General features: G+C 39.0%; 19 protein-coding genes and 1 long non-coding RNA gene across 32 annotated transcripts; 10 read left to right on the forward strand and 10 right to left on the reverse strand.

Moving 5' to 3' along the window:
* The first annotated feature begins 622 nt into the window (after window positions 1-622).
* Window positions 623-1,737, forward strand: LOC131315038 (uncharacterized). The gene has a single exon (XM_058344087.1). The coding sequence runs from the start codon at window positions 736-738 to the stop codon at window positions 1,273-1,275; it is 540 nt and encodes a 179-aa protein (XP_058200070.1). The 5' UTR covers window positions 623-735; the 3' UTR covers window positions 1,276-1,737.
* A 10,824-nt stretch (window positions 1,738-12,561) lies between these two features.
* LOC131315048 (probable galacturonosyltransferase-like 7) lies at window positions 12,562-14,524 on the forward strand. The gene has a single exon (XM_058344102.1). It carries the CDS (start codon window positions 13,184-13,186, stop codon window positions 14,258-14,260), a length of 1,077 nt encoding a protein of 358 aa, XP_058200085.1. The 5' UTR covers window positions 12,562-13,183; the 3' UTR covers window positions 14,261-14,524.
* An 8,830-nt stretch (window positions 14,525-23,354) lies between these two features.
* Window positions 23,355-25,005, forward strand: LOC131315055 (uncharacterized). Its single transcript, XR_009196585.1, has 2 exons — window positions 23,355-24,201; window positions 24,755-25,005. It is a non-coding gene; the product is annotated as an uncharacterized LOC131315055 (long non-coding RNA).
* A 10,707-nt stretch (window positions 25,006-35,712) lies between these two features.
* LOC131315039 (kinesin-like protein KIN-14I) lies at window positions 35,713-43,509 on the forward strand. 2 transcript variants are annotated; one of them, XM_058344088.1, is made up of 19 exons: window positions 35,713-36,222; window positions 37,053-37,219; window positions 37,316-37,456; window positions 37,689-37,925; window positions 38,027-38,092; window positions 38,839-38,907; window positions 39,123-39,197; window positions 39,309-39,437; window positions 39,521-39,602; window positions 39,702-39,797; window positions 39,897-40,070; window positions 40,151-40,257; window positions 40,361-40,539; window positions 40,795-40,956; window positions 41,037-41,290; window positions 41,378-41,541; window positions 41,648-41,824; window positions 42,488-42,975; window positions 43,097-43,509. In XM_058344088.1, the coding sequence occupies exons 1-19, from the start codon at window positions 36,105-36,107 to the stop codon at window positions 43,230-43,232; spliced, it is 3,021 nt and encodes a 1,006-aa protein (XP_058200071.1). In that variant the 5' UTR covers window positions 35,713-36,104; the 3' UTR covers window positions 43,233-43,509. The 2 variants fall into 2 exon arrangements, with proteins under 2 accessions (XP_058200071.1, XP_058200072.1); XM_058344089.1 differs by having other exon boundaries at window positions 43,103-43,509.
* Window positions 43,510-44,613: 1,104 nt separating this feature from the next.
* LOC131315046 (uncharacterized) lies at window positions 44,614-50,044 on the forward strand. Its single transcript, XM_058344100.1, has 10 exons — window positions 44,614-45,162; window positions 45,269-45,352; window positions 46,019-46,152; window positions 46,235-46,332; window positions 46,992-47,080; window positions 47,167-47,272; window positions 48,303-48,457; window positions 48,536-48,606; window positions 49,451-49,565; window positions 49,696-50,044. The coding sequence occupies exons 1-10, from the start codon at window positions 44,911-44,913 to the stop codon at window positions 49,861-49,863; spliced, it is 1,272 nt and encodes a 423-aa protein (XP_058200083.1). The 5' UTR covers window positions 44,614-44,910; the 3' UTR covers window positions 49,864-50,044.
* Window positions 50,045-50,929: 885 nt separating this feature from the next.
* Window positions 50,930-64,035, forward strand: LOC131315045 (fumarate hydratase 1, mitochondrial). 6 transcript variants are annotated; one of them, XR_009196581.1, is made up of 20 exons: window positions 51,179-51,400; window positions 51,620-51,737; window positions 52,001-52,150; window positions 52,388-52,498; window positions 52,613-52,696; window positions 56,271-56,369; window positions 56,505-56,555; window positions 56,639-56,688; window positions 57,562-57,643; window positions 57,744-57,838; window positions 57,916-57,982; window positions 58,090-58,140; window positions 58,345-58,440; window positions 59,185-59,283; window positions 59,399-59,428; window positions 59,540-59,605; window positions 59,747-59,894; window positions 62,790-62,887; window positions 63,226-63,353; window positions 63,515-64,035. XR_009196581.1 is itself a non-coding variant. In XM_058344098.1 (17 exons), exons 1-17 carry the CDS (start codon window positions 51,255-51,257, stop codon window positions 59,831-59,833), a joined length of 1,482 nt encoding a protein of 493 aa, XP_058200081.1. In that variant the 5' UTR covers window positions 50,930-51,254; the 3' UTR covers window positions 59,834-60,123. The 6 variants fall into 6 exon arrangements, 1 of the variants encoding a protein (XP_058200081.1); XR_009196580.1 differs by lacking the exon at window positions 62,790-62,887 and having other exon boundaries at window positions 50,930-51,400; XR_009196582.1 differs by lacking the exons at window positions 62,790-62,887; window positions 63,226-63,353.
* On the reverse strand, window positions 60,455-61,937 carry LOC131313040 (protein EXORDIUM-like 2). Its single transcript, XM_058341101.1, has one exon. The coding sequence runs from the start codon at window positions 61,418-61,420 to the stop codon at window positions 60,455-60,457; it is 966 nt and encodes a 321-aa protein (XP_058197084.1). The 5' UTR covers window positions 61,421-61,937.
* LOC131313041 (ethylene response sensor 1-like) lies at window positions 62,636-63,734 on the forward strand. Its single transcript, XM_058341102.1, has 3 exons — window positions 62,636-62,887; window positions 63,226-63,353; window positions 63,515-63,734. The coding sequence occupies exons 1-3, from the start codon at window positions 62,636-62,638 to the stop codon at window positions 63,732-63,734; spliced, it is 600 nt and encodes a 199-aa protein (XP_058197085.1).
* Window positions 64,036-65,621: 1,586 nt separating the features above from the next.
* Window positions 65,622-68,676, reverse strand: LOC131315051 (large ribosomal subunit protein eL19x). The gene is made up of 5 exons (XM_058344108.1): window positions 68,476-68,676; window positions 67,259-67,381; window positions 66,558-66,871; window positions 65,943-66,007; window positions 65,622-65,860 (listed from the first exon to the last, which is right to left on the reverse strand). The coding sequence occupies exons 1-5, from the start codon at window positions 68,585-68,587 to the stop codon at window positions 65,836-65,838; spliced, it is 639 nt and encodes a 212-aa protein (XP_058200091.1). The 5' UTR covers window positions 68,588-68,676; the 3' UTR covers window positions 65,622-65,835.
* Window positions 68,677-71,653: 2,977 nt separating this feature from the next.
* Window positions 71,654-74,219, reverse strand: LOC131315040 (subtilisin-like protease SBT1.5). The gene has a single exon (XM_058344090.1). It carries the CDS (start codon window positions 74,131-74,133, stop codon window positions 71,803-71,805), a length of 2,331 nt encoding a protein of 776 aa, XP_058200073.1. The 5' UTR covers window positions 74,134-74,219; the 3' UTR covers window positions 71,654-71,802.
* A 3,151-nt stretch (window positions 74,220-77,370) lies between these two features.
* LOC131315047 (exopolygalacturonase clone GBGE184) lies at window positions 77,371-80,654 on the reverse strand. Its single transcript, XM_058344101.1, has 5 exons — window positions 80,383-80,654; window positions 78,903-79,217; window positions 78,492-78,781; window positions 77,988-78,207; window positions 77,371-77,776 (listed from the first exon to the last, which is right to left on the reverse strand). The coding sequence occupies exons 1-5, from the start codon at window positions 80,551-80,553 to the stop codon at window positions 77,534-77,536; spliced, it is 1,239 nt and encodes a 412-aa protein (XP_058200084.1). The 5' UTR covers window positions 80,554-80,654; the 3' UTR covers window positions 77,371-77,533.
* Window positions 80,655-81,730: 1,076 nt separating this feature from the next.
* LOC131315054 (uncharacterized) lies at window positions 81,731-82,525 on the forward strand. Its single transcript, XM_058344112.1, has 2 exons — window positions 81,731-82,041; window positions 82,114-82,525. The coding sequence occupies exons 1-2, from the start codon at window positions 81,775-81,777 to the stop codon at window positions 82,279-82,281; spliced, it is 435 nt and encodes a 144-aa protein (XP_058200095.1). The 5' UTR covers window positions 81,731-81,774; the 3' UTR covers window positions 82,282-82,525.
* An 11,824-nt stretch (window positions 82,526-94,349) lies between these two features.
* LOC131315044 (endoglucanase 17-like) lies at window positions 94,350-97,091 on the reverse strand. 3 transcript variants are annotated; one of them, XM_058344095.1, is made up of 8 exons: window positions 96,771-97,091; window positions 96,407-96,613; window positions 96,070-96,270; window positions 95,885-95,977; window positions 95,624-95,785; window positions 95,398-95,509; window positions 95,141-95,304; window positions 94,350-95,054 (listed from the first exon to the last, which is right to left on the reverse strand). In XM_058344095.1, the coding sequence occupies exons 1-8, from the start codon at window positions 97,011-97,013 to the stop codon at window positions 94,722-94,724; spliced, it is 1,515 nt and encodes a 504-aa protein (XP_058200078.1). In that variant the 5' UTR covers window positions 97,014-97,091; the 3' UTR covers window positions 94,350-94,721. The 3 variants fall into 3 exon arrangements, with proteins under 3 accessions (XP_058200078.1, XP_058200079.1, XP_058200080.1); XM_058344097.1 differs by having other exon boundaries at window positions 94,881-95,035; window positions 96,771-97,080; XM_058344096.1 differs by lacking the exons at window positions 95,141-95,304; window positions 95,398-95,509 and having other exon boundaries at window positions 96,771-97,080.
* A 3,161-nt stretch (window positions 97,092-100,252) lies between these two features.
* Window positions 100,253-105,598, reverse strand: LOC131315043 (pectinesterase). The gene is made up of 3 exons (XM_058344094.1): window positions 104,624-105,598; window positions 103,265-103,610; window positions 100,253-101,140 (listed from the first exon to the last, which is right to left on the reverse strand). Exons 1-3 carry the CDS (start codon window positions 105,275-105,277, stop codon window positions 100,440-100,442), a joined length of 1,701 nt encoding a protein of 566 aa, XP_058200077.1. The 5' UTR covers window positions 105,278-105,598; the 3' UTR covers window positions 100,253-100,439.
* Window positions 105,599-111,816: 6,218 nt separating this feature from the next.
* Window positions 111,817-114,130, forward strand: LOC131315042 (probable pectinesterase/pectinesterase inhibitor 41). Its single transcript, XM_058344093.1, has 2 exons — window positions 111,817-112,896; window positions 113,296-114,130. Exons 1-2 carry the CDS (start codon window positions 111,882-111,884, stop codon window positions 113,985-113,987), a joined length of 1,707 nt encoding a protein of 568 aa, XP_058200076.1. The 5' UTR covers window positions 111,817-111,881; the 3' UTR covers window positions 113,988-114,130.
* Window positions 114,131-118,228: 4,098 nt separating this feature from the next.
* Window positions 118,229-121,120, forward strand: LOC131315041 (probable pectinesterase/pectinesterase inhibitor 41). Its single transcript, XM_058344092.1, has 2 exons — window positions 118,229-119,288; window positions 120,213-121,120. Exons 1-2 carry the CDS (start codon window positions 118,238-118,240, stop codon window positions 120,902-120,904), a joined length of 1,743 nt encoding a protein of 580 aa, XP_058200075.1. The 5' UTR covers window positions 118,229-118,237; the 3' UTR covers window positions 120,905-121,120.
* A 379-nt stretch (window positions 121,121-121,499) lies between these two features.
* On the reverse strand, window positions 121,500-122,482 carry LOC131315053 (cell wall / vacuolar inhibitor of fructosidase 2-like). The gene has a single exon (XM_058344111.1). It carries the CDS (start codon window positions 122,411-122,413, stop codon window positions 121,808-121,810), a length of 606 nt encoding a protein of 201 aa, XP_058200094.1. The 5' UTR covers window positions 122,414-122,482; the 3' UTR covers window positions 121,500-121,807.
* Window positions 122,483-125,099: 2,617 nt separating this feature from the next.
* Window positions 125,100-126,271, reverse strand: LOC131315052 (RING-H2 finger protein ATL5-like). Its single transcript, XM_058344109.1, has one exon. It carries the CDS (start codon window positions 125,731-125,733, stop codon window positions 125,110-125,112), a length of 624 nt encoding a protein of 207 aa, XP_058200092.1. The 5' UTR covers window positions 125,734-126,271; the 3' UTR covers window positions 125,100-125,109.
* LOC131315049 (uncharacterized) lies at window positions 125,100-131,582 on the reverse strand. Of its 5 annotated transcripts, none has more exons than XM_058344105.1 (4): window positions 130,887-131,582; window positions 128,774-129,015; window positions 127,961-128,212; window positions 125,100-125,290 (listed from the first exon to the last, which is right to left on the reverse strand). In XM_058344105.1, exons 1-3 carry the CDS (start codon window positions 131,349-131,351, stop codon window positions 127,966-127,968), a joined length of 954 nt encoding a protein of 317 aa, XP_058200088.1. In that variant the 5' UTR covers window positions 131,352-131,582; the 3' UTR covers window positions 125,100-125,290; window positions 127,961-127,965. The 5 variants fall into 5 exon arrangements, with proteins under 5 accessions (XP_058200088.1, XP_058200090.1, XP_058200089.1 ...); XM_058344107.1 differs by lacking the exon at window positions 125,100-125,290 and adding an exon at window positions 125,488-125,615; XM_058344106.1 differs by lacking the exon at window positions 125,100-125,290 and adding an exon at window positions 127,097-127,823.
* Window positions 131,583-134,684: 3,102 nt separating this feature from the next.
* LOC131315056 (large ribosomal subunit protein eL18y) lies at window positions 134,685-137,222 on the reverse strand. Its single transcript, XM_058344113.1, has 5 exons — window positions 137,081-137,222; window positions 136,881-136,970; window positions 136,651-136,779; window positions 135,946-136,128; window positions 134,685-135,154 (listed from the first exon to the last, which is right to left on the reverse strand). Exons 1-5 carry the CDS (start codon window positions 137,081-137,083, stop codon window positions 134,996-134,998), a joined length of 564 nt encoding a protein of 187 aa, XP_058200096.1. The 5' UTR covers window positions 137,084-137,222; the 3' UTR covers window positions 134,685-134,995.
* Window positions 137,223-138,440: the final 1,218 nt, after the last annotated feature.

Raw genomic sequence — 138,440 nt, forward strand, 5'->3', positions numbered from 1 at the left:
TTATAAAAAAAAAAACGAGGGGGCCCACGCGAGATTCAATGGCATCTGATGCGTGTAGGGTACTCGATCCAAATACTTCATTTTCGCATATATATATGCACATATATATATATATATATATATATATATGAAAATGGAGTGTTTGGATCGAGCACCCTATACGCGTCGGATGCCATTGAATCTCGCATGAGCCCCCTCGTTTTTTTTTAAAGAATTTTTGGACGGCTCGGATCGGCCATTCAGTGGCCAGAGACTGCCCGGCGCGGCCGTCCCTACGATTTTCCTACGGTACCTGTAGCAATACTCAAATAAAATAAGTCTAATATATATTGACATCAATATGTAGGAACAAAACGAATTAAAATATAAAACATACAAGTTGTGTCGAACTGTGTAAATATAGTACCCACTTTAGGAAGCATGCATGGAGGTTTACGTACGGTTGATGAGGGTCAGCACTCAGCATTGACCATAAATTAACATTGAAGCTCATATATATAGCCCCACCTCACCTAATAACTCGGATTAATGAAAAAACCATGACCCTTAAATAAAATACGAAAAAAACGGGGGCCAAATTTTGCGCTACACCAACGTAAATGAGTCTCTTACCCTAATAACTAGCTTCCCTCTATTTACCTCGATCACTTCCATTCTCCTCCCTCTCTCTCTCTACGATGGATTGATCCCCTCATAGAGAGGGAGGGGGAAGGAAGGAAGAGAAGGGAAAAATAAATGGAAAGGGTGTTGGAAAGCTTCTGCGGAGGAGGGAAGGCGTACTGGAAGAGGAGGAGAAACTACTACGAAAGGCTCAATGGGCCAACCCGGCGCCGGAAACTTGCGGTGGTTCAGCTAGGTCGGCCGGGCGGTTTGAATAGGAGACGACCGTTTTTGAGGCCAGCCAAGGCAAATACCAAGCTGCTGTTCTCGCCCAAGAGGTTCCTCATTAGTATACGCGACGCCTACATCAATTTCATGGTAAGGCTCGCTAACGGTACCCCTGCAATTAGTGGTGGGTACGACGGGGTGGTCGACGGATCATTTGTTGGGTTTGGAACGGGTCCACTTAAGGAGCATGATGAGAAAATGATCGCAAAGGTCTACACAAGGGAGCCATTTACTGGGCATGATGATAAGATGATCGCCCAGATCTGCAGCTCTGAACTTCCGAAGTATAGGAAAGACAAGTTCTACCCGTCTTTGGTGGTGGGGCAGGGAAGATTGGTCCCCCGCGATGCAGCAAGGCTCGGCGACCTGATTGTTTTTCAACATTGATAAAGTTCAGAGCTTGTAAAAAAAATAAAAAACAGAGTCGGCCTCGAGTTAAAGCTCGAGGTGCGACCGCTTTAGGCCTCTAAAAAAATTTAAATTTTAAGAGACCGTCCTATTTTGATACCCCTCACAATAGTCCAAAAATAAATGAGCCCAATCTTTAATTTTCGCCTTGGGTCCCAAAAGCAGGATTTGTCCCGATGAAATTAAAGGTGAAAGTAACAGAAAGTAAGTTATCATAGTAACACGGAAAAAAGTAGCACTCCGAGGGAATTAATTAAGAAATTGCTCTTCTTTCGTCATTTTTGTTGATGTACTGTTATATGTACAATGTACTACGTACCTCCGTAATCTATGTTTTTGTTGATGTACTGTTATCCATCCACAGTGGTGGTGTTTTGCTTTTGTCAAAATCCGTAATTGATTAGGAGTATTAATAACATCAGCTAGCTTTCCGTATTTAAAGGAGTAGTATTTCTTGCTATTCGATCAATTCAAGCTGAGTGTTGAATTGAAACAAGAACCCACCCACCAATCGGTCTCAGAATGGAAGTGTAGTAGTAATAGTTTGTCACCGTTTCCTGATCTTTTCGTTGACTAATGAATATTGAGAGGTACTACTTCGTTTGATTGATCATGGCTTTTATTATGTTGCTCATTTGCCTACTACTAGTTCAGAGTCTTCAGACACAAAATAATAAGTAAATAACAAATGACTAACAAAATTGGCCCTAAGCCAACAGCATCAGGTGTACGAGACATACACATGCAGATTTCGTACAGGGTAACGAGGAGGGTCATACCCTCGATGTACTCCTCCTGTCCTCCATCGTATTTGTTGTCATCCATGCTCGACCGATGACGTCATCCACATCCGATCGATGAGGATAATGCGTGGATTAGACATATAAGATGACGTATAACACTTCTACTTAAATCCCAAGTTTAAGTTAATTTGGAGCCCACCGGGACAACTCATGTCGTCGTGTTACATGTCATAGAAGCTAACTAAAATGGACATATATTGATTTAACTCAGCGGGTGAGTTGAGCCTAAACCGACAAATCTACAAGGATTTTTGTTGCGCAGAGCTTAACGTACAATATCTCCTTTGAATGGGGTGAAATCATGTGTCTAACCGTGTGTAGAGTTTAGTTTTGCAATTGTTTGAAGAGAAGCTGTAAGCGCATCTCCAAAGAGTGCATTATCTTGAGTTTTAGCTTCTTGAATTTGTGGCCTAGTGATGTCCAAAGTTTACGTCGTACGTAAAGTTTACTTTGTGTAAGGTAATGTGCGAAAGTTTGGAACAAGTAAGAGTTGGGCCCCTCTTATTTCAAAGGTTGGGGGGGGACCTAACTTTTTTTGAGCCATCTTCAATGCATTTGGAGGCCCATATTTTATTCATGTTAAAACACACACTTTACCAATGCCATTGGAGCACATATATATCCTCTAAACTAACGAACTCTCAATACACAAAATTAAATCTTAGTTTTTACACTTTGTGGTCATGTGTTGTACTAAAACACACACTTTTTTTTTAATATTACCATTAGAGATGCTGTGTAGTACTCGAGTTAGGTTGATGCCTGGGCCACGTAATAAATTTTCTGGTCAATAAAGCTTAAACCAACCATTCAAGTTCTTTAGCTTCTCGTATTTTTGGCCCACAAGCCCTCGTAATATACTCATGCCCTCTCATTATTGCATAATACCTTAGTATATTACTTCTACTAGTACTGAAAACTAGGCTACGCAAATATAAATAAATAATGGGTACACCATTTAATCAAGGGGTACGGTAGAGGTGGAATCTCCACTGTGAGGGTAATGCCTTCAATCTCCCAGCTAACAAAACTGCAAGTGGTCCTTAAAACAATTTAATTTTTCAACCGCCTTAAAGTCCGATTTCAGAGAATCTTTAGGGTGTTTGCGTAATAATCTAAAAGAATTACTCTTTTTTCTTCTTTTTTTTGTTCCAATTCAATTTTTTCCCGCCTTCGTTCGGAGGTAGGAGAAGGGCGGCTATAGAGAGGGGTAGTTGTGGTGGTAAGATTCGGCTTCGGCTTGCTCCAGTAGTAATCCATGATCTTTGAGTGGTCCAATTCCAGAGATGGCTGTTAACTACAATTTGGGTCCACAGACTGAAATGTGCCAACTATTATGTAGGCCTCTATTTCCACACACCCAGCTTCATGGGCTTAGGCCCAATATTTCTGCGGGCTAGAATCTCAATGATGGCCCGGCTATATTTTAGGGCCAGGCTTATCTACTAGAGAGTAACCAAAGCCCTGCTTTAAATCGTTCATTTTTTTTTTCATTGAACATTGATTACTGCATTCAACTCCCGGTAGGTTTTATGGCAGTTCCACCCTTTCTTGGCGACTCTCCGTTATTTTCCTCCTCCCCTCCCTCGATGGTTGTGTGGTGGTTGTGACTTTCATCTTAGGAGAGAAGTTCACCGCACATTCCATTACTATATTGGACAGTGGTGTATTGGCTCTCGATTGTTTGCCTCGAATCGGATCAGTCTTGGTGAGGGATCTTTGGATTATGTACAATAGTAGTAGTGGTGGAACTAGACAACAACTGCGGTGAGAAGAAAGGACGGTGAGGTACAACGCCGATGTGGTTCCTCTAACTTTTTACAGCCACGTTCACGAGTGAATCAGTGGCGTCCTACATCGTAATTATTTTTCTTCTTTCCGTTCGGACCTTTTGAGTCCTTTGTTGTATATGTTGTTTCCTTTAGGCATGTGGATCATACAGTTTGTAACTATTTTTTATCAATACTATAAGCTACATTTGTTGTTTCCTCGAAAAAAACATATATTTTAATTAGCTAAACAATGCAAGTATGATTGATTGTCTTTTACTCATAACTCACACTCATTACAAAGTATTGATCTTATTACCACATAGCAATATACATGACGGTAAACGCTCCTTATATCGAGGCCAAAGCTAATGTCCTAACATGTGATACAAGTGATAAATATTATATTTAGTCCCATCAAACGACCATAAAAGTTTAGCCTAAACATTTTCGGCCAAAGCTAATGTCCTAACATGTGATACACAAGTGACAAATATTGTAGTAATATTTTTCACCAAACAGCCGTAAAAGTTTAGCTTAAACATTGAACGACTAGCTGTCGGTTTTCACTTGGAGTACCAATATTTCCCCATAAATATTCTCTTCAAGAAAATGTCCCCCCAGAATACAAACTGTAACTAAGTCTGTACACGACAGCAACCAAACATCGACATATTCAATTATTGATGTGTACATATAATATATGTTTATTACTAATTATCAAAGACTTTAGTAGATACTAATATGAAGAGGTAGGTTGTTTGGAAAGTTGGACTGGTTCCGGTAAACCGTCGCTGCCAGGCTAACGGCTATGAGGAGCAAAAGTGGAGTATCATTTTCCGATTGGGGAAAATTTGTCGGTGTTCTGGAAATATATTGAGGAAAATTGCAATCCGAGAAGATAGAAGGTCTCATCTCAATTACACCTAGAAAGAAAGAAAGAAAGAGACTGCCACTGCCAACGGCTACCCGGGACAACCTCTACATGGCCGCCGCCTGATTAAAGCCTTTTGCGCAATAAATCTGTTCCCTATCCAACCCACGCAAATGAAAATGAAAATATTAGTAAGTATATTATTCTATTCTATGACCGCTACCACGTAATGTCTCAGATTCTCTATCATCACGCATAAAACTATACATGAATGTGTTGTAACAACTAACAACGATTGACAGATTATACTGATTTCATTTTGTAACTCGAGATGAATGAAATTAATTTTGCCTATCTAACAAAAACAAAAAACAACAACAGCGATGTACAGATAAAAAAAAAGCTAACAACTATGGAGTAATTTTGTTGACAACATTAAATACATGTCTCTACTCTTTATGACCGAACTGACCTAGTTAAAATGTTTTATTTTTTTATTCACGTCGACAATAAAGTAGAAAGGACCAAAAAAAAATAATTCGAACACAGTGATCTTAATTTTATAATTCTTTTTTTTTTTCCCAATCGGTAATAGGTTATTTTTATTGATGCATCAAAGAAACATCGAGGGAGGCTACCCTATGAATCTAGCTCGGAAAATTTTGAAGCCAAGCTAAAAGGGTCTCCAGAGATAGGATATATTTGGCTAAAACATTAGCCACCCTATTACAATTACGAAGAACAAAATTAAATGAGCAAGAATTAAAATGACTACCAAAAGATAAAGTATCTCTAATTATGACCTCTAGGCATGTTGTAATCTGTCTCTTCCCTTGCAACATATTGATCACAATTGAATCAAAACTAGCACAAAGTAAAACAATTGAATCAAAACTAGCACAAAGTTGGCTAGACGAATGTTAACTAGTATCCCCCTCCTTCTTCTTCTTTTTTTATACCTCTAGTGTTTTTAGGCTATCTTACACATATCTCGATCATTTATGGGAGTTGAGATGTACGTTAACTATCCTTGGAACCCTTTGTACGCTCCTATTTTGCTTGTGCCCCTGAAATTTAATTCTTCGAAGATAAATCATACTTATAATCTAATAATAGTATCAGTGATGCACACAAAAACTTTTTTTAGCAATGTCTCAAATCACGTACACTTTTGCATTTATAACAAAATTGTCATTCTTATGTACGTATTTTAAAATATATATTTCATAAGCATGCATTTTTATCTTCTAGATTTCGTTAAGATACAAGATTTTATACGTATATCATTGCCGTTTAATATTTATTTCCATGAAATAAAAATAATTTGTACATTAAATTTTAACAACTTTTTTCACATCTATGTATATATTTAAGGATTTTTCCGCCGAATGAATTACACTGGGTAATCCCATGAAATATTTCTAAAATTATTATAAAAAAAAACTAATAAAACTAGTAAGAATATTTGAAACTGTGAGGAGACAATCCCACACCTCATGTGTCGGTCGCTGAATGGGATTCTAACTATTATATTTTCTGCAATGCTTATGTACTCCTTCCAGTCCATTCTCAAAGGACGGGGGACAGCAGTGTGCCGTCCCGGCGGAGAGGTTCCGCTCCGGTCTCGTTCCGGTGATTGGAAATGTTTATTTCATAGAGTTTGTCGAATTGAATAAGTTTTTAAAAAATCAGCTCGATCGGATATCATTAAGTGCCTAATCGGAACACATATAACTTGTCGATAATAGATTTTAGTGGATTTGATTCAGGTTTCGATTAGGCACTTAATGATATCTGATCGAGTTGATTTTCTGCATATTTGTTCAACTCGACGAGCTCATGAAGTGAACGTTTTCGATTATCGGAGCGAGACCAGAGCAGGGCTCCCTCAGCCAGGACAACAGCTCCCCCAACTCCTCTCAAATGTTCACTACGGTTTTGCATATCATTTTCAATTGTGTATATCTTGCAACATATATTGTTGAAAATATACAATATAAATCTTATTTGATAAATTTCAATTATTTATATAAAATAATAATTTTAAAAATATAAAACATAATATACGTCAAAATATATAAGCTATTAAAATAGTCATTCAACATTTAAAAAAAAGGATAGAGGGAGTATTACTTACCTGAAGTCTTTTGCCAATTGTACCTTAAATTTAGGTCTAACAATTAGCATAGAAAATTTGAGTGACATCGCTGAACAAGTATGAAAGGTGAAATTCCAATTTCCATGAAAGCGACAATAATTTTGACAAATACTAGCTACTAATTATATATGAATATTTGATACTACTATATGAGGTTCTGTTTCTGCCAAACTACAAGTTGTAGGTTATAATTTTTTTTGTTTTTATTCAATTTTTTTATGTGTGTAAGTTTTTCGCCAAATTTTTTTGCATTATTAATTTATCTCGACAAGAGAAAGCGAAAATGTAAAAAAATTATGACTTTCATGCAAGTATTTTTAAAAATATTCAAAAAAAAATCCCAAACAATCTTTTTTTTTTTTTAGTGATTTACACACTTTTCTTTTCAATATCCATACTTCTTTTTTATTTTTAGTGTTAAAAGTGTATGTATTTTTTTTAAATAAAGAAAATGTGCATATAAAAAAGGGTAATATGAAAATTATTTTTCTTTTTATGAAGAAGTGTAAATATAAAAACGAAAAGTCTGAGGTTCCCGACGGGGAAATTCCGACAGAATTCCCGTCGGCCCACTTCGGCCTCCAGACGGATGATTCGAGTAATCCAAAAATTCTTTAAAAAAAAAGCCAAGTGGGTCTACGCGAGAATTAACGGCATTCAACGTGTGTAGGTGACTGATCCAAACACTCCATTTTTGTTTGTACACCGGTTTTTTTTTAAAAAAAAATTTTAGACGACTCGGTATCCGTTCGGTGACCGGAATGGACCGGCGGACCATCGGAAATTCGGTCGGGATTTCCCCGTCAGTACTGTAGCACCACTCATATACGCAGTACAAAAGGTATGGAAATCATTTTTTTTAGTACTCATCTTACAAAAGTCATCTGGCTTTGCCAGTTGTTGAATGTGTTGCACACCAGCTATTCAACCGTACACCTGCAGTTCAGCCAATAAATTGACACGACTACGCCAAAGATTTGCCACGTGGCACAATGATTTGATCAGACCGCGCATACGGAGCAGTTCTGATGACTCTTTCGATATGTTCAGCTTTTGTCTGATTTTGGATTAAAATAAAATAAAAAAACCTCGCGATTTTACCCCATTTTTCTACTCCACACACTTGCTGGTAACTTTAAACACGACGATTTGACCAAAAAGGGCATTCGATGACTGGTCACATTTTTATCATGTTCTAAATAATTGGTGCTCACTTCTCATTAGTTCATACTTCATACTTCTTTGCTCCTTTTTAAGTTTTCAACTATGATTTGTAAAATGAAAAGCAAAAGTTAACTTAAGTGGCAAGAAAGACTGAGTTAAATACAACTTCGACGGGTTTTGCTAAATGATTGTGAGAAATCAATAAATATTCCTTCTTAAGGTCACAAGTTTCATTTTCAGTCGAAATATTTCTAAAACTTGGGGCCGCTGGGTGTTATGCTCGGTAAAATTTGGGGCCACTGGGTGTTATGCTCGGTCGTTACCTTTAGAGACTTGGAATGAGTCGAGATGTGTGCAAGCTGACTCAAACATCCGGTTATAAGAAGAAAAAAATGCCTACATTGCCTACTTTACCTTTTGATTATTCTATAATTAGATGCCTCTCTCTTTTTGTAATGTTAAGGAAACGTTACAAAAAAAAATATTGTGAGAAACCAAATCGAGCTATACTAATAAATTTCTTAAGATGAAGGGTTTCAAATTTCTTCACACAACAATTATGAAATGAAAGTGAGATTTAGGAATCCAATTGCAAAATACTGGACATAAACAGCTTTGTTAAATTTATCAGGGTTGGTTTTTCGAAAGTAATTCGGGCCACTTTTTATATGCAAAATAACTTTGTTAAATTTATCCTAGAAAAAGTGCTAAAATACACTTTTATCACTTTAAAAATTTTGGGGAAACTACCGCGTTGATGTAATTTGGTAAAAGCTATCACTAACCTATATGATGCTAGGTTTGGAGATGAGTCGAGAAGTATAATCTCGTGGGGTTCATCAATTCAGTATTAGTCGCGCAATTTGGAGCAGTGGTACAGGTACTGACGGGTCGGTATCGAAATCGTAGGGACGGCCGCGCCGGGCCGTCTCCGGCCACCGGACGGCTCGGACCCGTCGGTACCAATATCATTTCTGCGCAATTTGCGATTTGCATCAAATATTTTCAAAACGTGTTCATCTGTTGCACGGACGTGAGATGTGAATCATCATATGTCGTAGGGATGTGAGATAGTAATTTTCATATGTTGTATGGACCGTAGGATAAGAAATGTCATACGTTGTACGGGCGTGGGATAAGAAATTTTATGGGACTGAGATGGATTGGGAGATGCTGCCAAACGAAGGCGCTTGGCAGCGGTGCCGAGCACCCAATCTAGCCGTTTATCTCGATAATCGACCACTCGAATATTTGCTGAACAATCGATAGCTCAAATTTGTATGTGCTCAGATTTAATCCGAATTGTCCGTGTCAATATAAACGGTCGGATGCTCTTCGACACCCTGCTTGGCACCGGGTGCTCCGTGCTCGGCAGCATCCTCGGGTCCGGCTGAGATTGCCTACTCCCTCCATTAGATACTCTAGTATTGAAGAGATTAATCAAACCTATAGAGCCCTAAAGACTTAAGAAAATGCATGAAGGCCAACTCTAGCTAACACATTGAGATTTGAGAAGGACCTAAATTTTCTAGCAAAAGGCATTTTGCACACGTCATAATTTTTATTATGGGTGTAGTTTGCTCATACTGCATTAAAAAGAGAAGTCAATGGAAAAAAATCGTGTGCAGTGAGGTCAGATTCAAGAATCATGCACTGATAGAATATTATTGGGTGCATGAAATTGATAAAATGAATTACTACTGTTTTAATATTGGCACGACATCCGTTTACTCAGTCGATGGAGTAAATCACATGGCTTCATGTTCAGAGCATAAAATAAGGTTAATATTTTTCAGAGTTTACACTTTTAATTGGAAGTTAAAGCTCTCTATTCTCAAACTTAATTAACTACCGTATCTCAACTGACCCATTATTCCCTGTTTTAGCATATGAAATACTCCTACAATTTTGGAGCTTCAACAGTCAATGGCGTAGCCAGAAAATCGCACCAATGGGGGCACAATTCATACACGCGACTTTATTATGAAAAACAAAAAATTATCTATCTCCTTTTTACTACTTAACATGCCTTGATTTTTCTTTTGCACTATTTATTCAAGACTTATTTCTATTTAAAAAGTGTTTAGCTATTAGATAATATTAAAATAACAAGGAAAAAAAGTAAAAATATCATATCTTGCAGATAAATTTATAAGTTTCCTAGTGGTCTAAATGAATCATCTTCAAATACAAAAGAGAAAGGTCTTATTAAAAGGTTTAAGAAGAAAAATAAAGAAATAAGGGAAATGGCGAAATGGAGCGTCGCTTGATTTACATTTTCTGATAAGACAATAATCCATACTTATAATTCCTTGAACACGTGGTGGTTTGGAGGCGAATGTTCAGTGAATGGAGGCTTCCTTATGAGTAATTTAGTTATTTAGTGATTAAGGGACTTTACTAGGTTGTCCTCCAACACCTTTCTCCATCACATATTTATATTGGATTCATAGTATTTATTCTTGAGTCTCACATGAATATGTGTTTGACAAGAACATATTGAGATACCATCTGGTGATGCCCTCAATGATTTTTCTTTTTTCGAACGTGATACACTAAAGCTTCTAAGGTTTTTTTTAACCAAAAAAAAATAATAATACAAATCCATCCAGTGGGGGCCTGTGCCCCCACTGGGCCTCATATGCCTCCGCTCGGCCTCATATGCCTCTGCCACTGTCAACAGTTAGAAGGGAATCGGGGGATGGTGCTGTGCAGCACGGTGCGCACGATCTGACGGCTCGGATCTCATCTCGGCAATGAACGGCTCTCGATTGTTGGTTGCCGAGATGAAATCCGAGTCACGGATGCACAATTCGACGACTCGAAAGCGCGCAAAACAGTGACTGCATAGCACCAACCCCGAAGTCCAGTTGAAAGAGAGATATAACCCTTCTTTTATTACTCATAATCTGACTTTTAACTGGATAGATTATATCAAGAACCAATCTCATTATATGTTAGCGACAAACCCGGTTAAAACCGGAGCAAAGTAATGTGTACGGATTGGCCAAAGACTTCAATCTCAAAGTCTACAAAACAATGAAACATGCACATAAATAGAACGTCGACCGACAATATCACGTTAGTATTACTAAAGCCGTTTGGCTTTTCAGTTGTTTCACTTTTATCCAAAAAGTATTCATGTGTAGCAACAGGAAGGCATTTGTTGTACTGTAATTCAAATATCAAGTACTCCATCTAAGTTTTTTCATGTGTCCAATTCGGAGTCAACATATGTCATGAAAGTTTTTTTTTTTTTCAACAGAAAAAGCAAATTTATTAATCAAGCCATACGACGTCTACAGATAACTCCGAATACAGAACGGGACATACGGCAAATACAGATTTTCACCCAAATACAAAGAAATGGAAACACAACACAAGAAAAAACTAAGAGACAAAACTAGTGTCTAGCGTCTATACAAGAGCCAAACGCTCATTTCTTCGTTCCGTCAACATATGTCATGAAAGTTGAAGAGATCAATATTTTGAGTTAGAAAAGGTCTTCTACTTTTGCAAAAGCACGTGCACATTTTGCACATGCAATCCATATTATCCAAATTGTAAGTATGATTTTATCTAACTGATCTGAACAAATGCTTCTGTTCAAGCGGCTATATATTGCTACAATTCCTAAACTTTTTCTCGAGTTTTGCGGGCGTGGTTGGTTAGTATAAACTTAAACAAAACGAAATTGTAATCATTTGAATGAAGTGCTAATTTGGTTTAAGTGTTTATTGCAATATAGTTTAATCAACCTCCGTTATGGTCATCTCGGGCATGTTTGTGAAGGAAGGGAGCGCGAGAACGAATCCCATGTTTGGTTGTGAGAGAAGAGGGGTCATGGTTTATCCATCCTCCATCATAGGGTTAGCTAATCTTGGGTGAGGTAAAAGACCGAACTACCCTAAATATTTTTTTTGGGTATTTTTAATGTAATGATTTAATGAGGCAAGCAAGTAATTTATCACATTATCCACTCTTATTGATCCATATCAATTATCATTCAAACAAAAGTATAAGCTATACGCTAACCCCCACCATCCTTATTTAGTTGCCTTTCAAACAATATCCACATCTTACCCCATTTTTTTTTATCCATCAAAAATAACACTGCCAAATGAGCTGTTAGATTCGATTAAGGCCCCGTTCCAGTAAGAAAAATAAGTATTATTTATTTTATTTTTTGAATTAAAGGTGATATATTGTGAGAGTGATGTATTATAAGTACTTAAAAAATAAAAAAATTCGTGGAACGGGACCTAAGATGGGTTATGGGGCGTGGGCAGGGTATAATTGGGTCAAGATCCGTTGGGCTCAGGGTTTGTTCCGCACAGCCGAAAGTTACCAAGATACCAAACCCGGGAATATAACTGACGTGCAAGAGTCCATTCTATGGTGGTCCAATGGACGAAATTGTCATTTCATTATGTGATAAAATACAATAACAGCTGGTCCTCTTTTCCCCCCTCCTAATACCAATTTGATTAGCACTAATTCCTTAAATTACCACGATGATCGGCCGTCGATATCTTTTTTTGGTGGAAAACGCAACAAAAACTTGAAAAACAAAAAAGAAGAGAGAGAGAGAGAAAGAGGAGGGGAGGGAGAGAGAGAAGAGAGATACTAGTAAAAAGGAAAGAACAGCAGCTTTGCAGCTGAAATCTCTCACTCTCTCTCTCTCTCTCTCTCTCAACTTTCCCCTCTCAATTTACTTCCGCATTTGTGCTACAGCACCTTCCCCAAAGAAGAGAGGGAGAGAGAGAGAGGGAGAGGACTGGAGCGTACGTCGTTTGCAGAGTTTGCAGAGTATAGAGTGCCAGGCCTCTCTGGTTCAGTCTGATGGATTCTTCTCTCTCTACTTTCTCTCTCATTGAAGTTCGCTTCGTTTATACGGCAACAGATTAGACGGAGAGAGAGAGAGAGAGAGAGAAGAGAAATACTCCATTAAAAAGGAAAGAATCCAACGCAACAAATCTATTCCTATTTTACTCTGGCGGACCTCAAAGGAACCCTAGGCTTCCTCATCTCCTCAATCTCCTCTCGCATATCGAACCCTTTTGATTTCAAATCGAAAAAGAAGAAAAGGAAGAGAAGAGGGTTTTTCTACCCTGTGAAGATGCTTTGGATTATGAGACTGTCAGGGTTTTTCTCCGCTGCGGTCGTGATGATCGTTCTCTCTCCCTCCATGCAGTCCTTCCCACCCGCCGAAGCCATCAGATCGTCCAATCTTGACACCTACTCTCCTCTCAACCGATTCTCCTTCCGGAAATCCTCCCCATTCCGCAATGCCGAAGAATGCACCACTATTCCCATTATCAAATTGGGGAAAAAATCAGGTATCTGCGACCCCTCTCTCGTCCACGTGGCGATTACGCTCGACGTCGACTACCTGCGCGGCTCAATCGCCGCCGTGCATTCCATCCTCCGCCACTCCTTGTGTCCCGAAAGCATATTCTTTCACTTCCTCGTCTCTGAAACCAAACTCGAAACCCTAGTCCGTTCCACCTTCCCTCAGTTGAAATTCAAAGTCTATTACTTCGATCCCGAAACCGTGCGGAGCTTGATTTCCACTTCAGTAAGGCAAGCCCTAGAGCAGCCGTTGAATTACGCGAGAAATTACCTGGCCGATCTGCTCGAGCCCTGTGTGCGCCGCGTTATATACCTGGACTCGGATCTCGTGGTGGTCGACGATATTTCTAAGCTTTGGACGACGCGCTTACAGGGGAAAACCATCGGAGCGCCGGAGTACTGCCACGCGAACTTCACGAAGTACTTCACGTCCAGTTTCTGGTCGGACGAAAGTTATTCGGGCACGTTTTCGGGTCGGAGCCCGTGCTACTTCAACACGGGGGTGATGGTGATCGATCTGGGTAAATGGCGGCGGTTCGGGTACACGAAGCGGATCGAGAGGTGGATGCAGATCCAGAAGAGCGGGGCGACCCGGATCTACGAGCTCGGATCGCTCCCGCCGTTTCTGCTGGTGTTCGCGGGCCACGTGGCGCCGATTGACCACCGGTGGAACCAGCACGGTCTGGGTGGGGACAACGTGAGGGGGAGCTGCAGGGACCTGCACCCCGGTCCGGTGAGTTTGCTCCATTGGAGCGGCAGCGGGAAGCCGTGGCTGAGGCTGGACTCCAAACAGCCGTGCCCGTTGGATACGCTGTGGGCACCGTATGATTTGTACGGACATTAGAAATATGGACTGGGGTTTCGACGGTAAATTTCCTCCGGTGACTTCTTTTGTTCTTTCGGTTATCTCATGATCATCGTTTGTTACTCCACTATTTGTTCCTCTTCTTTTTTTTTTTTTTGTGTTTTGAGTTTTTTTTTTTTTTTTTTGGGTTCTTTTATCATGTGGTTAGATCACTGTCCATCATCTCAGGCGATTTGTATTCTATTCGATTATTGGTTCTGTTGAAAATAAAAAGAAATACCGTAGGGGATTAGTAGATTCAAATAATGTTGCCATTTCAATACGCAATTGGGCGGTGTCTATGATTGGTAGATTGGTACAGGGAAAGTTTGGGCCTGTGTTGGACTCTGTAGTAAACATCTACCCTATATGAGATTATTGCTATTGCTAAATCCACCAATTACAAATCCAAGAAGCAAGCATCTTTAGCTGTCACTCGACCAGGTTGCTTCGGAGTGAGTTTTCCTCCTTTTACAATGCTTAATTGGTTGCTGTAGTGGTAAGTTAGGGCCTGTAATGTGGAATTTATATTTGTATGTGCTCATTTCTTCTGGGTAAGGGATTCTTTATTTACCCTTTCTTTTTAATCGGCTTCGTGGCATGTTGTGTTTGCTCGACAATGGGATGACATTTTAGTAATGTATGTACATCATGCATATATTCATATGGAATGTACAGCTAGCTGGTGGGCATGATTTACTGCAACTTATGTTTTGTGAGCGAATTTAGCGACCCATTCCCAGTGGAGTGTAGGAGGGGGGATATTATTATCATAACTAAAGGACAACTGGGGTAGACGAAATTATAGTGGCGTTTCTGGCTGCAACATTGATCCAGTATTGTTATGTTGTCTTAAACCCTTTCGGTATTAGAAAAATGGCTATTAGAAGGAAGAGGAGGACGAATGTCCTTATGCTGTCATCTAATCTAAAATAAGCCTCTCAAAAATTATGGGGTCGGTTGGTGGCGGCGGCGGCTACAGTTTTATCCAGTCAAAGGGATTCTCAATTCTTGTCATCAGCTGATAAAGAGTATTCGGGCGGTTTCGTAAGCGGTGGTGCTTTGGTGGCAGCGGCCCAATTCGTGTGAACACCATCACTACCCTCCACTCCTTTCTGTCGGTGGGGAGCCATTAGGTAAAGCTAGGAATTTTGGGATTTGAGGGAAATATCTTCTCAACTCTTCTTTACAAGTGGTGCACTGATCTGTACAAACAACATTAATAACGTGGCTTCAAGCGAAGGAGGAGGAGGAAAGGGACCCAGGAGTCATTGTTGAGAAGGAAGTGTCCAAAGTAGGGATGGGGATGTGATTCCTTGCCCAACCCCCCTCTGGCATCACACGTGGCCAGTTACGTCGGTAGACTCGTGTTACCATTGGCAGCCTGTTGTGATTCAGCTCTCTATGATCATCAACATCTGCTTTTGTGCATAAAACTCTTGTTTATGTTGTGGGGTATAGTTTATTTCTTCTTTTTTAATAGTAGTTTTTAAAGAGCTTGGGGTTTAGTTTTTTAATACTGTGTTATTCTGATTAGTTGCGGAAGGTTTTCTGGGTTTGTTTATTGGGGTTTGGTTCGACGTCGGTTGTTGGCTGCTTCTCTGTTTGGCTTTACTTCTTTTACGTTTGTTTAGTTAAAAAAGAAGTGATCAAGACTTGGCAACTGACACCATTCCTACCCAATCTCTCTGAAACTAATCTATACAAGATCAATCTAACTAACCTAACTTTGTCCAATAATTTGCTTCGCTTCCTTAATTCTATTTCTCTAAAGATATGTTCTGGGCGGAGTAGTAGGTTGTTCATGTGGATGGCACTAACGTTGATTCCACGGAGTTATTGACCGTGCCAATTCTTTGTTAACCACGTTGCAGGATTCTGTTGAACATCAGATTTATATAGATTATCCAGAATTAAAGTAAAGCATGGTATATCAACTTGTATCAGTATCATCCACTGGTTATGGCCCATGTGTAAGTTTTTGTTTTATCACTTGTCTTTACCAACGCAGAAGAAGAAATTGGTTGGTGATAAGGATTTGTCACCGAAGCACGAACAGAGAGTCTGAACACATGCTCTTTATAGTGAAGAAAGACATTGGCATTAGAACTGAAACAGATAGGATCCATGGAGTCATACTAGATTTGGATTTTGCATTGAGATGCTGACCTACGAACTCTGTACAGTATTATGCAAAACAAGGAAGGAGACAGAGACACATGGTAGGCCAAGAAGAGAGAACCTTTGTGCAGCTAGAAACAGCCATTGCAATTGATTAGAACATTTGAGGGGGGGAGTGCATGTTTGGAATATATATAGGGGCCACCACCACAACTTGATTCTCCATTTTGTTTCAGCATAGATTTGTTCATAGATATTCTCACTGCTGTATATCTATGAGGACAAGCATCTGTACCACACTTGGTACCCTGTCCATCTTTTTTCTCTCCCAAACACCTCTTAACAATAAGAAAATCACCTGTCCTAGATCTCAATTCTTCCAAATTGTTGTGTGGCGTACGTAGAATGGCATCCTTCCCTCATCTCAATTCAAGCAACTCGTTGTATGAGTTTGAGACGGAGAGACGGGGGAAAAATCGGAACCAGCAGTACTGAGAAGGCATGTGTTAGCAAATAAAAAAATCACAAACATCCAACTGGCAATTGCTGCATTGTTAAGAAATAGTAGTATTGCAGTAAGCATTTAGCAATAATACTCTTCATTAATATGCCCGTCGCTCCAAACGAATATCAAATGGTAGGATCACTCTGTCGACATAATTTCGTGGGACATTTTTTTTGTTTTTACAAACTAACCATGGAGTATGGATTCTGCAATGTGATATTTAACATCAATTGGTACTACCACTGCGTCATATTACTGTTTTATGGAGTAGTATCTTTTACTAACTCGAAACGAGTAAGGATTGAAAACTGTTTTGTGTCTTCGAAGTAAACCGTTGCCTTGCCTGCAACAATATGCAAAGCTGTGTAGCCCCGCCAAGCTAGTGAATACACTGTAATTAGGGGTGGCAAATTGAACTCAGACCCATTAACAAACCCAGACCCATCAACTAGAAAATAGACCCAACCCAACCCATTTATTAGTTGGGTAAGAATGAGTTCAAACCCAGCTAACCCATTATTAGTTGGGTCATAATTGGGCATCAATTGGGTCAACTTAAATGACCCAATGGGCAATGAAAGTAACCCACCAAATTTCATCTCTTAATTGGTCTCTTTTCCAAACCCAGACCCATCAATTGGTCTCTTTTCCCTCCCCCCCTCTCTCTCTCTCTCTGCCCCTCGCCCCTCTCTCTTTCTCTCTCTCCCGCCCCCCCTCTCTCTCTCTCTCTCTCTCTCGCTCTCCCCCCCCCCCCCCCCCCCCCCCCCAATGCCCAGGAGCATGGCCTTCTCTCTCTCTTTTATTCAATTGTTTTGTCTTAAATCACACGCGTTCAAAAATATTTTGAATGGTCCGAATTAAAAATCAATTGTGACCGGTAACAATTATTTTGACCAGTCAAAATTGAAAATACATCTCATCCATTAATTGCGCGAATGGACCCGTGAAATTGTCCTCCGCCGTGAATAAATTTCTCTCATGGTAGTCCCGCAAAGGGTTTGGATTAAAAAATTGACTTATTTTTTTGTCCTTATTTAAATTTTTTTTGCATTTTTTTTGTTTTGTGTCATATTTTTGTGACTTATTAATTTGTTTTGATGAGAGGAATCGGAAAAGTAAAAAAATTTGATTGAAACTTATAATTTTTTGAATAAAGACAAAAAAAACCAATAAGACAAAAAAAATTACTTATTCTCGTCTTTTTGAAAAAATTTATGAGTTTCGATCATAATTTTTTTTTATTTTTCTAATTTTTCGATCATAATTTTTAGTATATATGTAATTGGGTTAATGGGCGGGTCGGGTTTGCTTTAAAATAAATGGGTCGGGTTGGGTATGGGTAATTAGACTCATAGTTAATGGGTCTAAATGGGTCAATGACCCATTAAAGACCCAACCCATTAACAACTTACCCAATTTGACCCAAACCCGCCCGTTTGCCACCCCTAACTGTAATTTTATCTCATAACTAGTGCATGCCTGTGCCTGAAGGCACTGCGCAACGTATCTAAAGGCACGTTGCTAGTGCATGCCTGAAGGCATGACTCCACGATCAACACACTGCAAATAAACACTGGATATTGAACCCAATATATCAACTCCTGTTCCAGAGTAAAATTATAAGAATCAACATTTTAAAATTTAAACGTACCAACCAATGCTCTACATCAACTAAATCAGCAGGGGATGAAAAATAATAATGAAAACTTTTTTTGGTACTGGTTTTGGCCTTTTGGTTTAATTTATAAAAATGAGAAAGCAATAAGAGTAGGGGACGAAAATTATCATCCTTCTAATTTTGTGTTTTTTATTTATGCAGCCTTATACCTGAGGAAAAAATAATGAAACACTCAGTCATGAACTATTGTTCTCACACTGCATGCGCTTACACATTTTCCAACTTAAATGGATGGCCAATAGCCATTACCTGCTTCCAAAGATTTTCCAAAACACATACAATTGAATAAAAAGTAGTCTACTTACTATAAAAACCAATTCACTACTACAGATTCACCAAACATGTGTTGGGCATTCCATCAAACATCTTATTGGCTACATAAAAAAGGTAGCGACTACATGAGAATGAATGAAGCTAGAGATGGGAACCACTGGTTTAAACAAAGCAGTATCAATGATTTTGCAGTGACGTCATGACCGTCGTTTACTTCGTCGGACCACACCCAACCCATCTCTACTGCCTGCGTGGGGAGAGAGAGAGAGAGAGAGAGAGAGAGAGAGAGAGAGAGAGAGAGAGAGAGAGAGAGAGGGGTTTTGAGAGAGAATTTTATAGCCACTCAAATGTAATGTATTTACCAAAATGTCATGTTGGAAGATCCAATGACTGTAACGTATTGAAAATTCAATCTAATGGCTAAAAATGTAAATTGAGGGACAAAATTAAGCTGTAGCCCCTCTCAAGATTCAAACGTCAAGAAAACAGGCCCATCACGGTTCACATCGCATGACAAGAAATAGATACTCCATCCGTCCGGAGTTAATTGTCCATAGTTCTAATATAACTGGCTAAAAAATGGGTTACATTTTTGAATCCTTAATGAATTTCACATCGAATATGAATCTTGTTTGATAGATTTCGATTAGTTCTATGGAGTAATAAATTTTTTTCGAAATCATGTAAAACATTAAAAATTGAAAGATATAATCGATTGAAAAATAACACAAATTTCAAAAAAAGACTATTAAATCCGGATGGAGATAGTATTTAAGTTGTCATCATCGCCTCCTTTATGGAGGATTCTTAGGCCGTCAATGGAACAAAAGATCACATTTATAGCGAAAAATAGACCCAAGGGGGGAAAACAATAACTAGTTCTAACAAGGACTCCAAAAGGACCACTTCGTGTTTCAGAACCCGCGGCCAACATTTATGCATGTGGATAGGGAAGAGATGAGCCAGCCCATAAGCTGAAAACCACTCATCCAGGAGGGCTTCGCTTTTGTGGTGTGAAAATTCTTGCATGGTCCATGGATCAACCCTCGTCGATTGAACTACATCATGATTAAGATTAGCGGAACTGATTGATAGTTTGTTTCAACTAAATTCTTTAACTCTGAAGTTGAAAGGACACAATCTCACACCATTAGATTTGAACAATCTAGGGACAAGGGAGTGCTCTATAGACTGGTTTGTCATGCTTAAACTTCAAATTACAGGAGAACCAAGAATTGATAAATGGAAACGTTTTTTTTTTCAAAATCCCTTTTACATGAAGTCTAGGAATACTAAAACGAATCACAGAACTGGCAGAAACCAAATGGACGGACTCACGGACACTTTTAAGTTTTAAATATCGTTGTCCATTGTTGCATATTTTTGTGATCGGTTCTACGATTGGGTTTTGTGTCCCTGGAAAGATATTATTACCATGAGATAATGAAAAATATCAACCATACAGAGTCATACATATTCCTTCCGTCCCAATTTGTTGCGCCTATTTTGACTTTCACGTAATTTAAGAAAAGATCATAATTACATTGACTTTGTGTCAATTTTACCATTTTACCCCTTTGTAACTTATGACTTTTTGTCAACTTTCTTGTCATATTGCTTCGTTAGCTCCGATATAAGGAATAACGCCCCAAGCGTAGGGCTTAATATGTCAGTTGAAGCATAATAATCCGGAAGACCGGGATCGTACCCACGGGAATAATTAATACGGCTTTATTGGATTTGTAGATGCAAGTAAGGGCTTTCGGCTTTTAGGCAGCTAACTTGGTTTTACATTTGTAGTGGAAAGTAAAAGGGGCTAAATTGAAAAGTGAATAAACTAAGATAAAAAGCAGGTTAGGTCAATGAATTACTAACACTCACGACTCGAGTTAAACTACATTTCTCACCCAATTACGCAGTTCAAGATACACAATTAAGGTCCCCAAACCGGAAAATAAGATGGTTCGATTACCAAGCTAGCTCCAGAATTTATTTAGCAAATGTCTCATGCGACAGAGTTCCAAGCATCATGAGTGCTAAGTAGGCGGTGCTCTTACCTACACATGATCAAAGAGATTAACACCTTAGCGATTTGACAAATAAACCTGAACCTCACATCGATTCTCGAACCAAAGGTTTAAGCTTTATGGTGAAAAATGCAATTCTACTTGAGCCATGAGGTGCTAATCACCCCATGACCTAACCTTGGAAAACTACTCACACATATCTATTGAGATAAGAGCAAGCAAGAATCTACTTAGCATAATTGAAATAACAACACTAGAAGAAAATTAGATTAAACGATAGATCGAGGGATTCGCTACAACTTTAATGAAAACGACAATGGCAAAAACTAATTAATTACGACAGAAAAATAAAGATTCAAAGCTGGAAAATGAAGAACAACCAAGAACAATTCAAAATCTAGATTTAGATCTAAAAATGATGCAATCAAATTTAATCTACTTTTTTGTACAAAGTGACATCACGGCTTTTATATCCTCCAAGTACGCGCACAGAATATTCTCCAAGATACTCTAAAGACGCCCTCCTAAAGCCCTCGGCATCGATGGAAAAAGGCTTAAAGCTGCTGCTAAAGGTCTTGGCATCGATGTAACAATAAACTTCCCATCGATGCCGAGATAGGCAGGGAACTGGTGTGGTAAAGGGGCTCGGCATCGATGTAACTTGTTTTCTTCCATCGATGTCGAGGTGCTTAACTCCAGTAATTGGTCTTGGCGTCTTGCTCGCTGCTTTGCCTTGCCTTGCCTTGCTTTCGGGTCACTTTGAAACTTTGTGCTTGAATCCAATGATATGTTCTTTGCCATCTTTAAACCTTGAATGTCTTAACGCGCTTTGGCATTAAAAACCCCTGCTTTGTACAATTTCCTACAAAACGAAACTAAAAAACCTAACGAGTAAAAGCAATTAAAAACCACTAAATTAACGAAAGAAATAACTAAAACTAGACAGCTAGCGCACCCTTAATTATATTATCGGGTGCTTATCATATATCATTAATTTGCTCCACTTTTCTTTCAAATCAAGTTTAAAATTTGAATTTAGGAAGGAAAAATGAGGGGTAATGTGGACATCCAAAATTGAAACTTTTTGAAACAAATACATCATTTTGGAACATCTCAAAAAATAATAAGGATACAACAAAGTGGGACGGAGGGAGTACTACATAGAGAAAAGGGGTAGAACAGAACAATTCAATTCATTTTCCTATGGCAGCATAGAAACCCAAGTTTTTGGGCCTTCAATTAGGAGCCTCAAAAAACTTAAGAAATCGGTTAATTGTGACACCCCACCCCCACCTAACTTGATCCGTACAGAATCACGAGATAATGAGGGGAGTAATCCCGTCTGCCTACCTTACTCCAGTGGTTCGGGTAGATGCTTAGACTTTGAAAGTACTCCTCAAGATATGAGGTTCGATTCCCTATAGAGTGAGTATCTTGCAGTGAGTGGAGGACCGTGACTACTAACTAGTGCAGCCACGCTAGCTCCCTCGAAGGTTTGGGCTGCGCAGTCGGGTCTATTTAGTAGGTTGGTTGTAGAGCTCTTCCTCCTCCGTTACACAATAAAAGAAAAGATCTTTAGGATATGGCATTGGTCAAGAGATAAATTCTTCTTCTTCTGGCTTGGTGAAGACATCTCTCTATGGGCGAGATCTTAAGATCCCCTACCCATCAAGGGGCCTGATATTAGGGGTCTAATGACTCTAGACCGGTCCGAGAAATCTGTTTGATGTCCATGAATCATAGCCTTGCTAGTCTCCAGCTACGTACAAGTTGTTATTTGAGAGGAGACTTGTAACGTCCTTTTTAATTGAGGTGCTTAAATGTTATATTTAATAACCTAAAGGACTAAAGTGCGATTTTTTTTTATTAGAGTGGTGCATGTGTGCCGTGTGTTTGTGTGAGGTGGTGTGTGTGTGTTTCTTTTTAAAACAAAAGAAAAGAAAGAAAACCCATCAGGAGAGGTTCCAACGTGAGAGAGAGAGAGAGAGAGAGAGAGAGAGAGAGAGAGAGAGATCAGCCGGTGGAAGAAGGAGAAGAGAAAGGGGAAGTGAGAGCTAGGTTGAATTGGAAACTTTGTAAGGTAATTCATGATCTTCTTTACTTGAATTTATGATTTTGTTGTTCAATTCCCTACCTGGCATCTAGTTTGAGGTGAATTGAATTCATGGGAGAAGGGTTTTTGAGGTTGGAATTGGGTTTAATTTCAGAAAATTCGGGGTATGATATGAATATGCATAACTGTGTTGAATCAAATTGAAACTGTTCTGTTTTTGACGAATTTATTCAAGGTACCTAGAAATTTTATAAATTCTTGAAAAAAATCCTGAAGGTTCATCTGTGAGTCTATTGCATCGTGTTAAATTTTCAGAAAATAACTCGAAGTGGTTTGGTCTACAAAATTCGTGGACTGAACTGGTGTCTGATTCGCGTCTGTGCAGACAGCACAGACACGTGTTGGAAAAACGGGCATAACTTCTTGCTCGGGTATCGGTTTTACGCACCGTTTCTTGATTCCGAAACTAGACTCGTATATCTTTCTGAATATGCATGGGTTGTGTCGTGGTTCTTTCTAGATTATAGCAGTTTTTGAATTAAAGTTCAGGTTTTGGTACTTCTGAAATTCTGGACAGCTTTTGGCTTGTGTTCGTCATGAAATTCCTCAAGTTTAAGCATGCTGGGTGGACATGGGTTCTCATGAGTCTTAAACATGGATCAATTGGTGATGTTTTGGTGTTGGAATTATTGGAAAATATTGAGTATGTGATTTTTAATGAGCTTTCGATCGCAGACTGTTCTGCTGAAAACTGTGAATTCTGCTTTAGATATGTAACTTCATTTGAGCGTATCTTGGTCATTCAGACTCTGTTTAGGACAAATTTTATATCAAAATTCATGTACCGGAGGTGTACTTTCTAATGGTGGTGGTTTCATAATCTGGTTTTAACCCTATAAGAAGTTATGGTCGAAATACAACAGGATGGTCATGGTTTCAAATCGATTTTAAGAGTTATATCATATTTATACTCTTACGTTGAATTGGGGGCACTTCTAAGCCTTAAGATGGACATATTTGTATTCGTTGGGTATTGTCTAATACCTTATTAGTTTTATAATTTGGTATCAAATGATTGTTAAATGGTTTAGGGGTGTTGGTGGCATTGTTAACCTCATTTGACACTTGTTAGCATGGTGAATGTATTATGGGGTGTATCATATATTTACTTAAACATTCTAAGGGATTCATATGCTGATATGGTAGCTTGTGGCTAGGTAACAAGCCGGTCAAATAGGAGGTGCCGAAATCGTAAGTTTGGTGTATATCTCGGTCGATGCAAAGGTGAGTGTGTCTGATATGGTTATCTTTAATGAGATATTGCTGTAATGGTGAATGTATATCATACTATTGTTGTTTAGCTTATGATATGTGAGAGTTTGATTCATAGATGTTGTTCTATATTGAATTGAACTTGAATGTTGGCTTAGTGCCCGGTGATTGGCTTTATGCCAAAAGGCTTTTATGCCTTAAATTATTGGCTGTGTGCCCGGTGATTGGCTTTATGCCATATGGCTTTGTGCCTTAAACTATTGGCTGTGTGCCCGGTGATTGGCTTAATGCCAAAAGGCTTTATGCCTTAGATTATTGGCTATGTGCCCGGTGTTGCTCTTAATTTCTTGATAAACTGTTAACAAGTTGAGATTATCTTTTTAGCTGTTGGATATTACTGTTATGTTGTAATTGGAGGATGTGGTGATTATATCTGTTACGTACATTTAAGTATCCCAGATATGTTGAGAATTTATATTTTGGTTGTTATTTATTCGGTTGTTGCTATATTTTGTTGAGCATTTCTATATCTCACACACTCTGGCTTTCCTTTTTGGTCTGCCAGGTAGCAGGTTGCGTAGAGTGGGTCCACTACCGGTCATCGTGTTGAGAAGTGTTTGGGCTAGCATTAGATGATGTGGATGAACGAGTTGGTTGTAGGTAGTAAACTAAAAAGTTGATTTATGTAAGTTATAAATAAGTCGTTGGTGGATGTATTAAAGTGTAAAATTTTTAAAGTATTGTAAAACTATATTGTTGTTTAGTTGTGCGAGATCGTGGTTGGTTGGTCGATACGTCGACTCATTTTTATGTTAAGGTGATAAGTCTTCCGCTGGGTGTTATTCTGACAGGTTGTGAGGTGTGGTTCGGTTTTGGTGTGGAATGTCACGTGGTCGCGTCGACTCGGGCCCACATTGGGTGCCGTTTGCGGGGCGGGGCGTGACAAGACTTGTAAAACAATGCCCCTCTCGATCAATCTCTGTAGCTTTTGGAGTTGTCATGTGATATGCAGAAATTTGCAAAGCTAACAATTTATCGACGACATATGCCATGCATTCATTCTTTTGCACTAGCCTTTTTTTCATGGCACTATCCCTCCCTTTCGTTTAACGGGCCAAATTTGCTTTAGTGAGCTCATATTGGCATTAATAATGGACCGATTTGTGCTTTAAGAACCGGTCCGGATCTATTCCACTTCTATAATTTCTGTTTTCGATATGCAATTGAGTAACCAAATAGTGTCTTAATTATGCTCTGGATTAGGCATCATGATATGTATAATGTGACGTTCTTTAATTGTTGGAAACATAGGTGGGTACAAGCAAGGGATAAAGTAAATCAGGAATCGGATCATGTTAACTTAGCTGTTTGCTAAATTAGAGAATTCAGTTCCAGCTTCGAAATAACTGAATGCACAGTGAACTCACTTCAACCTTGGTTTTTTTTTTTTTTTAGAGAGAGAGAGAGAGAGAGAGAGAGAGAGCAATGGCCAGATGCCCTGCCTCTTTTGCCATCACCTTTAACTTTGAGCATTTGGGGTGTGCTGTGGGGCTTAATTACAAGACCGAATGGATTGCACACGGTCTAATCATTCAAAGTTTTCAGCCTCTTCTTGGTCTTTTCATAAACGATAACCAACACTAAAGAGGCCCATCATCGATCTTAATCTAATTGTACAGCAAATCCCTTGTGAATTCGATATCTGTAGAGATATGGAGTCCTGAAAAGTCTGATATTCCCTTTATAAAATTGAGATGTGGAAGAATATGCCCCCCTTAAACAAGGAGCATAGTACCCTACTCAAAAGCTTCCTCTGACTCTTCTCCTCTTCATTACGTACATCCCTCATTCCAGCTTCAGTGTACAGGAAAAAAGGAGGTTAATCTCATGGAATAAAACAACTAATTAGCCCAGCAAAAAAGGGTCTCAAAGAACTGTGCTTTCCCTTTGGAAAGCTTTAAGACAGCCTGGAGAGGCATTCAGTAAATCCAGTTGGCTGTCTTCGTATTCTTTTAGTAGGCTTTTCTTAAAAAAGAGAATTCCTATTAGAATGGACCACTCTAATTCTCTTTTTGTTTTTGATATTTTTTTTTGGATAATGCAGGATGTACCAGGCCCTGCTTGCATGCACCTCGGACTAATTCTTACAGCCCCTTTCACGCTTACATGTGATGTGAAGTTGCTGACAAGGAGAATCATATCTGAAATTTTAGGAGGGAACAAACACCTAGGTCTCGGACCAAGACCACGAGATCAATCCCTTGGGTTAGGACCACTTTATTCTTTATAGTACTCTCACAAATAGCATGATAGTTTTTAGTTCAGTTTATTAATCAATTAGTGTTGATTAAAAGTTAGATGACATGAATCAGACACATGAGGTGGGGTTTTAAAGCACTTATACCCTTTCTACTGATTATCACAGTTCGGCGATGAAATGTCAACATTTTCTAACATCTTATATTAATATTCCAGACATATTACACTACTTCAATTCCTTTGAATTTTGCTATACTACTTAACTTGGGGTGCGAGAGTTGTTATATAGACCCATCAGCTATTCTGACAAATTTCAGGCGTTCAGGATCAACTTATGGCTACCTCGACTAATCTTGAAGTCTTGAAATTAATGACCACGTAAACCTCCAGTTTTGTTCTTTACCTAAACTGTTTGTCGTGTATCGTCGATAGCTTCGGATTAGGGAATTGTACGCGTGACTTTTGACGACCCTCTCTCACTGATTTGAAGAAGACTGGAATTAGCAATTTTAGTTGAAGCTTTTGTGTTCAAAATGTTAAAGATGTCCTGATTTTTCTCAAACGCTGCAGTTATAAAAATCTGAGGTACAGGGTATGAGTTGGTGGCATGGAGGTGGGAGGGAAATGGGAGGAGCAGAAAGCACTCATCTTTGATCATCATGTTATGGTCGGTTCAGAAAGTCTAAAGCCACCAAAAGAAAATGGAGTGCATTGCTTTCATGATATATTGGGAATGATCACCAGCTGCCGCAACCACATTAAAAAAAAGAACCAAACAAATGATGGTTTTTAAATTAGTCACCCTTTGTTTAACTTCATTGGTTATTGAACTGAACTTAGAATGTAACCACAGGCACCTTGGGTAGAATGCATGAGTAAGCAAACAACCAGAAAGAGTTGGTTTCCTCAACAAACCATACGTGAAAACAAAGATTAAACTTTTGAATGCACTAGACACTCGGAACCCCAATGGGTTGGCCTGGTGATCAAGATCTAAGACTTGAAGATTTGCTCCCTCCTAAGATCTTAGGTTCGAAATCTCTCAGATGCTATCAAGTATCAACTCTTTTGGGGCCAGTCCATATGGAGCATTTACTTCGGCTATAAGTGGTGCCCCGCTAGTGGACGGTGGGTTTATGGTTCCCAAAGATTAATTGAAATGTACGTAAGATGGTCCGGACATCTGATTAGAATAAATGCACCAAACACAGAAAATAAACAAATAGCTAGAAAGGCATTGTGTTTGCTTATAGCTTGTTGGTAAATGGGGTGGGTGTCACTGTGTCAGCTTCTTCCAGGGGAGACTTTAGCACATTTCTTTGGCATCAAGAGGTTTCCATCTTATGGCAAACACAAATGGAAGAGGATGAAATGGTAATGAGGAGATATTTCGCCTCTCTTTTGACAAAAAAGTAAACCAAATATGCTTTCAGAACAATGCATTGATCCCAAAGTTGTGTTATTTCGTATGGAGAATCAATGCATTCACCCCTGCAGAACAACAAAGTGGGTTACCCATCACATGGATCAAAACCCATCATTCCCTTTCCCCCACTCACTCCCCAAAAGCAAGAAGGGTATTATAGTCATCCAGTAAGGTGCAGCTATTGACAAATGGTGAATTTGCTGTCATACAATACCCCTGTTGTATAGAATTGAGAATGCGCTTGAGTGCTTACCAATGTGGATGTAGTAAACAAAATTTAGTGGATTTAGCAGCTCCCCACATGGGACATGCAGAATATATTTGATCTCAAGATAGATACTACTAGATATATCATGCACAAAACCACACTCAGACAAAGAACAAGTGCATTTCTTCTGCTACAAATGTATTTGAGGAATTTTATCTATGCCGCAATAGGAGTTTCCGACAGGAGTTACCAGTCTCGAGAAAGTGAAGGCCGCCTTGGGATTAGAAAAGGATATCGCTTAAATCACTACGCCATTAATACAAAAAGTGATTTTGTTCAGTCTCGTCATCCTACATCTACCGAGTGGATAATATGATATGCCTCTAAGATTCGCCTCAAAATGGAGGATCATCAAGTTTTTTTTTTTTTTATCATGAAAAATCAAGTCTTGGATTTGAACTTGTTACCTACGTGGATTTATTACGGCTTAGCTTTTAGTTTAGCCAATCCTTGGAGCAACCAACACAAATTTCAACTTATAGCGCAACTTTTTTGAACGATAAGCAAAATTGCAAAAACATGATAAAAAGATGTAACTCGCCCCAAAAATATGAAGTCATATATGAAGTCATGAAAGGCCCTAGTTATGATTGATCCGTACTACATGACTGGCACAAACCCATTAAAACGCAGCCCTTCAACTTTTATATACCCATTAAAGTTTCGCCACTAACGGCGGAGGGAAAGAAAAAAAACAAGGGAAAAGATCTTTTTTCTTTCACACTAATCAGTGCATGCTTTGATCTTGTTCGTTTTGGGTTTCAAGACCCCTTAACATCAATAAATTTTCTCTATCTATCTTTCTCCACTCATTACTATTAAACCTCCCTCAAAACCCAAATTTCCGAACGTGTATTTTGAAAGTTAGAAGGTTGAGGAATTGCTTTCAGACAGTTTGAAATTCGGGCAAAGATCGCAATCCATCCTCCTATCAATGGAGTTTGATTAGAAAATTTGCTACTTGAGAGTTTGATGTTTTCTAGTGGCTTTTTAGGTAACCTTAATTCTATATTAGGGATCAAACTTTTTTTTTTTTTTCCAGTTCATCTAGACTTTGGCTTTTTCTCTTTTATTGAGTTTTTCAAAAAACCAATCCATTTTTGCTTTAAAATTTTCATTTTCTCTTCAAAACTAAGAAGAAGATTTTTGGAAATTGATTAAAGGAGTATATTCATCGGGATGAAAAGATTTTAAAAAGTAATCTCACATTCTCACTTCTGAAACATCTCAAACACGTATATGGACTCATTGCCATGTTGAGGAACTAGATCGTACATCTAGCCGTTCCGCAGTCATACGTTCTATTTTAATGATTGGAATCACTTTTAAATTTTTATGATTGGAATCCTTTTTTAATTTTTAGAGAGAAACTAATCTAAGAACAAGTCCATTGATTCATACCAAAATGACACAACCAAAGCTATTTTTTGACTGGTTTTACAAACGTAATGTTATTTTGGCATAGATAAGTTTTTATCCTCTTGCAACAACATTCTCACATTTTGAATGTGATGGGGCAAATTTGATAGTGGTCAAATTTGGCATCAAAATGACATTGCTTAAATGAGAGAGAGAGAGAGAGAGAGATAATTTTGTCATTCTTAAAATTTTACTTTGGTGTGTCATTTGGTATTAGACTAGTGAAAGAGATAGTTATAAATAACTCTTCTATCACCACACTCAAAACATCCAAATACATCCAAAATGATAGGTGCACAATAATTCAAATACAATGCCAAATACAAGTCTTCACATACATGTGGGGCCCATACTCACTAATGCGTATGGATTCCATATGTATATGATAAATTTTGTTTAGTGTTGCGATGATGCATGTGAGCTCCACATGTATGTGAGAAATTGCGTTTGATGTTATAATGCATATGGACTCTATACGTACGTAAAGAATTATATTTGGTGTTATGTTTGGATTATTGAGCATGTGCCATTATTGCAAATACACACACTGAATCCAGTATTTGAGTGCAGTGGTAGAATTTTTGTAATCGTAAAACCACGTTAGTTTTGGTCATAAGCTACCAGGAACCGTTAATAGGACGTGGCAGTTTTCTATTGGTTGCCCGGTGTAACTGGGGGGGATACTGCGTGCTTGGCAGTATTTTCTTTGTATTCCGCAGTGCCCGTGACGTGGGTCCCGCAAGGACGCGCCCCGGGGTCCCCGACCTACAATATACGCAAACCTCTTAGGTTTGGTCCGAGCCTACAATTTAAATTTCTTGACCGTTGAGAGCCTCCGAATGGACAGATATAACCTTGTTCCACATATTGAAACTATACGCTTTTGATGACAAAATAATGTGAGAATTTCATTGACAAGAAGTAAGCAGATTTCTTTTAGTGTTAGGTGATAAATTGGAGTTGAGTTTTGTTCACCCTCCACTTAAGAGGGTGAACATTATCCTCCTTCTTATTGGTTAAAATTGTGTGGTTCCCATCACAAAGTGATATCATGCTTACCAAAAAGTGTATTACATATAATAAGCACGACATCACTTTGTGGTGGGGTTTACACCATTTCAACAAATAAGAAGGAGGGTAATGTTTACCCTCTTTTAAGGAGGGTGAACAAAATTGCACCCGATAAATTGTCTCCGGGCAAAATAATGTAGATTTGTAGAATTTAGTTGTAACGCGGTCTTATGACTAGTCTTACTATTACACTTTAGGATTTGAATTATAGTAAGAATTAGCATTTGATATAAATTCAAAAGCACAACAAATATATGCAACCATGCCACCTCATCTTTTTTTTCTTTCAAAAAATAAAGTATTTGTAATGTGAACTTTTTTAAGTACTACCTAGAACAAGTATAACAGAGTTATAAAAAGCACCCGGCCACTTAAGACCCCTTTATAACTCTAATTCTGCGAGCCAAACTTGCGTTATAATCTTGGAGGTGAGTAAACATGAACTTCTTTTTCTCTCTTTTCTCTCATCTCCTACAAATTCTACAACTCCATTTTTGTTGATTACGGGAAAATATTTTTAAGTTACCATTAACTCGTGGCCTATGTCGTATATAGTCTTATAAGGGCACCCTTACCGTATTACGGTAAGGGCATCCCATTTTCTCTCATTTTCGACCAAATTTCGATGATTCGAGCCGCTCAATATGTGCAGAATGCAATTTTAAGAGTGCCCATAAGGAAATCAGCAAAAAAAAAGATTGGAAAGGGCTTGATTTGAGCAGGTTTTATTTGAATCGTTCGATAAAATACAAACAAAAACTGCTCGGATCAAGCCCTTTTTGATTATTTTTTTTTCCTGATTTTTCTTGGGTACCCTTAAAATTATGTTCTGAATACATTGAGCGGCTCGGATCATCACAAATTGGTCGGGGAAAAGGGCGTCCTTACCGTAATACGGTAAGGGCGCCCTTATAAGAAGATTTGTGTGTGTATATGTGTGTGTGTGTGTGTGTGTGTGTATATATATATATATATATATATATACACAAATTATCAAGTGAGGGATCCCTCACTTTGTTAAAATGCGGGACTTTCATTTTCCGATCAAATTTTGAAAATCCGAACCGTTCAATGTGTGCAGAACGTGATTTTATGGGTCCCCGCGAGAAATCAGCAAAAAAAATGACCGGGAAGGGCTTCATCCGAGCAGTTTTTTTTGAACCGTTCAATGAAAACTGCTCGGATGAAGCCCTTCCCGGTCATTTTTTTTGCTGATTTCTCACGGGGACCCTTAAAATCACGTTCTGATCACTTTGAGCGGCTCGGATCATCGAAATTCAATCGGGAAGGAAAGTCCCGCATTTTAAAAAAATAAGGGATCCCTCACCGGAACCTGACTGTATATATATATATATATATATAATCACTTCTTCTTTTTTTTGGAGTTTTTTTTTTTTTTTTGCTAATGAGCAATTTAAGTTATTGCCGACTTTTCCTACTTTCCTACTATATAGTACTATTTTCCAGCATTAGCTAGAGTTTTTATATACTTAGACCGCAAGACACCTAAACGACGGAAAAAAAGAACCAATTCACAAGACCATTAATGTGTGTTGTGTCCGTCGTTTGGTTAATTTTGCCATCATGACCTTAGTTAATTAAAAAGCTTGGTTGGTAACCGTTTACAACAACTATTCCTTACCTGAAATAGACCGAGTACCCACCATAGGATTAGGAGGTCCAACTAAAAGCTAACATATGGCCTCGCGGGTGTATGCAATCCATTTTTTTTTTCTTTATAACTAGTAATTAACTGTCTGAGCCAGCTTACATAATACATACATTTTGACTAATCTTGAATGACCAATCTTGCCGTCCACTTGCCGAAGTCTCATTTGCAGCCAGAGCAAAAGTATTATATGGACCGACCCCAAAAAAGTTAATAGTATTTGAGATGTTTCGAACCTTAGCAAACCCTTTAAAATATGGCCGGGTTTATGCAATCCAAGTTCTTTCATTTTGCATTTTTGCTTTGTTGACAGCATTTGAGGCTTCACCAATAATCCAGCACTAATCTCTCTTGCACACTTGTCTGTCTGATCACAAGCATCATCTAAATATTTGGGCCTAATTTTTTCTTTTTACTAATTGACTTTCTCTTGAGACTGAATTAATAGAAAATTAATAATCGCTTGTGAAATATACTGAAAATATATTGGAATTAAACTCAATCGAAAAAGCTACTCCACTAGTATATAAGAGCATGAAAGCACTTTGCTTCATGAGTTTCTTTTGGCCCAGTCACATGGGATGCCCTTCAACAACACCTGATAGTAACAATATAGTATTAAAAATACACAAGACTTTAGTTGGAATGCTATCAATGCTTGGATTGTTGGATTCATATACTTGTCTATCTCCTCGTTGGATGGAATTTATTGGGAATTTCATTAGAAAAAGAATTAATTAAGAGTGCTGTCATAAACAATTTATTATTTGAGACTCTTATTATTTATGTGCATTAATGAAAAAAGGTTTTTGATGGAAGGGGCAGTCAACAAATATCCTATTCAAAAGTCCACAAACCATATAGATAAACTCAGCGTTTGATCTCTGACTTGTAGCTATTGGAGGGACATAACTAGTGTCATCTTTTCTGACTTGTGATTATTCTTAACATTTGCATAGCATAACAGTATAATTCAGAGGGGGTAATTTCGGGACATAGCGAGGGCTGCAAACAGTGAAGCAAACCGAGCCGTTCGCGAGCATCTCGTGGCTCTGCTCTGTTCATTTAGTAATTGAGTTGAGCTCGAATTTTAGGCTCGTGTAGTAAACGAATTGAGTTCAATACTCTATAGCTCGATTGACTCGTTTGAATAGGCTTAGATCGTTTAGTAAATTAACAGGACTTGGCTCATTAATGGCAAGCCGAGCTTGAGCGCTACAAAGCTTGGCCCAGCTCATTTACACCCCTATATACACATACATCACCGACACTTGTGGGAATTAAGGAAATATGCAGCTCATTTGTAAATTTGGATTATTTTCTTTCTTTATGAGCTGATTCATCATCATTGAGTGAGGACCGAGCGGAACCCTAATGATTAGTAATGAGTTTGTAGGGATTTATTGTCTAAATGATGCTATATTGGCGGGAAGGATCTAAAAAGAAGTCTCTCCTATTTTGATGTGTGCATTAGCTTGTTCGGATATCCTGATTAATTTATTGAGAAAAGAATTATACAAAAAATAATGTGTTTAAATGTTTTTAAACTTGGTTCATCTTTTATATACGTTATTTAATTTCTCTCGTTGCGACGAATTAAAATTCGAAAGTGTGAAAGAATTTTTCCCAAACTATCAAAAGTATACAACAAAAGGTGAAGTAAGTTTATTTCTGAAAAAATAAGAAGAAATTACGGGATTTGCAATTGTTTTTAGGAAAAATAACGGCTCAGTACGTGTTTTGATAATTAATACCCGTTAAGGATATGCTGAGAACATTTGAGAACATTTATTAATGCTGAAAATGTCCTTGGAGAGTATTGAACATTTATTGTTTTTATCTAACATGAGCCGTTTCCACGGTGCTTGGAAGAAGAATTCCCCTAGCTCTTAAGTGAGAGTCATACAAATTGAAAACTTTTTCGTTCAGGTCTTTATTGGATTCCTTTCCACCAACTCTAAAGATAAAAAAAAGGTCAAATAAAAAGTTCATGTTGTTAATGAAAGTTTACGAAGATTCTCACGCACTTTAAAGATAATTGTCGAATATCACATCCCAACTAAGTAGTATCTTTCTTTCTTCAATTTACTACTTACGAAGTTGCATGTAAATCGATCCATGATGAAAACCTCGAGAAAGGTTAAATTAAATAGGCATGAAATGCTAAATTCTATAAGGACTTTTTAGGGTAGGTATTCAGTGACCGGAAAAGATATCTGCACCGACGGTTTCCGTAGGGAAACCGTACCGACCGCCACGCGTGGCCGTCTCCGGCCACCGGACGGCCGATCCGAGTCGTCCAAAATTTTTTTTTTTAAAAAACGAGGGGGCCCATCGCGGGAATCAACGGCATCCGAGGTGTGTAAGGTACTTGATCCGAATACCATTTTTTCGTGTATATATGTATATTCCCGCGAATATACATATATACACGAAAAAAGGGTGCTCGGATCAAGCACCTTACACACCTTGGATGCCGTTGATTCCTGCAAGAGCCCCCTCGTTTTTTTTTTTTTAAATTTTTGGACGGCTTGGATTGACCGTCCGGTGGCCGTCGGTACGGTTTCCCTACGGAAACTGTCGGTGCAAATAGTAGTACTCTTCAGTGACTATATACTCAATATGTGCATCACGACAGACAAGAAAGAATTCATGTACTTTTACTTGGGACAAAAACTTCAAATATATCTCCAGAAAATGTTATTTTTGATTTTTCAAAAGTTAACATAGAGAACACATACACTAACTAAAAACGAGCTTAACCTCTCGTCGTACTTAAAGAATCTGAATTCTCAACGAAACGCAATGTAGAATGTGGGAAAAATGCAACTTCTACCATTTATTTTCGGACATAATTATAGATAATTAAGATATTAACCGAGATCAAAAGGTTATTATTATTATTATTATTATTATTATTGATATTGAGTTACAATCAACCCCTTATTGATTATTGGTAAATAATCAATTTTCGTCCTAAATTCGCAGGCACAAAAACTGAATTGGTCAATCTAAGATCGACACTTGAGTGAGCTGATTTTTTGTAAAAATTCTTAAAATAATATATTAAACAAATTAAACGATTTTAATTATTAACGTGAAACTCCGAGACGAGTTTTTACGCAATCTAGTACTACTGTTATATACTGGGGTGTGTGTGCCCATAGTTGGGCCTAATATTTCACTTTTCGTTGTACTTGATCTCGCTACCGCAAGTTAAGTTTTGGACTATCCGGAATACAGTATTTTGTTAGAAGAGGACCCGAAAATATAGGAAGCCAGGGTTCGGAGCCTGGAGGCTCGGAACGAGGTTCGGAAACTATGGCCTTGGAAAAGTTTATAGGAGTATTAGATATATGTCGATGTAGTAGTTGTATAAAGCACAGACTACAGAGAGAGACAGAGTGAGTGAGTGAGTGCTTTCGGAGTTAGAGAGAGAAGAACATGACCGAGGTGTAAAAGTAGAAACAAAGCAAGAAAAGAAACACATCAAACAGACAGCAAATGCCATAACTCCCCACATTCGAAACTTTCCTTATCTCTCTCTCTCTCTCTCTCTCTCTCTCTCTCTCTTTGCTTCTCCGAAACTCAACCTCCTCCTTATAACACCCTATCTTGCCCGAAAACCCTAGCGCTTCTGCAGTTCCTTGATCCTACTTGTGATCTTCTTGTTCATCTTTCGAGAATTTTTTAAGATATGTCTTTGATTTCTTGATAATTTATGTTTGAATTGTCATTTATCGTGGCAATCGGAGCTTTGATGGTGGAAATTTGAGGCATTGATTTAAGAGAGGGTTTTTGATATGGCGGCGGGAGGTGCATTGTCGTTTTCAGTGGCGTCAGTGGTGGAGGATGTTCTTCAGCAGCACGGGGTTCGGTCCAGAGAGATTGATTTGGACTCACGCAGAGCAGAGGAGGCCGGTAAAAGCTTTCATCTTTTTGATCAAATGAGCGGGTTTTTTTCACTCTTCTTTTATCAGCATAATTTTATTTGAAGGCTTGATTCGATAAACGGCACGAAGAAGATCATTAAATCTTTCTGAAAATATACTAACTTATCCCAAGATATCATTTTTAACTGTTGTTTTTTGTTGAAAGAGTAGAATAATCCAATCCTCACACTTGATCCAATCTTTTGTTGAGATAAAATTAGGCTTAACCCGAGAAGCTTCTTTCACCAAATTTGGTGAAAAAAATCTCTTATATGACTCGATGCGAAAGGTTCTTTATTAATTTGATATCACTCTAGTGAGTGGATTGGAGCTCAGCTTTTTTGTTTTTGACTAAGAATTAGGTGAAGGATTGGGGATATCCTTTCCTTAAAAGTCTGATTCTTTAGGTTTATTTTTTAGTGGATCATATAACAAAGCAATCGCAACATGCTACAAAGCTTAATCTGGATATTTGGCCCAGTTGAGATGGGTTTTCTTCATTTATAGGAGTAATTTAGAACAGCAGGAAGGCTGGAGCTTTTCTTTCCCTTATTTTTATTTGTTTGTTTTTTCAGTTTCTATCAGAATAGTGTTGCAGCGGTATATGGCAGAATGTTCCATTTCTCATTATCCGTCTGGTTTTGCAATCTATGTGGGTTCTGGGGATCATTTTGGATTGTATTTTGTAATTGCTGGTAGTAGTTGATCACTCAACACTAGCAAATTAAAGTCCTTATCTCTTCCAGTGTTATTACATACATTCTTCGTACTTACTACCTCCTTTTTGTGAGTCCTTATTGCTATCATATTTGACTCTAGCAACAAGACGGTATGAGGCAGCTGGGTGGCTAAGAAAGATGGTTGGAGTTGTTGCTGCTAAAGATTTGCCAGCAGAGCCTTCTGAGGAAGAGTTTCGGCTTGGATTGAGAAGTGGCCTGATTCTATGCACCGTACTCAATAAAGTTCAACCTGGAGCTGTGCCAAAGGTGATCCCTAATTCAAATTGGCTCAACTTGCACTTTTTTGTTATTGTTCTACTATTATGAGTTATAGTTGTAGTTATGTTTGCTTAATGGATTCAGGTGGTAGAGAGTCCTGATTCTGCTCTTGTACCTGATGGGGCAGCTTTGTCTGCGTATCAATATTTTGAAAACGTGAGAAACTTTCTTGTCGCTGTGCAAGATATGGGGCTTCCAACTTTTGAGGCATCTGATCTGGAACAAGTAGGTGTTTCGCTATGGAAGCAATGCTACTAAGATCTTGATTCCATAATTGTTCTTAAGAAACATATCATAGCTTACATATGCTAAATCTAACCAAAACAGGCTATATGAGTCCATTTTACCCACTCTGCTGTCTAAAAGGGCTGTATCGGAAGTTGATCTTATAAATCCAACTATGCATGTAGCTTTTTATTGATTGGTCACATTGTTCTAATCTCTATAAATTTGGCAGGGAGGAAAATCTGCAAGGGTGGTGAGTTGTGCTCTAGCACTTAAATCCTACAGTGACTGGAAACAAACAGGTGGAATTGGAGTATGGAAATTCGGCGGAAATCTAAAACCCACAACTTCTGGAAAGAATTTTCTGCGCAAGAATTCAGATCCATTTACAGGATCCTTATCAAGGACCTTGTCAGCTGGCGAAAGTTCTTTGAGTGCTATATCTCCTAACCTCGACCCTAATAATAAGGTTAGGACTTTTATCACAGTGATAGATACCTTGATTGCTTTGTCATAGAATCATACTTGAATGAGGAGAATTTCTGATTTTTTTCATGTGTTTATTTTCAGTCTACTTCTTTGAGTATGCTTGTTCGTGCAATTCTCTTGGATAAGAAGCCTGACGAAATTCCAACTGTAAGCTGTTAATATCAATACTGATGTAATGTAGAGGAAATTCTGTAATCATGCTGGGAAAATGGGGAATCATTTATAAGTGAATTGGAACACAATCAAGAAAGTGCTGATTTGTTCAATCTTTTGCACTTGTTTCCAGCGGCGGAGGTAAGTTGACGCCCAAGGGGGGGGGGGGGGGGGGGGGGGGGGGGGTGTTGTTTGGTGCGAATCACCCCCGTTTCAAAAAAAAAACTACTCTAATGGAAGTTGATTAGGTAGTTACCGGTATCTGAACATCTTGATTTTTTAAATAAATGATGAGAAAACAGCAGAAAATAAACTATTTGGATTATGAAAATAATATTTCAATGACTTTCATTTAAAGATTTAAAGACCACAAAGTGGTTGAATCAAGCTTTTATTCTTTTTTATAACAAAACAAAGTTCATGATAAAACATGACTTTACACCTAACATTTCTCTTCGTTTTTTTTATTAACAACAATACTATTGAACAGTGCCACCCCCTATTGAAAATCGTGGCCATTGCTTTTTTCGACTGTTAAAACCAAACGGAAAAAGGTTTGAGAAGCTACGAGAAAGAATGAATGGCTAAAGAACCAATATTTACACACACACACACCAGACTATTAGACGGTTATTTTCCCAGTTAGGAGTTTTGACCATTACTGCTGCTGTGTTAACAACTGAAACTGTGACCATTTTATTAGTATCATCCTAGTTATAGTGCTCTTCTTCGTGCACCAGCTGGTGGAGTCCGTACTATCAAAGGTTGTGGAGGAGTTCGAGCATCGCGTTGCCGGCCAAACTGAATTGGTAAGCTGTTATTTATACAACATTACAACCACTTCTCTTTGTACAGATGATAGTTAAGTGCAAGTGGTGCTGCATATCATCTGTAAACATTTTAGAAACTTGGGCCACTAACATTTAGCAGTTGATATAGAGTTTGATGTGTTCCAAACTAAAATCATCTTGTTATTTATTCGTTCTGTTATATCTTTTAACTCTTCTTCCCCCAATTTTAACAGAGAAAAACAACTTCAAAAGATGTCCTTACTCAGGCAAATACCTCTCTGTTGAAGCATGGCTCTGCTGATATCAAGGTATTTTTGGTGATCATAAGCTTTTGGAACAATTGAGCAGGCACATACTTGATGCATCAAAATCAGTCCATAGCATTATATTCATCTTTCTCTATTTATGGAGTTATACAGAAAGAAGAGCGAAAGTTTAGGGCAAAGATTGGGGAAAGCTTTCATAAAGCCCATATCCTGGAGGAGGAAGCTGAAAAGCAAATTCTGAAACAACAAATGATATTTGAACGGCAGAATAAAGAGATTACAGTATGACCTAGCTGCATTAACTTTGCATCAGTCCTACTGTCGTCTTTTATGTGGATGTTGATGTTTAGTTTACTTCCATGTAGGAGCTAAAACAAACTCTTCACACTACGAAAGCTGGCATTCAGTTCATGCAAATGAAGTTCCATGAGGATATCCATAATCTTGGTAGGAGTTTAGATAGTTCATAGTGTTTTGTTTTTTAATTAATTAAATAGTACCATTTTTTGTTTGGCTTATATCTCATTTTAACTCTTGCCTTCGTAGGTTTGAACATTCATGGCCTTGCCCATGCTGCTTCTGGATATCACAAAGTTCTCGAGGAAAACCGGAAGCTATACAATCAAGTTCAAGACCTTAAGGGTAAAATTACTGATTCCCCAAAGTTGCAATCACACTTGCTTTTGAATTTTATCTAAGTCACGATCTCATTACTTACTTTTCTATTTTTTTCGCTTGTAGGAAGTATTAGGGTTTATTGTCGAGTCAGGCCCTTCTTGGGTGGACAATCAAACTATTTAAGCTCGGTGGGTCATATGGAGGAGGGAACAATTACTATAACTACACCATCCAAGCATGGAAAAGGTTGTAGGTCATTCAACTTCAACAAAGTTTTTGGGCCTTCTGCAACCCAAGGTTGGTAAACTTTTGATTTGGCTTCTGCTTATTATTTCTACCATTTTTTTTTAACTTTATTCATTCCTCTTGCATTTCAGCGGAGGTCTTTTTAGATACCCAACCACTGATTCGATCTGTCCTTGATGGGTACAATGTGTGTATATTTGCCTATGGCCAAACTGGGTCAGGAAAAACTTTCACAATGGTGAGATATACCTACGTTTATCTAGTAAAATGTTAGAATCTAAATCAAGATATCTTTATGTAAGCATTCAAGCCATTGATTATCTTCTTTTGTATGTTTTCAGACTGGACCTAGAGATCTTACGGAGCAAAGTCAAGGCGTAAATTACAGAGCATTGAGCGATTTGTTTCTTCTGGCAGAGCAAAGAAAGAACACCTTCCGATATGATGTTTCTGTGCAGATGATTGAGATATATAATGAACAAGTTAGAGATCTCCTTGTTACTGGTGGTCTTAACAAAAGATATCCTTCAATAGTCGTCAATTTTTCTTCCATGCATTAAATTTGAACTGGGCATCATAATTGTGCTGGTCTAACTTTTATTGAGGAAGTGAATCATCAAATAGCCATTCAAACAAATAAATATTCTATCGGGAAGTATTTATACATCGGTTAAAACTTACTGTAAATTTGGAAGTATTTTAGTACTTAAATGTGGTTTTTGACTCCTTCCCCAACCCCTCTGCGGTTCTTATGTTTTCCTTGATTGGTGAACACATTAGAGATCCACAATAGTTCTCAGTCAGGAGTCAATGTACCAGATGCAAGCCTTGTTCGAGTTTCATCTACATATGACGTCATTGAGTTGATGAACTTAGGACAAAGGAACCGTGCAGTGGGTGCAACAGCTCTCAATGACCGCAGTAGTCGCTCTCATAGGTGTGTTTTATTTATCCCTCCATTTGGTCCTCTAAACATCTGTTTCGATATCACTGACTCTACTACTAATCCATTTGCAGTTGCTTGACTGTTCATGTCGAAGGAAGGGACTTGACATCCGGAACAATTCTTCGTGGCTGTATGCATTTGGTGGATCTCGCGGGAAGTGAGAGGGTACACAAATCTGAAGTTACAGGAGATAGACTTAAAGAGGCGCAACATATTAACAGATCTCTTTCCGCTTTGGGCGATGTGATCTCTTCCCTTGCCCAAAAGAATTCACACGTCCCATACAGGAATAGCAAACTCACACAATTGCTCCAAGACTCGCTTGGTAATCTAAATGAATGGGTTCATTGGGTTCTCTTTCATCCTTTCTTCTATCTTAAATTTACATTGTGGGGTGGTATGTCTATTTTAGGAGGGCAGGCCAAGACGCTAATGTTTGTTCACATAAGCCCTGAGGCTGACGCTATAGGAGAAACCATAAGTACACTCAAATTTGCTGAGCGAGTTGCCACTGTTGAACTTGGTGCTGCCCGAGTAAACAAAGATGGTGCAGATGTTAAAGAGCTCAAAGAGCAGGTTCGTACCTTCTATTGTTTGACCTGCATTACCTCTCCATCATACTTGCAGAAGAAACTTTGTAGTTCTTGTTTTGTTTCACCAAGTATTTGAATGCTCATTTCAGATTGCTAGTCTTAAAGCAGCCTTGGTAAGGAAAGAAGGAAAATCAGAGACCATGCAGGAGAAAGTATCTGGTAGTCCATGTGGCATAGTGTCATCACCTTATAGCCCACAGGACGGAGTTACATTGGATGATCAGAAGAGCCGCTGGAAACCAATGGGGGATGTAGGCAACATAGAGGTAAACATTCTCTCCATTTCGGTATTAGAATCAAACCATTTCCCTGTAGACCTGTTATGCCAAACTTGGATTTAACACCTTAAATGTATTCTGTTGGAAGTATACTGATTTTCCATTTGTGTAGTTCTAATTACCTCGCTGAAACATTTGAGTGTTAGCCTTGTTATGTAACCATGACAGTGACTAATTCCTATCAGTTATTTTGTGAACACTACCTTCCAACGCCATGCTCAGTAAAATGCTTACAACGTCGCACACATCTAACTGGATACACTTCCTTCGAAAAATTAGTTTTATGACAGTGCGGACTCGTGGTGGGGCAGAAAATCATTCTAAATACAAGACATGCTTATTGCAAAGGCATCGCTCCATAGTTTAATCTAGTGAGGGAAACCGTACTTATCCTCAATATAAAAAGGAGGATGGGGCTCACATAATAAAAGATTCTGTAAGTAATGCAGGTGACTTGTTGTTAAGAAGGGTTCGACGTTCATGCTAATTCTTACGCATGGAAGTTTTTTTAAATTTTTTTTTTTTATAGCAATTATGGTTAAACTATATTGTTTTTGATATAGTACTTACTTATTTCTGTCCAGTCATCTCATTCACATCTTTGTATATGAAGAGTTCATGTCATGACTAATGATATATATGTTTTTTCAGGTTAATAACTTAGCATTGAGGCAAAAGAGGCAAAGTTTCGATCTTGATGAGCTATTAGGAAATTCATCTCCTTGGCCTCCAGTCAGTAGCCCTGGTCAGAATTACGGAGAGGATGATAGAGAAGCAGGAACCGGTGAGTGGGTAGATAAGGTCATGGTGAACAGGCAAGAAGCTTTAAATGGAGTTCAAAACCCTTTAGGACATTGGGGAACAGACAATGGACTTGTGTCTGATGCCTTTTACCAGAAATATTTAACGGATTCTTCAAAAATATACACAGAGCCATCGTACAACATATTTGCAGGAAGCAACCAGTTTGAGATTGCTACTACTGATGATTTGGATGAGCTAGATGCCGGCACTAGTGATTCCTCAGAGCCTGATTTGCTTTGGCAATTTAATCATTCCAAACTTAATAACTTTACGACTGGGACTGGATCAAAGGCTCAGAAACCTAATCCAAAGCTAGCCAAGAGCTCAGAACTAAGGTAAAGCTATTGTTTTAATTCTGTTCTATCTACATGTTCTTTACTCTGTCTTGTTCTACTTCTGTCCAGCGGAAAATGTCTTTCTGTTGCGTTTCAAAGTTTCTGACAACTTGTTATTCAGCGGCAGGAATGTGATTCCTAAAGTAGGCGCCTCGATGCCACAAAAATTATCAAATGGCACTGGTCCCATTTCTCAGCGGAACGGGAGGCACGGAATTCCTACTGAAGCTAAGCGGAAAACTGGGAATAGAAAGTAGGGGAGATGCATGTATATCTTTTTTAATGTTCTAACTTTTTATCGCTACATTAGGGTATTGAGTGTTGAGAGAGGTGAGATGTTCCATACCAAAAGTTTTTTTTGTTTTTTTTTTCCGCTTAATTTCTTTATGGTTTCGTTTTTTTATTGTTTATATGTATGTGAATGCAGCAATAATTCCAGTTGCTTGTAATTTGTTGTTGTCAAGCTTAACTGCTCCAACTCTTTGGAGTTTGTACACAATTTACCATTCATTGACAAGGTGTTACTGCATCTCATGAGGTCGATGGTAATGGATTTTTCTCTACTCTACTTTAGGATTAATTTTTGGAGAGATCAAGGAAACTAATATACCACAATTAGCGGGAGGCATAATCCAAGCGAGATACATTCATTTCATTTGTTGTTTATTGTGGATCTTGAAAAAATTAGTGACGGGAATCGTTGGCTGTGGTTCATACATTCAGACCTGTTCTATCACTACAATACCACCATTTTTGCCGGGAAAAATAACATTAAATTAGCCAAATTGATAGTAATGTCTAATACCATGTGGTAAATGATCTCTCTCAAACTTTCCTTTATTTGGTTAAAGAAATATCAGAAAAAGAATAGGAAGACAAATACGCCTTATACCTTTTAGCCACACGTAAATTCAAATACAAACAGACCCCTAATGGAGTTGGTTAAGTGGTTCAAAACTTGGAGACTAAACTTTTACACTTAACCCTTTCATTTTTCAACCTTTACAAAACACACCCTAAACACTAAACCTTTCATTTTTCAACCTTCATGGGATTGGTTCAGTGGTTGAAAACTTGGACTTGGTTGGACCATGCTCAAGTTTAAGTTCTCATAGCCCATTATTGAGGCTAAACAAACTCCTGACACCATCCACATGTCGTGAGACCTTAGCTTCAATTCCGACATATGTGGGTCTCTTGTAGATAATGTTGTGGTGTGTCGTGTCAATACTCCCTAGTAGAGGTGACCGTGGTTGTACTTTCATTTTGTACTCCCTCCGTCCCAATTTAATTGTCACTTTTGGGAGTTCGTGCCACTTTTCAATTAATTAGATCTTGTAATTTATAATATTTTAGGTGATTTTGAAAATATTGTATGATAGAACAAATCGAGATCTATCAAACAAGATCCATATTAGATATTAAATTTATTACCAATTTAAAAATATAACTAATTTTTTTATCCGGTTAGAATAGAACTAAAACAAGTGAATTGGGACGGAGGTAGTAACAAAAAAGAAAAAGAAACACACCCTAAAAATAAAAGAAGTAGGGATGGGCTTGGGCCCAAACTCCCAACCGGGTTTGGAGGGACCTAGAACGGTTAACGGTTACTTCCGATTTACCCTCTAGAAAACACACCGTTAGTTTTCTACATCCACGCCCCGCCGTTTCTGCTGTCTCGCCGCCGCCCCCTTATTGCAGTTCTCTCTCCCTCTCTCTCTCTCTCTCGCTCTCTCGTCCCAAAACCCTAAACCCTGCCCGTCATCCCCTAATTCACAAACGAAGAAGTACAAGATTGTCGTTTGATCGATTGAATCATTCGTTTCTTCTGCGAGTGTATACAGAACAGTATATACGTACCCATATACAGTCTCGCATATACCTTTTGCCAGTAGAATTTGGCTCTCCTAGTTCCACAGATTTTATTCCAGAATGTCCAAAGAATCGGGTAATGGTACAACTGGAGAATCTTTAGAGAAGCTCAGGGCTCTTCAAATTACTTCCCTGGAAGAGGAGGAAGACGACGAAGATCAAGTTAACGGTGAAGGCAGTGGTAATTTTTTTGACGAAGATGATGATGAAGAAGAAGAGCAAGTAGCTGTAACCCTAGGTTTTGTCGAAAAGCCGAAGAAACGGTGGTCGCTTCTTCGCCAGTTGTTTCCAAGCAAGGCTGGGGGCTCACCTGTGCGTCTAAAGTTCCCCCTTTTGATTCTTTCTTTCTTTCTGTTTTACTTTATTGTCTGGATATATGCATTGGTAGTGAAGTGATTGACTCGTGTTTCGATTGTAGGCTTGGTTGGATCCGATTGATTTGCCCTCGGGAAGATCTTGTCTCTGTGACATTTGCGGCGAGCCTTTGCAGTTCCTGCTTCAGGTTCTTATCTTCATTATTGTTGAAACATTAGTTAACCGGTGAATTTGTCAATCTTTTTGATTTCTTGTAACTGTTACTCGGGTATACTTTTTAGAATGCAGCCAATAATGGATTGTTTCTTCATTAGATCGTTTGCGGTTAGTAATGGATTGTTACCGTGTTAGATTTCTTGGAGGGTTCCAACTTAAAACCAATTGGCAATAGTTGGAGTAGCCTCTAGATTTTATTAACCAAGCTTGGGTGGCTTAGATGAGCGATGTGCGATTAAGTCTAACAGTTTCAGTTGTATTGTCTTAGCTCAGATATGTTTGCTGAGGATACAGTGGCTAACACTTCCATTAACATTCCCTCTTTGCTTCACATAAGCGAATTTCTCAGTCCTCCCATGTTTCTAAGTACAACTATTCTATTAGTTACCCTGTTTTATAAAAGTAAATGCCTTTCCAGCAGTAGTATATGATACAAGGAAAACAATGATAATGTTGAGTGGGGACTAGAAATCATTACGATGAATGACTTGAAGATTTAGGGATTTGTTTCATGACCTTTTCCATGTGACTTCTGCTGAAGTACCGTGTTTGGGTCATACATTGTAATCATATTTGCATGTATTAAGGGGAAAGGGTATGCTGGCTTTAAACTTTTTATGTTTTCTTGAGTTTCTAGGTGTATGCACCACTCTCGGAGAAGGACTCTACATTTCATCGCTCATTATATATCTTCATGTGTCAATCGATGGGTTGTCTTCTGCGAGACCAACATGAGCAATGGAAACGCCAACAAGGGAAGGCATCTCGAAGGTATGAGTCAAGGCAAGTTAGACTGATATATTCTCTTTACCCTCTTTACTTTTTGTTTCTGATTTCGGAATTTTTGGCGAAGTGTGAAGGTTTTCCGTTGCCAACTAGCCCGCTCGAATCCTTATTACTCAAGTGAACCCCCAAGACGTGATGGAACTGACAAACCTTCCGGAATTGGAGGTAGGTGTCAATATTCTACTTCAGTTTTTTAGCCCTTTCTTTCCAGACTCAGTTTTGGGTAGTTTTGTTGGCAATTAGAAACATTAGGGTCTCAGAAGTCAAAAGCAGCTAACCATACCCCCTTGGCTAAATCGCTTTAGTTTTTTTTTATTTTTTTTATAGCACAAATTCCAATTCTAGAAGGACTTTTGTAGTGGTAGGCCGAAATTTTGCACTTGCAGGCTGCAGCTACCTAAACACTAGATGTAGGAACAGTTGCGTAAGAATATGTCTGGAGAGAAATCTAGTGGAGTTCCTTGCAAATCTTTGTCTTTGCTGAAACCTTACATGACGTACACTTCTTCATGTCCATCTTTTATGTATTGCTCAAGGCCTCAAGCTTTTAATTACCTTGTCAAATTTTGACCTATGCTGTTACTGGTTGGCAAATGTGCCAGTCTGCCAACGTTTGTACACTTCTCAAATTCTGGAAGCGTATACTTGTAAAGCAAATTTGAAATATTTAGTTGTTTTCCTGCATGATGAATGACTGATTAGACGATTACACTGCTTCAAGGACTTTGTTTGAAACTGTATAAAGACATTATGCTCTCCTTACCTCATTATTCCTGTTCGTTAGCATCTTCATGATCTTATCTTTCTGATGACGCTTTCTTTAGCTGCACTCTGCAGTTGGTGTGGTACCTGGAAAGGAGATAAAGTTTGTAGCGGATGTAGAGAAGCACGTTATTGCTCAGACAAACACCAGGTCAGTTGGGGGATAAGCATGTTGCTTTATATACTTCAATAGTTCAAATCATCCATGCCTGAATTGTCCCTTCCTTTAACTCGCAGGCTATGCACTGGAAGTCAGGTCATAAAATTGAATGTCTACACTCGAGAATTTCTCCTCAGTCATCTAACAGTTGCCCCACTACCAGTTCAGCAGATATACAAAAAGGCGAGTACATTTTTTGCTTGTGTTACTTGCGGTATTTGGTTGGCATAGGACTATATTGTTACTAGTGGCACTTGCTTGCTTATGTGGCTCATAATATTTAAATGCAACTGATTAAAAGAGGGGTGGCGGATGGGAGTGGATGTTAAGTGATCTCACCTTGAACAATCCCTCTTGGATCTATAGGCATTGGCTTAGATTGTTACTCCTGGCAGTTGCTTGTTTATGTGGCTCATAATTTCTATTTCAATGTGCCGAGCAAAAAATAATTCTCCTTTAATGCGATTGACTGAGGTGTGGGGATGTTGGTTGATTTCCCCTTGAGCAATTAATCTTGACCTTATATGTTAGAAAAATGGGTTGGTTCGGACCGGACCCAACCCAACCCACATGGGTCGTCCACATAGGTTATGTGATTGAGTTGGTTAGAAGGATGAGACAGACTCCTAATCTCTATCTGTTAGGAGAGTTCAAAGATAATAGATCACCTACATCTATTAGGAGACTTTGAACTCTTGGACTTTAATCTATAAATATAGTCCTGCAGATATTTGGAGATACACACAATACAAAAGAGTTAGAGTTCAATCTCTCCTTCTCCTCTAGAAAAATTCTCCTGTCAAATATCTTCTCTCTCTAGGGTTTCCATCTAAGAACCCTACGATTTGCGGTGTGGATATCAAGAGTAGACTCTAGTAGTCTCCTCTACCCGGCGTGAAGAGAAGACAGTATTCGTATACGTAATCAGTGCTTGTAGAGCGGGCCTCAGATCGTGAAAAGCTTGAAGCAACTTAATTCCGCTGCGCTTCAATCGTACGTGTAAGTCTTATGTGATTTATGAGCTTTCGATCCTATAAAGTTAACATTATAGGTGCAAGAGATTCATTTCTGTTCTCCCACCTGTCATGCCCAGCCTGAAAGAACCATGATGGTCTTAAGGGGGGGCCGTGGAAGCTTGGGGGTTGGTGTAGTTGTCCATGAGATTGTATTTTGCTGAAATTAACTGCTGATCAAAAGTTGTCTATGTCAACAGCTGCAAGCAACAGCACGTGGCCTGAATATGAGATCTTAAATGAGGATGAACCCGAGCTTGACACAGAAATGTCCGAAGATAGTGGACATGCTAATGCATTGGTTCCAGAGAGCCATGCGGATGAAACAGTCAAGTCATTGCTGGACAAATTTGAGGTATGGATTGCTATTGTAAAAATGATCTCAGACACTATATTAAAAACCTTTACAGGGTTTTTCTTTCTCATTAAACAGGGTGATCCGGACAGAAAGAGCTTGGCCTCCTTCCAGGAGCGCATGGCCAGGGCCCCTGAGCAAGTTCTAAGGTGTACTTTAAGATCCTTTGATGTATAGACACATTACATGGATGTGAATATAGTGAACAGTTGTGTGTGTGATGTATGAAGATAAACATTGTAGATGTGGGGCTTGTTAGGTATTGTTTTTGTTTTCTGTCTGTTTCTGTTTGAAAAAAACATGTTTGATAACTCTTTTGATTTCAAGAAAATGGTACAGTTTTCCATGTTTCCAATCGGTTGGGAAACAAGTAAAGCTGTTTTCACTTGTTTTCAAAGAAGTTATCAACTCTCCTGCCTCCTCATCGCCTCGCCTATTTTGAAAACTAGCTTTTGACAGCATATGCATGTCCCAAACATACTTTTCTTGGTTTGTCTTCTTACAAACCTTGTTGGTCAATCCCAATCACTCTATCACCATTCCTGTCTGTATAATTCAGAAACTATAGTTTCGGTCTGGGAGGTGCTTCCAAAGCCATCCATTGTAGCCTTTATAGGAGTAATAGGATTTCTCCAGAAACATGCCCCCTAAGGCCCGGCTCTAGCTTCATCCCTGAGCAAGCTACTTTACTTTTATGTATATGAATTGCACGTGTCTATAAATATCTAGTTACATCTGAAGACATAACTATTTTTGTTATAGTTGTTTGCTTCTCTGATGTACTTTTGCATATCTGTTGTTAATTTTGCATGACTAACTTAAGGTGTTTCAACTGGGACATTTCAAAGTTAATTAGTAGCCAGTTCACAGTTACAGGGAACATTAGTCATTTTTTCATCTCTGTTCCTCTAGTTGATATATTTTACCCCTGAGCTATAATAGTTCCCGGGTTGGTCAAGTCTTTTAAGTCTTTCCTTTCTTCAATTATAACAGGTATTGTAGGTTTGAAAGGGCTAAACCCTTATGGCCCATGTCTAGTGGCCGACCATCCGAGACTGATATTCCGAAATGCACTCATTGTGGTGGCAGTCGCAATTTTGAATTTCAGGTTTAAATTACTTTCTTGTCATTTCTAGACACTTTGATGTTTTTGGATACGCAGTATTCAAATTTGATCTTATAGGACCATTTGCCCGTTTATCTTTGATCGAAACTTTGGCTTATGTTGGTGATTCCAGATTCTGCCTCAGTTGCTTTATTACTTTGGCGTGAAAAATGAGGTGGATTCGCTTGATTGGGCAACTATTGTTGTGTACTCATGTGAAGCCTCTTGTGAGGGAAGCAGAGCTTACAAAGAGGAGTTTGTTTGGGTTCAGCTTGCTTCTCAATCTTCTACAGTACCATGATGATACATCGCGTTTTTGACAAGTTTCACATACTACTCCGTTTTTTTACCCGCTTGGCCTTGGGAATATAGGAAAACACTATTCGTTTTTCCTGCATGTCATATTGATTCTAGTTTTCTGAGAATATGGAAGTCTTCACAAATGAAGCAAGTTCTTTTGCATTTCTGCTATCCGGACAATATTTTCTGCGCAGTGTTATTTCTCAATACATTTTGGCCATTTTCTTACCATGTATTCTTGCAGGTTTGTTAGCAACATAAAGAAAAGGGAAGCATATATATGTCACACATGTAGGAACAAAACTAGTAGTTACTAACCTCTTTGCTTTCCTTACCAAATACTACTTCCTGTCCCGTTCAAAAACTAGGTTATAAGGGATTTTGACATCTCTGGGATTTCACCTCATTTCTCTCTTATTACGTTATCCAACTAAATACAGTGAATTAGAAACTCGATTTCTTTCCTTCTCTTGAACAGGATTTGATTACTCGAACTTAAATATTTTTTCCCTCACCAATCTCCTAATCACATTTATGTTGGAGCGCAAAGTGATGATTTAACGATGTTAACTAGTAACTCTTCTTTAATTGTATTTTGCAAAAATATTTTACATGCCACTAATACTTTCGAATGTCCTAGCAATTTTTCATTCGCTGCACAACATGAGATTCAAGCGAAGCTTTGTTCATTTTTTTTTCCGCATTTGTTAGTTCTACGCAAGCTTTTGTGAATTATTGATTTGTCTCGAAGACATAATTCGAAAAAATAAAAAAATTATGACTGAAATTTAAAAAAAGCCCAATTTTTTTTTGGCTTTTTCTCGAAAATTTTCAGGGAAAAAAATAAATAAATAAAACCATTAGGAGACTTCCAGATTTCAAGGATAGTTGAATTGATATCACTTGTGCATGTCTGAAGCAACTAGATGTGATTCAGCCTAAAGATCAAATTGACAGTTAGATTAGAGCTTGGAAGTGAAAAGTTTTTCTTTTGAAGATATAATAAATAAATAAATAAAGCTGGAGTAGTAAAAAAGTTAAGTTTGGGTTAGATTCGAAAGAAAGCCAACATAATTTTCCCCGTAACAAAAAGTAGTATGGGATTGGGAGGGCAATCCATCCATCCAAGTATCCAACAATAAGAAAGAGAAATCTCGATCGTGACAAAAGTGGTGCACTCGTGTTAAGTAGGAGTATAATTCTCCTTCCCATGTTACAGTAGGAAAGTTGGTGAGAGAGCCGCCACCCCACTATTAGAATAGCCGCTCAACTGAAAACTATGCAAAATCTCTCTTTGACCTAAACCTCTCCCTCCGTTGGAGCTCGTCGACCGCACTTCTTTCTACTCCGCCGAACCAATCTCAGTTTTGGTTTGAAAAGATAGCCAAAGGCATGGCGATCTTCATTGCATCTCGTCGCCTCTCCGGCGGATCGACGACCACGTCCTTGTTGCGCTTCAGTGCTTGTTGGAGATCGTTCTCGACTTCTTTCAGGGAAGAAAGAGACACATTTGGACCGATCAGTGTTCCTTCTGATAAGTCCGTTACTTTCTTTCTCATTTACTACCTTCAACTGCCGCGCATTCCTTTTACTTTTCTTCATGTGTAGCTGTTTTTTGTTCACGTTAATATTTGGAGTTCATATTTTGACTAAAAAGTACTCGCCTCACTGCCTTTGTATTTGGTACCAAGTGCCAGCTCAGGTGATACTTCAAAATTTTGTACTGAGTGCTTGTTTTTCTTACCTTTATTTTTCAGATTGTGGGGGGCTCAAACTCAAAGATCGTTACAGAATTTTGAGATTGGTGGTGACCGGGAACGAATGCCTGAGCCAATTGTTCGTGCTTTTGGCATCCTTAAGAAATGTGCTGCCAAGGTTGCTTACTGTTTTTACTTATCTTCCTCCTCTACTGCGTCAAAATTTGCTTTTATGTACTCCTGATCTTATTAGTTCTTGTAAAAATCATGCTAAGCTAGCTGCTACACAGATTGGACTGATCCTATGGACTGACCCCTCTATCTAGATATTCAGATTTACAATTATTAAATTGGCTCTGGTCTATTGTATCGAGATGCTAGTAGGATATGAACATTCTCTTTCTGAATTGACTCAGATGAACTTATTGTGTCCAACTGCAGGTCAACATGGAATATGGTCTTGATCCATCCATAGGGAAAGCAATTATGCAAGCAGCTCAAGAGGTGGCTGAAGGAAAGCTAAATGACCATTTTCCACTGGTTGTGTGGCAGACTGGCAGTGGGACCCAAAGTAATATGAACGCCAATGAGGTAATTTTCTTAATTTGCAGGCCTATGAGGTTCATGTTCTTACAGCTTTGTATGCTGCTGCACACATTTTTTTTAGGGGTTAACTTTCTTTATCGTATTTGGTTTTTTTCCTATTGTCACTGAGTTTACTGTTACTTCCATATTTTTTCAGATGAAGTTAATGTTTCATCTCCTTAGTACTGATTGCTGGTGCTAGAATTTTTCAATTTCCTCTATTTCCGATGAATGTACTTCCAGGTTATTGCAAATAGAGCAGCTGAAATTCTTGGCTATCAGCGAGGTGAAAAATTTGTGCATCCAAATGACCACGTAAACAGATCACAATCTTCTAATGACACATTCCCAACGGTAAGCCTAATAAAGCATGGCAGTGAAAATTTCTGAGTGCTGTAAACTGTAGAACTGCCCATTCATCTGGAGAAATTGATCTTCTGCTCTCTCGTGGATGGTTTAATTTTACAGGTGATGCACATCGCTGCTGCAATGGAAATAAATTCGAGATTAATACCGAACATGAAACATTTGCAGGCTTCACTAAATTCCAAGGTTGAAGTTATTTTCTGTTAATTTTGTGATTTGGATAGCTAGTGAAGAAGTTTAATTAAGAAGGTAATATTAAATAATTATTCAGCTATGACGTTAAAGGTACCAAAGAATTCAAACCTTAAGCCCTAAGATAAACATAGCAAGGCATCCGATAGTCCCATGAGAAAATCTATTTTGCGGAATGATATGGAAAAGAAACTAGTCACACATTTTTTAGTCATTAGTATTCAGTTTAGGAATGCAGGTGAAATCAAATTTCTTTAATTGTGTTCCGCATGGAGATCCCCAAGAAAAGAAACTAGAAAGGTTACACTTGCAAAAAAGGTGCAGTCAACTAGCGACCTTAAAAACTATGGGGAGTGTAATTGCAGGCCTACAAATTTCCATCTGTCTGACTGTAACGACCCTGACCCACTCTAGTAGGTCTTAGCCGTAACAAAGCGCCGGTGAAACCATCACCAAGGCCATATTAGCCTTACTACATCTCATAAATATAAAAATTAAAAGGAACATGAGTGTAATCAATGGAGGCATGACTTGTGCAGCCTAGTATAATGAGAACTTACATTTACAAAAGACTATAAACCCTAATACACACCTCAGAGCTGTGCTTAGACATAAAGTTTAGCAAGTAACTTACAAGTAATTACAGAGTTCAAACGAATAACACGAAAGTAAATTTCATAACCACAAATTATCCCCCACGTCTCGAATCCACAAACAAGTACCATGACGGCTTACTTCTTATTTCCTGAAAGGTGGAGAAAACACATAAGCTAACGTTCGTATGAGTGACCAATACATAATTATTTACATGCTCTTCATGGACAATGCAAAATAATTTGATAGTATTTCAAAACAAAGAACTCAAATCCATAAACCAAATATAACGCACATTCCGCTATTCAAAATTCAAAAGCTACAAGGCGTCCCCGGTAGTGGATAAGTTAGACGTCTACGCATTATCCCAAAACACACGCCGACCTCAAACACCCTTGCTAGCCATTAAGCCGTCCCCTAGCAAGACCAGACGTTGGGAATGCCATTAAATAGATTCGCAAATATTTCACAAATAGGTTCACCTTCCATTGTTATTCCATGGAGTACATAATTTATAAAACTTGTTCAAGTAAGCTCGCTAAGGGAAACAAGTTCAAAATCATGTAATTTAGGTGTTAAATCACTCACCTCGATCCGAGCTTCTAAACCATGTTCCCTACATAAACATACAAGATAATTATGATTAAGATTCAATGAGCAAATTTAAACTTCTATATGCTCTCATTAGATCTCTCCAATAGCTTAACAAAAGGTCCAACCTAAGGGTGGGTAAACTCGAAACCTAACAAAACTGCAAAATCGGTATGGAGTCCAAAAACCAGTCTCTGTATTTTGGCTATAGAATTTGATAGGATTGGAATTAGATGCTGGGACTACCACCATTGGAAAGTAGACTTTCAGGACATCAATTTCGATATAAAATTTGCATGAATCGGAGTCCGGACGACAAAGATATGGTCATCTGAAGTTTAGCCTACTAATCTGTCTTGTTCAGCAATTTTTGCCAGGAATCCGAAATTAAAACTCACTAAGACTCTTATAATCAATCCCAACTTCACCAATCAGAATCTAAAGGTGATAATAACAATCAAAACTCATGATTCAACTAGATTTTAGAACATTGAAAGGAAATCGAGCCTAGGTTTTCAAAGATTCCATGAGAGTCTATCAAGAACTCTAAAAAAAACCTCCATAAACAAGGATTTCATAACTCTAAGGTTTAAAACCCTGAAATTAACCCACTAGATCAAGGAGTTGAACTTGTAAAATATGAAACCTAAGATGGAGGATACACAAATTTACCTTGTGAAGCTTCAATTAACAATCTAACCCTTTCCCCCTTCTCCCTTCTTCTCTTTCTTGCTGTCTCTCCCTCTTTCTCTCTCTTTCATTTTTTCCAGTCTCTCTCTCTCATTATTTCCCAGGTGAAGCGGTGTGCTTACAAACAAAATACACCGTATGTTTTATTTCTATCATCCTAGGGAAAATTATCCTATGTGCACCTGTCCTTGTGTCTTACCTATCATGCCTGACCGATTAGTGACATCTAGAGTATATATAGGTGATCAATTCCGTTCAACTAAAATAACTACGCTAGTTAACTACGAGATTTTACTAAAAACACGACAATTATTCATATATTATGCATAATTAAAAATCAGGGTTATTACACTGACGATCTTATTACCCATTACATAATGCCTCTGACTATACCAAGCTCCAATTCAACATGGGTTTGTTTGTCAATTTGAATTTGGTGATCCTGAAAGTTTTTGTTTGGTCTTTCAATTTTGTACGACCTAGGGCATAGAGTCATCTCACCATGGGTTTACCCACCATTTTAAATATTGTATCTTGAAGTAGGCTTTAGGATATGTGAGCGATGGAGGCTCTATGGGACTGCAGAGGGAGCCTTAGGGAAGCATGACGGTCACGGAGCTGGCTCTGGGTCATCAGGGTGGAGCCATTGAACTGAGTGAGGTTCTTTCGGTCTTGGGGGGAGAGACAGAAAAGTGGAGGCTTGGAACTGGGGAATCAGTGTACAAGGTTTAGTTGGAAGGAGATGGCTATGTTGCGCGTGCAAGGCAAAGGTTATTTCCTCAATATAGGAGGGTCAAGCCATGGAGGCGAACTCACCTGGTTGTGTGGACAGGTGGCTTCCTTTGCTAGCTCAACATTTGGAGGTAGCCAGAGACTATATTGGTTGGGCATGCTATGTGGTGTTGAGGTGCTACGGAGCACTTCATGTGTCTCTATCGCAGTTTGTGTAGTCTTATCTAAGTATTGTAAAGATGCAAGTCCATCTAGTGAAAATTGGGTCAGGACACATCCTCTAAGCCTATCAACTATGTCACCAGAACCCGAGATCTTACGTGAGGGTCAAGAGATTTTTGTGGTGCCTCATGACTGTTGTACCATTTCAGAGGCTGTTTCTATGCCATATACTCACCCTACTAACCTAGGCTCGCCACTTAGGCAGGTTTAGACGGATCAAATGCATATCATGTGAGAAATAGACTCAAGTGGAAGATCCGCATGGCAGTGATGAGGGAAGACCGAGTGCACCAGCGCGAGTGGAGATGGTGCATTTGGTTAGAAAGTTCGTTGACGCGATGGTGGGAGAACTAACCGTACCTAACAGGCTGTTTGGGGATTTGCATTGGTCCAGATTTCACCTCAGGAGGCTAGCATGGGAGATCATTGCTAAGGGAGGGTAGGGAGATGATGTGGTGTCACATGGGCGTGCGAGCCCATTACCTACAAAAGCTAAGGTGGCTTTTGAATTGGCGTTCCTTCTCCTATCAATTATGAAAGTTATGGTTAGATCCTTTTTTACCCTGATTCATAAGCACTATTGTCTGTCTAATAGCAATTTGGTGATGTATTCTGACCTTGTCTTTATGTGCTACGTTTTGGTTGTCATGCTTCTATCTTTGTCATTTGTAATGATACACGCATACTTCAGTTATATCTGCAAAGACTCCTATCTATCAAGCTTATTTGGTTTTGCTAGTCGGTGGAGTTCAAAGATATCATAAAAATTGGGCGTACTCACACTCAAGATGCAACACCTTTGACTTTGGGGCAAGAGTTTAGCGGCTACACGACACAAGTAAGCTTATTTTGCTACCAAACTTTTCCAGTGTTTACTACTTTGCAGTGGATTTGGTTTTGACCCACTCGAAAGAATGGCGAAAGCCTTCATTACATGTGAAGGGATTCCTTACAGAATGAGCTCTTGTTGCAGGTGAAATATGGAATTGACCGAGTCCTGTGCACCCTTCCTCGCATGTATCAGGTTGGCAGTTAGTGGTTGTTTACCTCTGTTGGTTCTATTCTGCGTCTACTAAAGATCTAACAGGTTAGAGGTTGCATGAGCAGCTTGCGCAGGGCGGCACTGCTGTAGGGACTGGATTGAACACCAAAAAAGGGTATTCGCCTGCTTTATTTGGTGCTTGAGACCCTTCACCTACTTCTACGAGACTTGGAATTCTGTGTTCAGTCTGTTGGTCTTGTTTCTCTTGTAGTTTAGCTTTCTATGACCAGTGTTTTTTCAATGTACTTGTTCCATGTGCATGAACAAACTAGACTCATGGTTAGAATCGTTTGTTTTTGATGCAGTTCATTTGAAAAAAAAAAAAAAAACTGTCTTAATTGTTGAACTGGTGTTAACATATAGGATCCTTGCACTCTGGCTATCACTGAAAAGAACACTGTCCTCTTGCTTCAAACCCAACTCACCCAGCAACGCCTTCAACCAAATCATCTTCTTAGCGGCTTCTGTCACGACAACGTACTCAGCTTCTGTCGTGGACAAAGTGACTATCTTCTGCAGATGTGAGAACCAACTTACTAGACCGTAGGCAACTAAGAGACAACGAAGGACGGAATGGTGTTGTGAGAATATAGTGAATACATCGACAAAATGGCCAAAGTACTCGGAACCTGGGATTTGAGCAATAGCACAAGGGAATTTGCATTTTTCTTTTCAGGGTCTCAATAATTGTGCAAATTCTTGATAGGAAATTGCCCACAAAGAATCAGTGAAGTGTTAGAAGGAAACTAGTCTTAGTTGTCTCAAAGCTAAGTTTTTACTTTTACCTGAATGGATACCATCCCCAAGAATCAGTAGCGTAGAGAAGTAGCTTTGTCCTAGTTGTTTGAAGGAGAAGATGGTTTGTCACCTGGTCATGAGCATCAAAGTTCCAAAATCTCACTACACGTGTGGTCTTAGTGAAGTCTATAATGATGATTGTTTTGGTTTGTGTCGTGGACTCCATTTCTCAATATTGTGACCTTTTCAGGTTTGATGTAAAGATTGCTGCAGCAGTAGCTGAAGAAACAAACTTGCCGTTTGTCACAGCAGAAAACAAATTTGAAGCACTGGTTATCCTTTGGGTCCCCTGAATTTCGTTGTGGTTTCCATATATTGTCTCCTTAATGACAAATCAGTTTTGCCTCTTCTAATGATTTTTGGTAATGCCAGGCTGCACATGATGCTTTTGTTGAAACTAGTGGAGCCTTGAACACAATTGCTGCTTCCCTGATGAAGATTGCAAATGACATACGGTTGTTAGGAAGGTATACGTTGTAGTCTGTTAACACAGTGTTTGTTACACTGATTACTTCTGTGTGTTTACATTTGTTTCATGGTCCAGTGGTCCGCGCTGTGGCCTTGGTGAACTCATTCTTCCTGAAAATGAGCCTGGCAGCAGTATTATGCCTGTAAGACCTTTATCCTCTCTCATTTCTGATTTTGGCCAGTCCACAGAGAATCAGAAAAAAAAAAAAAAAAAAGGAAACTTATTTTGTGTGCTCTTACTCTATTTCAGGGGAAAGTGAACCCTACCCAGTGCGAGGCCCTTACTATGGTTTGTGCTCAGGTAAGGTTCAGTGTCTTATTCCTGTTTACTTAGATTTTAAATGTCTGGAGTGTGCCTTGGATGCTTTTGGAAATACAATAATGCTTGCCCCAAAACATGTAGTCGTGACTTTTACTTATGCTTCTATGGCATTGTTTTAGTTCGTATTGCTATCAATTTCTTTTTGTGTTTTTTCACTCAAGCAACTAACTTTGTGCATCTTAGGTTATGGGAAACCATGTTGCCGTTACGGTTGGAGGATCAAATGGCCATTTTGAGTTGAATGTTTTCAAGCCTATGATTGCTAATGCTCTTCTGCATGTAAGTTCTGTTTGCATTTTATGCTTGAGATTGTTTTTGGAGAGGGCATAATTTAGAATGTTCGATTTAGTAGCCGCGATGACCCTATTGCATCTGATAGTTAGCCACAGCTGGCTCTAGACTGGTATTACTTCTGTTGGAGAGTTCATTGATAGTATCAAGGCTTTAACTGTTTGAAGTTTGCTCGAGTGCTTTATTAGAGAAGGAAATGAATTTCGACATCTTCTATTCTTTTGAAAGTTGTGGTTTATAACCATTTCAATATTTCCAAAATTATCTGTACTTTTTTGGGAACTGATTGGATTCCCTCTACTACTTCCTTTGAGTGCAGCCTTTACATTCTGAAACTGAGAGCCTCTTTAGGAAGAACTGAACTGGTACCAAGTAACATCATGAATTGCTTTAAATCTTTGTGGTAAATGCATGCTATGATTAGTCGATTACAGTTTACCGACTTTTGTTTTAGGAAAGTTCCTAAAATCTGACTAGAATCAAGCCCATAAAGGGGTGCTTTGTTGCTTCGAGGGGAAAAAAGGCAGTAATTAAAGTTGACCTAACCTGGTCCATTTCTCACATTACCCAATGGTCCATGCATTGTGGAGATGCCTAGAATGTTAATATTATCTCAATAGTAGTTTACATGGACTTTCTTAGAGTACTGTAAATGCCCATGGTTTTTTCATGTTCTTCCATGCTGCCATGGATTCATTTTTCATTACTTATTGTATGATGCATTGCTTACAGTCAGTGAGATTGATAGGGGATGCATCTGCTTCTTTCGAAAAGAATTGTGTAAGGGGAATTCAAGCCAATAGGGAAAGGATTTCAAAATTACTGCATGAGGTATGTCGGCGAAGGCCACTAAGGATTTTTTTCCTTATTTGACCATTGTTTGTTAAATCGAACTATCATATTAATTATTTCTTGTTTCTCGTATTTTTTCTGGAATTCACTTCAGTCGCTAATGCTCGTCACATCTTTAAACCCTGTAAGTTTCCACTCACATGTTTAAGCTGAACCCTCTCTCTCTGCGTGTGCGTGTGTGGGGGGGGGTGGAGGATTTTGGTTTTGGATAATATCTCATGTTGCTTCATTCCAGAAAATTGGTTATGACAATGCTGCAGCAGTTGCCAAGAAAGCCCACAAGGAGGGAAGCACTCTGAAGGTGATGGCTCTCTACATTTCTACGTCATACTGGGATGTCTTTAGGCAGTTTAATTTTTCCCCGTTTCTCGCATTTAGGAATCCAATGAATTAACCGTGTCAAATTTTCATGCTCATACCTGACGGGGGTTCAATCTTGCAGGAAGCTGCTCTAAAACTTGGAGTACTGAGCGCTGAAGTGTTCGACAAACTTGTAGTTCCAGAGAAAATGATAGGTCCCTCGGACTAACTAGCATGATATGCTTTCAGAGTTTGTGATGATCCCTAGTCCCCCAAATAGTTTTCATGAGGTATCGTTTCTGCACCATTTTCCTCTATCTGGTGCTGTAGGTAATAATGATCCAATGTCCTGGGAAAACACTATTCTTGAGGCTTTTCTCTGCTTAGCTTGTCTTTTGGATCTTTTTAATGACATGGCTGTTCATTTGGGTTAATAATGAGATAGCCTCCCACATTTTTATGTAGAAACAGTTGAGGAAATTATTTGGAAGAAGTCCATAGAAAACTACTCTTATAAAATCCTTTGAGTGCTTCTTCTTTCGTTTACCTATGCTTCATTGCTGCATGTGTAAACAACTTCTATACGCAATGGAGATGCATTTTTTGAACTCCTTGAACACTACGAAGCCACAATCTTGGAGACTTGACCATCTACAACTAGTCCAAAAATAGATGTACCTTCAAACATCAAGGAAAAAGTCATTTTACTTGTACATCCACAAGGAAAATGATTTTCCCATATACAAAGGAGGTGTGTTCACAAATATCTGCATCAACAACCCCGATTCTAGACATCCTTGCATATTATCCTATGTACATTCTCTTCAACACGCAAGGCGATGTTTTTAATTCATGCGACAACCTTGCAGTGGACATGCAGTGGGTCCCACATAGCCGGAAGAAGGAACTTCTGGCCATTGACACCATAAGCATTGTAACTTGCCTTGCTTATTTTATCCACCTTCAAGTCACCCAGATACCCTGGATAAGCTCCGTCACCAAAAATCCCCGGACATGCTGTGACAGCCTCCAGTGGTGCCAAGGCATCGCCTTGAAAGTAACCAGACTTTAATGGGTTGGAGGCGGCTCCAGCAAGAATCGTCGCAACGTTGATAATAATCCCATCAGACCCGATCCCATTAGGTGCCACAAGGGCCTGGCCCGGCAGGCCATAAGCAGGAATCGCATATGGCCATGCACACAGCCCAGGGCACTGCACATGGGGGTCTCCAACATGTGCATAGACGACTCTCCTCTTTGCCAATGTCATGATTCCTCCATGAAAACCGCATGAATCCATGCAGAATCGGTCTACAGTCACATCTTTAGAAGTCAAAACCAGATATATCCCATGATGGTCATAAGGTAATTTTCCCGTGTCTATCTTGTTTTTTACACAGTTTCGTATTTGGGCTCGCTTGATATGCTTCCCAAGTGAGTATTTTACGTCACCGAGTTGTTTGGCGAATTTGACTGTTCCGGAGACTGGGTTTCCGGACTTGTCTTTGTACGATAGAATCGTATTCCACCATGTCAAAACGGTGGAATTGATTCCCCTAGGAGGGGCAAAGGAAGCGAAGAAATCGGTGATGGGTGTTCTGTCTTTTTTGTAGAAGGTTCCGTACCAAATCAGATAGATATTGATGCTGCTTGGTCCGGTCAGGAGCGGACCACCATGGTAATTCAGTACAGTGGATGGTGGTACTAAAGAAGAGGGGTGGTTGAGATTATGGTCAAGCCCCTGTGAAAAGGGGGTTATAGCCAAGGCAATGGCCATGGCCAATGGAAGGAGAATAAGAAGATACTTCAAGCGCATTTTGGCTAATCTTTGGTTAAGGTTGTTTTTTGTTTGTGAATCAAGACTGTTGTGTGTTATGTTATGGCTTTAAGTGTCTATTTATAGAGGGCAGAAACTTGTTATTAGATTAACTTAGGGGTGGTTGGTTTATGATTGTCGAACAACAGTGTTAAGAGAGTCTTGGACTTCTTACTCTTCTAATGAATACCTTACCAAACAAAAGGTGATGGAGCCATTTTCTTCTGGTAATCAATCCTTTTTCCAATCTAAATCATACAGTATTTATGTATAGTACTACTGTACAGTGGATTCGCTAGCAGGTATTGATTATTTAGACTCAGTAGACTTTCACTTTATCATGGTCCCATTCAAATGATTGATCTGCCCAACAATCATCAACTTCTGGAAAATAAGTGATGCTATTTCACTCTAGCCTTCTTATGTACTGTTTCCTTATCTCTTTTATCTAATAAAATTTTCTTTGCTGTTCAAAAAAAAAGGGTAAGAGATTTCCCTAATTTACATGCATATACATACGTAGGTAATATACTAGATTCTTGCAGGCTCTAGTATTAAATGATTGGAATCGAGTTTTGAAGTGATTACTGATATATCATCGGATGAATCTGGAATTCAAGTTATTTGGGCAGTGTTTGGACTGCAAATTTCTGAAGGACGGTGACATGAATACCAATAAAATACTATTTAGCCTCAGGACTTAGTTATATAGTTTCTGGACAACATTACCTAAAGTCAAGTGGGACGTACATTTTTTTAGGGAACCAGAACCGTTAGTTTATATTGGTTCCTACTTCCCATGCTATCTTGTATATTTATTTGTAAGTGCTTGTGCGTAAACTATGTGTGGGGTAACCTCAAAGCCCCTTCACGGGCGTCTAATGACTTTTTGGTGGTTTAAGCCTGTCCTGCAATTATCATATGGGGATGGTGCATTTCATTTGAATATGTAGTTCAGAAAAACTAAATACTAGTCGCACAACTTGTTTGACTTTAAGCTTGTCCTGCAATTATCGTATGGGGATGGTGCATTTCATTTGAATACGTAGTTCAGAAAAACTAAATACTAGTCGCACAACTTTTTTGACTTCCACATTCAGTTCTGTTGTCACCTTGTTCATTTCTCTGTGTGAGAGTGAGAAGATGAAAGTGGATTGTATTGTGATAATACTCTCCTCTGGTAAAAAAAACCTGTATGGCCTTGAGCCACCCTGAATGCTTGCTGCATCTGGGAAGAAGTTATCCTTGACACTTATTTTGGCCCCGGATTTACCTATATATGCTATGGGTGATGAGAAACGAGTGATACAAACAATCATAAATATCATGGGTAATGCTGTGAAGTTCACAAAGAAGGGTTATGTCTCAGTTGTGGCTTCAATTGCAAAACCAGAGTCTTTGAGAGACTGGCGAGCTCCTGAGTTTTATTCTGTGTCAAGTGATGGCTACTTCTTCTTAAGAGTGCAGGTTGAGTTCTCTCTTCTCTTTCACTGGCTAAATTTCAAGTATCTTTTCAAGGGATGATATGGCAATATAAATTGGTATTCCTTGAAGTGCAACCATTTTTAGTGCAAACTCAAGCATTTTGCTTGGAGATTGCAAGGCTGACCTTTGGACTTGTTTAATGTGGTATGAAGTTTGGCAATGAACTACAGAAAGAAAGACACTACAAAAGTAAAATCGAATTTCATATTTCCTGCATCTTGAACTCCATTATGCGGGCTTTACTCTGTCGAGTCCATATCTTTAAGCTGTTACTGGTGGGGGGGAATTAGAATTCTTCACTAGATAGTTTATTTTTGCAGGTTAAAGATTCTGGTTGCGGTATTCTCCCACAAGATTTCGCTCTCTGTTTTACTAAATTTGCTCAGTCTCAAAGTGGATCAAACCAAAATAATAATGGGGCTGGTCTTGGGCTCGCCATTTGCAAACGGTATTTACTCGAGTCTAGATTAGTAATTCTGTCATATGACATGTATCAAATGACTGATCGCAGTCATCATGATGTCTTAAAATAGCACGGAGTATTGAGTGACTTCTTCAATTAGATTGTCTGACTCTGTTTTCGTGACATTTTTGAAACGATGGAATCAGGTTTATAAATCTAATGGGGGGTCACATTTGGATTGAAAGCAAGGGATTGGACAAGGGTACAACAGTTTCATTCCTTGCAAAACTTGGAATCTGCAACGATCCCAATGAATCAACAATGCTGGAGGTTGCAGTTGCCGGTAGAACAGATCAAGGGAGCGCAGATGTCATTGGACGTAACCTATTTCCTAAAGAACTCCCTCGTTATCAGAGGAGTCTTTAGACTCAAACTAGGTTGACATTCTAGCATCATTTATCTTATGTGTTTGAAGGCGGAACTGATCAGAAGCCAAGAAGTCATTCCTGAGATCGGTAGAACTAAGTTTTCAGTGACATTTTATGTAGGCTTTAAGTGAGGGTGCTGCATAAAGCAACAAAACCTCTCCATCCGAGGGATCACAATATTTTTCTTTACCCAATCGTACGTCAGGATCCCAATGCAACTATGTTGGTTTATTTGGGAAGACATCGAATTTACTCATTCCATGTATACATGATGGAATCTATGGCTATTTGTCTGCAAACACGATTCAAGTTTTTAGGCCACCTTTCCTGAAGAGCCCACCTTTCCTGGTGGGCCTGGGAGTTCGGAGGTTAGGCTTTTGAGCTGGTTCATGTGGTTTATCTTGCTTGTGTGTCTACCTCAAGCAAGAACAAGAGCCCTAAGAGCATCTCCCATCTTAATCCAAATTCTTTCCCAAATTCAAAATTTGAGTAAAAATCTTAAAAATTTCTCCAATCTTCTACCCAAATCCTTTCCCATTTTAGGTTTTATCCATTTCTTTGCCCAAATTTGAGACAACCCAAACCCTTTTCTCATTTTTGCAACGGCTAGTTAGAGAGAGAGAGACGTATAGATGGAATGAGTTCCTACAGATGAAATTCGGAGCTGGAGATTAGGGGATTCATATGACCGCCGCCGCCGGAACGAGTTCCTACAGATGGAAAATAAAGGAGAATATATGGATCATAATTCTTTAGGTGGTGGTAAGCGGTGGAATGTGGGTGGTTGCTGGAGGGTTGTGGTGATTGGTGGTTGCCGGAGCACAAGTCGACTTGGGGGAGAAAAACCGCAGAGGTTGGTGGTGGTTATGGAGGTGGGCCGAGTTCTTTTTCTTCACAGCAGCTCTACCCCAAATCAAATCAAATTTATTGACTTCTCTTATTTACATTATTGCCATTGAATACTTAAATAATAATAATATATTAGGGTAAAATTATTTTGCCATTGGAGTGGGATTGACCCAAAATAAGTTTTTATCTAGAATTTGGGTCAAGATTGGAGGTGCTCTAAGGGCCTCAAAGCTATACTTTTGTTTTGTTAGGAAAATGACGGTTCAGAACGTGTTTTGATAATTAATACCTTTCAATGACATGCTGAGAACATTTGTTAATGCTGAAAATGTTCTTGATGGATATTAATTATCAAAACATATCCTGAGCCGTCATTTCCCATACTTTGTTTATTCTTTGGCAATACGGGCTGGTTTTGCCCTGGCCCAGCTTGGATAACGAGGTTGTAGATCAGAACTCAGAAGTTATATGTGCGCCTAGAGAGCGAACCCAGATTGCAATCTGTACCTCACAGGGGCCTGCAGATACCAACGGTTTGAGCAAAATTAGACCGTCAAGCGTGGAGTTTTACGGGTTGATCTTCACACACTCAGATCTGGGAACACAGCTCAAGTGGTGTCCTGTGAGATTCATGTACAATCATAAGGTAAAGAGTATCTACATTTTTACTATTCTAATTTCCGCATTTAATCAGCTAAATACAAACAAGGATGGCTCAACGGCTCATTGTAACAGTCAGAAATCCACCGAAACCATAAGTATTTTAGGGGGGCATGCATCAACTAATTTGTGCAACCTCTCCTTTCCTTGTCAGAGACAAAACATAAGCCTCTTTCCAATCCGTATAATTGACATTTGCTCTCTCTGAGCAGCATGCTGCATCATCTTGCATAGATTTCGAAAAACTGTTACATGGTATCCTGGAGTATTTCGGGAAACAAACACCACATACACATCAACATTTTTTCACAGTTTATATGCTGACAGTAGCCAGCACAAGTTGCAGATTTGATACACCAAACCCAACTAGCAGGAGGAAATGAAAGGAACCGACTTTAACATAGATGAACACAAACTGGGAAGTATCAAATATCTTAACAATCTTCCTTCAACATGAAAATAACACTGTTCGACAAAATAACCAAGACAAAATGAAAAACATAATAGGTCAAAAATCACTGAACTATGATAATAACCAGAACACAAGATAACAATGTGTTCTAAATCCTCAGTATCCATCATTGCAGATCTCACTTCTTGGATTTCTTGGATGCCCTGTAACCAAACAAAACCAAGTTAAAATTGTACCCCGAACCACCTCATCATAGATTAGCCAACATAACATCTGAATACTTACTGAGCGGGTTGAGCTGTGGGTGCAGCTGCTGCAGCTGGAGCTTGAGGTGCTTTCTCTCCTGGTCCCTGTGCACGTCAGACGGTAAATGCGAAACAATTAAATATCGATCATAATCAAGAAAGAATGATCATTTGGACATCAAGTTAAAAGCTCCTGCAACTTCTAACCATGTTGGAGAGGATTTGGACACAACATGCAAATGAATAGGATAGGAATTTAAAGTACAAGAAGATACAATTGCAGAAGAAAATCAAATGTAAAAAGTTTAAGCTAATTCGCAACTGTACAAAATATGAAATGTAAACTAATGAATGTGAAATCAGCTATTTCTATAGAAAGCACACAAAGCTTGAACCCAATGTGTTTTTCAATACATTAAGATGTACGCATAAGGTACCCAAAATAGGTAGCTTAAACATAAATCTTATGGGCAGAACAGCAAAATAATTTGAACTCAATCCCATGGGACCTGAAAAAATGGCTACTTGGTTCTATTTCAGAATTCAGGGTGGAATTCAACAAAACAAGCTTATGTTTGACTGTTTGAGTTTCCCTTCATCAGCAAACATCGTTACATAGAAAAGAAAAGTAAAGATCAATCAATATGTATTATACCTGGGCCAGCCGTTCCTCTCTCCTAGCAAACTTCCTTTCCCTGCTAGCCTTGTTCTTTGCACGCTTGGCCTCAAATTGGTCAGCCAACGTCTTTTCTCTAGCTTTCTCAGCCTTGGACTTGTGGATGCTCTCCATTAGCACCCTCTTGTTCTTGAACACGTTACCCTTCACCTTCATGTACATGTCATGGTACATGTGCTTGTCAATCTTCTTTGATTCCCTGTACTTGCGGAGCAAGCGCCTGAGCACACGCAACCTCCTCATCCACAGTATTTTTGTGGGTAACCTTGCCTCCCTTGTACCCTTACGTTTACCTGAAAACAAACAAGCATAAAAAACCAGGCAAATTTCTCCATCTAAACAATCGGCGTAATCTACGTAACCCTATCTCAGAGTAGCAAATGACAGAAATGAAAATAGCCAACAATCAGCGTAATCTACGTAACCCTATCTACCATGGCCATTTTCCAATTTCCAGTGATTTCTTTCTACATCTTATCTAAAGCTTAAAAATCAATTTGTTCAGGAAAACATTGTTGATCAGTTGACATCTATGTCCAAGGTGATTTTAGCAGAATTATCCAACTAAATACACACAAATTACAGGAGATGTCTATCTAAGCTACTGGGAAAAATTAAAAAATAACAATAGAAATGTCTTGAACTGAAATCTGTTGACCCAAATCTGTTCCCCTAATTACCATATCCAGAATGACGTCCCTTTCGCTTGGCCTCCTTCATTCTGCGCGCACGGGATCGGGAGTGAATCTTGGTTGGTTTCCTAATGATAAAACCATCCTTGACCAGCTTCCGTACGTTTTGGCCTGCACTCAACAAGAAAGAAACAAATCAAAATACAAGCAAAATAAGGACCAATGATGCTACAAGAGAAACACTTGCAGTAGTAGCAACAAAGCCTCAACTTCAAGGGAGTGCAAGAGAAATGGTTGTGTCAATGTGTACAGAATCATCACTTCTTTAGTCTTCCTACTACGAAATCAGGGGTTACCTCAACTTGTGAATAATAGAAATGCACATGCTAAATTTTTCATTATTGAATAATGGCAATAAGCACCTGAGGAAGGAAACAACCCGGTAGCCGTTTTTATCCCTTCATTTTCAACTACCTGATTTAGTTCATTCCATTTCTACCAAGGCACATAACTAGGACGTCTACAGCTAAATGGACTCATCCATTAACTAGTGTAGCATTACGCATACAGAACTTTCCGCATAGACAGATGGATAAAAACATCAAGCGCAATCAAAGCAACTAAGATCATGCAGATGTCCCAACTCTAGAACTCCGTCCATCAAATGAGATCTTTAATTTGGTGCCAAGAAATTTAAAAAATTGTGCATGGAAGGACCTTATATTCTGGTTTGAAAATTATTCGTATTTTTAATGGTGGACTACCATATAGAGAAAAGGAGGCAGTAATTTTTTCGTTAAAAAAACTTGTTTCATCAGAATTATACAATACGCAGCCGCCTGTAAATAGTTCAATCCACTTTAAAAATTATTCAAGTCACATGCCGTTCAACTACAACTCGCCGCCACTGGTATACGAACGACGGAACTGAACCAAAAAAATAAAAACGTAGCTATTTACGAACGCAAAACAACCATCTAACAACGTAGATGTCATACATGGAGAACACACCAAACAGTCCATAAGTTAGATTACACGTATAGCTACAGGATTAGACCAAACATCATAACAGTAACAAATGGAAAGTAGAGCAAGGAAAACGATTGGCATCGTTTTAAAGGAGCAACGAAACTATGTAACGAAAATGAAGTAGTTTCGGGAGTTAATTGAACGAGATCAATAAAAGCACGAACCGATCTTCAAGAAATAAAGCTAGATAGAAATGAAATCTCAGATGGAAGAGATAAGAGGGGGGAAGAGCATACGAGAGTTGGCCATGGAGATTTCGTTGCATTCATTTGGATCGAGCCAAACCTTTCCCCTGCCGCACTTGAGGACGCTGGCGGCGAGCCGCTTCTGAAGCTTGAGAGTCACCATCTCTCTCTCTCTCTCTCCTCTCTCTTGAAGCTACGAATGGAAAGAAGACGGAGTGTGAGGTGAGGATAAGGTTTTATACCTAGGTCGTCAAGTCAGCACTCCCCTAGGGTTTTGAGGAGAGTGGGCCACTTGTTGGGCTTTTTTAGAATGTTATCAGGCCGAATAAGTTTAAAGCACGGATAGCCCAAACTCTCCTCGTAAGAACGGGATTAGAATCGGGCTAATAACTTGTACCAGATCAATTCAGACTCCGTCCCATTAAGATTCTTATTTTTTAAATATTTATTTTTGTTTTACGAGACAATTTATATTTTAATAATATATTATTTTTAATTCAAAAAATATATTTATTTTAGTTAACGGACACACTCTAAAAAATAGAGTATAACACAGGTGAAGGTTAAGCTAAAATAGCAATTTCTAGATCAAAAAGTTTCTTCTTCTTCAATTTTTTGGTTAGGTATTTTTGTTTGTTTTTTCTGAATGTTTTTGAGATTCACATTATATTTTCTGGATTAATTATTTGTCTCGATTATAAGAGCCTAAAACGTAAAACAAAAAAAATTCACTAAATTGGTATTTTTTTTTTTAAATAGCGGACGATATAAACACACATATATACATACAAATACACATCCAACCATCACTCTCATCACCCCCCTCCCTCTCAGTCAACTCCCCCCCCCCCCCCCCCCGGCTCTCTCTCTCTCTCTCTACGCCACTTTCTTCCTCCCCACACAAACTTGGCCTCCACTCCTCCCACTCTACCTATGTTGACCAAGACCACCTCCTTCTTCCTCTCTGCCGTCTCTCTCTCTCTCTCTACCCGATTTCTCTCTCTCCTAATTTTGCTTGGCCTCCACTCCTCTTCCCACCTATAAATACCCACCCCCAAGCTCCAAAAACACACCTTTCCCATTCCCACAACACAACACTCCCACACATCTTGGAAATCCTAGAGGGAGAAAGAGAGAAAAATTAGGACTTTTTTCCCAATCAATTCGAGACCAAAGGAGATGTAACGCTCACAACCCAACCCGACGCCGTTAGAATCAACCCCTACCTCTTAAGAACAAGGAAGAAACCTCCTATCTACTTACCTAAGTATATTACTGTTACAATTTTCGCTAAAGTAACAAGAATAGGCTTGTACAATTATTGCAGCAAGTAACATCTATGTTTGCATGAGAGATTGTTCTTAGATTAGATGTAAAAGTAATTATCGGCTTGAAAGATGTATAAAATTGGCAAATGAGAAACTATAGAAAGTGCCTCTGGAGTTCTAGCTGTAACGTTTATTAATTTCTTTAGTAAAAGCATGATTTAGGAGTTGTTACTGGATTTGAATATTAAATATCCTTGCATGATAAAATTATATTTAATGTTAAATGTGAATATTTACAAAATGTTAGTACTCTTGATTGCTCCTATTTTATGTATTGTCAGAACATGCATGAAGCAGAGTAGAAAAGCATTAAAGTAGGGATTTATTACTATCGCATGCAAAGCAGAAATGTTAGTACTCTTGATTGCTTCTATTTTGTGGACCTGGCATTTTATACTGAAAATTGGAGACGGACAAGAAGGGTATTACAATCTAGAGGAGTTTAGTGCAGAGCAGATGGTTGCACAAGAAGACAAACGCCCTGAAGAGTAGAAATTATCTTAGTACCCCTCCTTTTGAAATCCATAAATGTAATTTGGAATTAAGATTTGAGTATCTGTAATGATTGAATTATCGTTTTTCTCTAAATAAATGTTTATGGAATTCAACTTTTATTTAAACAACGCTCTTGAAAATTGGGGTGTTACATGGCATGTCTCCTAAAGAGGAAAATAGGTACTTAAAGAATAAGAACGGTAGCGGAATGAGGCCTAATTATGTATATGATGGTCATCTCATTCATATACTTCTTCTCTAATTTAAAGTTGAATTTGCCGAGAAAACACGTGTTTAGGATACCCAAAAAGTATGTAATCCTCGAATTTCATCTCGTTTTTTCTAACCCAACTGGGTAGAAGAAAATATGTTTTAAAAAAACTTCCTTCACCTTTTATTCGTCAGTCATATTTCATCTTTTTTATTTTCGTCCCCAATTTATTTTGGAGTGTAGTTTTACGTGAGACGCAAATTGCTCAATCAGAGTAAAATTTTCCGGCCGCATAACAGCATAAGTGCGTGCGTCTACTTTTTAGCAATCATGTCAAAAATATTGAAGCAAAGCATCTCCTCCACTAACAAATCTCCACTTTTTTGAAAAAAGATTGAGAATAAATTCTTTATATTGCGTTACGTCGCCATGTTATATTAATTGAGACCACTGTTTTGCAACGAGGCGCGATGTAATTAATTTAAAGGAATCAAATCTTTACACGACAGTGTAAAAAATTTATTCTAAAAAAAATTTCCGATTTGATTGACACTCTTGTCCCGGCCTTTTGGTATAGTGGAATATCTTTAATGCTTTCACTTTCAATTTTTATTTTTTTATTTAGATCTGATCTCAGTGCTCTTGTTCCATTTCCACAAATTTTTTTTTTCGTTTGGGCCAATGGAGAGGATATATATGAGATAGTTCTCCACTCTCTTTAACATGCACCATCTCAAATTTTTCTTAGGTCACATTGCCATGAAAAATTATGGAGCAATTCAGAAAAAATGGGATATAAAATCCGAACTAACCATCTACTAATATTTAATTTCCCAAAGGTTTGCGCTCTTTGGACGCTTCAAACCCCCACTCTTTTCCTTGCTTAATTGGTTAATTAACATCTACTACAAGGAAATTTAAATCATCTTCTTCTTCTTCTTTTGTTACAACTAAATCTCCTCATCACAAACTTAGCTTAAACACAAATCAGAAATGGGTTGACTTGAGAAACAGTACTCTGCTCCTCCAATGGAACATTTCTTCACTTGAAACAATTTGTTTCAATAAGCCCTCGAATTATTAGAGACGTCTTTACCAAAATCGTAATCATAAGAAGTCATTAAAAGATTGTCAATGCAACATGGAAGGGTTGAAAGAAATCCTAATCGTATATGGGATACCATTAAACGCAATATTAATTTCGAATCATCAGTAGTTTAATGCCCCATTATATATGTCCATTATTAACAATGAAACCCATTATCAACAATGAAATCTTGAACCATATAAAATGTACACATGATAATTCTTTATCTTCGATGGAAAAAAACTTTATACTTTGCCCTACTGCCACACCACCACGATTGGTGAAGTGACCTTGTGTTTGCCGTCGGTCCACGTCAGCTTACCGGCCTCCGTAATCGACTTGCCAGGTGGCTTATTTGCTGTGGAAATCCGAACCACGTAGCTCTTCTTCTCACCCTTCCCTTTAAACTCCATCATCGGTGGATCAACGGTCGCGTTTACACCTCTTGGCGGGGTAACCGTTGCGACATAGCTCGAAGCACCATCACTAACTTGTGTCACCGTTCTCGTAACCGCAACTTCAAATTTGGGCAATCGTGATGACATAGCGACAGCAACGGAGATTGCTGGATAGTTGAGCTCCCACGGTGTGAACTTTTTCCCTTTGCAGCTAACTGACTTTCTTGTGATTTGGTTTATGTCTGCGACGCTGTAGTTGGATGAACAGAGAAAGTCCAAGTAATCATTCACTGTGAGATCATACACCAAGCCAGGATCAGCCGCCTTTTGTGGATCAACATGCCCGGAACCTATCCCCCACACGTTTGATGCGCGGTAATCTCTCTCGTCTAGCAATGGCTTTCCGTTACCATCAACAGTGTAAGCAGTGGTCATGAGGGCGGACCGGATCATAGCGGGTGACCAATCACGATGAGCTCCCTTAAGCAAGGCAGCCAAACCCGAAACGTGAGGGCACGACATCGATGTGCCCGAGAGTATATTGAACTCGCTGCGCCTCGCATCCTCTGGGAGTTCAGACGGCGACACGGTGTCAGGCCAGGCGGCCAGGATGTCAACACCCGGCGCGATCATGTCGGGCTTGAGAACGTACGACGACGCACCATTAGGCCCCCTCGAGGAGAACAACGCAACTACGGGCGCGGGCTTCACCCCCAGCCGTGTCCCGTGAGGAATTATTTTGGCCCTAGGGTCCTTCGAACGGCTGATGTAATCGCGAACTTTGTTGCCCGCTGATTCGGTGATCATCAATCCGGGAATCAAGTGCGGGTCCGCGAGTAGACCTTCGCCTTCCGGGGCCACGTTTGCCACGACCACCCCGACCCCGCCGGCTTCCCTCACCGCGAGTCCCTTGGCGACGCGCGGAACTTCGCCCCTGTCGCACACCACGATCTTGCCGCGTACGAGCTTTTCGTCTAGCGATCCCGGCATGCATAATGTCGACGGACTCAGATTGCCTTCGGCAGCATTCATGGCATAAATAAGGGGGAGATAAGTCTTTCCATCCAACGGTTTACCGGCGTATAATGACGATCCTGTGATGACCGTTCCATCTGCCAAAATAAGATCAGCCGGGAATTTTCTATCAATTGTGCTTGCGCCCACGGTTGTTGTCCAAGGAGCGACATTGGCTACTGTCATGTCATCAGGACCACTGTTACCGGCGGAGGCGGAGACAAAGATTCCTCTCTCCATGGCACCGAATGATCCGATAGCGATCGGGTCAAAATTATAAGGACCAGAGCCTTGGCCACCAACAGAGAGGGATACGACGTCGACGCCGTCTTCAACGGCTTTGTCGAAGCCCGCGAGTATGTCCGAGTCCAAGCAGCCTACCTCCCAGCATACCTTGTACACCGCGATTCTCGCCTTGGGCGCAATCCCCACTGCCACGCCAGCCGCGAAGCCGAAGAGGGAGGCGTTGGCCACTTCCCTTCCGGCTGCGGTGGAAGCCGTGTGAGTGCCGTGGCCGTTGCTGTCTCTTGGGGACAAGACATCGCTCGAATTTGCCTCCCCGGCATTGTACCCGGCGGAAAAATACCTTGCCCCGATCACCTTTTTGTTGCAGGATGTTTTCACGAATTTATCTCCACCGATGCACTCTCCCTTCCAACGAGCTGGGACAGGTCCGAGGCCGTCGTCGTGGAAACTGCGCCGTTCGGGGGAGATACCGGTATCAAGCAGTCCAATGATGACATCCGAGCCCGAGTCGGACTCGGTTATGAGCCCAGTCGGATTGTTCCCGGTGAGTCCTAGGAACAACGGTGTCCGAGTCGTCTGGATGTGACGGACTTGGTCTGGTACGACTCCAAGTATTTCTGGGCGTCTTGATAGTTCTTCGGCTTGCTCGGCCGATAGTCTTGCAGAGAAACCGTGGAAGACGGTTTTGTATACGTGAAGGAAGTCTGTTTGTTTCCCTCCATGGCTGTTTTTGGATTCAAGAGAGTCCAATGGGTACGAAGTTAGAGTTCTGAGAGTGGCACCGTACCACGCCTCGACGCTGGAAAAAATGGACGGTTTAAGGTCGTTTTGTACTCTGACAATGAAGGTCTGGGTACTTTGACAATGGGACATGAAAGGCAAATAGAGAAAAATAGCAGTGGTGAAAATCTGAAGCCAAAATCGACCCATTTTGAAGAGAGGAAGAATGTGTGGATCTCTTGAATTCACTGTTGTTAATTTATAGTGGGCAATGGAATAGGAAATTTTTTAAATTTTTTGTTAAGTAATGGAATAGGAAATTGTTCACAAGATGGGTAAACAATCTTTTAAGAAAAGTAATTATAGGTCACTAATGGTATGGACTATATGTGGTGTATATTCTAATTTAACAAGTTTAGGCCCGTTTCATAACTTTTCGAGATAGTGGGAATCGGACTAGTAAAGAGGTGAATCCCCTTAAAGAATTCGTTTGCTTTTGCAAAAGTTAGTTAGGAGTATTTTTTTTTTTATTATCTGTTCTATCAAACAAGTACCCACTGGACACAAATTAGTGTGCATTAAATATGAATATTCTCCAATGATAAGATATTAATTCTATTAATATCGCGTAAATACATATCCTTATTACTCAACTATTTTAGCATGTAATTAAATATCTTACCATAATGATATATTTGGTACTTTTGCAAATAACAGAAATATAAACTATAGTTTTGCTTTAGCACAATACCATGGCATGGCAAAACTAACTGAAACGTTCAAAATTCAAGTTTTCGCAAAATCCTATAAGAGAGAATAAGTTTCTCTTGCAGATTCAGAAAATAGTAATCACATGAGTAAGAAAAACCCAAAAGAAATGAAATGGAAAGAAAAGAAAAAAGAAAGTAAAGAAGTTGCAGTTGGCTCTTGATCTGTAAAAACATAGATTGAAGACTTTGAATGTAAGACCAAGAAAGTAGAAGATGAAAACATGGACTTTGAACGTAAGATATTGTAAACGTTTCACTATTTATGTTTTCCAGCCCAACATTTTAATTGCCCTTGATTTTTTGGAAAACTTCAGAAATGGAAAACAACAAAAGGAGGCAGATTCTTTCAGAAATGACATTAAATGTTGAGAAATATTCCATAACTTGTGCCCTGGGGGCATTGGTTAGCATTTGCTCTTTTAGTTTAGAAAATAATTTTGCCACACCATTTTTTGATAATGTCACACTCTGCAAGTGTATTTTTTGGTGCAAAAATACACTTGCAGGGTGTGGCATTATCAAAAAAAGGTGTGGCAAAATCACTACCCTTTATTTTATTTTATAATCAAATGTCCGAAACAGCTTACACGTACCTCGACTAATTTTAAAGCCTAAAGTTAACGGTTGGACAAATCTTCAGTGACCCCAAGAGTTGGTAGTATGCTGATTCGATACAAGACCTTGGCGGGTATTAGAGTTTCATTTTACGAAACTGTTCTTGATCGGTATAAACATGGAATCAATTGGGTGCATGAGTACAACACTGCAAATTCATCCACTTAATCTCACACCTACTTTGTGCAAATTCGGTACGATAGTAAACAAGAGTCTAAAGTGTGATATGTTAAGAGGAGGATAGGATCAAAATGAATGATATTGGTGCGGAAAGGCATGTGATTAAAGCGGTCAAAAAAGAATGAAAAGAAGAGAATTATAGTAGTAGCAGTTTAGAGGGCATTAGAATAACGGCTGGAAACTGAGAAAGGGGTGCGTAGTGGAGACCCAAACAGGGGTAGCAATTGGCATAATTGCTAGGGGGTGGATATCTTTTGTCAACTTGGGAAATTGCTTTCAGCCTTTTAGCTTTTACTAATAATATGATTGTGGGATCTTTAGGGCTGGCAAGTGGAAAACTGCCCAAACCTGTGAGCATTAGTGCCTTACTTTGAAAGCTTTGTTATGCACCCAGAAAGGGAGGTGAGATTGAGAGCTGGTTTGTAGCGTCAATAGTCGCTTTTGGAACAGTAGCGAAATGGACAAGTACAATACATGCGCAAATAAAATACTATACATATGAGATTAGGGTGGTGATGGTGGAGTGATCACTTATACCGAGTTAGGTTCTCTGTATCGAAATCTTGTATTCCCCCCCTTAACATGATATTGACTATATATTGAGACTGAAAACACACCAGAATAGATGTGCATCAAGGCTTTGGTACAAAGAACGTAGCCTCCGGCCCGCCACTAATGCTCGGCCTGGAGTCGGAGGTGTTTGGGTTGTGCTAATGGCCAATTACGTGGAGTTATTCAACAAATGGGGAATCGAAGGGTGATTTGGACTTTGGAGTGATCAGGCATTCATTGGCTTTTTCGTACGTGTATCATGTAGTTTGAGTCAATTATTTTTATTTTTATTTTTTTCAAACTGGTAGGAGTTGTATTATACTATAAACAGCTGAGTACAACGAAGTTAGATATCGTCGCAAGAAGAGTAAATAACCAAACAAGAGGCTTAACTATCTAATATCACCCACTAGAACCTCACAACCAGGCTTTGCCAGCGAATCGGTTATGACCGACTTTCAAACAGAGAGAGAAACAATCCCTCAACTGCGGCAAAGACAACCAAATAACACCGGAAACCCCACACAGGGGAGAGAAAACTCCCATTAAAGGGAGAGAACTATACCAACAAAATCCAAGGCCAAACCAACCAAACCTATACAAACAAAACGAAAAAGACAGGAATTATGGTGTGAATTGATTTATTGAGTAGTATCATTCTTGCAATATTTGGTATGGTACTGTGATTTAATACATTAATTATGATTTCTTACTTGATTGAAAATATCATTGCCGGGTCATTTTGCATTTGAATAATTAATTATCAGATTGCCCTCCATAATGACACATTATTCTGGTAGTATTTTTCTATTTTACCTTTTTCATAAGGTTGGGGAAGACTAAAAAGATCAACAGGTGAAACATATTTAAAAGGGAAGCACTTAAACGAAGTGTTTCGTTTATTCGACATGTTTGGCATTTAATTGGTTACCTAGAAATGATGAATTTAGTTTCATAACTTGAGTGGTAAATCATTGCTTGTTGGTACAGTAATGCTTCAAACCCATCCGCAATGGATACCTTCATCTTAATGGAGTTTATCCTACGTTTACAACTTTCCTCCAATATATTGCCTTCATTACATGACATGAAAGACGCGGGTAACATGACACTTGCAACAAAATCGCAAGTGACGGACAAGCCAAGCATCGTGACTGCAAACCTTTTTGTCAGTTCTAGCTGTGAACGCTCTCTAATTAAGGGAAATTCCCAGAACAATCTAGCTAATTAGTAATTTGAGTTTTCTTGAATAAACAAGAAGTACGGTCGCTGCCAAATCCGCGTTCATTGAGAAAAGAAAAATCCATGGAAAAGGCCCAAAAACCAATACTAGTTGAAAGGGGTTTAATATAAGTTGCGTTGAGAAGAAGCAGAATAATATTGATCAGAAATCAAAAGAGCATGTGATTAATAAAGAGCTCCATATATATATATAGATTTTACATTCTACAACAATATGTTACGAGTGGCGCTTAATCGCTCGAACCCCAAACTTACGACGCGCAAGCCGCGGGGCTCTGTTGACCCAAAAACGCTGCCTTGGCATTTGCACAAGAAGCTGAAAAAGGCAACGCTATTGTCGGAGAAGTAATTCCGATAAAGGTGAGATTAATGTCAACCAATTCGATGCCTTCACAAGGCACAGTCGTGCTGCATTGCAGAGAAACTGCTTCATTGGTGATCGTGGTTCCCCTTATGTTCCTGAAGTGGACGTCACTAATCTTCACTGATGATGACTGCAAAAAAAATAAAAAATAAAAATTCAGGCTATCATACCTTAAGGTTAATTGAAACTGTAATCAGGCAAGGATGATTTTTTCCTTCAAGGAAAAAATAAAATAAAGTGCATGATCGTGCGAAATGGATAACATGTGCCGGAAACCCTTAGGGGGCCGGGACATAGTATCCTGCCCACTCATACAAATGGAGGCGAGGAGTATGTTTTACCCCTTGTTTCTGCTTTGAACCGTAGTTCTGATCGATGAAGATTGGATTCCTAACATCGTTCATGACTATATCGTCGAAAACAATGCCCGAAGCGTGAGTTGGAGGAGAGTTGTGCCATGTCTTAATCCTTGCACCGTTCGTCGTATTTGTTAGCGTGCAATTAGTCACCACAATTCCTATGACATCCCTTTCATTTGGACGGAGGCCAAGGCTCCCAACACTGCCACATGCAACACCAAACAACCAGAAAATCACAGTGTTAGTAGCTCTAGCTTGTGATGTTGGTGGGTCATGGGTGATGGCGGTGGGCGGCAGACAACGGTGGTGCTAGTGTGGCAGGAGTGGTAATTCGATACTCTTTTTCACCTTTCAAAATGGATAAAAATAAAACTATTTCTCCTCAAAATCAAATCATTTTCATTGATTGTGAAAAATACATTCTAGCTATTTTCTTTTGTTTTCTAACGTATCAAAGTTTAAAATAAGCCGACTCTAGGTATTTACCTAATTCCGTGTCCCGGGCCACAAGTGATACGAGAGATGTTAAGATTAGAAGAGCCTTCACCGATAGAGATACAATCGTCACCGGTCCCAATCGTAGAATCTGTTATAGTGACTTGATCGGACTCGCTTATATGGATGCCATCTGTGTTAGGACTGTCCCCGGGTGCAGCTATGTTAAGATTATGGGCCGTGAAGAAGTTGCAGTGGAAAATTTTCATGTGGAATCCTTTACTATTCACCAGATTTATGTCTTGAAGAAGTGAATTGTTCATGTTGCTGAATACAAGAGACTGCATATCAAAACAAGAAGTTAGCATGTCATACTACACAGACTTCGTTTTCTAAACACTTGCGATTTTTGAGTTTCACGCAAACAAAAAAAAAATCAACACATCAAATTTCTGTCCTCACCGGTGCGAGACGGTTTTCGCAGGCAGCTTTAAAACCACAAGAATCCTTTGGCCATGCCTTCTCTCCTTGGCCGTTAAAGGTGCCTCCGCCTCTCATGACTAAACCGTCAAAGTTTTCGACGGTGAACCATACACCATTATTGTACAATGTGAGGTCGGTTTGGGCCAATATGGTACCCTGCATTTCAACTGTTATCGGACTCGAGCTACATGGGCCTTGGAAAAAGACTTCTCCGGACAAATAGGTCCCTGGTGGGATAAGAACAGTGGATGGTCCGGTCGATGCGCATGCAGCGTTAAATGTTTGTATAAATGCCTGGAAAGAAGAAATGATTCTAGGTTAATTAGTCTCTTACGAGAAGGCAATAATTATGAGGGTACCAACGGAGAAAGCCGACAAAATTCATGCGGGTCATGGTAAGCCTTATTATTGGTCAGGATACGCATAAACTGGTTCGAACACCCGAGTTATAATATATATATATACGGAACGGTTCAAGGGACACCTTAAAAAAACACCCATAATCGTAATCTCATAGTTCCCGAACAAATTTTTATGATCCGAACCGTTCAATGTGTGCAGAATATGATTTTAAAGGTGCTCGCAAGAAATTAGCAAAAAAAATGACCGGAAAAAGTTTGATTTGAACAGTTTTTATTTGAACCGTTTAATAAAAAAACTGTTCGAAACTGTTCGGATCAAGCCCTTTCCGGTCATTTTTTTTGCTGATTTCTCACGGGTACCCTTAAAATCACGTTCTGATCACATTGAGCGGCTCGAATCATCAAAATTTGACCGGGAACTATGAGGTGTTTTTTTAGGTGTTTTTTTGGGTGTCCCCGGAACCGCCCCGATATATATATATATATATTACTTTATTATTTGTTGCACATTTTGTATTATGACTTGTTTGACGAGCAGTTCGCAAAAATTACTACTTTTGTAGATTATCAAAAATTGCTTCAACATGCAACACGAAAAAATTACACCCGTGACATTATCCAACAGAAGTTACAGAACAATTATATGATAAAAACTCAATTATTCAAAATTAAGAACAGTTTTTTTCCCGAGAAACTCATAAAGCTAAAATTAAAAAAATACAAATCCATCACCTCTTGAAATTTTGAAATCATGGGGTCAGAACTAGAAATCATGATTCACCTAACACATTGTGTAGGAAATCATTTTCGAGAAAGTTACCGAAACAACTCATTTTTCAAAAACATGTTCTCAAACGATTTTCGACAAATGTTTCTGCACAAATGTAGAAAGACAAATAAAATTACAGTAGGCATTTACAACTTACTCCTATTTGTTATCAAAATTCGCTTACGGAAACATGAAAACAAAAAGGTCGAAAAAGAAAACTGCTCCGAAAATCATGGGATATGTAAGAGAATGATTTAGGAAAGGTGAACAAAATCATTCTCGATGAACTAAATCATTCTCGATGTATGTAGCCTCCAAATTAACCTACCTGTGCGCACTCGGTTTCGCCATCCGCCACAGCACCAAACTTTGTAACATCAAAAACTGCAGGATCATTGTTAACAAGGCCACGGCGGGCACCTTTTGCCCCACAAGAGAGCAGCAGGGCTAGACCCACAAAGAATAGAGCATTGACTTCAAATCTTTTTAAAAGCCCCATTGTGACCCTGAACCATGAACTACAGTTTTTTTCTTTTTTTTTGGTTTTTTATGGGTGACAAAACGGAAAGTAAAAAGTCGGAGACCTAAAGATGATTTTCACCTTTTGGGTACTATTTATACATTGTTTTGCTTCGCACTTCTTGACCACTCAATCTACCATTGGTGTGGTAGCTGCAAGCGGCACAAAAAACGCAAAATCTATTTTGGTTGATTGGTATTCCCCTGTGTTTCGCGTCGTAATTTCCCCCAATTTAGTGTATTAGTTCTTCGGACACAAGGGTTATTTTTACATAGCCAAATATAGTTTGTGACTTGTAATTGGTCAATAAATACACAAGGGGCTTCAATATTTCAAAATTAAAAACTAGCCACCTATACCTTGATAACTATGCAACATTTTTATGGCTACCTATTTGATTTTCCCATTTGTTTTGGGGTTTTGTTTTTGGGATAATGCTTAGCAATTAAGTAGGCTAAATGGGTTAGGGCCAACATCTAGCCAAATCTCAAGAATATTTTGACCAAGAATATTTTTTCTATCATCATTCAAAAGAGTTAATAATTGAGGTATCTCCTCAGAACATTCGAAATAATACTTCCACCTCTTTATTCCTTTTTCCACTTTTCTTTGCTTAATATTATTCCATATCCACCATTGGAAGCAGATTTTGTTGCCCCCAAAGATAGACAGGAATATATCTATTTGGAAAAACCCATATATGGAGAGGCCACCGAAAGTAGATTGAATTTGCTCAGATTAGTACCATAGGGATCCGCTCATGTCCATATCCCTAACATCCTCTTATTCCGTGGGCTTATCCCGAACCACAAACATGATCTAAATCGTTCAACTCGCAGAACACATAGAGAAACATACATTTGCAAAAGATTGACTTGATAATAACCTATTGATAGCTACATGAACAACGGTTAATTGGAATATTTTAGTTTAAAAATATATTTGCTATTCGTATTACAAATAAAACGCTTTTTGTCCATATGTCTGTCGATGTCTAATCAAACTAATATTTTTAAAACGTATTTTTTTCCTCGTGTTCTACAAGATGAACGATTGAAATCATGTTTGTTTTGTCGGTCCTAGGTGGACCCACAAAATAAGAGTATGGAGGTGTATCAGGTATATATAAAGGGCAGCTGATCTCAGTAGGATAAGGTGGGATCAGAGGAGCACCGGTACTATAAAAGGGCAATTGCGTACATGCTTTCTGGTGTAACACAAAACAAGGCAGAGGCTAAAATTTACTGTTGGCGAGGTCAAGAGAAAATGTTGGCACCAGCTGAGCAAGTTAAGCTTGGGGTTGGAGGCTTCAAACTGGAGGATTCCAATTATAAGCCACAATGGAATCCTCCTTCCAATCCAGCTCAAGTTCCATATCAAGCAAGAGATGATCAAGTTATTGATTGCTTCAAGGCTGCAGAAAAATACGGTGGCATCTTGGTTGTTGATCATCGCGCAAGAGATCAGGCTATTGATTGTTACAAGGCGGCGATAAAGTATGGTGGCATCTTAGTTGTCGATCATCGCCCAAGAGATCAGCCTATTGATTGTTACAAGGCAGCGAAAAAGTTTGGTGGCATCTTAGTTGTTGATTATCCTGTTAGAGATCAAACTACCGCAGCTGAAAAGTATGGTAGCCAGTTGATGAAGTATCCGGCCACAAAAGCACCACCACATATGCCGTTAACTCAGGGGTACTATTTTTAATTATAACTCAGGTGTTCGAGCCATCATGCACAAACACGATCTGTTTCCTATGTATAAGAACAAGGATAATGATGTAATGTTGTATCTGTAATGTATCAAAGGAATCATCTAATGCTACATATAGTCTGCCTATTTACATAATAGTGTGAAACTGTAAATCCCTCTAGCTTCCCTTTGCTGTTGAGTGTTTGACAAGCAAAAGATAAAAGTGTGATAAATTCGGGCAAAGTTCGAAATAGGTGTCTTCAATATTTTTATGGTCGTCTTACCTGAATTTTTTTCAACTTCGGTTCATGTTTTTCTATTTCAGTGATCGCCCTCATTGAGATGAATGATTAAGCTCAATTTTTTTTACAAAAAGCTAAAAATACAATTCACTAATTAACCACTAATAAGATCTGACTATCTTTTAGAGTAACTAGGAGCGACAAAAGAAGGCATGAGTTTAAATTTATAGTTTATCTTTATGCAAAAATGAGTTTTTTTTTTTGGAAAAAATGAGTGGGAGAACGAGAAACCCACGCAAAAAACTCGACGGAGAAAACTCACTCGATGCTTGATTTACTTTGTCGTTGCCGGTCACTTGTCTCTGTGGTCGTCGCCCGTAACATTTTATCAAAAATACTTTTAATTTGGGGCTATATAATTTAGGACTTTTTATTTTTTTCTTTTAAGATTCATAATATATATATCTTGATTGTTTGGAAAAATTAGGCCTTCATTTCTTTATTTGGTTTTTACCCAATGAAAGAAATTTACAATTCAATTTTTCATAGTTTGTACCTTTGCGCCTAATTTCGATTTTTGCTTAAGGTTATTAATATAATGTTCCCCCACGTGAAGCAAATCCTGGGTCCGCCACTGTTCATGGCAGATCCAGAAATTTCATATAGAGAGGTCGCCTCTCTAGCATAACTTTGAAAAACATTCTTATACTTCAATATAAAGAGATCGAACATAACATGTTTGTACTTTCTTCATTAAGCACAAAGTTATTCCAAAAGATTCTAAACATAAGCACGAGATTAATACAATTGAAGAATTAGAAGATTCGAAGAGTATTACAGATTAACACAAGTACCGATACTAGTTTGCATCGACGAATCAAAGTGCCATTTTAATATATACTCCTTCCGTCTCATTTTCTTTGTCTTTTTTTTAAAGTTCGTGTCAGTTTTCAATCGCTTATATCTTCTAATATGAATCTCTAAAAATATGCAATATGGATCTTATTTGATAATTCTCAATTAGGTCTATAATACAAAGTTTTCAAAATTATGAAAAATATAAATTGAATTATATAAGCGTTTAAAGAATGACACGGGTAACGAAAAAGGACAAAGAAAATGAGACGAAAGGAGTACATATATATATATAATACATGTATATGCAAAATATAGTTTACGTTAACACAATTGATATATAAATTATCAACATCGAAGATACGGAGAGGTTTATAGATTAGCACAATCGATACCGGTTTTTATCAATGAATCGAAGTGGCATTTCAATGATTCAATTAGTTTAGTCCAAACTCATGCTCCTTTTGATATTGCAATAGCGCCATGTTTAAATTTTAACCTGTCATCTCTTTCTCATTTTTTTCTTAAACAGGACAGTTTTCCCTCGCTCTTGTTTTATTCTGCTGTCTTAACATGTTTAGCAGTACTAAAGCATCTAATCAAGATAAGGGACCTTTTTACTTTGTTTATTCCGTCCACTTGTTTGGATTAGTAAGAACATAGGCGGAAATTGGAGGCCTGGAGCCACGAACCAAGGGCCTCTTTCTCAAAAAATTATTGGGAGGCTTGGGCCCCACAAAAATTTATGGTGAAAGAACATTACAAATAACGGTTGTATTTGTAAATTTTCATGTTGGTGGGGTGGAGGGACTGTCATACAAGTGGGTCACTTGATCCCACTCACTCTAATTTCACACGTATAAATTTGATAGTATGTAGCAATATTTTATTATTTTGACCCCACAAAATTTTAAAATTGTTCCAACGTGTTTCAATTGCATAAAAATCTCAAGTGTTTTTTACTTTTCGAAATATATTACATCTTTGAGACCAATTGTAAAGCAAAGTTACATTTAGCAGTGTGTAGATACCTTACAATTAACCTCTCAAGTTTAGTTATTTTTGGATAAACAAATAGAGAAAATAACTTGCATATGTATGGGTTTTAATTTTCACCCTAATAACCAAAAAAACAAAATTTGACTACGCATCACGGTACCCAAAAGCACTGGACAACGAACAACCTCTCAAAACAAACATCCTTTAAATCTCTGCCTTGTCAGACCCACATGCAGGGACTTCCAACCCATGCCAATTCTACACCTGTGATTCTTTTAGACTTGCGAGCAGCTTTTTGACCATGTGATAATTCCAAAAAATTATAGGCGGGGCCGTGAACAGTAGCTAACTAGCTACCAATTGTCTTCCTTCAAAAGTGTTCTTCTGGACGGTCCGGATTTAATAAAAAATTTTCAAAGAAAAATAATTTTCTTCATAAAAGTTTCATTAAAATTCAGATCATTTAAAATATTTTGAACATGTGAGATTCACCTCCGTAAACTTATTTTCACGGAAATCTCCGTAAAAAAGATATTCCTTTTTTTTTTGGTAACCGAGGAATAACCTTGCAACCGAGCCACTATTGGATCCAACTGCGCAATCCAATCCTCGAGAGAGACTAGCACAGCAACCCATTGCTATGGCCCTCCACTTAAATCATGATTTATCTCCAAGGGGAATCGAACCCTGCTATGTTGCAAGTGTAAGTTCAACCTTACTATGTTGACAACCCATAGATGGTGAAAAAAGGAGTGAAGGGCAGATTTACCGCAATTAATATTTTAAATATATTTGATATATGTCTACGTACCATTTCGAATTTGTCGCTATAAGCAATTATTTATATTTAATCTATAAAATTTGATATACTTTCACTTCTTTAGAATTTTATGGTCAGAGAAAATAATAGAAACTCTTTTAGGCACATGCGCATGGGATAAAAGCTCCTTATTTCTTTCCTCGAAAAACATTAGAAACTTTCTATAGCATGTGCATTCTTCCCCTCCTTTTTATGTCCTCAGCGCTCAAATATTGGGCCCCCATCAACGGTAACAGGTTGATTTCTGGCAAGCTGATCTTAACCTGTAGTGCACTGGTTTTGACAATATTATTGATTCCTCACCAGATGTTGCAAAATTAGCCATTGCAGTGTACTCGAGCTACTCACTTACTGTTAAAATGAGTACTTCTCTGACTACATAGATAAAACCTTGACAACTACATCCACAAGGTGAGGGGCTCAAACCTCGCGTCTCAACCCTAAAACATCGGTAGAGAGCAATAGAACCCACTTCAAGAGAAACCAAGATGAAAAAAAAAAGAAGTAGCACTACCCATAGAATGAAAACTACAAACAGCTGTTAGGTCCGAATCCTGTTAGTCTTGTGGCCAGGAAGAAGCCTCAGAGCTGCCCAAATGTATGAGCAAGATAAGCCAATGCTCCTACAAGAGGTGCATTGGTGTAGGTTGCCGGCTCTGAATGGTCATAATCTGACCGTTGATCCAGAAACTGGTCTTGTTGATCAGGCCCACCAACCACTGCCCCATTAGGATGTTTGGATTGGGAGACTGGGAGTTCAGGATGCTAAACCCGAACGATCATTCGATCTTGTCTGGGTGGGAAGCAATGGACGGTAGAGACGATCCCCTGTGGTGGATCCTCAATGGATATTGTGGACCATACCCTACCATGTAGGACATCTTCAAGGGGTTGTCTACTAGCAGGTAGTCGACCTGCGAGAAAATAAAAAATCCTTAAATTAGTTAGTATTGCAAATAGAATTAAGTGGCTTGCTTAGGTGATAAAGCATATCACATACCTGTTTTTTGGCAGTGGTTCGGAGCATATCGGGTGTGACAACTACTCCACCACAATTGACAACCATATGGGCAGAATCCAAGTATTTTGCGTAGATCAAGATGAGAAATGAGGTGGAGGTCACATACTGCATGTTGTTATCACTCGATTTGAACAGAAGCCCACCTATGAAAGCAGCCAATGTAACTTATATATATATATACACACACACACTAGTTTTCAGGTCCACTCGCCCGGATTTTCTTATGGTCCGGATTTTCCCTTTCCCGATCGATTTGCAATAATCCGAGCCGCTCAATGTGTTTAGAGCGTGATTTTAAGGGTACTCGCGAGAAATCAGCAAAAAAAATGATTGGGAAGGGCTTGATCCGAGCAGTTTTTTACGGAACCGTTCAATAAAAAACTGTTCGGATCAAGCCCTTCCCGATCATTTTTTTTGCTGATTTCTCGTGAGTATTCTTAAAATCACGTTCTGATCACTTTGAGCGGATCGGATCATCAAAATTCGATTGGGATATGCGAGGTCCGGAAGGTCCGGACCGTAAGGCTTCCGGACCTGAAAAGAACTCTCTCTCTCTCTCTATATATATATATATATATCAATGCAGGCTGAGAGAGAGGGAGAGGAGTGAGGGAGAGAGAGAGAGAGAGAGAGAGAGAGAAGGAGAGAGGGGGGGGGACATGAAGTGAACTGAGCTTGAGAGGAGGGATCACTGGAATGAGGGAACAAATATAGTCATCTGCATGACCCTTGTAAATTTGTAATCTTGGAGGGCTTGAACCTTTTGAAGTAGAAATGCCTGAAAAATATAAGGGAGGAAACATCTTTAGATTATGCCTCAAAATATTAGGGCTCAATTATGGATGCAAAAAATAGGTACTTCCCCTCAGTAAAATAATGAAATGTTACCTTAGAGAGAAGAATCCTGGCTTCAACAAGGCCACGGCGGGCACCTTTTGCCCCACAAGAGAGCAGCAGGGCTAGACCCACAAAGAATAGAGCATTGACTTCAAATCTTTTTAAAAGCCCCATTGTGACCCTGAACCATGAGCTACAGTTTTTTTTTTTTTTTGGTTTTTTATGGGTGTCAAAATGGAAAGTAAAAAGCCGGAGGCCTAAAGATGATTTTCACCTTTTGGGTACTATTTATACATTGTTTTTGTTTCGCACTTCTTGACCACTCAATCTACCATTGGTGTGGTAATTGCAAGCGGCACAAAGAACGCAAAATCTATTTTGGTTGATTGGTGTTCCCTGTGTTTCAAGTGTAATTTCTCCAATTTAGTGTATTGGTTCTTCGGACACGAGGGTTATTTTTACATAGCCAAATATAGTTTGTACTTGTAATTGATCAATAAATATGCAAGGGGCTTCAATATTTCAAAATTAAAAACTAGCCACCTATACCTTGATAACTATGCAACATTTTTATGGCTACCTATTTGATTTTCCCATTTGTTTTGGGGTTTTGTTTTTTGGGATAATGCTTAGCAATTAAGTAGGCTAAATGGGTAGGGCCAACATCTACCCAAATCTCAAGAATATTTTGACCAAGAATATTTTTCCTATTATCATTCAAAAGAGTTAATTTTGGTATCTCTTCAAAACATCCGAAATAATAATTCCACCTCTTTACTCCTTATTCCACTGTTGTTTGCTTAATAATTATATCCACAATTATTATTTCGAATGTTTTGAGGAGATACCTGTAGACACCCTATTTTGAACTGTCCAAAATAGTTTACTTATGGTTTTTGTCTCCCCAATGATGATTACGGTCAAGAACACCCCGAGGCCAACGGTGTGTTTGAGCTTTGAATGTCCTGAATCTCATTTAAACTTTTGTCGAGCCTTACCCAGTACCTTCAAGCCAGAACCCAATGGCCTCAGCAAAACCATACTTGCTTACGCCAGTGCCTTTCTGGCTTGCGCTGGTCAGCTGCCACGTGTCAGTCATCGACCGTTGATTTAGTTGTCACCAGCGCACGCAGGTACAATATAGGCGTACACCAGTCAAAAGTCGGTCAAATATCACTATTGAACCACGTGCTCAAGACTTTTGTGACCACCCTGACGTAGGCTACAGTTCCCCTGATGATTATACTCTGCAGAGGCGTTCCCCTCTCTCTCCTACATCTCTCATCACCTAGTCTCATGCATTTAATGCATGAGAGGCTCACTCATTAACCAAACCAGTCCTTAACCCATCTGGTTTAGCCCCTCCTCAGTCACCTTTTGGTTATAAATACACCCCTTGCATTCATTTGTAAGGGGTCAAAATTTCCTTTAAGAACTAAAAGGCCTCTCTTCCCCTTTGTCATTTTGGTCTCCTTGCTTCCTCTCTCTTCCTCCATTGCAAGAGAAAGAAAGCAGCTCCTCTCTACACCATCCACACTCATACACTCATAATCCATCTCTCACACCCCAAGTTCAAGCTCAAAACATTTCATCAACCTCAAAAGCAAGGTATACCACCTTTGTGAAGCTTCCCGTTCTAATCCCTGAGGGGTACTAGTATGGTTAAGGCTAGTAATCAATACTAGTCATGGCCCTAAAGCTAGCAAGATCAAAAGATCGTGCCAAATGACTCGTGGCGCACGTCAGTAATGTTAAGCCGTACGCCAGTCATGGCTGTACATGCACCACTGGCGTGGGGACCACCGATCATCCCGCTCTTGTTTTATTTTTATCTTATCACCTTCATGCATGCTAAGAACCAGTTTACTGCTTTCTGTATTTTAGAACTGTGAAGTTGCTTATCTGCTATTCTTATTTTAAAGGCCTCTGGGATTCTTCTGGTCATGTTCCAGAGTCCAGATCATGCGAAGCCAAGCACTGACCTAGTATTGCAACTGGCGTACGGGGTCTATGGACTGGCGTACGACAGTTTCAATGGGTCCAGTGGCTGGCTCTTGTATGACAGTTGAACCTTGGCCTTCGTTTACATTCCCCACACTGTTTATGGGGCAGCCTGTTCACTTTATTGCTCTAAAATCATTTCTGTTGTCTGTAACTATATTTATTCTGCCATATTGATTGCGTGGTTTATCCTGGGTGTGTACTGGTCCTTCCAGAGCCCAGAGGGTTGAGAAATAGGAGCCGTGAGCTTAGATTTACCGGCGCACGCAGGTGGTTCCTGTATGCAGTGGTCTGGCCAGTGCATACAGCCTCCCCTTTCGTGTTTCATTCTGGGACAGCGTGCTCCAGTCTGTTTAAAATGTTCACGAATGCTTGTTCTCAATCTATTATATTTGTTTAGATCAATCACACATCATACATTGCCGCATAAATGCAACTTGTTACAATTTTAATCCTCTTTAACTGTTCCTCCGTCCTAATTGGCTAAAAAATGATTAATGAGAGAAAAACGCAAATGTTTTACAAAAAAATGTCCGAGTAGAGACCAATCTCCGGATTGGGCGAGAGGGATGCCATAAAACCCTTCCCCTCTCGTAACCTGGCTCCCGAACCTCAGATATCGAAGGTGACGACGGACCGGTCTACGCCTTTTCAAAATCAAACAACGTGGCAAGCGTTTCAAGTTCGGTTCCTTGGGTGTTTCACCGCAAAACCGAGTGGCGACTTTGAATTGTAAGCGTTTCGCCGCACTTCCTGAAAGAGGGCGCACCCGATTTTTAAGACGAAAATTGTAAATTTTGGGGCGTGTGCTCACAATATCAAAATTATAATAATAATTCCACCTCCTTATTCCAAAATTATAATAATAATAATACCAAAATTATAATAATAATTCCACCTCCTTATTCCACTTTTCTTTGCTTAATAATAATTCCACCTCTTTATTCCTTATTCCACTTTTCCTCTTTAATAATTATATCCACAATTATTCCACTTTTCCTTATTCCTTATTCCACTTTTCTTTATTCCTTATTCTACTTTTTCCATTTTTTTTCCTTATTATTGTTGCCCCCAAAAATAGACAGGAATATATCTATTGACAAAACCCATATATGGAGAGGCCATCGAAAGTAGATCACAATCAATTTGCTCGGATTAGTACCATATATAGGGATCGGCTCATCCATATCCATAACATCCTCTTATTCCATGGACTTATCCCGAACCACAAACATGATCTAAATCGTTCAACTCGCAGAACACAGAGAAACATATATTTGCAAAAGATTTACTTGATAAAAACCGATAGCTACATGAACAACGGTTGATTGCAATATTTTAGTTTAAAAATATATTTGCTATTCGCATTACAAATAAAACGCTATTTCTTCATATGTCTGTCGATGTCCGATCAAACTAATATTTTAGAAATGTATTCTTTTTCTCGTATTCTATAAGATGAATGATTGGAAACATGTTTTTTTTGTCTGTCCGGGTGGACCCACAAAATAAGAGTGCGGAGGGGTATCGAGGGATGAGGTATATATAAAGGGGAGCTGATCCCAGTAGGATAAGGTGGGATCAGAGGAGCACCGGTACTATAAAAGGGCAATTGCGTACTTGCTTTCTGGTGTAACACAAAACAAGGCAGAGGCTAAAATGTACTATAGGCGAGGTCAAGAGAAAATGGCGGCACCAGCTGAGCAAGTTAAGCTTGGGTTTGGAGGCTTCAAACCGGAGGATTCCAATAAGCCACCATGGAATCCTCCTTCCAATCCAACTCAAGTTCCCCATCAAGCAAGAGATGATCAAGTTATTGATAGCAACAAGGCTGCGAAAAAATATGGTGGCATCGTAGTTGGAGATAATCTTATTAGAGATCAGCTTATTGATTGTAACGAGGCGACGAAAAAGTTTGGTGGCATCTTAGTTGTAGATAATCCTGTTAGAGATCGAACTACCGCAGCTAAAAAGTATGGCGGCCAGTTGATGAAGTATCCGGCCACAAAAGCACCACCACGTACACCGTTATAACGCCGTTATAACTCAGGAGTACTATTTTTAATTATAACTTAAGTGTTCGAGCCATCTTATACGAACACGCTCTGTTTCCTATGTATAAGAACAAAGATGATAATGTAATGTTGTAATCTGTACTGTACCAAAGGAATCATCTAATGCTACCTAAAGTCTGCCTATTTACATAATAGTGTGAAACTGTGAATCCCTTTAGCTGCCCTTTCCCCTTCCCTTTGCTGTTGAGTGTTTGACAAGCAAAAGTTAAAACTGCGTTCAACTCGGGCAAAGTTCGGAATAGGCGTCTTCTATTTTTATGGTCGTCTTATTTAAATCTTTTTCAACTTCGGTTCATGTTTTTTCTATTTCGGTGATCACCCTCATATTTTTTTTTCAAAGGCGGTGATCACCCTCATTGAGATGAATGATTAAGCCCATTTTTTTTTACAAAAATCTAAAAATACAATTCACCAATTAACCACTAATAAGATTGACTATCGCTTAGAATAACTAGGAGCAACAGATACAGAAGAAGGCATCGTGGTTCATGACAGATCCAAGAATTTCATATAGAGAGGTCACCCCTCTCTAACATAACTTTGAAAAACATTCTCATACTTCAATATAAAGAGAACATAACATGTTGGGAATGACTTCGGTGTCCCCGGTCATTTTGGGGACACCGTAACTTTTGGCATAACAAAACCATTATGAGTATAACCAAAACCTATTATGAGCATAACCAAAACCATTCCCTATTCGGATGATGCTATGGTATCCTCGGTCATTTTGGGGACATCGTAATTTTTGGCATAACTTTACCATTAGAAGCATAATTAAAATCAATTACAAACATAACAGAACCCAAACAAGGCATAACCAATGAATATTCAAAAAACCAATCAAGGCGTAACTAAACCCAACCAAGACATAACAAATAAGTTATGCTTTGCTATGGTTTTGGTTATGCCTTGCTATGGTTCTGTTATTCTTGTAATGGGTTTTGGTTATACTTATAATGGTTTTGTTATACCAAAAGTTACGGTGTCCCCGGTCATTCCCTATTCAAAAAGATTCTAAACATAAGCACGAGATTAATACAATTGAAGAATTTGAAGATTCGAAGAGTATTACAGATTAACACAAGTACCCTGGTTTGCATCAACGAATCAAAGTGCCATTTTAATATATGCTCCCTCCATCCCTTTTTTTTTTTGTTCTTTTTTGAAATTTGTGTCAGTTTTCAATCGCTTATATCCTCTAATATGAATTTCTAAGAAGGATGATGCTATGGTGTCCCCGGTCATTTTGGGGACACCATAATTTTTGGCATAACTTCACCATTATGAGCATAACTAAAACCCATTACAAGCATAACCGAACCCAAACAAAGTATAACCAAGGAATATCCAAAAAACCAAACAAAGCATAACCAAACCCAACCAAGGCATAACAAACAAGTTATATTTTGCTATGATTTTGTTATGCTCATAATGGTTTTGGTTAGGCTCATAATAGGTTTTGGTTATACTCATAATGGTTTTGTTATGCCAAAAGTTACGGTGTCCCCAAAATAACCGGGGACACCGAAGTCATTCCCTTCTAAGAATATGCAATAAGGATCTTGTTTGATATTTCTCGATTAGGTCTATAATATAAAGTTTTCAAACTTATGAAAAATATAAATTGAAATATATAAATTTTTAAAGAATGACACGGGTAACGAAAAAGGACAAAGAAATGAGACGAAAGGAGTACATATATATAATATATGTATATGCAAAATATAGTTTACATTAACACAATCGATATAGAGATTATCAACATCGAAGATACGGAGAGGTTTATAGATTAGCACAATCGATACCAGTTTTTATCAAGGAATCGAAGTGGCATTTTAATGATTCAATTACTAGTTTAGTCCAAACTCATGCTCGATCCCCTTGATATTGCAATAGTGCTATGTTTAAATTTTACCTATCATCTCTTTCTCATTTTTCTTAAACAAAACAGAACAGAACAGGAACACTTTTTCCCTCGCTCTTGTTTTATTCTGCTGTCTTAACATGTTTGGCAGTATTAAGCATCTAATCAAGATATGGGACCTTTTTACTTTGTTTATTCCGTCCACTTGTTTGGATTAGTATGAACATAGGTGGAAATTGGAGGCCTGGAGCCACGAACCAAGGGCCTCTTTCTCAAAAAAATTATTGGGAGGCTCAGGCCTCACAAAAATTTGCGATGGAAAAACGTTACAAATAACTGTTGTATTTGTAAACTTTTACGTTGGTGGGGTAGAGGGACTGTAATACAAGAGGGTCTCCCACTCACTCTAATTTCGCACATATAAATTTGTTAGATGTAGCAACATTTTTATTATTTTGACCCCACAAATTTATTCCAACTTGCTTCAATTGCATAAAAATCTCAAGTGTTTTTTACTTTGCGAAATATATTACATCTTTGAGACCAATTGTAAAGCAAAGTTACATTTAGCAGTGTTTAGATACCTTACAATTAACCTCTCAAGTTTAGTTATTTTTGGATAAACAAATAGAGAAAATAATTTGCATATGTATGGGTTTTAATTTTTACCCTAATAACCAAAAAAAAAAATTTGACTACACATCACGGCACCCAAAAGCACTGGACAACGAACAACCTCTCAAAACAAACATCCTTTAAATCTCTGCCTTGTCAGACCCCCATGCAGGGACTTCCAACCCATGCCAATTCTACACCTGTGATTCTTTTTAGACTTGCGTGCAGCTTTTTGACCATGTGATAATACCAAAAAATTATAAGCGGAGCCGTGAACAGTAGCAACCAATTTTCTTGGTTCAAAGTGTTCTGAACTGTTCAGATTTAATAAAAAAAATTCAAAGAGAGGTACTTTTTTTCAGAAAAATTTCATTAAAATTCAAATCATTCAAAGTATTTTGAACATGTGAAACTCAACTCCGTAAACCAATTTTCTTGGAAACCTCCATAAAGGAGATATTCTCTTTGTATAAACCTAAGACCAATGTGTGGTGAAAAAAAGAGTGAAGAGCAGATTTACCACAATTAATATTTTAAATACATTTGATATATTTCTACGTACCATTTCGGATTTGTTGCTATAAGCAATTATTTATATTTAATCTATAAAATTTGATATACTTTCACTTCTTTAGAATTTTATGGTCAGAAAATAATAGAAACTCTTTTAGTCGTATGCGCATGGGATAAAAGCTCCTTATTTCTTTTCTCGAAAAACATTAGAAACTTTCTATGGCATATGCATTCTTCCCCTCCTTTTTATGTCCTCAGCCCTCAAATATTGGGCCCCCACCAACGGTAACAGAGGTTGATTTCTGGCAAGCTCTTAACCTGTAGTGCACTGGTTTTGACAATATTATTGATTCCTCACCAGATGTTGCAAACATTAACCATTGCAGTACTCGACCTACTCACTTACTGTTAAAATGAGTACTTCTCTAACTACATCCACAAGGTCGGGCTCAAACCTCGCGTCTCAACCCTAAAACATTGGTAGAGAGCAATAGAACCCGCTTCAAGAGAAACCAAGATGAAGAAAAAAAAAATAGCACTACCCATAGAATGAAAACTACAAACACCTGTTAAGTCCGAATCCTGTTAGTCTTGTGCCCAGGAAGAAGCCTTAGAGCTGCCCAAATGTATGAGCAAGATAAGCCAATGCTCCTACAAGAGGTGCATTGGTGTAGGTTGCCGGCTCTGAATGGTCATAATCTGACCGTTGATCAGGAAACTGGTCTTGTTGATCAGGCCCACCAACCACGGCCCCCATTAGGATGTTTGGATTGGGAGACTGGGAGTTCAGGATGCTGAACCCGAACGAGCATTCGATCTTGTCTGGGTGGGAAGCAACGGACGGTAGAGACGATCCCCTGTGGTGGACCCTCAATGGATATTGTGGACCATACCCTACCATGTAGGACATCTTCAAGGGGTTGTCTCCTAGCAGGTAGTCAACCTGCGAGAAAATAAAAAATCCTTAAATTAGTTAGTATTGCAAATAGAATTAAGTGGCTTGCTTGGGTGATAAAGCACATCACATACCTGTTTTTTGGCAGTGGTTCGGAGCATATCGGGTGTGACAACTACTCCACCACAATTGACGACCATATGGGCAGAATCCAAGTATTTTGCGTAGGTCAAGATGAGAAATGAGGTGGAGGTCACATACTGCATGTTGCTATCACTCGATTTGAACAGAAGCCCACCTATAAAAGTAGCCAATGTCACTTATATATATCCATATGTCTGTACCAATGCAGGCTGAGAGAGAGAGAGAGAGAGATAGAGAGAGAGGGGACCTGGAGTGAACTGAGCTTGAGAGGAGGGGATCCCTGGAATGAGGGAACAAATATAGTCATCTGCATGACCCTTGTAATCTTGGAGGGCTTGAACCTTTTGAAGTAGAAATGCCTGAAAAATACAAGGGAGGAAACGTCATTAGATTATGCCTCAAAATATTAGGGCTCAATTATGGATGCAAAAAATGGGTACTTCCCCTACAGAGTAAAATAGATGAAATGTTACCTTAGAGAGAAGAATCCGGGCTCCAACGTGCTTGTCATCCCAACTAAATGTATTATCACTCTCATCAGCTCCTAGTGTTTGTCCATTCACTTGGATGTAGTTGAGATAAGTTGGGTTCTTGGTGGCTTTGTGCAACCAAGCAGCGCCCCACAAAAGCTCATCCTTCAATAACCAGCCCACCAATTAGAAACAAGATCAACCCAAAACCCCTTCACCAAACAAGAAAAAAGGGTAAAATTTTTCAAGAACCTGAGATCACACCTGATAACCAGTGTAAGAGCAATAGAAAGGACACACTTCATCTTTCAACCAATTGCTGTAAGCCCCTCTGTACTTATCAGCAAACTCAAACACCTAAACCAGCAAATACGGAAAAGAACGGTTTTAAGTTCCATAAAGGATACTTTCTTCGATGTTCTTATTATGATTGTTTTAAGTTTGGTTACCTCTCTTGCCCTACTGAGAAGGAGCTTGGCATAAATGGGATCAGTTGTCTTGAACACCAAAGAGGCCGCCGCAAGTGCTGCAGCAGTTTCAGCAGCTACATCAGAACCTGGGCTATTTGTGTCTATCTTGAACACACTTCTTGGGGTGTCCATGTCTTCAGGCCTCTCCCAACAGGCATGGTCCTTGTTTGCATCACCCACCTATATGCATCAAATACCCAAATTAGCTGTTCAGGTATTTGTCCCCCCCCCCCCCCCCCCCCCCCCCCCCCCCCAATATCGTCCAAAGTGCATTCTTAAAATTAGGAAATCAAGAATTCAGAATAGAGAAGGAGACCTGAACAAAAATGGTGTCTGGTTGGGAAGTGGCTTTCAGAAGGTAATCGGTCGCCCAACAAACGGCATCTCTTGCATTCTGCAACTCGTCTTTCATCAACCCACCAAACTCTATCACACTCCAAGAAAGCATGGTGGTCGTGAAAGCCATAGGGAAACCAAATTTCATGTTATCCCCAGCATCATAGTAGCCTCCCACCAAATCAACCTGCATTGCCATTTTCAAACCCAGATCAATACTTTCACCACATTGCACATAAACTAGCCCGGACACCCAGAGTGATGAAAAAACTACTTCCACTGCATTAGTAAAACAGTAAAGAAACAGAGAGCTATGAGAGTAATTTGAGGGTACAGAAATATACGTTCATTGCTGACCCATCTGAGAGAGCAGAGTCGCCCCTCCAAGTGAGCCTTTGGTTAGGGGGGAGTTTCCCAGATCTCTGACCTTCAAAAAAGAGAATGGACTTGGAGAGAGCATCCCTGTAGTTTTGACTGGTGAAGTGAGGTTGGGGTTGGGCAGGGAAGGCATTGCAGAGAAAATGAGGGGCAGCAAAGGAAACGAGAAGAAAGATGACTAGAGAAGGTGAGAGAACAGAGGAAGTCATTTGGCCTTCGCAACCTAAAGAGTTAACCAACTACCCAACCAACCAACCAAACTACCAACAAACCAAACTGCAAGCCACAGGGAGAACAGAGGCTTCCCTGTATTTATACAGTCAAAAAGCTGCTTTTTCTTCCTGCCTGCCTGGTTTCAATAGTTTCAATAATGAGGCCCATATGCTTGGATCAGTGGCATAAATGGCATGGTAACAACTACTAATAGTTCAGTTAAAAAAAAGTACTCAGCACTCCCAGTTAATTGCAATCCACCCCTTTTAATTTAGTTTTCATTGTGCCCTCTTTAAGTGCAAACACTATTTTCCCCTAGGAAATAAGAGAATATTCATATTTGTGGCAGCCCTGTAACCGTTATAGAGGAATTAGATGAATCCGATACACAACATACATACTCGCATGGGCCGTCAACATTTGAGACCGTCTCCAACCGGAGATGTCAAACTAGAGATGTCAAATTTTTTTTTGAAGGCTTATGTGGCATTTTGACATCTCTCATTTGACATCAGGCTCTCTTTCTCCAATCCTTATGTCAAAAAAAATAAAGCTCATAAACTTTAAAGGAAAAAAAAAAAACTCGAAAGGCAGTAGGCAAAATCATGTTTGATCTCAACGGAAAGTTTCCAAAATTTCCTAACAATTACTTTTTGAAATTTGGTAGGCGAGGGGTAGGCTGTCAAAGTTGGCAGTCGAGTGGAAGTTGTCAAAGCCACGTAAACTTTGGCATGAGTGAAGGCAGATGGGTTAGATTGTGAGTTGATGTCAAAAATAACTGTTAACTTGTCCACGTCAACTTTGACATCTCCTTTTGGAGATGCTCTAACTTCCTAGTTTAATCATGGAAGGGCATAGGCTTATATTAATGCTTAGTCTGGAAAAGTGATTTCAGCTTGAATTACTAAACAGAGAATTACATTCTTTCCCATTAACAACAGCATTATAGAATCCGGGATCAGGTTTTGTTACTCCCCTTCAAGATTAAGGATAAGCATTCCCAGATCACAGGGACAAGAGTTCATGGATATCGCACAGGCCACTCTCAGAAAGCATAGCACTAAAATGGCAGGTTCCGTGCTTGAACCTCAAGTTCAGCTTGTCGGGTGATGGCGATTGAACACAAAAGCGTCAGGTTGTGTGATTGAATCTCTAGTTCAGTGAGCAAGTCAGAAAAGTGTCAAGATAGACCCATGCATATGCAGTGCCCAGGTTGGAGCTTTTAGAGTCCAGGAAATCTGGATGGATTAGAGAGTTATATTTCAAACCCACCACAATTCATATCATACCAGCAAAATCCCATCCCTTCCTATCCATTCCACAAATCGTACTTCCATCTCTCTCTCTCTCTCTCTCTCTCAAGAGATGAATACCAGATGCATATTACTACATATAATAAACAAAAAACAACATCCAAACAAAGCTATCCTAGAGGGAGCCACTACGGCAAGAACATGGGCCTCTTGCACTAGATCCCTCAACCGTACAAATACTAACAGTACTTAAACATTTTACAACATATACTAGAATAATATCCGCTAGCATATCTATTAGTAGATAATATATTTTATATTGTCTCATTCTTTGGAACGTTTTTCCAGGAAGGTTACAAGACAGAGCAGTAAACATCGAAGTCGAGAAACCACCAAGAACGGCCTGTCATACAAAGGAGGTTTTCTGCAAACGTAATGATTTCGCTTCTAAAATTCTCCTGGGTAGGCAAGAATTTCGTTATGCCATATAAGGACAACAGAAAAAGGAAAAGAAAAGCAAATAATGTGTCATATGTTCCTCAAAGTTAATTCTAGCTATTTCGTTTAAAAATCTTCAATGGAGAATCTGGTGGACTTAACCTCATATGTACACTACTAAAATAGTTGGTAATAATTCGCCAACCATTGATCTAAAATCCAAATATAAGAAACCTATTTCAGGTCGTACTTATTTCAGGATCTGAAAAAGAAATCGACAGAAATTCAACTGATCAAACACCATTTCTTAATGGGGTTGAGAATTAAAACCGAACCGTAGAATACTTGCTAGTATAAGATTAGGAGGACCGCATTAGCTGTTATCAATTGGGAGATGGGAATAAACTTGGTTAAGGGGCTCAGAGTTGAAGTGAAACTCATGGGATAACTTTAGGAGAAGGTGGGTAGCTGTCTTTCTCCATGTGGTTCATCTTACTTTTACATTACTCTGTTTTCTCAAGTATTCAATCCTTTTGTAAATCATTTTAATCTTTGCCTTATTTATTCAATTGTTTTGCCTTCGTTCATGTGGAGAGAGAAAGGGGGAGAGATGGCAAATAGCAACACCTCAGCGAGTAACATTGATGGGCAAAAGCCAAAAGCTGCCTAAATACCGCCCAAAAAAGAAAAGCAGCTAGAAGAACGATGCCAGCTCAAAAAAGCTAGAAGAAATATGAACATGGAAGAAACAAACACAAGTAAAAGTGTATTTTAACTCGTCTAAAAGGTATGTGGTGCGGATGAAAACACAGTAAAATCATTTAACGTACAGAAAGAACATGAAAAATCCCAACTTTTGGTCAGTAAACAATCATCCCAGATTGGACCTTAATAGCAGGTTCCTTGGAGTCGCCCTTTTTTTTGGTTTGCTAAGTGGTTTCTTGGAGTCACCTGCTCGTATCGTCATGTGCTTTCCGGTACCCTCTCACATGCCAAAAAGCCTACCAGGTTATCTTTTTTATGCTCTGTTCAGTTAATTTGAACTACTTTATAATGTGTTCAATCTACCATAAAGCTCCACAAGCTACCCACATGACTTGCCTCTTTAGGTGAGAGATTGACAACACTATCTTTCCATATGTCCAAAAGGGTTCGGAAATACTTTTGTTTTCACATTGTGTTTGGCGAGACTCAAAAGAGAACAAAAAGGATAAATGTTGTAGTTCTTAAGATATCCATCGACAATTTACTAATATGTGTTGGTATAATACCAGTAAAACCTATCCATATACTAAGGAAATTTTATGAGTTCAAGTGACCCCGCTTGCCATCTGATCCCAATACCGGCTCAAAGTATTCTGTTGGAAAAAACCCAAAGCCCCAACTAAGGTCCTCTGCTGTTGCATAACTACAAACATATATACACAGGGATGGTTGGTTACATGTAAACTCATTTACCCATTCGTTACTGTTCCATTAACATCCAGTATTTCTGCAAATATTCTTAAAATCTATGTAAACATCCATCGCCCGGAACAACAAAATCTAAAATCGAGAGCTCTTATTTATGAATCTCAAATCCTTCCAAAGAGGAATAAACAATTCGTCAACACTGGCTCCAATCCTCTTCCTTGATGAAATACATTTACTTCCATCAATGGCCGCTATTCAACAATATTACAATCACCAAATACATCAAGAAAAAAGCACTAACATTCTGTGAATAAACTCTTAACTCTCAGTCAAATTGAGATAATAAGGAATATTATAGGAAGGCAACCACTCACCTCCCTCAATAAAATTCCCCACAGTGAACATACTCGCCTCAGTCACATTAGTCGTCACTGCGTACCCCGGCCACGTCACCCTTCCGCTCGTGTTCGAACCGGGGCCCCGGTTCATATACTCCCTGTAGTAAAGCGTCGACAGCGCGAAATCCCCGGACCACTCCAACCACCCGGCCGGGTCCACCAAATCCCCTATATAAGAAAGCATAAAAATGGTCCTCGAGTACTCTTTCCACGGTCGGCCCAAGTAGGTCTTGAACTCCGACTGGACCGGAATCAAGTCGGCCGCGGCCGCCACCTTGCATCTCAAGATCGATATACCGGTGTTCTGAAACGGGTCCTCTCTGCCCTGGGCGGTATAGATGTTCTTCTGATTCTCGTTGGGTTTGCGGGCGTAGAGGTTGCAGTTTTGGAGGACGACGGCGGCGTTGCCGAAGATGAAGTCGATGGTGCCGTAGACGTCGCAGTCGCGGTAGAACTGGCGGAGGGAGTGGACGTAGAGGGTGTCTTGGTAGGCGACGAAGCTGCAGTTGTAGAAGGCGGAGAGGTCGGAGCCGCTGCGGAGGGCCACGGCTTGGTGCTTGCTGGGCCCGGCGTAGTTCTCGAAGGTGATGCCTCGGGCTATGAATCCGTTCCCTACCACAGCTGCCACAAAAAGAAGGGTCAATAACGTATTTGAAACATGGGCTTCAACACTTATGTGAGTGTGAGTGTGTGTTTGGATGTATCACTAGAATTATTGAACATATTGTTACCCAATAACCCATGTATTATTGTGCGGATTGTACTCTTCTATAACTCACCATGTGATCAAATACTTCCGTTATGGATAATAAGTACATTCCTAACCAGAACATTGAAAGCACAAATGCAGCTGTATGGGACTTTCCAATTTGTACTATTGTGTTTTACAGTAGTATTTTGTATGTCCTCAACCTGGTACCCCACAACTCTTTCTCCGAAATAGTACTTCAAGTCTTCAACCAAGGAAACTGTGAGTGCACAATCCTGATTGATCCAATTCTCTAGAAATTCAGTAATCGAACCATTTTAAATGGTTCTAAAAAATTGAAAACCAAAACTTAATCAATATATGTGTGGAACCTAACCAGAACCAAAACGCAAGACCGATTTTGGTTTTGGTTTGGTTTGGTTTGGTTTATGTTCTATCCAATTAACATCCAAACACTTATTCATATGAACTCGCAAAATCAAAATTTAAAGCACCAAATAACACATAGGTAAAATAAAATTCAAATTTTTATTAAGAACTTTCCTAACAAATAAGATTTCATCTCTAAATAAATTAACTTTAGAAATGAAAAGATTAACCTACAAAATCCAAATACACATTTAATTACACACATATATGTATTTTTATACATATTAGTTATAAACAGTCCGGTCCGGTTCGGTTCTACTCACGGTTCTTTAATTGAGAACTAGTAACCAAAACTAAAATTAATAGTTCTCATTTTTTTGAAATTATAACCTTACCAATTAATCGCAGAACAGGACCAAGTAGAATGGTTCGGTCTCAATCGGACCTATTTTGCGATTGGGATGGTTTTTTTAGCACCCGTGAAGGAAACGGCGAACAAAACAAAAAACACGTTCCGACAAATTATCCCGCCTAAACGGGATCACGAGACCTGACTGGTGACTTTTCAGAAGCCGGGGCCCACTAGCATCTCCGCCGACTGGAAAAAATTTCAGTGTTGAGCGGGTAGTGCCCGATTGGCACATTCGAGTCGCCTATTAGATTTTTGGATGTTTCAATTTGAACAAAGAAAGTGTCGGAATAAAAGGAGAAAGATGATTTCAATCCGAACCGTCCAAAAATACATTGAACGACCCAAATACACCGAATGAGTACCGCGTCACTAACACGTGAGATATACCTACCTAAAAATTTCTCCCACCGATAGGGTTTCCGTTTGACTTAGGCCTCGTTCCGGAACAAAAAAAAAGCTCTTATTTTTTAAGAAGGCAATTTCAAACTCAAATATTATAGATATAATGAAATTTAAAAATATGCAATATGGATCTTTTTTGGAAAATTTCGAAGAGATTTTTTATACGATGCAAAAAAAATTGAAAAAATATTTTTCATTTACTTTATTTTTGAATTTGAAAATGTAAAATAAGCTGCTTATTTTTTAAGAAGGTTTCTGGAACGGGGCTTTATGCCCATGCCAATTACACAAGGAGTACTCAAGGACAAACATTCACGAAGAATGCCATTGGCAATTGCTACTTAAAATACTAAAAAAAAAAAAATCTTAATTCTAGTTTCTACGTGACAGAATTCCATGCTTTGCACATATTATAGATTAATCACAGTGTACGGTATAGATACAGACCTAGATTATAGTTCTAACATTATATGCTAGCAATATCAATAGATCCTGTCATAATAAATTTCACATTTTCACTATATTGGAACTTGAATTAGAAAATTCCAAAAAAAAAGAAGAAAAAAGGCTCATTTCAATTTAGTTAAAAATGAAAATAACATTGTGGGTAAGGGTAAGTGTAATCCAACTCGGTGAAAGTATTTCATGGAACGGTATATGTCCATCGCTGCATTATAAGAGGAGGACATATATCACCGTTGTAACATGAAATACCCCTCCCTGACGCAAGCATTTGAACATTATTAATTGTTTTTAGTTTAGCTTATCCTAATCTAAAGTACTGGAATATTCGAGGAGAACATAGAAGGGAAAAAAAGAGAAAATTTGGTTTTAGTATCATGTATGAACTCACCGACAGTGGAAGAACGGAAAGTAGTCCACCCATCAACAACGCTCCGATTTCCCTTGATCAGCGTCTTCCCGATTCCATCTCCAACGAACATCAACATCGTTTTCTTGCTAATCACCTCCACATACTCGTAATACGCTCCACCCTTTATATATATCACGAACCTCGTCGCGCTCGAGTTCGGTGCCGCCTCCACCGCCGCCCCAATCGTCGTGAAATTCCCACTCCCGTCCTTTGCCACCACCAAGTCGTAGTCTATCTCCCCCACCGACGACTGCAGCAGTCGCCGATCCTTCTTGGACAGCCAACTCGGATATCCTCCCTTCATTTTCCCGTACTCCGGGAACACCTTATAGAGATTCATACACACATCATTATATTACACTAGAATATTAAAAATGGATTAATTTTGACATTCCAGTTTTAGTTAATGGCACTCCACTTTTAATTTTATTTTCTCACATAATTAAGACAACAAGTAAAATGCCGGTAGCTAAAACTGGAGTGCCAAATTAATTTTCATTAAAAAGATAGTACTCTGTAAAAGTTTGAAACGCTAGATTGAAACTCGTTTTTCGCAAAATGAATGTGTCAGAGAGTAATTGTACGAAAAGATATTCAGCCCCGTTCTAGAAATCTTCTTAAAAAATAAGTAGTTTATTTTACATTTTTAAACTCAAAAATAATGTAAATGAAAAATAATTTTTCAATTTTTTTGCATCGCATAAAAAATCTCATCGAGATCTTTCAAACAAAATTTATATTGCATATTTTTATATTTTAATAAGCTTATAATTTTTGAGCTTGAAATTACCTTCTTAAAAAATAAATATTGTATTTGGATGAGTTTTTTTTTATGAGAGTAATGAGTGGAGGAAAATGAAAATAATAATTGAAAATATGAGTAATTAGTAGAAAATAATAATTAAAAATAGAAATAATGAGTATTTTTTGAATTAAAATTTTTTTTTCAAAAAGGGAAATGAACAAGGCAAAAGACTTTTTGTTGGTTTCTCGAACGGGTTCTCAATCAACATGATTTCTAGCTCAGTGTTCAAAAAAGTGAATTTTTCAATGATCAAAATGAATTCAAAAAGAGGAAGGGCCAACAAAATGGTACTTCTAAAGGACTAAAAAGGTGCCCAAGAGCATCTAAATTCCTTTTCAAGAAAACTACTACCAGGAACTCTCAAAAGAAGAAATGTTTTAAATTTTAATGCTGAAAGCTTTAAGAGTACAATGCTAGAGACAGATGTTCAGACAAAGATGTATTTAGACTCGCTTGATAAACGTAAATTTCACGGGATGTATCTAACCGCGCGTCTATGTCCAGACCAATAATTTTCCAAATGTTAAACGCACCTCTGCTTCAGGCGACGTCTTTTTCGGTCCCTCAATTTTCTTGAGCATCGCGAGAGTGTTGCTCACGTGATGGGAGATTTTTTCCAATCTACCCTCAATGAACGGCCGTATATTCGACTTGCTGTACGCGAAGCCGTCGAGACAAGTAGCCTGATTCGTCATCGCGCCGCTCATCAGCGTTTGCAAGTCGTTGTAGTGCTTGTTCGCCGACTTATTCGTGTGGAGATCACGTAACGCGGTCCTGAGCTCCAAGATGGTGTCGTCTAACAGCTCGAGACAGTCGTCGAGGGCTCGCTTGTCGAGTGGGGCCAGATGAGCGGTTTTCTTCCGAATTCCGGTGCAGTTCGATTCGGAGCGTCTCACCTCTGTCACCGTGTGGTTTACGGCGGCGGCGAGGATTTGGGGGAGTGATTTGGATTGGAGATCTGGGAATGTGGATAGGGTGGAGACGCAGAGCTGTGGGTATAGTGTGCCCTCGCATGCTGTGTGAGCGATTTGGAGTTTCTTTTGGATGTGAATGTGAGGGGTCTCTCTGTTTTTTGGGTGTTTCGCCACAATAGTGGTCAGAGAGGAGAGTGTGACTAATAAGACTAATGCTGAAATGGGTAATAGAGAAAGCAAGATTTTGGTTCTTTTTCTCATAGGAGGATGCATAGTGGAAGTAGAGAGAGGGGAGTGAGATGTTATGTTGCTAGAAGCCTAGAAAACACAGAGAGAGAGAGAGAGAGAGAGAGAGAGAGAGAGAGAGAGAGAGAGAGAGAGAGAGGCAAAGAGGAGGATGACTGGATTTGGAGGATGGAAATAGATGGGGTTTTGGATTGGATGGGTCCTATACTTTGGATCTCGCAATAGTAGAGTAATACTCCAATAATAATGGATTGGCAGGACGGAAATGTAATTGAAGGATCTTTATGGCTTGTGGGCACAGCACAGCAGGAGGGGATCGGTGCGCTTTAATTTGAATCCAGGGAGATTAATGAGACAGGGGATGGATGGATGAATATAGTAGTATTATCGGACCTGACATTTAACTTTAACAGTAGATCTACTAGGTGGCCTGGGTTGTATTTTGCCTTTCCTTCTTTTCCCTGGTGAAAGTGAAGATGTCTGTTGAATTGTTACGGTGGTTTTGTGCCACTCCAGTATGCATGGCCCTGAGCCAACGTACTGTGTGCATATATGTCTTTGTACAAATTAAGGAATCAAAATCCTCCGTGATTTATTTATTTTTGTTTTCTCAAATTTATGATGTATCATTTGATTCCTCGTGTGACGCGGTGGTTCCATTTGATTAGAAGTAGACATGCATAAATTTTTTGATTAATTTGATAGCGCTAACAGCTTAGTCAAATTGCAGGGATCGAAAAATTAAATCTTGTTGGATTTTCATGTTGCGTCAAAGAAAATTTTGCATGCGGGAGGAATTTCTTGAGCACGTAGACAACATGTTTTATTTTATCCTTTTTGGACCAATATCTATCTACTATTATAAGGGAGAATATCAATTGATACGGGAAAAAAAAATTGGACCAATGATAAAAAGGGAGAATAGCATTTGGTGTGAATAATTTTTTGGAGCTATATCACAAAAAGTGACTTTCAACATTGTCCTAATAAAAAATCAAAATTTACAACTACTTTTACTATGATATGAATTAACCGTTAAGAAAAAATATGAAAATCACTTGTCTCTTCGACAAATATATTTACACTAACCCTCAACCCGTTATTTATTAGAGAATAACATGTATCACTATTCTTCTTTCGTTATCTTACCCCACTAGAATACACGGTTATACTATATATACATTGGTTATCTTTATCATATTCTTAATGGCTATCTTATCTTGGTGTAAAAAAATTGATCATAATTTCAATGAGTGACAACACAAAGTAGTTATTTACAATTGGGAAAGCACCGACAAAAAAGGTGGGGGCCTCTACATGAATCAATTCACCAAACCCCATATGATCACACAATGACCTTTTCATTTTCTTGAATTTCCGAAAAGAGAATCTTTGTATCCATTTATTTGTTCATGATTATAGCAAGACAAGACATGGTACCAAACACAATACAATAATAGCCCACAAAATACACCAAGTCTAATTTTGGTCACCCCCTTTTGATGAGGACGAGCAAATAGGCATAAACATGCTCATTTCCAGAAAGGGAGACAAAGAAAGCTAGTTAGTGGCCAAACAGAGCACTTTAATCGTGTAGTGGGTAATAACTTACACTATTTCAGTCGCCATAGTTCTATTGACCCTTTTTTTTTTTTTTTGCAGGATTTAATAGCAATGAGATCTATCAAATAAGATCCATATTATTATTATTTTTTATTTCAGTAAGTCTATTATTTTAAACTTGAAAATTACAAATAAGTAGCTTTTTTTTAAGGGGTAATCCGGAACGGGGCCTACAATAACCCTTTTTCCCGCTTGGGCCAGGCCACCAATACCAGATCATAGACTCTTCTTTTCTGGAGTAGGTTGGCAATGGAAGAATTGGGCCTCATTTTTGGACGTTCCACATATAAACCGAAGCCCCATTCTTATTCATTGAACTGGGCCTACTGGCCTGGTTTCTCTCGGAGCTGACAGAACTTACCGCCTTTTTCACATAGTTTTTGGGAGATTTTTTTATTTTTATCCTTATTCAAAAAAAAATTGCAATTAATAATTTTGCGTTAAATTTTTGTGGGTTATTAATTTGTCTTGTCGAGAGGAATTGAAAAAAACAAAGACTTAGGAAGCTAGCTCAAAGGGGAGACTATCAAATTCAAATATGAATATGGTTCAAACTCATGGAATCTTTCTGGCCCCCTCCTTTTATGCTTTTTAGTTCAGAAGTGAAAATTTGTGATTTTTACCTAAATATTATGGGATTTTATCTCGGATAATTCCCAAAACATTTGGATAAAAGTTATAATTTTTTACTTTTCTGATTCCTCTCGTTAAGACGAATTAATAATCCACAAGAGTTTGATGCAAAACTAATAAATGTGATTTTTTAATAAAGACAAAAACCAAAAATTTCAAAAAAAAAAAATTTATGTGAAACACCCACTCAGTAACTTACCGTGACCTTACTGTAATTTTGAACTAAAAGCCTGGTGAAGTATGTTCACTTTTTTTTTCTTTCTTTCTTTCAATCATAGATGTATGTTTACATTGATCTCAACTTAATCCTTCAACGGCAACAACAACAACAACAGATGTATAGAAACCGAATAATAATATACGTGTACGTACTTAAAAAGAATGCATCTCATCCAATGGCCATGGGCAGCTTTATATACAATAGTCGTCAAAGGTTTTTTCTTCTTTCCTTTCTCTTGAAGTCGTACAAATCTTTTTTTCAATAGTCTCTTGATTTAAAAGCAATGAAGTAAATGGAGTAGTTGGGTTGCAATGTTTGATAGTAATAATAAAGAGTTTAAAGAGTACTAGATGGGGGCCGGAAGCTTCGTTCCAATTGCATGATGGATCATGTTTTTCCGCACAAGTACCAGAGAGCTTTCAACTTTCAATATCTGCTTCTTTCTTCGTACAATTATTGGTAGTATTAAATATTACAAACCCAGTTGACTACTGTTTCGGTGCATGGTTCACATTTCGCAAAGACAAATGTGTTTCGGTCATGTAGCTAGCAGCAATGCCCGATCATTATTACTAGTAATTTTTTGCACACGTTACGAACTCAAAAGACCATGTCTATTTGTTTTGGATCTCAAAACCCCTTCAAAAGATTTTTCAATAAATTTTTTCTATCTTTTTTCTTCATTACTTTCAAAAATCTCTCTCAAAAGAGTCGATACCCATACCGAACAAGTGATCTAGATCGCTTTTTTAGCCAAGCCCATGTTAATCATATTTGGTCCTCCTAGCTTGCTCCAGCTTTTCATCTTCGTTGCCTCTCTGTCGATCATATCTTTAACTCAGAACTTCATTGACTTGGTATTAATCAACGCCCAAGTTGCTGCCTAACCAGAGAATATTACTCATAGTAAGAGATTAATCAATTAACGGTTGACTTGAAACTTGCTTGAGATCTTGGTTTCTTCTATAGAGGAATTTTCAAGTGAGGGATCCCTCATTTTGTTAAAATGAAGGACTTTCATTTCCCGATCAAATTTTGAAAATCCGAACCGTTCAATGTGTGCAGAACGTAATTTTAAGGGTCCTCGCGAGAAATCAGCAAAAAAAATGACCGGGAAGGGCGTCATCCGAGCAGTTTTTTTTGAACCGTTCAATGAAAACTGCTCGGATGAAACTCTTCCCTGTCATTTTTTTTGCTGATTTTTCACGGGGACCCTTAAAATCACGTTCTGATCACTTTGAGCGGCTCGGATCATCGAAATTCAATCGGGAAGGGAAGTCCCTCATTTTATTAAAATGAGGGATCCCTCACCGGAACCTAACTGTTCTTCTATATATTTATGAATTTAAGCGTGTTGACTGACTTGACCCCTTGTACGAGTATTTCAGACCAACGACTGTCAGATTTCAAAGAAGAGCTGGCTGGCACAAACCGGTACCCCAATTCAGGCAAATTATCAAATGGATTAAGATCTATCTAACCATTCATTAATTGTATTTAGTCCCAAATTCGGCCTAACATGCTGGACAAAGATCGACCAATTCAAGAATTGTAGTAGTATATATAATAAAACAAAACCAATTGAAAACGTAACGTTTCTGGAAATTATTGATAACAATCATCTCACGCGAGATTTGTCTCTCTCATTACAAATAGTATTTTGGTGAAGTTCGAATGACATACTTGAATAAAATTTTGTGAACTTTAAATGCCACACCAAAATAAAATTTTGGGATGCTGCATTAATATATCGGACGCAGTAAAAAATAGCTGTTTATTCACAATTCACATGCAAAAAATTAAAAAGAATAATCCTTTCTAGGGGCAGAGCCGATGGGGGTGGAGGGGGTGACCCTAACCTCTTACTTCCCAAAAAAATCTTATGCCTTGTTTGTTTTCTTTTTTGAAAAAAAAATTTCCAACACAAAAAAATAATTATTATCCTTACCTTCAATCATTACTCTCCATTCATTAACTCTATCTTCAATTATTATTCTCATTTTTCTCTCTATCTCTCTCCACTCATTATCTCTACTTCTAATCATTGCTCTCATAAAAAATTTCTCAAAAACTCATCTAAACACAGCATTAAGTTTTACTTTACAACTTCCCACCAATTTTAATATATGAACTCATTTATTTTTTGCAGTATAATGCATTACTAATATTAGAACACGTGTACTTTTTTTATGTGAAATACTCGATCTGTCCTGAAAAAAGTGTCTAGTTTGCAAAATGACAACTTTAAAAAAAAAAAAACATTCTGGTTAAAAAATTTCAAACTTTTTTTGGCAAAATACTAGATATCAAAGAGTTCTTTTTTTATATTTGATTTTTTTTTTGAATTCGTTCAAATAAAAACATATTGCTGTAAGTTCTTGGTTTGTGGATTGACATTCCAGCTTGCAAGTTAATTTATATCCACTTTTACAACATCAAAAGAAACCTACCACTGGCCAACTAAAATTACTTATCTATATATGTAATTCACACGTAAATGGAGTATATATAACGTACAGCAATTGCACAACATACAAATACGTCAATTGGGGGATGGTGCTGTGCTGTGCTGTGCACAGCACCGTGCTGCACACCTCCGACCAGTCAGATCATGCATCCGACGGCTCAGATCTCATCTCAGCAATAAACGGCTCTTCCAATCATTGATTGCCGAGATGAGATCCGAGCCGTCAGATGCACAATCCGATGGCTCGAATGTGCACAGCACGGTTCAGTGCATACATGCATATTGGATAAGATTGTAACGGGATATCTTCTTAACGGCTCTTTTGTGATTGCGAGCCCTTCTAGTGTCAAGATTACATGAGTAAACTGTTCCAAGTTTAATTCAATGAGTGAATAATCTTTGAAGATATTCATCAAACTGCAGGATTGTGAATAGTTTTTATGCAATACATGATATTTTTGACTCGTTAAGGCTCGTGAACACGTTTGAATTTCAAATTAAACCTACGCAATCGAGCTTGGGTCGTCGAAATCAAGCTTTGGTCGTCGAATTTTCATTGAGTTCGATCTTTTCGCCCGAAATCTTAGCGAACAAAACTAAATATTCTAAAGTTTGCCTCGTTTGCTGCCCTACCTAGAGCTCTACAAGGGATGATTGAATCATACTAGCTTAGCTTATCATGGTGACAGAGAAGCATTGCAACTACCACCATTAAAGCTACATCAAACGTGAGGTCATTTCAAGTAAAAAAAGAAAACAAAAAAGTGAGGTCATTTACCAAGAAAGAACGAGCACTTGACTCCATACTTCGTTTTGTTCACTAGAAGACATCAATTGAAACTAATGGCTTAGTACTCCATTTTCCCATTAATAGCTAGGAGTATCTGAATTAAGGTAAAAGGGATTTTTCGTTTCTTACTTCTTTTTTGCAACCAAATTAAACCATTTTCGTTTAGCTAGGTTTGCAGATCTATATAGTGTGAGAGAAGCTGCTAGACAACTAGCGACCGAAATTTCGAGAACAGAGCACACCATCCCAATATGAGGTGCAAAAAAGTCGAGTCGAGTCGAGTCGAGCTTCATGGTGTTTGAACTCAGCTCTTTCAAAATTCCCCGAGCTCAAATCAAGTCAAAATATTTAAGCTTAAGCTCGAGCAGTCACCTCTTATGAAATTAGTACATACAGGGCTTTTTTCCCCAACTTTAATCAGTCTCCCGCTTGCTAAGAACATGCTTAACCCTCATTGTTTGAGGCGTGTATATATACTATATAGACCCCTAATAGCTACTATAAGTTATTGAAAAGGAGGTGGGGAAAAAATTTGGAGACACGACACAACCTGTCAGTTGATCCAGTAGCCAGTTTGCGTACTGTCATAAAATGATAAAATTAAGAAGCAACTTGGCCCCTAGGTTCATGGAATCATGGCTAAAGAAATGTATATTGAAAAAAACAAAATTCGAGATCAACGAAACGCGCTTCTCAGATAGCCATGCAAGTTGACTTTCAAGCATACGAAACCCCCCTAAATTACTTTTCAAAAAGTAGCCTAATTTTCAATACTTGAATTCTATCCCTATGCCACCCTAACGAGACTCCCTCCCTATGTATAAATGAAGCTAGCCCATGCTACCAATCCAACACACAAAAACCTCCACCTCAACCCTCTTTCATTGTCGCTGCTGCAATGACTAATTCCAACCAATTCTTCTTCTCTCTCTTCATTCTCTCTCTCCTCCTGCTCTCCTTCTCATCTAATTCTCTCTCCTCCTCCGCGGATGTCCCTCCATCCAGTCCTGTCTCAACCGGTACCATTTGTAGTTACACTCCTTACCCTTCCTTCTGCAGAACCCAGCTCCCCAAAAACAACTCAGCTAACGTCTACGACTGCGGCCGCCTCTCCGTCCGTAAATCCTTGTCCTCCGCTAGGAAATTCCTCGCTCTGATCAACAAGTACCTCAGCCACTCTTCCTCTTTGACACCTGCAGCCGTTGCCGCCCTCAACGACTGCGAGCTCCTCGCCTCGCTCAACTTGGATTACCTCTCAAGTTCTCTCCAAACAGTCTCCAACACTTCTTCCAGTCCTCTCAATGTTTTGAAAGCCGATGATACACAAACACTTCTCAGCGGCATCTTAACAAACACCCAGACCTGTTTGGACGGGCTCCAAGCCACGGCTTCGGCTTGGAGCTCGAGAAATGGCATTTACGCCCCTCTCGCAAACGATACAAAGTTGTTTAGTGTGTCTTTAGCGCTTTTCACAAAAGGGTGGGTTCCGAAAAACAAAAAGGGGACGTTAAAGCATGGAACTAAGAAACATCTACCGGTAGTCAATGGTACACTGCCATTGAAAATGTCTGGCCATCATAAGGCGATTTACGAGTCGATGAGAGGGAGGAAACTGCTGCAATCGTCGAGCAGTGATGGGGCGGTTTTGGTGAGTGATATGGTGGTTGTGAGCCCTGATGGGAGTCAGAACTTCACAACCATCAGTGACGCGGTGGCCGCGGCCCCGAATAATACTAACGGCAGCACTGGTTATTTTTTGATATATGTCAAAGCCGGGGTGTATGAGGAGTACGTGTCGATTCCGAAGAACAAGAAGTATTTGATGATGATTGGTGATGGGATCAATCAGACAATTATCACCGGCAACCATAGTTTTGTTGATGGGTGGACCACTTTCAATTCTGCTACCTTTGGTGAGTACATATGTGATGTGTTATTTTGCTTCTCTTTCAAGGAAAAGAAGAAAAAAAAGAAAAGAAAAGAAAAACCAAATTAATTTAGGCACATACATGACCTTTTTATTTGCTAATCAAAAATTGAATGCATATTAATTACAACTAGAAATTTATAGTGGTTGACTACCGGCCAGTAGGGAAGCGATATTGTGAAAAAAAAGTCTCGATATTCATGAATTATCCGTAGAAGTTTGAAAATGTATATAATTGAAATGTGCATGAAATTCTAGTGTTAAAAGGATGGAAAATCTATAGTTTTAATGGAAGTGCGTACATGGGGCAATTTCATATGCATGTTCTCTTTGTTGTGCGTTTTTGTGTACAATCTCTTATATGAACGCCTTTTCCCTATTTCAGCTGTGGTTGGACTTGGATTTGTAGCAGTGGACATGACATTCCGCAACACTGCCGGAGCGATCAAGCACCAAGCCGTGGCCGTTCGAAACGGCGCCGATTTGTCCACGTTCTACAGCTGCAGCTTCGAAGCATACCAGGACACCCTCTACGCCCATTCCCTCAGGCAGTTCTACAGAGAATGCGACATCTACGGCACAGTGGATTTCATATTTGGCAACGCCGCGGCCGTGTTCCAAGACTGCAACATGTACCCACGGCTCCCACTACAGGGGCAGTTCAACGCCATCACAGCACAAGGCCGAACAGACCCGAACCAGAACACCGGTACTTCGATCCAGAATGCTACTATCAAGGCCACCGATGACTTGGCCGCGGCCAATTTTACTGTCCAGACATTTTTGGGTAGGCCGTGGAAGTTGAATTCGAGGACAGTCTATTTGCAATCTTATATGGACGGATTGATTGACCCAGCGGGTTGGCATCCATGGGACGGAGATTTTGCCCTGAACACGTCGTACTATGCCGAGTTTGATAACAGAGGGCCGGGATCGGACACGAGTAATAGAGTTACATGGCCTGGTTACCACATTATTAGCGCGACGGATGCGGCCAATTTCACCGTGTCTAATTTCTTAGTCGGGGATAGCTGGTTACCCCAGACAGGAGTGTCATACACTGATGGGTTAGTATAAGGACAAACCTTAGGTCTCTTGATCTTTTTGCTTCATATAATTCTAAGACAAAATGTGATATAAATTATTTTTTGCGATGTATTTCACAAAGCTTAGCGATTCAATTTGAATAAAAAACCGTGATGGGCCCTATTCTAATTCAACCGTTGATGTACGCTTGGTTCCCTAGAGTAGGAATGCTTGCTTGGTTGGGTGTTGTTTGTGTGGTTTTATTTCTTTTACTTTTCAATTTGTTTCTCTGTGTTTTTCTATTTTTTTTCTTCAGTTTCTTGCCGTCACTCGTGAGTCTTTCTTTTGATTAGTTTCTCCTAGTTTGGTGGTTTTGTTGGAATTTCATTCGTTGGTTTTGGAATTCGGTTGTCAGAAGCTGACTCATGATCAAGGAATTGCCGTGTTGATTTGTGAGGTTCTGGAGTTATTGTCTCTGTTTGGGATAATATACATCTCCATTTTTACTCTTACTCAAAACTGAAAGATAACAACACCATGCACTTAGAGCATCCGCAATGGAAATAATCAAAATCAATAACCAAAATGTGTCACGTCAGCATTTGATTATCCATTTAGTTCATAATCAAACTTAACAAACTTGACCTCCACATTGGTTATTTTTGTATCCCTATAAAAAAAAACCCCCACAATACGCAATGCACCTATGTCCTATTGCAAACGAGTTCCAATCACGCACCCGACCACACCAAATTATTCGTCTCGATGAGACGATTTTAATGTGAAGTGTTTTTTAATTTTTTAGTTTTGAATTTGGTTATTGGGTTTGATTATTGAGTTTTGGTTATTGGTAAAAGTTGTTAAGTTTGGTTATAGAATGGATGGAATTTGATTATTTGTTAAAAGACTTGTAACTTTACTTATTATAATGTGAGGTATTTTTTTAGCATTGTTGTTAAGTTTGCTTATCCATACCAATTTGCTTATTACAATGTAGATGCTCTTACTAGGCATCAAAAGCAAACCGGGAAAACAATAAATAACCAAAAGCCAACCATCAACTGTTTATGTATTAATAAAATATATATATAATTAAAAAATTAAGTGTTTTAATTTTCAATTCGTTTGAACCAATGCGAAGATCTTATTATCTTGATTATATTATTCTAAAGGGTTATAATTAAATTTTGACTTTAGAACTCTCATAATTAACTTTCTGCTTCATAGGATTCCAAATGAAGAGTATAAACTTAATTATGAAAGATCCAGTGACAAAATTTAATTATGATCCTTTAGAATAAAATGATTAGCAAGACAACATTATTAAAATCCGGACCGTCTAGAACACTTTTGGACGGCTGTAATTGATTAGTGATATAAACAGGTTGTTTACAGCACAACCGAAAACAAGACAATCTCAAACTAAAATGTGCAAACAAACAAAGTATTACTAATCCCTTACAAATCATACTCCCATCCCATCCTTCAACCTGGTTATCAAACGGGGCTAGTATTTTGGAACATGGCAGAGAGTCGCCGGAAATCGCTTCGAGTTTTCGGAACGCATCTGTTGAGTTCATGAGTTCGGCCGAATTCATATACTCCGTAACATGGGAACTGGGGGTTTCAAATAGAAACTAGATTTTTGTCCAAATTCGCAAAATCCAATACTTTCTTGTTTGAGTTGGATTTTGAGGAAGATTTTTAAAGTAATGAGTGGGGAGATATATATAAATAAAATTTATTGGAGACACGCTACCAATGTCTGACCGAATTGATCTATTTTTAACGACGATCCTTAGAAAAATGTTTTACACAAATAAAACAGCTCTGATCATTTGTGTGAAACTCAAAAATATAGTAAGAGCTAGTCGTAGTAAAATGTTTGATATTCATGTGTCTAGAAATAGCGGATGAGTAATATTGGAACAGCTTGAGTACCCTCATATCTGAGTCTATTTACGTAACTTGCAGAAATCTTTTTCCAAGATTAAAAAGATTCTCTCGAGTTCAGCAATCAAAATTAATGGCCGGAGCAGTTGGGCTTGTTAATTGGGACTCATCAATGTATATATGCATGAACAAAGTCAAATTGTTTGGAGTAAATAAAACCTTGATAGGGGAATCGAAGCATTGTATATATCATTTGCACAATCAAATTGACTATTTAGTGGATTTCGGGTACCGTCATAAAGTGTTCCAACACTCTATTTTTATCATACGTTTTTTTTGTAAAAGTCATACACTTATTAACATGATACACGTGATTGTGCGGTGGAAAAAGAGTAGTTTCATTAGACCTCGTGGAAGTGCCCCATTACAACCGGATAATGTTTTTTTGGCATAATCTTGTTTTTTTAAGATTACGTACAACTGAGCAATTTTCAATAGCTACTTTTGTCTGCATGGAATTAATATACAAATCCAATTGACTATGTCGATACCGAGGGTCAAAGACTCCAAAAGCAGTACCACCTTTATCTTTCCTTTTCTCTTCTTTTCTTTTATAAAAGTAGGCGTTAGAGTAAGTTTTGCGCACATCTCAACTAAAACAAAAAATCTTATTTGTAAATCATTTCGTATGGAGACCAATCACGTGCATCCAAATTGTTTTGGCATTGTCCAGATTGAAAATTAATTATGACCGGACAAAAATGAAAACGAATTTCGGCCATTAATTACACAAATTGATCGCTAAAATTGCGCCGCGAGCCTCCGTGAAGTCTCTCCTCAACTAATCCCGAAACCCTTAAGTTGAAAACGGACAAATCTCTAAAGAATTGATTGCACATGAGAAGTTTAGTTTCAAATATGAGCTCATGGGATGAACAAAACCCCAATAGTTGACAATTCCTCCGGGAAGGGAGGTGTTAACTTACGAGATCACACGCATGCACAAGGATTGTGGGTTTGTCAAGATCCCTGATTTCTCTCATGTTGTATCCGTTATTAGGTGTACAAGGATTAGTTTCCTCAATCCTAAACTTTATGATCTATGTTCTGTACATGATTGGTTATATTATTCCCATTTATTATCTGTATTCCATTGTTTTCCTACTGCACCAACTGTATTTCACTACAATTACACGCCGTTTTAATTAGGTCTGTCGTCTGACTTAATTGTCGGAGAGTCCTTGAAAACATGAAATCGCTGTCTCTAGCTAAGACCTTCTAAGCTCTAACCCTTTCTTTCTAAAATTGAATTACTATAAAATTGGACAAATGGGAGAAATATTTGCCACAGACAGACGTAAAATTTGAAGACACAGCATACCGTCCAAATCGGTAATGCTAAAGAAACCGATGGGAGCCACCGACCACGGCCATAGACTGCACGCGGGATCCGGAGTGGCCCCGCACAGATAATTCGAGCCGTTCAAAAAAATTTAAAAAATTCCAAGTAAGCCCGCGTAAACTCAGCTCCATCCAATATGTATATATGCTCAATTCAATGATTCCATTTTTTGGTGCTCATTCTAATTTTGCAAAATAGGATGATTGGATCGAATATCTACACACATCGGATGGGGCTGAGCTCCAGCGGGCCCAGTTGGATTTTTTTTAATTTTTTTTGAACCGCTCGAATCATTTATGCGGGGCCCGGAGTGGGCCCCACATGCCCATCGGTAGCTCCCGTCTGGTTCCGTAGCAGAGTCCCCGTCCAAATACACCAACAATGTACGTGAGAACAATTTTTTTTTTTTTGACATGGTATGTACGTGAGAACATGGAGACGTTATTGTGTAGCCGAAATATGTTACCACAAATTTTGGAGACACCGTCCCAGTACCACGTTACACAAAATACCACCCGTTCGCCACCTCCGCCTAGGTTGTTTCGAACATAATACTCCATCACAACAGACTAATTAGGCCCCTCTCTTTATGGCTAAGAATTATAAACCCACGAACAAAATTCGAGATCCACGCGGTTCCTTTAGTCTAATTTTTCAATGCTCCAAGAGCACGGTCACATGATATTTCAAGACTTGTAGGGTCCACAATCAAATATATGAATTTCGAAATAAATATGTGTTATTGGGATGATCCGGAGCGCAATGTTACCGCACTTCAGAACTAGTGGACTACTAAATAATTACTCCGTTTCTTATTGCCATTCAAGTTGACTTTTTTTTTTTTTTGTCCGGAAATTCATGCAAGTTGACTTCCAATTATACTAAATCGTGCAAGATTTCTTTTTCAAAGTAGCCTAATCTTCACTATTTCTCCCTGTAATCTACTTAGCTCCCTGGATATACATGTATAAATGAAGCTAACCCTCTCATTGTCATTGTGATTGCAATGGCTTCCAACCTATTCTTTTCTGAGTTTTCTTCCTTCACCCTCTCTCTCCTCCTACTGATCTTCTGCCTCTCATCTTCTCTCTCCTCCGCCGATGTCGTACTCCCTCCATCTCCATCTCCGTCTCCATCTCCATCCACCCCTGTCTCAACCGGTACCATTTGCAGCTACACTCTTGACCCTTCCTTCTGCAGATCTCAGCTCCCCAAAAACAACTCGGCCAATCTCTACGACTACGGCCGCCTCTCCTTCCGTAAATCCTTATCCTCCGCTAGTAAGTTCCTCAAACTAATCCTAAGATACCTCAAACACCCTTCCTCCCTAACACCCTCCGCTATCGCCGCGCTAACCGACTGCAAATACCTCGCTTCCCGCAACCTGGATTTTCTCTCGACTTCTTTCCAAACAGTCTCCAACACTTCTTGCAGTCCCCTCGATGTTTCGACAGCTGATTACGTCCAGACACTCCTGAGCGGCATCTTAACAAACACCCAGACCTGTCTGGACGGGCTCCAGGCCACGGCTTCGGCCTGGACTACCGTGGGAGAGGGCATCTACGCCCCTCTCGCAAATAACACGAAACTGTTTAGTATGTCTCTGGCGCTTTTCACAAAAGGGTGGGTTCCGGAACACAAAAACCGAACGGCGAAGCATGTGCACAAAAGGCATCTACCGCTGCGTAATGGTACGTATCCTTTCAAAATGTCGAGCCATCACAAGGCGATTTTCGAATCCACAAGTGGGAGGAAACTGCTGCAAACGTCGAGCGACGATGGGCAGGTTCTGGTGAATAATATGGTGACTGTGAGCCAAGACGGTGGTCAGAATTTCATAACCGTTAGCGAGGCGGTGGCAGCGGCTCCGAATAATACTAACGGCAGCACTGGGTATTTCTTGATATACGTTACGGCCGGAGTTTATTATGAGTACGTGACGATTCCGGAGAACACCAAGTATGTGATGATGATTGGTGATGGAATCAATCAGACGGTGATCACGGGAAACCACAGTGTTGCTGATGGGTGGACCACTTTCAATTCTGCAACCCTTAGTGAGTACAAATATTTTTCAATGCTATAAACAAATGCAGAGGCATGCAAATTCAAACATAGAACTTCCAATGGTCGATTGATGCACGTAAATTTTGTAAAACAAAAACTAGGGATTCTGTCATCACAAGTTTCTGTTTTACAAATTTCATCTAGTTGACTTTTTTAGGCCCTTTCAAGAGTTCAAAAATTTAAATGCCAATGATTGATACAAACTGCATTTGCATACATTCAACCGTACCCCTCTTACAAATACGTGGCTTTCACATATATAAATATGATGTGTATGTAGCATTATTGAAATTTAAAACATGAGGGGACCAGTTTATAAAGAAAAAAAATACCTAAAGACCAAAAAAAAAACTAATTCTTATGGATAATTTTGGCGTACTTGTGGTCTTATTTGGAATTATTTGTCCAAAAAATATACGGCTTATTTGTACGGATAGTTCCCAAAGTATTTTCAAAATGTCAATTTGGTCCCCAATATACAAATCGCGTCTATTGCATCCCTAACGTTAACAATACATGTTTAAATGGTCCCCGGACAACATTCTGCTCCCTTTAAGAGGATGAAACGGTGGTGGTGATGGTGGTGATGGTGGTGAAGGAGGAGGAGCAGGGTGATTTGGGAGTTGATTTGGTTAGGGCGTATCGGTGGAGGTTGCAGATGGGACAATTGTAGCTAAGTTCCTAAAATATCCCTGCCCTTAACGGTCAATTTGGACGGAGTTAGCTCCGGGGACCATTTAAATGCGCATTGTTAACATTGAGGATGCAATAGACACGATTTGTATTTTGGGGACCATCCGTACAAATAAGCCAAAAATATAGAGTGTTTTTTTTTAGACATGTCTTCCCTTGTCCCCCATGTCCTCCCGTGCATTTTGCACATAGTCTTATCCGCTCTCACTTCGATATTTTAGTCGTGGAGGGAGAAGGATTTGTTGCAGTGGGCATATCATTCCGCAACACTGCCGGAGCAATCAAGGCACAAGCCGTGGCCGTCCGAACCAGCGCCGATTTGTCTTCCTTCTATAGCTGCAGCTTCGAAGCATATCAGGACACTCTGTATGCCCATTCCCTCAGGCAATTCTACCAAGAATGCGATATCTACGGCACGGTAGATTTCATATTCGGCAACGCAGCTGTCGTGTTCCAAGACTGCAACATCTACCCGCGGCAGCCATTGAAGGGGCAGTCCAACACCATTACTGCCCAAGGCCGAACGGACCCGAACCAGAACACAGGCACTTCAATCCAGAATGCTACCATCACGCCAGCCGCTGACTTGGCTTCGTCCAATTTTACTGTCCAGACATATCTGGGTAGGCCCTGGAAGTTGTATTCCACGGCCGTTTTTATGCAATCTTATATGGGCGGATTAATCAACCCGGCGGGTTGGTTGGAATGGAGCGGAGATTTCGCCCTGAATACATCGTACTATGCCGAGTTTGGCAACACGGGGCCTGGATCGAACACGGCTGAGAGAGTAACATGGCCTTGTTACCACATTATTACCGCGGCACAAGCCGCTAATTTCACCGTGGCTAATTTCTTAGTTGGGGACGGCTGGTTACCCGAAACAGGAGTGCCTTACACTGATGGGTTAGAATGAACAGAATCCTTAAATAGGTCTCTCTGTTCTTCGGTTCGCACAATTCAGCTGAAACTAATTAGTTCAATTCGTGTAAAGCCCAAGCATGCACAAATTAAGTGCTTGCCTTGCGTCGTAGTGATTATTTATGAATTAAAATTCAAACAATGTCAAGTGTATTTTGCATGTTGTCAATTTGATTGTCCCGTGTCTAATACGTGAATATAACAACAATGGCATTAATTACTCGAAATAATTTTGTTTACTTTTTTTTGATAATTCAGGTGTTAGCTAGCTTAATCGCACATCGATTAATTCTGCAGGACTAATTACACAGTTTACTTGCGATAGTTTCAATTAAAGCCAAAGAAAGCTCGTCTACCTGGAGCCTACAAGCGATTGCATACAGAATGACCATTGAGACAAACACCAAAACTAATTACTCATAATTAATAGCTTCACATTCTTCATGATTTTAGCTAGAACACTGCAATGCAATCGTGAAATTAGTTCATGTTCGTACAGGGTTCTTGTAGAAAATTATGTGTGATCGATCCTGTATTTCAAATTCAAATCAATGTCTATAGCATAGAAAAATGTCAACCAAATAAAAAATAAAAAAAAAGTACAGAGAATCTTCAACAAAAGTATCATCTAGGTTGTTTGTGCCGTAAATTTATCATCTAGTAATTGATGGCAAAAAATGTCCCTCCAACTCATTGTGAATGGGAATGGGACTGAAATCTGGAATAAAAGGGGTCAAATACTGCATTTAGTTGTGACTTCTTTCAAATGCAGGCAACAATCCTCTCATACACGACAATACAACCTGGAATTATCCACATTGCCTTCCAGTCTTCGCTTACAAAAAATGCACCATTTTAAGCAACACCTAAGGAATCAATGGGGCATCATAATTTGAAATCAACTATGGGCCAAAACGCGAACGATCCCCAGAGCAGTATTACATAACTGGCGGAGAGCACGGTTCTTTTTGGTGAGCTCCACAGCGTGGGTCACCGTCAGCCCCTTGACACCGACGTCGCATGTGTCGATATCGGCCACCGCCGCCTTCATCCAAGTCTGCACGTCGCCATTTGCGCCCGAGACCAAAGCGTTGACCGAATCCCCGATCTGGTCCACCACGTCAATATACGCCTGGTCACAAGCCCTGAGTGCGTCGTCCAACGCGGGCTCTGCTTCCGTGTCGTTGAGCCACAATTGGATCTTCACCGAAGTCTTGGTGGCATTTTTGGACGCGGCCTGGAGGGCTATGAATGCCAAGCCTTTTAAGTCGGCAGTCTTGCTGCCCGGGTCGGATTTTAGAACCGAAAGGCAAAAGGCCTTGTTGCGTGACCCGCTGCAGGCCTTTTCGATGAGGCTGCTGGTGGCATTTTTTGTGGAATTGTCTAGAGTGGCGGGGGCGGCGGCGGGGGCGGCATTGTTTGTGGCCGCCGAGTTGAGGTGGGGGTGGAGGGAGAGGCAGAGGGTGAGAGGTAAGAGAAAAAAGAAACCTGATGTGGGACTCATTTTTATCTTTCTTTCTTTTTTTCTGGTGTTTGTTTCTCTTCTTTTTCTCTTACCTTTAATGAGGAATGAGGGCGGTGTGGTATAAATGCAGGAGGAAGAGGCTTTGGTTTGGTTCCAATTTGTGTGGGAGAAAAATGTTTGAGAATAGGGTTAAGAACGACCATCCGTTGTTAGTGAGATACGCTTGGCCAAATAACAATGCGACTATTTTAGCTTGTGGAGAGAGAGAACCATCAAAAGATATCCTTTCCCTATAAAATTGCACACAAGCTTCAACCGTATTGCGGGTATAGAAAGTTCTATTCCAATGGATATTGCTCACAACTTTTTGGAGTTTTGCAAAACAAGGATCAATTTTAGATTTCAATACGCTCGGGTCACCATTATATCAAGTGGCGGTTCACAAGTAAATAAATCCGGATATCTCTAGCCCGTCTAACTCAAGTGAGTCAAACTAGCTCCTCTTATTAGAGTGATTTTAGTGGATTTGAACTAAAAAGATGGTGCTCGAAAAATGCGAAATATTTGCTCCTCATTATAACATTAGAATAGACGATTGGGCCTGAATTCCTTGTTTTATTGCTAAACAGGGGTTGGAAGTTATTTTAGTGTCACGTAACCCTGCTTTAGTCCACTACGACTCGAGCTAGAAGGCAAATTGTGTTGGAAATTTTACGAAATTTCAGATGAATGAAATCGGAGCTACCGGAGGGTCTTACGAGGCAACCGAGCATGTACCGAGTTCGTTGTATCTGGACGCCCCATAATCAATAGACGTATTGATTAGTGGGATTTCGTAACCCCTGCCCATGATGGTTATTCATTCCCGTAACCTCCCTCCTTGATGGCAGAAATCAAATTCTGAATTCATTGTGCAGAATTCAATTGTGTGGAGTTATTCAGCCCTCATCTCCCTATAAATTGAAGCATCACGTTTTGGAGAAAGCAAGCAATTCCACAATCCTCCTACATATTCTGAAATTTGTTTATTGAGAGAGAAAGGCAGACGGTAGTCAGTTCGCCAAGGCGGTCGACGGCGGTGTTCTGACGGCTTGCGGTTTAGCCGAGCCAACCCTGGGAGGAAGACGCCAAACACGAACCTACAACACCGACGGTAGGCGGCGAATCTTTCTTAAGGAGACTGTGGTATCACACAGGACTCGGTTTGTTTTTCCTGGAAAATCGTTTCGTATATCTACTGTTCCATTCTGTTTAGTAATTGTATTATGCCTCGATTATGTAATTCTTATAGTATCAATGAAATTGTTCTCTGGAATTTCTGTTATTGCCGAAATTTTCCCAACAAATTGGACTTCAGTTCTTGTCCAATGGGCCAGTTTAAACCAAAGTGATGAGCAGATAAGCTCACCAATTTTGAAAAGGTAAAGGAACATGAGAACGGGAAAAGTCTTTCATCCATGAAAATCTTTTCAGAAAATTGTCTAGAAGTTAAAATGAAAATTTGAGATCCATCCGGACGTATATAAGTTGTAAAGAATAATTAACCATACCCAAATGCACAAACATTTACTAACATGTGTGCACGTACTCATTGATTAGTGTGAAGTTCCAACTTTGTTTCTTTATCCTAATGACTAATTGAGAAGGAGATGGAAAACGATTTTTGAAATCTTATACTCCCTCCGTTCCAAATTGAAATTGAGAGTCCATTATTCCATTTTGGGTTATTCCAAAATGATGGCTCTTTTCAAAAAATGGAAAGAAAAAATTAGTAATTTTCCAAAAGTGTCCCTCAGAAGTGAATATAAGTGTTATAAAGTAGGTAGAATATAAGAGTAATGGTGGAAATGAAAGAAAATATATGTGTAATCAATACATGTCCCCTAAAATAGTTGAAATTCCCAAAAGGAACTCTCAATTTGGAACAGAGAGTATTTTCTTGTACTTATTTTCTTGCCTTTATTCATGTGAAATGACAAACATACATTTTGTATGTGAAAGTTGAGTTAATAAGGATAGTTTAGTAATGTCTAGTGGAAAGAAACAAGAGATGAATGTAAGAAAACAAAAGGAGAGTGCAAAATTACGTCTTTGTTAACTTTACATTGCTATCACAAAAAAGAAGATTGAAATTTCTCAATTTCCAAACCAAAATTCTAGGAGTGAAAGTACTCAATTTCCAAACCAAAATTCTTGGGGAAGACTAGGGTAAAAACCCCTAAATATTGGTACAATATGCACTTTTATATTTTGATTCACAAAATCTCGTAATCGATCAACAAAGAAATTATATATATCGAATTACAAAAATTTATAACCTTTGAGCCGTCTTTTTTTACCACAACATTCATAAAATGCCACCGAATTCATAAATGGTGTGTCGTACCCACAAAAATAAAAACGAGCCACAGAAAATCAAAAATAAACCCCAAATAATTGTAAAATGAACCTTAAAAATTCGTAAAAGCCAAAAGGATGCATACCAAATACTGTTTCAAAGTTCCGTGTGATACAAAGGCCACTTGTCTCACTACCCCTACTCCAACCGACAAACCCATATCCCACCTTCATCAATCACCGAATTCTTATCGGTGCATCAACTTCCGGTGATTCAACCGATCATCATCAATTATTTTCATTTCACAATGCAAAAGACACACGGCGAAAATAACGTCATCGATTAAACCAGTTTGTAACTGACTACTTCTTGTTTCTTGTTTTCATGTCATGTCCTTCTACTCGAATCTTCTCAATCCGGCCAGGTTTATCGTCGGAACCTCGACGATTATCCCAGCCAACTCCGGTGGCTTCCTTAGCAAAGAAGAAGAAGAAGATGACAAACCATAATCCGAACCGGACGTTTCGCCCACCGAAGTGACATCGCCAACCGGGTTTTTGACAGGCGTAACCGGGGCTCTGCAGAGTGGGCAGTTAGAGCGAGAATATAACCACATGTCAATGCAACCTATGTGAAAGCCGTGGTTGCAATTGGGTAGGACCCGACCTAACTCCTTGTCCACGAACTCGGATAGGCACACGGCGCATTCTACCGGAGTGTCTTGCGATGCGGCGTCGTATGAGAACGTGGGGATGGAGTCGAGGACGGACCGTTCCAGCCCTTCCTTGGCAGGTGTACTTACGGTGGGCCCAGAGTTGAAGGCGAGGGAGTCGGGCCGTGGGCCGCGGTGGGACCGAGAGTCGCGGCGGTGGCGAGCCCAACCGGCGTAGGAGTGGAATAAGGCTGTGAGGATGCAGATTGCAACAAGAGCGAGTAGTGAAATTATCAGCAGTAGTTTTCCGTTGTTAGCGTAGTGGTGGTTTGTCGATACAGAGTGCGTTAGTGAATTGTTAGAATCCATGAGAGAGAGAGAGAGAGAGAGTAGAAGGGAGGAGGAAGGTTCCTTGGGGGAAAAGATATGATCGGATTTTGTAATGCACTTTTTGTTAAGTTGAGAGAGTTGCGAGTTAGGCTTGGCTTTACTTATTAAATTTGGATTACGTTTACATATTTTACATTTTTGCCAATTTTTGGCCAAATCACTTTACATATATACTCCCCGTCCCATTTTATTAGTCTCTTTTGAAATTTTCAACTTTTTAAGAGAATTTCTAATTTTTTAGGAGACATGTCCTTAGAAAGTTGTTTTAATTCTCATTATTGTCCTTTAAATCGTCACTTTTAAAATTACCTTCAAACATTTATGAGGGTCAGTTTTGGAAATCTAAACACTTTTTCCTTCAAATTTTCAAAATAGACTCCTTTTCGGGACATTCCAAAATGAAATAATGAACTAACAAAATAGAATAGAGGGTGGAGGGAGTATATAACGAACATATAAACAGTTACTAAAAACAAAAATAATCCAAGTTGGTTTGGTTTGGTCGGTTATAACTTCAAGTATGAGCAAAAGTATAGAAGTAGACAAGTGCAAGTAGGTGGGTTGTATCTAGGGGTATTCATGAAAACCGCCCAAACCGTAAAACCGGTCCGATCCGGACCGAACCGTCCTATTTGGTCCGGTTTTGCGGTTCTGCGGTCAGGTTATGGTTCCAAAAAAATAAGAACCGTTAATTTTGGTTCGATTACTGGTTCTCAATTAAAGAACCGTGGTTAGAACCGGACCGGAAGTAATATATATAATTATATAAAAATAAATATGTGTAGAGATTAGTCTACTTTTTGAACATGGAAGAAGTTAGTGCTGCTGTTTTAAGTGATGTTTTGGGCATTGAAGTTGTTATTCTTTACTTCAAGACGTGCTGCTATATTTTATAGTTTATGATATAGGTTCAATTTTAGTCCTTTTATAGTTTATGATGTAGGTTTAATTTTAGTCCAAAATATAATGAGTCATTAATGTTTTATGTCGCTGAATACGTGGTTTTAAATACTTTATTGGTGGTTTTTGTCAATATTTTTTGGTCTAGTGTCAAGTATTTCGTGAACCATATTGGATTTTGATTCTTAATAAAATGTCTATTATTATTTTATAAGTTATTTGATGCTTTAAATTTTTAATTGTATAAGTTTATATTTTGTGAATAAGTGTTTGGATGCTAATTGGATAGAACCGGAACCGAACCAAAACCGGACCGGTTTCTGGTTAGGTTCCACGCATATATTGGTTAGGTTCTGGTTCCCAATTTTCTAGAACCGTTAGAAATAGTCCGGTTACTGATTTTCTAGAGAACCAGACCAATCTGGACCGTGTACACCCAAGTTGGCTCATGTTCGGCCTAATCTACCCAAAAATGCATTCTACAAAGGGAATACGGCGTCCACTTCTCACAAACCCAACACAAAAATTTGCCTCCAATTGCCCCTATCTTTTCAGTTTGAAATTCCAAAAAGGCAACTAAACTCGAATTAATTTGCAGCATGCGTTTTAAGACGAAAAAGAAATAGATAGCGACAGTAATTTTTGGAGCGCGAAAAACAATTCCCAAAAGAAGTTTGGTGGTATGTGAGGCAGCCTAATGCCAAATAATTTGGAATACTCATTTTTAGACCAAACACAAAGAAGTCAGGAGGCCAAATTTTAGGAAGAAGTTCGGTCCTATTACGGAAGAAGAAACTAACAAGTCCCAGTGGCGGTGATTTCGGCTGCCTAAAATGTATACAATAAGTCAGTAAGCTTGGTCCTCTTTCTTCAAGAGGAAACCTCTAGACATGGGTAGTGGCCTTTTATTTGAAGTGGGTCAGAGTTTTTTCAAAACACATGAACTATCCATTCTTTTCTTTTTTTATAAACAACTATCCATTCCTTATGACTTATGAGGATGGCAAATTATGGGCAACAAACAAGTATCCAGAGTAACATGTCAATTATGATCCTGAGCTTTCAAAAAACGCATGATCACTCTTTATTCCTTGAAATTAGCAGGTTTCTATGAAATGTAAAAATGGCATCCTGGCAGTTAAGCTGCATCAGTAATTCAGACAGTAAGCCTGAAATTAGTTTTCAATCGTTGAGAAAAGGGGATTAAAAATTGTTCAAAACCCATTATTGTTATACGAGTACAACAAAAAACTTATTCTGGACACATACAAGGATTTACACGAATGTGGATGAGGGGATAACGTACTTGCATCAAAACCTCTGGATGAATTCGTAGATGTGTGCGCTGATATCCTCTGGCTTTTCTTGGTTGAGGAAGTGAGCTACTCCTTCCATTACGACTAGTTCCTGTAAAAAGGGAACATTCCTTTTGAAACCGCCATTATGTATATATTCTTTGACACCTGGGGTGGTATAGGTCAGATCCTCGTTGCCCACAATAAATTTAACTGGCACCTTTATTTGTAAACCAGTCCATTGAGCTGTTAGCTCCCAGGTTCTGCAAAAGTTGGAAAATAAATTACCTTATCTTGTATATATACAATCCATCCCACAAGCGAATTAATCTCAAACTTAAAACCTAGCATGTTTCAGTATTTCTTTGACGTAGGCGGTGCTTGAATCTTGGATATGATAAGGGATTACTGGAGAAAAGAAAGACAATTAAGGAAAGGTTTTCAAAAAATTCCAAATATTTGCCTATATTTACCCCTTTTACATCCAGAACTCCAAGATCTGAACACAGGTGTAAATAATCTTATGGATTTTAAGGAACTGAAAACTATCCAACTGTTCTGTTGAAATCAATACATCAGATAATTTCCAGCTATTGCAAATGAACAGTTCAAACAAGAACGTTGTCCCCATTTATATCCCCTGACTGGAAGGTGTGAATATGCAAGGGTCCAAATTTCATATTCATCTATGATGTATGCCATCTGGAGAGCATGTGAATCAAGAATACAGATTGCAGATTGCAGAATCAATGTGACATCACAAGAATACCTACTTAATCAAAAAATATGGGGACAGATTGAGAAAAAAGACAATGCAAGCTCACAAATCCATAGCTCGGTAGTAATTCAAACCGCCGGTGAAACCTGTCTGATTAAATTTTGTGGCATAATAATTCACATCCTCCTCTGAAAGCCAAGATGGCAATGTAATTGGATTATGGGGTGAACCCCCAAACCCCACTGATTTAGGTACACAAAGTGGACCTGGTTTTCGAGATATCAGAAATTTCTTTATTATCCTTGCAGTGTCAACACGCCCAAACTCCTCTTCTGCCTCTCCAGGTTCCTACAGCAAAGTATTGCACATCTTTAAACAGAATGCCAAGAATATGAAACATATACGACCTAGCGAGCTCCTAAAAGGGCTCAATAAGTCACCAAATTGTTTCAATTCCCATGAGCCAACTGTATGTCTGCATATAATCCAGAAATATTGAAAGACTATACCTCAGATCTCAAGTATGAGAAAGAGACAAAGCAGATGGAGTATAAATAACAGTTTGAAAACGAAGCAAAAAGACAGAATTAGCCCAACGACTAGAAGATAGTTCAGACTTCAGACACCGAAACCAAGTTTCGGTAACCTTTGGAGGATTAAGTTTTTTTGGTTTCAAATCACTATCAAATTGAATTAACCCATTTTGTCCTAAAGTCTAACGATCCCTTGCCTTGTGTAATGATGCAAAGTGATTCATTTTCTGGAAAGGTAACAATAAAAAGTAGGACTATGAATACTCTTATCAGTGTTCCTATCTGGCTGCCCACAGATTCCACACTAAAAGGTAGAAATATTACATTGTCCAACATCAACTCACCAAAAGCCATCGAATACCAATACAGATGTTACCGTAAACAGAAACTCCGATTCAAGTAAGAGAACTCTAGAAAAAAAAATAAACTAAAGGCCTGTTTGGAACTTGAGGAAAAGAAAAGAAAGGAAAGAAAAGTGTAGAGAAAAGTTTGGAGGAAATTATTTTTTCTTTGTTATTTTCCTTAGCCGACCCTAATTGATTGGGACATAAGGCTCGGTTTGGTTTGTTATTTTCCTTCTTGTTTTCTCTCAAACCAAACAAAAAAAAAATTTCCCTTCCTTTTCTTTTCCATAGGTTCCAAACAAACCCTTGATAGAAGATATGGATATCTAAATAAATCTGGAAAAGCATAACGACATAGAAACTTATTTCCTAAACTCAGCTCTCCAATTAAAGCCAAACGGTTATGTAAAAGAAAAGATGCCAAATGTTCACCACTTCACGCTTTCAGCTATATTGGAAGGTTGTCCATTATTATGCAGACTATTCCACACTCATCCAAATGAATCCATAAGGGCATCTCCACCCTAAATCATGAACTGAACTATGGTTGGAGATGCTCGCTCAAATCACCTGTACTGAAAAAATCTTTCATATCTCTCAACATCAACCGTGTGACATCTCAGAGAATGCAATTTTGTTCACCCTCCTTAAAAGAGGGTGAACATTACCATCTCTCTCATTGGTTGAAATAGTGTGGACCCCACCACAAAGTGATGTTATGCTTAACATGTAATACATTTTTTGGTAAGCATGATATCACAAAATGATGGGGTTCATATTATTTCAACCAATAAAAAGGATGGTAATATTCACCCTCCACTTGGGTGAACAAAACTCAAACTCCATTTGAGAAGTACGCTAAAGAGGTACACAAACAAATGGGCACATCCTTTCAAAAAAAAAAACAAATGGGCACAGATAACCTGGTGCGATAAAAGGGGGTCCTTTCAGAAGTACTCTAGTCAAACAAGTGATAAACAGATAAAACCAGAACAAGTGATAAACAGAGACAAAACAGAGACAAACAAAACACATTTACTATAATGAGAAAAAAGAACACAATCATAAACAGGAATGTTATCCGTCCTTTTTTTTCTCTTTTGAAAGGGAGGATGTAATCCATCTACAGAGGCAGTAACTGTAGAACAAACCCATCTCACACTATCCTCAATCTCAAAGATTCAAACTACAAACCAAACGAGGCAAAATTGCAGATCAAACTAAAGGCTTCTCTATTGCCTGCGGGCCTTGTTAAATGATCAAAAAAAAAACTAAGGTCTCTATTAGTCAAATACGGTAAAAAAAAATTAGACAAAAAAATAATACCCAAATCAGTAATCACCTGAAACCGGCAGATATAGTAATCATCACCAAAAGCAGCTCGCAACGACTCGATGGGTTTTCTCTTAGGGTTTCTGGGACTAAAAACAACGCTCATATTAACCAGAGCCCGAATCCGGTCGGGCCGGAGCAAGCAGAAGTACCAGGCGACGACGGCCCCCCAATCGTGGCCCACTAAGAAGACCCGGTCCAGGGCCAGGGCGTCGAGGAGGGCCACGAGGTCTCCGACGATGTGGAGGGCGGTGTAGCTGGCGGCGGAAGGCGGCGCGTCTGTGTCGCCGTAGCCGCGGAGGTCTGGGGCGATGGAGCGGTAGCCGAGGGAGGAGAGAGAGAGCATCTGGTGGCGCCAAGAGTACCAGAGTTCTGGGAATCCGTGGAGGAATAGGACTGGTGGGCCTTGGCCTATCTCTGCTACGTGCATGTTTATGCCGTTCAAGAATAAGGTCTTGTGCTTTATCTGATCCATCTCTTTCTCTTCTTCTTCTGCTGCTGCTGCTGCTGCTGCTGCTGCTTCTACTTGCTTCTTGTTTCTACTCTGTAGAGTATAATGGAGGAACACAAAATCCCTTATATGTTTCTAGTTTTCTACTCTTATTTTTAATTTTGCTTCCTTGAGAAAATTTCAAGAATTCCAAGAGCACTAGTATGTCCTTCGGTTGCCAAGTCCAAATCCAATCTTTGTAATTTTCGAGTAGAGATGTATCCTCCCTTGTCACGTATATATATTTAACTAGAAAAAAATAATTGTTAATTACCAAAAAAAACTAAAATAATTGATGAGCCTAAACGCTGAGCTGAACTGTAAGGAAATTTTATAAAAGGATAATTGAGGAATAGTATAATTTAGGAGAGACTAAACACAAAACCCCCCAACAGATATGATCCATTTTCACTTAACCACCCCAATTTTCAAAACTCGAGAGGTCAATGCTCTTAGGAATCATTTCATGATAGCGTACCCGCTTGGATGGTCATATCTCATATGAGGAGCACATGACACCGTGGGGGGGGGGGGGGGAGGTTAAATACCCATATCTCAAGTATTCATGTGCAACCCATCACTTCACGATTTCTCCTCATAATCTATCACTCTAATCTCATTCCTCTGATATACTTGTGTGTCAACCAGCCCTAGCAATTAGGGGTGGCAAACGGGCGGGTTTGGATTAAATTGGATAAGTTGTTAGTGGGTTGGGTCTTTAATGGGTCATTGACCCATTTAGACCCATTAACTATGAGTCTAATTATCCATACCCAACTCGACCCATTTATTTTAAAGCAAACCCGACCCGCCCATTAACCCAATTACATATATACTAAAAATTATGATCGAAAAATTAGAAAAGTAAAAAAAAATTATGATCAAAACTCATAAATTTTTTCAAAAAGACGAGAATAAGTAATTTTTATTGTCTTATTGATTTTTTTTTGTCTTTCTTCAAAAAATTATAAGTTTCGATCAAATTTTTTTACTTTTCCGATTCCTCTCATCAAAACAAATTAATAAGTCACAAAAATATGATACAAAACAAAAAAAATGCAAAAAAAATTTGAATAAGGACAAAAAAATAAGTCAATTTTTTAATCCAAACCCTTTGCGGGACTACCATGAGAGAAATTTATTCACGGCGGAGCACAATTTCACGGGTCCATTCGTGCAATTAATGGATGAGATGTGTTTTCAATTTTGACTGGTCAAAATAATTATTACCGGTCACAATTGATTTTTAATTCGGACCATTCAAAATATTTTTGGACGCGTGTGATTTAGCACAAAACAATTGAATAAAAGAGAGAGAAGGCCATGCTCCTGGAGATTGGGAGGGGAGAGAGAGAGAGAGAGAGATAGAGAGGGGGGGGCGTACTCCTCCACTTCTCAATTGCCCAAATTGCAAAAGAGACCAACTAAGAGATGGAATTTGGTGGGTTACTTTCATTGTCCATTGGGTCATTTAAGTTGACCTAATTGATGCCAAATTATAACTCAACTAATAATGGGTTAGTTGGGTTTGAACCCATTCTTACCCAACTAATAAATTAGTTGGGTTGGGTCTATTTTCTAATTGATGGGTCTGGGTTTGTTAATAGGTCTGGGTTCAATTTGCCATCCCTACTAGCAATGAACAAAACTAGATTCCCATCTCACCTAAAGCACAATGATGCATTGGATTGTTAATGGGTTATGGTAGATTTTGTGACGAGAGAGAAGGATGGATTGGGTGGTGTCGACTGAACAAGATGGAGACACTGAGTAGATAGGAGCTGAAGAAGGATAGGAGGTGAGGGATGATGACAAATGGAAGAGATGTAGACTGTCTGAGGAGAAAATGGATCTCTTGGTGGCAGATTGCAACCCACAAGGAAAACAAATATGCGGTCATGGGGCTCAGGTTCTGGGCTCAAAAGGTGGAAAGTGAGGTTTTTGGTGGTGGAGGTTTGCAGGAGAGGGGTGGAGGCTGGTTTTGGTTGGGACGGTGGGGTACAATTTAGGGCAAGCGGCGAAGGATGGACTCTTGTTGTGGTGTAACCTCCAACTTTTGCGGTGGCAAAAGTTTTAGGTTACTTATGCAAATAGTGGTCGCAGTTGGTTTGGGTGGTGTGACAACGTTAGTGCTAGTGCTAGTGCTAGCTTAGGTTGAAGATATGGGTGACTACTGGTTGGGTTAAAGAGGTAGTCTGAAGATGATGGTTATTGGTTTAGGGGCAAAAATGTGTATTGATATCTGCCGTTAATGGAGTCATTTGGAATTGTGATTTACGTAGTTAGAGGGGTTGGTGTTGAGTTTAAACATTACGGTGGTTTAAGTAAAATCAAGTCATAGATAGGCTTACGGGAATCGAACATTGTTCATGTGCTACAAGGATAAAACCACACTCCACTCCACTTGCCGGGATTCTTTTGATTCAACACCGTCTTTTTCTGTTATTCCATTTTAACTCCCCGAGGATCTGGTATTCTAAGAATCCATGGATTCACTTATCTGATTTTTGGAACTTAAGAAAGAAGCAGACTGGCAGAATCATGCATCATCTTTGATGATGGTTAGATCACTCAGATAACCAACGAGCTTCTATTCTAGCTCAATGGTATTACCGAAAGGCTCCCTTAGGGGAGGCCAGGGTTCACCAAACTCTTCTAACTTCAAATAAGCATTCAATCACTAATCCAACTTACAAGTTCAAACATCAAAGTACGAGCTTTTGCATCTGTTAATAAACGAAGGCAAAACCCAGATAACCAGCACTACCAGCTTCTTGATTAAGACCAGGCTTTCATTTTGGCAACATTTCTGACCCCATCTTGCTAAAGTTAAACTGAAGGTTTGGTCTTGGACAACTTGCTTATTTATGGTTTAAGCAGTAATGTAGAACTTTCAGTTCCTTCTTAGCCATTCCTTGAAAAAAAGTTCCAAGACCATGAGCAAAACATTGGACCACAAAGGGGGCAACAGTAATAGCAGTCAAAATACAACGCATCCAATTCCAGCCCGCCTTCGGCAGAACTTCCTCAACAAGAATGAACAAGAAAGGAGAGTGATGGGTGGTATCCTTGCCTGATACCGACACCCCAGTATGTCTAGAAAAAAAAAAACGGAACACGGTTACCAAAAGTGTAGTCCATCGAGTGTAAAATACCTTGCTGCACCCTCTGCATGAAATCATGTGTTACTTGATAGACGTAACAGTCCAGGGAGAAAAAAGAAAAAGCGACCACAAGTCTACAACCTCATATATTGCAATTTCCAGGTTGAACAGGCAGCTACCAGTAACCACTTAGTGTATGCTGGATGCCAAAACAAAACAAAAAAGAAACTGAGATATCAATATTACGATGTAACATTGACTAGTTTGGTGTTTCCAGCTCCACCATTGAAGGAAAAAATCATGCATGAATTCAAGATCAACAAGTAATTTCAAGCCAAAATATAAACTACCGGAGAGAAAATTTGTCGATAAGCCGATACAGATGTTGCAAATGTCTGCATAACACGCCCAAAAAGAAACAGAACCAAAAAGACAACCCCAATACCAATTAGGCGGATAAACCTACTGCTTGGAATTTAACTGATCCAGATCAAGATCGAGCTGGTTGCAATCATCGCTGCGAACTTAGTTCCTGAAGCCTCTGCTATTCCTTCTTCCTCTAGCCTTCTCAAATTTCCTCCCCTTTGCCCGGACATATGGCTTGGTGTGGCTATGTGGCACACCAGGAGCCTTGCCAAAGTGCTTCACTGCTTCACGAGAATTCTTTGGGCCTCTAAGGAGTATCTGTAGCCCACACCCACAGAGATAGGTAAGATAAAATCAGTTCTCCGCTAAAGAAACTACTCAGTAGCACAGGAAAAAAAATGAAATCCATTACTTCTTGAGAAATAAAAAGTTTAAAAAACATGGGCTAAAAAGGCCAAATATTTCCGCAAGTGCTATCCTGAAGCATATTTAGTCTAGGTAATCATCATAGTTGTTTATTTTTTTACTTAGGCGCCACATTGGACAATGGTAAAAGTACCCCAAGATGCCTTTTTACACCTCGTGACTTTGCAAATGTGCATATACACACCAAAAATGCACACATCAAAGAAAATCATATATCTAAAATGAAATATCCTGACATACATACTATAATGTCAATAATTTTGAAACACAAATAAAAATCCAAAGTATATTACCAATTATACCACATAAAAAAGTTCCATAAAGCAGTCAGAAATCATCATGTTATACCAAAGAATAAAAAATGTGTAATCGTAAAGTGGCCTATGTAGTACGTATAGCTATGGATCTTGTTAACAAGCTACCAGATGACAAGAGAATACATTTGAACCACAAATGAAAAACAATCCTCTAAAATTCCAGGAAGTTATCAATGCTGAACACCAACTTGTGATGGCATATGGAATAGCACAAACAAAGCCAGCACTGCAGCCTCACGGTTTACCAAGATATGATTTTCTACCAATTTCATTTTCATAAATAACTAGGGGCAACTTGATTCAATAGAAACAAATGAATTTAGTACACTGCGAAGCACAAACATGAAAATTCAGTAGGATACAAACCGTGTTCTGCCCAAGGGGGGCTTTGAGAGCAAGCTGGTCAAATGTCAGGCACTCTCCACCTGCCTTCTCGATCCTTGCTCTTGCGGTTTCTGTGAACTTCAATGCAGTCACTTTCAAAGGAGGAACTTCACTCACTCGAATGTCGTCAGTGATTGTCCCAACCACCACAGCAATCTTACCCTCCTGTTAGAAATAGATAACATTGTCACTCAAAAGAATTTTCCGAACTGACAGAGAACCAAAGTGTGTGCTGAATTTGGTTATGATAGGCAAACATAAACTGAAATTAAGTGGCGGAATTTGGATTTTTTTGAAGAACAATGAAATAATAGCATATAAAAACGGATAAGAATTGGAGCAATGTTTCCATGACACAAAGTAGCCATTTCAACACATAATTAGTCACCTTGTGCATCTATCACTTGTCACAAGATCCATTTCACAACATTTGTTACGTCCTCCGAAAGATAAGTACTAGGGATGTTATTTTTTCAAACGGCCTAAACCCTGGAAAATCAGTGCTCCTAGAGGGACCAGCATGAGAAACAATGACAAAATGCAACAAGTGCGATTAAAGTATGAGAGGAACAAGTCAATCTTCCTTAATCCTTTCGATTCCTACCTCCTAACGAAGCAAAGAAACATACTACCATGAGGAGAGAATATAAGCAATATATGGACGATGAGAGAGAGAGAGAGAGGCACCTTTCCCTCCATGAATCGACTCAAGCGGGAGAGAGATAGGGGCGGCTTGTTGACCTTGCTCATAAACAGCCGCTTCAGTATCACCGCATTGAACTTGCTTCCAGTCCTCCTTACCAGAAAACGGTACAGCTGCGACCACACATTAATCAGCTGGATATTCACGAGAAAACAATTGCAACGATATACAAAACCTAAGTATATTTCTAGAGATAGAGAGAGAAGTGAGATGCCTTGACGAGGAGCTTGAGATAAATATCCTGCGATTTTGGGGCAGTCCTTTTGGTCCTCTTGCTCTTTCCACCGGCTTTCAGATCGATACCCTATCACCAGTATTCGATTAAGAAATCAACAAGTGAACTAGAAGAGAAGAGAGAGAGAGAGACGAAAGAAGTGAGCTGAGTTGTAATTAGGGCTTGGGATGTGAAGATACCATGGCTGCTGCTGCTGCTCCACGCCGCGCCTGCTGAAGCCGAAATGGTCCTCTGTGTGAAGGAGAGAGAGGGACTAGGGTTTTATTTCTTCGGTTTATTTTGGTGGGGAAGGGCAAATGTAGGGTTGAAGAATTAGAGGGGCTTCTATTGAGTCAGGCCCAACAGTCAAGCCCAAAGAATTACGCGTTGAAAAACTACAATCCAGCACGCGCTTTTCAGGCCCATCAATCCGCCTCAACTTAGGCTCCGTTACGCTAAGATTCTTATTGTTTAGGGAAAATGACGGCTAATAACGTGTTTTGATAATTAATACACATTAATGACATTTTCAGCATTAACAAATGTTCTTAGCATGTTCTTTAGAAGTATTAATTATCAAAACACGTCATGAACCGTCATTTTCCCTATTGTTTAAGTGTTTATTTCCGTTTTATGAGACATATCATTCTCTCACAATACATAACGGGCCTAAAAGTGTTAGCTCAGGAGCCAAGCTCTTGTACTTAAATTTTTCCCCTCATAAAACGGTACCAAAAAAACCGGTGGAGTAACATTCAGACAAAAGAAAAGGTGAGTTTCCCCGGTTCAAATGTTAACTTTCCCTAAATTGATAGGTGTTATGAGATAAATCACATCATTCGCATGCACATGCACGAGCAAGAGTGTGAATGTGTAAACAACATCTTTGAAATACTACATCCTAAACTATGAAAATCAACAAAAACAGGGATTGAGAGCGCGAACGCAATGCAAAAATTAAGAGCTCAAGTGTAAAATATTTTGAAGAATTATGTGACTATGATTACGAGTCATTGAATGTTTATTGCAAAAATAAGATAGCCAAACTATTGATTCATTTTTACACTACTTATTAATAAATGCACCCTAATGTCATTTGTTTGGGAGTAAAAATAAATTTTGTAAATTATTTTACCTATTTTCAGTTGTTCCGTAGTAGAAAACATGGGGAAAACATTTTACACACAAAAACATTTTCAGTCAAGAGACGTAAAATGACTTTTTGTAAAACTTTGGTAAGTTGTTTTCCCTCACTGCGGTTTGATGTCCTGGGATTCTCGCCCCACGTCCTTGCCACAGGCCCACAATCCAACTACTCTCTCTCTCTCTCTCTCTCTCTCTCTCAAACACACGCACGAACACAAGTTCTATAACATAAATCCCACTATTTTATCTTGCTTTTATTATTCATCTCTTTGTCATTACCTTAATCATATATAATTCTTCAACGACACACATGCAATCTCAATTTTTGCTTTGCGCTTGCGCTATCAATTATCGCACTCACAAATTTTAGTTGTTTGGGAGATTTTAGAGAGACGTTTTCACGCTTGCGCTCCC

Source organism: Rhododendron vialii, chromosome 13a (assembly GCF_030253575.1).
Source record: "Rhododendron vialii isolate Sample 1 chromosome 13a, ASM3025357v1".
Taxonomy (NCBI): domain Eukaryota; kingdom Viridiplantae; phylum Streptophyta; class Magnoliopsida; order Ericales; family Ericaceae; genus Rhododendron; species Rhododendron vialii.

Bases quoted from the DNA above. Each gene is read 5' to 3' on its own strand.
- LOC131315038 (XM_058344087.1), top strand. From the start codon at position 736: ATGGAAAGGGTGTTGGAAAGCTTCTGCGGAGGAGGGAAGGCGTACTGG.
- LOC131315048 (XM_058344102.1), top strand. From the start codon at position 13,184: ATGCTTTGGATTATGAGACTGTCAGGGTTTTTCTCCGCTGCGGTCGTG.
- LOC131315039 (XM_058344088.1), top strand. From the start codon at position 36,105: ATGGCGGCGGGAGGTGCATTGTCGTTTTCAGTGGCGTCAGTGGTGGAG. The intron at 39,438-39,520 runs GTATGACCTAGC...ACTTCCATGTAG, and splicing joins GGCAGAATAAAGAGATTACA to GAGCTAAAACAAACTCTTCA. The intron at 41,291-41,377 runs GTAATCTAAATG...TGTCTATTTTAG, and splicing joins ATTGCTCCAAGACTCGCTTG to GAGGGCAGGCCAAGACGCTA.
- LOC131315046 (XM_058344100.1), top strand. From the start codon at position 44,911: ATGTCCAAAGAATCGGGTAATGGTACAACTGGAGAATCTTTAGAGAAG. The intron at 45,353-46,018 runs GTTCTTATCTTC...TTGAGTTTCTAG, and splicing joins CTTTGCAGTTCCTGCTTCAG to GTGTATGCACCACTCTCGGA. The intron at 49,566-49,695 runs GTTTAAATTACT...TGGTGATTCCAG, and splicing joins GTCGCAATTTTGAATTTCAG to ATTCTGCCTCAGTTGCTTTA.
- LOC131315045 (XM_058344098.1), top strand. From the start codon at position 51,255: ATGGCGATCTTCATTGCATCTCGTCGCCTCTCCGGCGGATCGACGACC. The intron at 51,401-51,619 runs GTCCGTTACTTT...TTTATTTTTCAG, and splicing joins ATCAGTGTTCCTTCTGATAA to ATTGTGGGGGGCTCAAACTC. The intron at 51,738-52,000 runs GTTGCTTACTGT...GTCCAACTGCAG, and splicing joins TTAAGAAATGTGCTGCCAAG to GTCAACATGGAATATGGTCT.
- LOC131313040 (XM_058341101.1), bottom strand. From the start codon at position 61,420: ATGCGCTTGAAGTATCTTCTTATTCTCCTTCCATTGGCCATGGCCATT.
- LOC131313041 (XM_058341102.1), top strand. From the start codon at position 62,636: ATGCTTGCTGCATCTGGGAAGAAGTTATCCTTGACACTTATTTTGGCC. The intron at 62,888-63,225 runs GTTGAGTTCTCT...TTATTTTTGCAG, and splicing joins ACTTCTTCTTAAGAGTGCAG to GTTAAAGATTCTGGTTGCGG. The intron at 63,354-63,514 runs GTATTTACTCGA...CGATGGAATCAG, and splicing joins GGGCTCGCCATTTGCAAACG to GTTTATAAATCTAATGGGGG.
- LOC131315051 (XM_058344108.1), bottom strand. From the start codon at position 68,587: ATGGTGACTCTCAAGCTTCAGAAGCGGCTCGCCGCCAGCGTCCTCAAG. The intron at 67,382-68,475 runs GTATGCTCTTCC...TGTTGAGTGCAG, and splicing joins AATCTCCATGGCCAACTCTC to GCCAAAACGTACGGAAGCTG. The intron at 66,008-66,557 runs GTATAATACATA...TGACGTGCACAG, and splicing joins GAGAGGAACGGCTGGCCCAG to GGACCAGGAGAGAAAGCACC.
- LOC131315040 (XM_058344090.1), bottom strand. From the start codon at position 74,133: ATGGGTCGATTTTGGCTTCAGATTTTCACCACTGCTATTTTTCTCTAT.
- LOC131315047 (XM_058344101.1), bottom strand. From the start codon at position 80,553: ATGGGGCTTTTAAAAAGATTTGAAGTCAATGCTCTATTCTTTGTGGGT. The intron at 79,218-80,382 runs GTAGGTTAATTT...TCTTCTTTCCAG, and splicing joins GCGAAACCGAGTGCGCACAG to GCATTTATACAAACATTTAA. The intron at 77,777-77,987 runs GTAAAACATACT...TTTTTTTTGCAG, and splicing joins GTTCAAAGCAGAAACAAGGG to TCATCATCAGTGAAGATTAG.
- LOC131315054 (XM_058344112.1), top strand. From the start codon at position 81,775: ATGCTTTCTGGTGTAACACAAAACAAGGCAGAGGCTAAAATTTACTGT. The intron at 82,042-82,113 runs GCTATTGATTGT...CCAAGAGATCAG, and splicing joins ATCATCGCGCAAGAGATCAG to CCTATTGATTGTTACAAGGC.
- LOC131315044 (XM_058344095.1), bottom strand. From the start codon at position 97,013: ATGACTTCCTCTGTTCTCTCACCTTCTCTAGTCATCTTTCTTCTCGTT. The intron at 95,786-95,884 runs GTGTGATCTCAG...TGGTTATTGAAG, and splicing joins GCTCTTACACTGGTTATCAG to GATGAGCTTTTGTGGGGCGC. The intron at 95,055-95,140 runs GTATGTGATGTG...ATTTTCTCGCAG, and splicing joins GAACCACTGCCAAAAAACAG to GTTGACTACCTGCTAGGAGA.
- LOC131315043 (XM_058344094.1), bottom strand. From the start codon at position 105,277: ATGCATCCTCCTATGAGAAAAAGAACCAAAATCTTGCTTTCTCTATTA. The intron at 103,611-104,623 runs GTGCGTTTAACA...AATCTCTATAAG, and splicing joins AGACGTCGCCTGAAGCAGAG to GTGTTCCCGGAGTACGGGAA. The intron at 101,141-103,264 runs GTGAGTTCATAC...TTTTTGTGGCAG, and splicing joins TTTCCGTTCTTCCACTGTCG to CTGTGGTAGGGAACGGATTC.
- LOC131315042 (XM_058344093.1), top strand. From the start codon at position 111,882: ATGACTAATTCCAACCAATTCTTCTTCTCTCTCTTCATTCTCTCTCTC. The intron at 112,897-113,295 runs GTGAGTACATAT...TCCCTATTTCAG, and splicing joins TTTCAATTCTGCTACCTTTG to CTGTGGTTGGACTTGGATTT.
- LOC131315041 (XM_058344092.1), top strand. From the start codon at position 118,238: ATGGCTTCCAACCTATTCTTTTCTGAGTTTTCTTCCTTCACCCTCTCT. The intron at 119,289-120,212 runs GTGAGTACAAAT...TCGATATTTTAG, and splicing joins TTTCAATTCTGCAACCCTTA to TCGTGGAGGGAGAAGGATTT.
- LOC131315053 (XM_058344111.1), bottom strand. From the start codon at position 122,413: ATGAGTCCCACATCAGGTTTCTTTTTTCTCTTACCTCTCACCCTCTGC.
- LOC131315052 (XM_058344109.1), bottom strand. From the start codon at position 125,733: ATGGATTCTAACAATTCACTAACGCACTCTGTATCGACAAACCACCAC.
- LOC131315049 (XM_058344105.1), bottom strand. From the start codon at position 131,351: ATGGATCAGATAAAGCACAAGACCTTATTCTTGAACGGCATAAACATG. The intron at 129,016-130,886 runs GTGATTACTGAT...ACTTTGCTGTAG, and splicing joins ACTATATCTGCCGGTTTCAG to GAACCTGGAGAGGCAGAAGA. The intron at 128,213-128,773 runs GTGAGCTTGCAT...CAACTTTTGCAG, and splicing joins TACTACCGAGCTATGGATTT to AACCTGGGAGCTAACAGCTC.
- LOC131315056 (XM_058344113.1), bottom strand. The intron at 136,129-136,650 runs GTGCCTCTCTCT...TATTTCTAACAG, and splicing joins GTCGATTCATGGAGGGAAAG to GAGGGTAAGATTGCTGTGGT. The intron at 135,155-135,945 runs GTTTGTATCCTA...TGTGGGCTACAG, and splicing joins CCCCCCTTGGGCAGAACACG to ATACTCCTTAGAGGCCCAAA.